The sequence below is a fragment of the Carassius gibelio genome, chromosome B12 (genome assembly GCF_023724105.1).
Source record: "Carassius gibelio isolate Cgi1373 ecotype wild population from Czech Republic chromosome B12, carGib1.2-hapl.c, whole genome shotgun sequence".
In the NCBI taxonomy this organism is placed as follows: Eukaryota; Metazoa; Chordata; class Actinopteri; order Cypriniformes; family Cyprinidae; genus Carassius; species Carassius gibelio.
Window position 1 is genome coordinate 2,021,990 of NC_068407.1, and position 113,886 is coordinate 2,135,875.

General features: G+C 34.4%; 2 protein-coding genes across 5 annotated transcripts; one reads left to right on the forward strand and one right to left on the reverse strand.

Moving 5' to 3' along the window:
* Nucleotides 1–17,905: 17,905 nt before the first annotated feature.
* Nucleotides 17,906–21,707, reverse strand: LOC127968745 (clarin-3). Its single transcript, XM_052570081.1, has 3 exons — nt 21,302–21,707; nt 20,107–20,292; nt 17,906–18,943 (listed from the first exon to the last, which is right to left on the reverse strand). The coding sequence occupies exons 1-3, from the start codon at nt 21,534–21,536 to the stop codon at nt 18,672–18,674; spliced, it is 693 nt and encodes a 230-aa protein (XP_052426041.1). The 5' UTR covers nt 21,537–21,707; the 3' UTR covers nt 17,906–18,671.
* A 1,823-nt stretch (nt 21,708–23,530) lies between these two features.
* Nucleotides 23,531–89,948, forward strand: LOC127969093 (receptor-type tyrosine-protein phosphatase epsilon). Of its 4 annotated transcripts, none has more exons than XM_052570768.1 (21): nt 23,531–23,733; nt 61,368–61,626; nt 70,980–71,060; nt 72,241–72,337; nt 72,687–72,760; nt 75,577–75,713; nt 77,467–77,557; nt 78,789–78,865; nt 79,059–79,095; nt 79,202–79,299; nt 81,493–81,612; nt 81,787–81,950; nt 84,120–84,255; nt 84,376–84,525; nt 84,607–84,700; nt 84,929–85,005; nt 85,972–86,106; nt 86,230–86,355; nt 86,487–86,638; nt 88,048–88,183; nt 89,006–89,948. In XM_052570768.1, the coding sequence occupies exons 3-21, from the start codon at nt 70,985–70,987 to the stop codon at nt 89,078–89,080; spliced, it is 2,052 nt and encodes a 683-aa protein (XP_052426728.1). In that variant the 5' UTR covers nt 23,531–23,733; nt 61,368–61,626; nt 70,980–70,984; the 3' UTR covers nt 89,081–89,948. The 4 variants fall into 4 exon arrangements, with proteins under 4 accessions (XP_052426728.1, XP_052426730.1, XP_052426729.1 ...); XM_052570769.1 differs by lacking the exon at nt 23,531–23,733 and adding an exon at nt 27,258–27,419; XM_052570770.1 differs by lacking the exon at nt 61,368–61,626.
* Nucleotides 89,949–113,886: the final 23,938 nt, after the last annotated feature.

The window sequence follows — 113,886 nt, forward strand, 5'->3', positions numbered from 1 at the left end:
GGTTCTAATTTATATTTTGGTAATTTTGTTATGTGATTTTCATTTTTATTACTTTAATATTTTTAGCTTTCATATTTATATTTTAGTTTTTAGTACTTATTTAAATTTTTGTCATTTAGTTATGTGCTTTTGTCCATTTATTACTTTATGTAGTTTAATAATTTTTTAGTACTGTAGTTTGTTTTGAACTTATTTATTGCCATGGCACAAATTATATTTCTATTATTTTTTTAAATATTATATTTAGATTTATTTTATTTCAATTAATGAAAATTATTTATAATAGTTTTAGTTTTAGATAACAATGCAGTCATAGATACAGGATGCAATATTATTATATTGTGTGTACATCACATATTAGGTAAAATAGCATTTTTAATGACATTTTATCTATATATTTTTGGAACTGAGTGAAACATTTCTCATGTGTACATTTTAGTGTTTCTCTTAGAAGGCAGCCAAATTATGTTCACTATGTTTTGGCCAAGGACACATTAAGAAGTCAGATGTCTCTGTACATGTGTGTGTGTGTTTGTGTGTGTGTGTGTTTGTGTCACTGAGGCCCAGCTGTGCTCTCGTTCCTTTGAGGCTGACATGGGAGAGATCTTTTAATGTCTTGTAGTTGTTTTAACCCCTGCTGCCTCTCAGCAGGTTAAGCCTTACCAAACATTCATCCTGCGGGTCAGCGACACCGTTGACAACGCACTTTAGTCTTTCACTCGGCTCATCCCCACTGTGAGCTACCTGACAGGAACGGCAACGGTCAGAAACCAGCTCACAGACTTCAGCCTCAGCCACAGACCAGTTACACTGCTACTCATTAAGACTGGTCAACAGGATATTTAATGACAGGTCTGTCCAAAGACAAGTCCAACAAAATGATAGATAGATAGATAGATAGATAGATAGATAGATAGATAGATAGATAGATAGATAGATAGATAGATAGATAGATAGATAGATAGATAGATAGATAGATAGATAGATAGATAGATCTCCTCACTTCTCATTTAAATCTGTATGATTTTTCAAATAATGTTTCACATTCTTTTCACATTCGGATATCGGCTGAATAATTAAATAAATTAAAAATAAAAAGAAAAGTAGAGTTATTGAAAGAATTATCCGTTTATTTAAGATAAAACGAATCCACGATAATTTTATTATTTATGCTTATTCATCAATGAATGCACAAGCAGAACGTTTTGTGAAAAGTTTTGTTGCATGCAAAAAAATTAAAATAAAAAATAATAGTTTTTGATTAATTAATAGTTAGTAGTTTTTTTTTTGTAGTTTTCCATTTTATTTAAAAAAATAATAATAACTTAAAGATGTAGTATTTTGTTGTGATGTTATCTTTTGTGTATTTTGTATTTCATTTTATTTTCAAGTAACAAAATGTTTTTTTTTTTTTTTTTTAGTTTTAGTTAACTATAATAACCCTTGATAGTAAGACGTTACAGCATAGTGTAAGGTCATAGGTTCAATTTCCAATAAAATATCTTCAGGATCTTCATATCTTCATCTGAATTGCTATATCTGCATTCATGTCTTGTAAAAATCAACCTGAACAGTAAAATATGGAATAATCAAACAGCATGTTTTAAACAGTAAAGACATTCTTTCACAGCCGATATGGGCTCTTCAGAATAGAATGTAAATTGATTAAAAGTTGCATGTTGACAGATCTAACAGCGCTGTATTCTTAAGCGGTGTCTCTGCCCCTCCTTCACTAAATGGAGTAATTATTAGCCATCATTACCCTGCCCTCTGCCCTGATGCAACTCAAAGAGAGGCGTCACTATCTGATCACTATGTAAATGTGGTTAGCTGCCTGCAGTAATGGATCAATGGAGCGCTGGACGGCCGTATGGGGGTGGCCAGAGACTGCCTGTCTGTCTGTTCCCAGCAGGTCCACTGTCCGCATGTCTCCACGGGCGGTGGGCCAGGGCATGTCTATCAGCTCGGAGACTCAGGAGGAAAACGCTGGAGGGGTTCAAGCCCGGGCTTGTTTGGAGGGCTTGGATTGCCGGGGCCTCTAGCCCTAGATTTGAATGTAAAATGTATGCAAATCTACGATGATTCAAGCAAATTCAGTGGAATCCACACTCTTTGATAAGAGGGTCTACAACCCATATGATTGCATTTCTTTAAAATGTGCTGCTTCTGTAACTAGTGGTTTAACTGAAGCTAAAAATCAATGTTTATGGCATATCAAGCAAAACTAAGCTGGAGATTGTCCATATAAAACAGAAACAGATTTGTATGAATAATAATAATAATAATAATAATAATAATAATAATAATAATAATAATAATAATAATAATAATAATAATAATATATATATATATATATATATATATATATATATATATATATATATATATATATATATATTTTTTTTTTTTTTTTTACTTTATTAAAGTTTTAAAATATAAAAAATGTAGGATCTTATTGTATATAATGTAATGTATAAATAAGATAAGATGACATTATGATCTATTTTAATAAAATATAGCAATATTTTTTTTTCATTAGCATATATTAAAACTTTAAAGATTACAATTAAAAAATAATGCCTATAATATTTACAAAGTCTAAGTTAAAATATTTTCCAAATAATATTTTCTATTTTTTAAGCCAAAACCCATGTTAATTAAAGTTGAAGTTTGTCCATATAGAAGAGGAATATATTTGTATGACTAATTTTGAATAATTTTGTGCATTTGGTGAAATGTATATGATTAGTGAGACTGTGCTGGATCCTAAATATATTTCTAAATATATTATATTAAAATGTATTTGTTATATTTTAATTATAATAATAAAAATAACATGTATTAATTTTAGTATATTAAATAATATACAATATTTTAATTATAACTTTTTATACAGTTAAATTATATAATTCTATAATAAAATAAAATAAAAACATCAGCTTCTTAAACAGATTTCCCATATTTCCTATATACTGTATTTTATTAATAATATAATGATTATATAATATTACTGTAACGCTAAGTTGGAGTTTGTCCATATACAACAGGAATAGATTTGCATGGATTTGACTCATTTTGGGACAGACTCTGCGTCTCTGGTGTTTGTGGGACAGTTGTGTTCATGTCAACAGCAGCAGAAGTGTGACTGTGATTAGCAAGCTCTTTCTGGAGTGTGCAATGCACTGTTGTTTAGCCACATTAGCTTTATCTAATGCCATCAAAAGGCACATTGTCTTCATGTTGTCATTGTAGCGGAGTGAAGTACATGTAGATCAGAAAGCTTCATTGACTGAAGTGGATCTGCTTCACTTACTCCAGCAAACCATGAAACGTTGGGTTGTTGGATTATGTCAATTTATAAGTTAACCTGGTGGGTTATTTTACATTACGATGCAAGTTTTAATGTTTTAATATACATGGAGAAACATGAAAGATACTAGTGTTATACATGAGAGCATCAGTCAGCTGCCGTTTCATTAGGTGTAATTGCTCAGCGATCGCTCTGTTTATTAAAGGTGACTGCCATTCGCCGCTGCAGTCAGCAATATGTGACGGAGATGATTGCTGTGTGTGTGTTCGGGAACATGCAGCCCTCCAGCGCAGGTCTAATAAAAGAGTTGAAGAGATTGAGCCATTACCATGTCAGGCCTCCTCCTATTACGACCCATTAAAAGAGCTCAACCCCTGATTCAGAGCCATTATATTTATTGAATTTAGAAGCTGACTGATGTTGCGTTGGCCGAAAAGCTTCATACCATGAACACTTGCCCTGGCTGTGTATAATATTATCCAGGGATTTCAGCTGTTAGACTTGTTTTAAATTCACACAGGCCTCAATCTCTCTGAATCTGTCGAAGCACAGCTTTCTCAACAGCGGGTATTCAATAAACAAAACGATATGTCACAATGTTACATAACTGCAAAGTTGTCAGAATTACAATAATGCAATTCTTCTCTGAGCTTTATGCATGCTTTGATAAAATAAAAAAAAATCTAGTAAAAAATAAATATGTGTGTGTGTGTGTGTGTGTGTGTGTGTGTGTGTGTGTTTCTACTGGAACCAGACACTTAAGATTTTTTTGACATTCAGTAAAAGTATAAAACATAGCTAAGTTCATTTTCAAAGAATGTAGTGAGAAATATTTGAGATCATAGTGAGATTTCTTGACCTTTTAGTGCAGTCTTTTGGAATTTTTAGAAAATCTGAGAAAATTTGAGACATCGTTGAAATTTGTGTGAGATTACTTCGATTCTTAAATCTCCATTTGCTCTTGATTTAATCTCAAGGAGATCTCATTTCAGATTTTTTTTTTTTCCTATTGGAACTTAAAAAAATTTGAACAAACAAATGAATGTGTGCTTTACTTTCAGCTCAGAAACAATCAATCATGCATAAAGACTGCGAAAGGTGTAGTGTTTATTTTTCTCAAAAGTAGGAGGGAACCCCTAAAATAAAGCGCTGATTGTGCTTAGGTTACATCTACTCATAGTGGGACTCTTCTTTGTTGTTTTCGGACACTTTGCCAGGTTTACGCCTGCCGTGGTGCACAGAGCTCGGTGAGAGGTAAGGTAACCTGCTCACAAGACAATTCTTCATTTACCCCGACGCCTTTGCACAGAGCAGATCAAATAACTAGAAATTTGAGGGACAAAGCCATCGATAAGCTGAACCAAAGCAGAAGGGCCATTTAGCTGCTTGAGCGAGAGATGCCAGAGAAACCTGAAGCTGAGGTGCAGGACGCGTGTGAATCCTGACTGACAGCACACTCATGTTTAGGATCGGGGAAGCTTCAGTCACTGCTGAAACAAAGCTGCTTTATCAGAGAAGAACAGACACTGAAGAACATCTCAGAATTAGGACCAATGGCAGTGTTTTCCTTGTTTCTCCTGTTCATTCAGTGGGGTCCAAACATCAGAGACGCATCTGGAGATGCCTCTGCTGACGTTGTTTTTGATGTAGTTTAATGTGGTCTTTAATTTGAAGTTATGTTAACAACATAAAAAGTTGAGTAAAAAGTCGGGTTAGGATTAGTAATTTTTTTCATTCAAATGTACTCAAATTTGCTTATTTACATTGTACAGGATCTTATATTTTTCTTATATATATATATATATATATATATATATATATATATATATATATATATATATATATATATATATATTTATTTATTTAAATGTAAATGTTTTTTATTATAATATACATAGAATAAATATTGATTTATTATTTATATTATAATAATTTATTAAATAAATGAGAGCTTTATTAATGTCCAGGTTTACATTTTTAATTATTTAATTATTTGGCATTTAATATTTATAATTATAAAGAGAGAGTTTAAGTGATAATAATATTTTAATAATATATAAGAAATATATGTATATATACTGTATTTTTTATTTATTTATTTTTTTTGCACCTGGGAATTAATAAAGTACAAAGTTCAGTTTTTACATCCCACTGAATTATTTATTATTTACATTATAACCTCAAATCCTCAAATTATTATATTCATAACTTTGTAATTGTAAAAAAATATATAATAAATTATTATTTTATATTTGTTTACATTTTGTAAAAATATTTTAGTGGTTTATAATATATATATTATAATTTTCAATTACACCTGGGAATTAATAATTTTCAGTTCAGTTTTTACACCTCACTGAATAATATATTTTTAGTTTTTTTTTTTTTTTTTTTTCAATGATTTGCCCGGGTTGATTCATTGAGATTTGATTATTCGTGAAGCTGATACAGTATATGTAAGAGAGACTGGTATTGTCTGCATACCTCAAGTTAATATGTAACCACTTTCGCAATACAAAAAGTGCCATATTTTTCATATTCATCCTCTTGAATTGATTTGGTAATGAAACATGTCTCTGTATGACTATGAGATTTGTGTTTGACAAATTTGTAATTTTCTAAATCCTCTAATGTGAAATCTAGGTCTCGAGTCTAAAATTTGTTTCAGTAGGCCATACTGACACCCTGTAGAATCTACGGGAGAAAGGAATCATTTCTAGAAAGCACGACTCCTGAAGCCGGGGTGAAAATATTTAGTTCTTCTGAGTTGGATGTGGCTTGACAGCTGGAGCTGGTTCCCCGCAGCCGAGGATCCTTCAGTCTAACAGGATTAACCATTACAAGAACTAATGTTTGGAGTCACCTACTGAACTCACTTCATCTCAGCACTGAGAGACTCTCATCAAGCACAACAAATAAACATGCACAAGTCATATCTCCTGTGCACTGACAATATTACTTATTGTTGCAGGCTGTAATCAAAATGTCCCATCCAAATATAAATAAGTGCTATAACAAGTATATATTAAATAATATAATAAATAAATATAAAACAGATATAATAGAAAAAGAATAGAGCAAGCTTGTGAATGAAAATGAAAAATGAAAAGAAAATTTAATACAAAAAGATTAGAAAGGTAGTTTGAATTTTTTTTTTTTTTTTTTTTTTTTTTTTATAAAGATGGAAGAGACGGGTTTTAAGCCGATTCTTGAAGATGGCTAAGGACTCATCTGCTCGGATTGAGTTGGGGAGGTCAACATTTAATATAAAAGTCTAATTTATTTGTTGATTTTTACAATTTCAGATCTGGCAGGTGGTACAAGATTAAAATCCAGTTGAAACGTTGCAAAGGAAAGGAAAGTTGGAGTTGTGTTCTGGTGTTCGTCTGTCGAGATAAATCACCTGTAGGCTGTGAGAGATGATCGTTCCCATAGCTCTCCAGTTTTACAGTGTTTTGATTTTTTGCAGCCCTATACTGTAACAGTCACGCTGCATCACACACGCTGTGACCTGGAGCTCAGCAGGGCCCTCTGCTGGCCTTTTACAGCACTGCTTCAACCAAAGCATGAGATGCAATGGTTCTTTAGTTCAGAGGTGCCTTATTATTATCATTTTAGATTTCTCTGCAGAAAGGAAAAACTATGCTTGCTTCGCATTATTATTATTTTTTTATTACAGTTGGTGTAAATGCTAAGCAATTGAAACTGAGAGGCTCACCATCTTCTCATGCCACAGCTGCCCGTCTCTCAGGAAAACATGAATGAACAGTGTTTACATCCTCAGGCATGACATTCTTATTTCTTACACTCCTTTTCACTATTTTCCTCTTTATTGTCTAGTCTTCTTATTTATAAGCATTCTTTTATTTATTTAAAAAAAAGAACAATATAGAGACAAAGCTATGCACTAGTAACTAAAATAATCAATAATTATAACTAAAAATCATCATAACATATGTTTCGTTGCATATGTTGTCATTTACTGATTAGGGGTTAAAAGGACTTTATAGGGTAAATTCTGGTAAATGGGGGCAGCATTTTGACAGTTATCTCATGTTAAGAAATGCCCAGTGAACCTTAATTCACCCTGTTCTGTTGTTAGATGCAAATTTTAAACAAAGATGAGGGAAGAATTTGCATCACTGTTTATCTTGAATTACCACTCAATCATCACATTTTCATATCATTTTTTTAAATAACTTTGTTGGTTTTGTAATTTTGCATATCCTTTGAATGACTGATTCCCATGCAGTTCAGAAATAATAAAATTAAATAAATAACGAAAATGATTCATTTAATAAATAAGGTATCACGTTAATTTCATAATGCACTCTTAAAGAAAGAATCTCTGTGGTTCCATTAAAAACTTTTGACATTAATGGAACTGCACTAAAAGTTCTTTAGTGGAAAAAACACTTTTTTCACTTTTTTTCACACTAATTAATAACGTCCTTTTAAGAACCAATGACCGAAAGGTTATTTGGAGAACCCAAAATGATACTTCTTCGTTTTAATAGTGTGTAGTTCAATATAATTTTTTAAAATTAGAATGAATGGGACAGAAAAAAATAAATAAATCTTTATATATAAATTTTTTTTAATGCAGTTGGTATCTCATGTGATTAATCTCAGTTGGAGTGACTGACATGTTTGCAGTGAGCACCAGTGGCCCCTATAGAGCTCCGAGGGCCCGTGAGAGGCAGGAATGTCTCTGTATCCCTCCGTCCCTGCTGCAGCTCAGGTTACAGCGTTCATAGATCACACTGACACGGCAGGATGGATCCGCTGTACGCCGGTCACAGTTTACACCCACATCTCTGTGACGGACACATGGTGAAGATGCAGCATCTGCCTGGGCTATCTAAACACACGCAGCGCATATCCATTCGTCCCAGCACCTGCCGTTTATTTGATGAGGAGCTTTCGGGTGTTTAATGTGAGATGAGCCCGTGTTCTCTTGAGAAACTTTTTCAGTTACATACAGCGGCTCTTGGTTTTATTTGATAAGAAGAATTTACTAGATCAGAGCAGTGACAATCCTCTTGCTCAGTGATCTTGGTTATGTATTTTGATTTCTCCATAAATATTTAAAGGAGTTCTTCAGATCAGCATCATAAATTCATTAGCAATTCATAAGCAAGCATTAATAATAATTTTAGAATTTCTATACATGCACATATTTTAATATGTAATATTATATAATAAAGCTATATAATTACATATGCATGCATGCATGCATGTGTGTGTGTGTGTATACATATATATATATATATATATATATATATAATTCTAATTACATGTACATAGAGAAAGAAAAGAGAGATCTTCAGACTCATCTAGCAACTCAAGAACCTATTTTAAAAAAAAAAGTGTAAGAGTAATTTTTAATCTAACAGAAAATGATCTTATTAAACCATTGACAGATCCTGAAGATGGATTGCTGTCCTTCCAGATGGGGGTCAGATCTGAAGAATTGGATCCTCAGGTGAGCTGTGGGTCCCTCTCCCCTCTCGCTGCTCCTCATGAGGGTCTTTTACCGGGCGCAGTCGAGTAGAGAGGAATGCTGAGGAAGTGAGTGTGCTCCAGGCGAATATCTGAGCATGAGCCTGAGAGACAGACAGATAGAAGGATAGAGGGATGACAAAAGACAAGAGCTGAGAGTGGCCCCGGGGCCGAGGCGACACGCCCACTTGTTGACTGCAGTCCTGTGTTAAGTGCACGGTGAATGGACGCTTACAATGGCCAGGGCAAGACGATCCGCTCTGTCTGTCTTTAGCAGCGCTCTCTGATCGCCTCTTCCTCTCGGTGTTGACACCGATCAGCAGGTGATAGATCGACACAAACCATGAGAAACTATCTGCTGCTCATTCTTACCATCTGCCTTAAATTCTTCCTCAAAACCTTCCAGCGGTGTTTTATCCTGGTGTATGTCCATGGATTTGTGCTCTTGGCGTTGTGCTGCTGAGGTCTTGAGGTTAACTGCTTCACGCTAAAACAAACTGTCCGATCATCAGTCATCAGACTTCTGACAGCCTGACATTTTAATCAAAGAAAATTCACCCAGGAGACCTAATAGACATCTCAGTTATGTTTTATTGGAGTATCAGAGAAATTGATTGAAAAAAAAAATGTACAAAAACTGTCACCGGGGTGGTACCCTTTCAAAACACTGTACCCGGTTTGTACTTTTAAGGTAGTAATATGTACCCTTTAGAGGTTAATAAGGTACAAAGGTGCATCTTTTGAAAAGGTACCGTTCCAGTGACAGTTTTTCTACCTTTTCCTCTGACAGGAAAAGTAGAAATTAAGCAAATATGGCCATTGTTGATTATAGACATTTAAAATTAATTTGAACTTTTATCTTTCAAAATTTTGATTAGAAATGATTCAATTCATATTAAGATCTCTGACTTTTAATTTCACACTTTAGTATATTAAGAAAATCAGAGGGCAGTAGTCGGTATATATAAATATATATGTATATGTAATTTAAAAAAGTGTTGAGCTGTAAGATTTCTGTTTCTTTTTGTAAGAAATTCATACTTTTATTCAGAAAAGATGCAAATATGTAACAGTAAATACATTTTTTATGATAATAAATAATTTCTCAAAGAACAAAATCTAACCTTTTTCGAAATTGATAATAATAATACATTTTACAGACACCAATCAGCATATAAGAATGATTTCTTAATGTGTACTTCTTTCAAAAACATTAAAAAATATATATTTAGTACAATATACAATGCAAATATATTTCAATGATATTAACATTTAAGAACAGAGCATAAAAAAGGATACAATATTTGAGCTCAAACTGATTGAATCAGTTTGATTGTGTAAACTGAATTTTGATTGCAGATTTCCTTATCAGAACACTATATATAATTATATAAAATATATTTGTATTTTCTCCAGTCTTTGAGCAGGAGACTGCAGAGTTACAGTATCACTCGTCGCATCATCTTTCCCAGGGTGCAATTTAGCCACAAAAGCCATTCAGAGCTTCCTCTGTTGACTAAGACACCTTTCTCAGCCACGGACATGATACAAACCTGCAATTATCCACAGACAACACGACAAATTACAGTGCCATCCAAAAACCACCTCACGAGGAACCTGATCCGGATTTCCTCAGAAACCTCTGAACCTCTGTGTCCTGAGACGTCAATGCGTGAGGTCTGGACAGATCAGCAGTGCTTTTTTATATGAAATCAAACTTTTTGTTTAACTATTTTTATAAAACATCTTGGAAGAAACCACCTGAAACATACTAGTAGCCAATGCAAAATTCAGAATCAATTCATATGAAATTTGAACTTCCAGGAAGGTTCAATAAGCTGCACTGAGATTAATGTTTACTGAATAGTAATTCCAGGAAGTTCAACAGTGGTATTTCATTCCGGAAAGCATCAGCACATTGCACAGATGCTTCAAATTTAACTATATTGATTGCATAAAATATAACTTGCATATGACTTTTAATATGGTATATTTCATGATCATTGAAAATTCCTTTGCAATTTTAAGAGGACACGTAAGAAAACTGTGCTTATATTTACATTTGTATAATGCATAATTGTTTTTTCATTCTGCATGGTCCCAAAAATGTATTAAATACAATTAATAATAAATGAACAAATAATAATACAAAATAAATAGTATATTAAATATACAGTACAAATATGTAAAATCTAAAATAAATATTCAATTACATTTTATTTGTGTAGCACTTTTTATGAAACAAATCATTGTTTCTATAATATTTAGTGGTAGCGTACCAGTATAAATATAATTTAACACATTAAATATGACATATAAAAATAAAGAAATTTAAAATAAATGAAATAAATCATCAATATAATGTCAATTTACGATATTGAATATAAGTAGTTTTATTCAGTTGTTTATAATTATAGATAGATAGATAGATGGATATATATATATATATATATATATATATAATATATATATATATATATATATATATATATACATATATATATATATATATATATATATATATATATATATATATATATATATATATATATATATATATATATATATGTATATATATATATATATATATATATATATATATATATATATATATATATATATATATATATACATATATATATATATATATATATATATATATATATATATATATATATACATATGTTATAAACATCTTAAAATGAATTGAATAATTTCTAATCAATTTTTTGTAAGATAAACGTTCAAATTAATTTTAAATGTCTATAATCAACAATGGCCATATTTGCTTTATTTTTACTGTTCCTGTCAGAAGAAAAGGTATATATATATATATAAATATGTGTGTGTGTGTGTGTTTACTTGTATCTAAAATCATTACTGAAGAGCTCTTTTGACCCAAGCTCTTTCAGGATGGAGAACACATCTTTTATCGATAATCCATCTGCTGCGAGTGAACCCTGAGAGCTGTCACAGTCCGTCAAGCCTGACATCACATTGAGATGTCAAACAGTGCTGATATGTTTTATGGATTTTATGGACCGGAGATGTAGCATGACGAACCGGAGCGTTCGGTGCACCAACAGTATTTCACCAACCTGACACCTGTGCTGAGTGTGAAGAGATGCCTGCTGCTGGAACTGTTGAAATGCATTTGAAATGGACCCCATGATATCGCTCTGATATTGTCGATGGGATCCACTCACCGTTTGAGATCTGGGAGAGAGAGAGCGAGAGTTCATGTGTGGAGGAGAGAAGAGAATCACCCTCTCAGTTTCTGTGATCTCTGAAAGAGCGTCTCGCTCCAGTGACGACCTCGGCTTTCATCTCAAACGCCAGACCATCACCTACGGCTTCGGTTACCTCTCAATGACAGCCACAAATGAGTGAAGATGTGCTGCTCCACATACAACGATGGGTTTTGAGTGGGAATTGAGGGTAGTTTTCACAGTAAGCTGGAGGATCAATGTCAGTTTAAGTGTGAACATAATGTCTGAAAACGCAGCAGTTTAACTGTTGAAACCACTGAAAACATTACATTCACACAAATAATTGGAATGCTAAAAAAAAACTTTAATTTTTAAAAGAATATGAACAATTGAGTTAGCTTTTTTACAAATTTTACTTGAATTTGAATCAAAATCAAATGTTATTATAAAGAAAATTCACTTACACAGACAGATAGATAGATAGAAGACAGATAGATTGATTTATTGATTTTAAACAGGCCAATTATATGTAATATATATGTATAAATATATATATGCACACACAAATATAATAATATCAGCTATACTTTGTTTACTTGTGTCTAAAAACACTGTCCTTGTGCCAGGTATATGAAAGGGCCCATTAATTGCAAGATTTAACATTAGAATTCTGCAACAAATATATATATATATATATTTTCTCTCACTTTTTCCCCTGCAATTGAGAGCTAACATCTACAATTCTGAGAATTTGAATTTCTGAGAATTCCGAATTGTGTGGAAACTTTTTTTCTATCATTCGATCAGAGAATTCTTAGAATTGTAACATGTAAACTCAGAATTCTGAGAAATAAATCTCATAATTCTAACTTTTTTCTCAGAATTCAGAATGTATATATAAACGCTCTCTCTCTCTCTCTCTCTCTCTCTCTCTCTATCTACTGGTTGCATTGTTATGTGGTTACTAAGATGTTACTAGTATATAAGGCATTTCTGTCTGAAGCACAAACATTGCAGCACATACTCCAAATTTTACGTTATGATAGGGACTGTCCTACAGTATGGGAAATATTAAGTCCATACATTATTTACCCAGCCATCATTTTTTTAATGAATGTGATTTTACAAAACTGGGTCTTGTGTAGAGAAACAGAAGTGAAGTCTTCTCACATAATTGCCTGTGCTTATCCTCTTGACAGTTTTATCACTGTCTTGTTAGTGTTCATTTGTAGACCCAGCCTCTCATTAGCTGTCCCTCAGGCTGTGTGCAAATACAATATAAAGCGTAAGAACTGCACCACTGGGTAGCAGTATAATATCCCCCGTCATGGAATTTTTTTGACTTGTGTAGTTAATATCCATCAAATGGTCAGTTAAGAGTTCAGCTCAGAGAAAGTGTCCTGGACTCTTCATCACTCACAGCAAGCATCAGTGTGGCCTGCCGAAGGGGACAACAGCTCTTAACTGGGACAGATTAACCTGTGATTGCACCAGTCAACCTGTGGCTCTGACATATTGTGCCTCGTGACGCTGATCTGGGGTCAGATGTGCACTTAATCATAGTGAATTGTAAGATAATCGCTGGGGAAGATAAGCTGAGATGTGCAGTGGAGATTGGTGAATAGGTGGAGTTTGACAGGTTAACTTCCAGCTCCTCAAGTCGTAAGCTCTTTTTCAGGACTTCAGTGTGAGAAAAGGGGTTTGTTTCAAATCATAGTGAGCTGCCTACCTAGGGAGCATTTAAAGGCATTTTAAGTGTATTCACAGTGTTGGTGCCATTTGTTGTTTCATATCTATTTTTCACTGAAAAGACAATGTCAGGATGAATTGCAAAAAGAACATTGTAAAAAAAAGAAAGGAAATGTCAATGAAATGTTGATTTATAATGGTAACGATATATACAAAATATACAAATTAACCAAAAAAGAAAGAAGAAGCTATATATATATATATATATATATATATATATATATATATATATATATATATATATATATATATATATATATTTACATTTAATTTTAAATAATTCATCAGTGCTTTAAGTAGACATTTGAAGCATATTTTGCCATTTGAAAGTTTTTCTTTTTTCCAGATTAAATATAGTAATAATAATAATAGTAATTGTATTATTATATTTAGTTTCCAAAATAATCATAATACTTGTTTTTATTATAAATATAAATATTATCATATATGTGTCATATATATATATATATATATATATATATATATATATATATATATATATATATATACACACAAAACAAGTATTATAAATTAAAAAGCATTGTGTCATTAGCTTAGGAACATGACAATTCTATTGAAATCAATTGTGATCTAGTCCCTGAAGTGCCATTTTAATTAGGATGTTGCCTCGGCAGACAGTTGCCTGTGTAGACAGTAGAGAGCTGAATAGGAACACAGCCACTCTCTCTGTTCAGGTGTGTGAGAGAGAAAGAGCAGGGTAAAGGGGAGAGATAGCTCGAGGTGTGATCTTATCTGATGTTAGCTGAAGAATGACACCATAATGGAACAGCAAGGGTGTAATTATTCTCTTCTCCTCTTCTCTCCTCGCTCCCTCCTTCTCTCCACCCCTTCATGCTCTGCCCTCTCTGACAATTGAAGATTAATGGCAGAGATAAGCGCTGGTTCCTGCCTGTCTCCACCGCATCCAGTCGCAGGCCCGCTTGGTGAATGGGAATCCCTGTTTCAGATCACTTCTCACTCTCATGGTGTAAATCTTGCTCAGGGTGTAAAGTTTGGTATGCTGGATTATGAATGTGTGTATGATGGCCAAAACATTCATATGTATTTGACATCAGCATGTTCTTGTCATCATATTTTATGTTCAGAGGAACAGAACCCCTTAGCTAAGGTTTGAGCATCATAAATATAAATTAAGCCTAACTATTGGGTATTTATTTATTTATTTGCATTTTAACTTTTTTATATACATTTTTTTTTTTTTTTTATTTATTATTATTTTTTATTTTTATTCTTTAATAAAATGACACATGCATACGTATGTTTGAACAGTGTTTTCACATGTTTCAGCTATTTTGCACATATATTTTACTGGTAAATAGTTACTAAGAAACAGAAGTCATAAAAAAATATAATTTTAAATTTATTTAAAAATAAAATAAGTAAATAAATAAAATAAAACATAAATTAAATAGTTGACATTATACATGAACATATTGCAAATAGTTAATAAAAATAAATAAATAAACATCTCTGCTAGGTGTACTGGTTTGACCTCAACACATTGCAAAAACTTCCTTGAAATATTTAAAAATGCTAAAATAATAAATCTGGTGTTTAAAATGAAGACCAAATTATTAGTACAATCATTGTGTCACTTAATGTTTGTGTAGCCTTATGTTAATGCAATTCTATACGCCTGTCACTCTGAGATGCATAGCCAAATTAAGGGACAAATGACTTTGCATCCACTAAAAATCACCAAAACACCATCCGATTAAATAACACAGAGCAAAAATTAAGTTGGTGCAGAGAAAAGGTCCTGCAGCGTTTGAGTGCACTTAAATTTGAACTTTTATATTTAATGCAATAATGTTTTGGCATTTTAAGCATTCAGCGAAGGGCCACGTTATGTGTGATTTTGTGGTGTTATATAGTTTAATATAGTTGGTTAAAGTATGTGTTTGTGTGTATATACCCTGCAGACACAGGTGTGTGTTTGTGTGTGTGTGTGTGTGTGTGTGTGTGTGTGTGTGTGTGTGCGTGTGTGTGTATCACCTCTGTGATACAGGTTTAGGGGGGAATTGTGTTTCAGCATTACAGAGGGTCTTTCCTTAATCCATTCACACCCTCCGAGTGACCCGAACTCAGGAGTCTGTCCACTGACCGAGACTCAGAGAGAGCCAGAGAAAGGCCTGGAATAAAGGAGAAGAGATTATCCTCCATTCCTGATGTAATTCACTCTGTGTTTCCATACCAAACGCCTGAGAGATTCCCACTGAAGTCCAGCATTTGAGAAACGTCACACGTGACCGTCCACATAATCCCCACAAAGAGGGTAAACTGACACCCATCATGATCCATATCATTTGAATACTATTTCGTTTGATTTACTTTGATATATTGAAAAGCTAAATATCAGACTAGAAAATTACTAGGTTTTTAATTTACTGATAGTGTAACATTTATTTATACATAGAATAATAGTCCTTTCAAAACCTACTGTATATTTTCCCTTCAGTTTTTTTTATATATATTTGTGGGAACACTGATGTTTATAAAATGATAAAATATCCAGTTAAATATCTTGTCATTATTATAACATAATTTAAACAGTAACCCACTAACTTTATTTTCAGCAAAAATTTTAAATTATTTGAACGTCAATTTGTAATATTCTAAGAATGTTCAATGTCATGTTTAGAATATTTAAAGTTTAAAATAAGTTTTTTTAGAATGTTAATCAAGATCAAAGACATTCAGAGAATGTTGATCTCAGTTTACTTCCAACGCTATGAGAAAGTATAGCAAATATGAATAAAGTTATCAGGACCTTCCATAAAAATCACATTTATATAACTTTTGAAAATGTTAAAGCTGATGAACATCCATCCCTGATGGACATCATTAAATCTGTAGCTCTTCGTTTACAGCACAAAATAGACATGTAAACATAAAAATAATTATAGTTTTACTACAAAACCTACAGATGGTAACATCTCAAGTCATAAATATTTAACATTACTAAATCAACCTAAATACTGTAATTCATACAAACAAATTTTATTTTTATGCTATAAATCAGGTAAAAAATCTCTTTATATAGGCAACAATTGCAGGTTACTTATTTTTAACAGAGCAGGAAAAGTACAGTGCATATCAATTTGTTGCATTCATCACAGTTTATATTTGAATATGTTATATTAGGATCAGTTATTACATGTTTTTGAGCCATTACTTCGGTCATGGAGTCTCTCAGAGGTTCAGGGTTAGGAATAGAGCTGGTGTTGATGGTGGTGACAGCCGATAGCTTCGTATTAAAAGCTTTGTTCGAGATCATTTATGTCAAACCTGGAGCAGGTGAGTGCTTGTTGAATCAGGTTGAGTTCAGAGTGAGGCGTCAGCTTAAATTTCTGTTGATTTGGAGGAGGAGCGTTTAGTCAGAATTTCCCTTCATATGAAATACACTTCATATCTGAGAATCAATAGCTGTACATGGGCGTATGATCATTTATGCATATTTAGTTTATGTTCATTCATTAGGCAGAGGTGATTAATTCAATTGAGAAAATTGAATTCAACTAGTGAAATTACATACATATTTTATTCTATTTGTTTAAGTTTCAGTTTTATTTACTTATAATAATCCTGCATTAAAAAGCAACCTTATACCTCACTGTGTCCATACGCTTAATGAATATGTGAATACTCTGAGTGAATATTGTGTCACACAGAGACTCCCTGAGTTTTCTGAAGTCATGAGTTTGCTCCTTCGAGGATGACAGTAGAGAGCAGGGTAAACACACTCCTGCTGCCCCCTGCTGGAGGAATCCCCGATCACACTCCTGCACATCTTATCAGTGAATAATAGCAATATTCACAAGGTCCGAGGGCCAAAGGTTCATCTAATGCAGTGATTCTGGAAAATGACGTCATACGGTGACTCACCATGACCTGACAGTTCTACAATAGGATATAATCTCTATAATATCATAATCTGTCAGTGTGATTCATAGTGAGCCATTCGAAAAAATATTGTTTTTCTTTTTCAGGAAAAAAATAAATAAAAATAAATATATATATATATATATATATATATATATATATATATATATATATATATATATATATATATATATATATATATATATATATATATATACTGAACACAAAACCATCACTCTAAAAAGATTTATTATTGTAGTAAATAATTGCATCATTATTTACATGGGCCTAATATTTGAGGAATGTATGTATTGACAGTTTATAATAAAAAAATAAAAAAACAGCTAATGAGATTTCACTGGTGGTGATTTTTTTTCCTCCTCATATATAACATTTGATGCATAAGCAGATAAATAGTATAAGAGCTAAATACTTCACATCTCTGCAATAAAATATGCAAGCAAAAAAAAAAAAAGTATTAAATTGGCTTAAAGTCTAGAGTAACTGAAAGAAGAAAATGTGAAGTTTATTTTTTAACCAATAACACGTCATCCACATGATTTTTAGGTTCTTAGGAGGAAAGCTAGAAAAAAATAAAAGACATTTATGAAATGTTTTTAAAAGCATTTTGATGTTGTTGTTCTTAAACATAAGTGCAATAAAATATTTTTAGTGGCCCATAAATATATTTGAACACTTGAAACATGCATTAGATAAAATATCAAAACAAATGGCATTCATTTTAAAGAAACAGCACAAGCAAAACATCTGAGACACTCTTATCTAATGCAATGACTTTTTAAAGATTAAAATACCCTTTAAGCCTTTGTATGAATAGCCTATGAGTACAATACAATTTTGCGGCAAACATAATTCAGCTAAGTTTAGTTTTGCAATGCACTTCATAGTTAATGTGGCAGTTTCTAACTAATGGACTCAGTTCAGCTCCAGTCTGAAAATCATCGCCTGTTAAACAGATTTTTTGCTGTGTTTTCTCTTTAGTACATCATGATCTCTTTGGGTGCATCCTCAGTTGGTTTCTCCTGCTCTTTGCGGCGAGTGTACGCAGCGTGGACGTACAGATAGACCACGAGGATGGCCAGCAAGTTGAGGCCGATGTACGGTATCAGGAGGAAGAACCCTGCCTTTAGCGTAATTTTTGGATTCTTCAACTCCACGTTGGCTTCAACTGCTTTCACCAGTGTCTGGAACATCTCGCCCAGGAAGATGTTCGACACGTACAGAATCAGTGCCAGGGTGGCCACACTTACTGGACAAGAGATAAGACACATTAGTAAACTTTCCCACGCACAGAGTCAACAGAGTAGATGTGTGATGGACTGAATTCAGGGGATCAACTTGAACATGAGCGAAATCTGAACGGGGAACGTTTTCACTCTCATGAGAAACTTACAATCATATTGAAGCCTGTTTCTGCCAGGAGATAAAAACCTCTTTATCCTACAATTATGACTTTTTTTTCTTGCAGTTTTGAGAAAAAATAAATATATATTTTCCTCAGAAATGTAAGATATTAATTCAGGATTGTTAGATATAAACTTGAAATTGAAAAGTCATCAGAATTCTGATCTTACAATTCTGAATTTATATCTCACCATCCTGACTTTTTTTTCTCGTAAATCTGAAGAATATATATATATATATATATATATATATATATATATACATACATACATATATATGCTGTCAGAATTGTAAGATATAAAGTTAGAATTACTAGATATATACTATAGAACACTAAAATATAAATTTGGAATTTTTATCTCACAATTCTGACTTTTCTCTTGACAATTCTCAGAATTGAAAGATACAGTATAAAGTCAATATTTTGAGATATAATCATGAGATAATAATAGACTTGTTTCTTTCAGTTATGAGAAAAAAAGTCAAAATGCTCAGAATTGTGATTAAGAATTTATAACGCGCACTTTGGATAAAGGTTAACTTGCAAAGTTTATATATCATAATTATGACTTATTTTTAGTATTGCACTTTATATAATTTTTAATTTTTAATTGCATAATTGTGGGTTTATGTATTGAAGTACATTAAAGAGTTCTATAGAAAAATATTCAGAGAAAAAAAAATACCTCACAGAATTGTGAGATATAGAAAGTAAATTTATATGGAGAAATTTGGAGTTACCCTTTTTTTGTTCTTTGTTTTTTTTTTTTCGTGGCAGCAACGGGATTCCATTTAATACTATTGGAATGGCTGGATTTTGAATGTGAAATTTAGCTGACTAACTGTGAATGTGACCAAAAATGTACTCAAATGACTTGGAATGTCTTTTAAAATCATTTAAAAAGTTCTAACCTTTAAAAAGAGTGAATAATTAAAATGAAGAGGTCAAACGCAAGCCAAATAGTGTTTGAGATTCAGATGTCTTGGTGTGAGGGAGTGTTTGCTCACCGCTGAGTCCACTGCATGTGTACAGTCCTATCGGTCCCATGTATGTCTGATATGGGTTACTGAAGCTGTTGTACAGTGTGACCAGAATACTGCCTGCAGACCCGAAAAGAGCCAGAGCCAACAGGATGACAACCAGAGCATGCAGGATGATCGGAGCACCTGCTACTTTCGCCAGACGGGTGAACACTGAGAGCCAGAGAGAAGGAGAAAATACAGTATATCATGAGTTTAATCTCGTGAAACAGTGAGGTTTGATATAAAATGACATAACCTTTGATGTATTCCAGATATAAAACAAGTCATGTGGTTTTTATGAAACGGCGGTTCAAATTCCTGCAGATTCCAAAGGTCATCTTAGTTCTAGCTTTTTATTTATTATTTATTGTGCTTCTTGTTATTAATATCACAAACAGTTGCTCAAAACTGTATTTGGACACATTTAAAATATAAGAATGTGTTTAGATAACAAAATATCGAAACAGATGGTATCTGCACTAAGATGCTGCTTTTTTTCATGATCGTTTTTGCTCAATGTCTGTTAATTCAGCTGGAGTTCTGGTCATTTTTTTGTGGATGCATTAAGTCAGTTCACACAGATGTAGAGATTCACTTTCACCTCACATTTCCCAACCACAATGTGGCACAATACTGTTTGTAGTCATTTTGAACACTCTCAGAAAAAAAGGTACAAAAGCTGTCACAGATGCAGTGCCCTTTCAAAAGGTACATTTTCAGTAATAGTACAGTACATATACATGTACTGTATGTACCTAAAAGATTAATTTTAGCACCTAAAGTATACATATTAGTAGCTTAATGTGACATATTTCTACTTTTGGAAGAGGCATCATCCCAGTGACAGCTTTTGTACCTTTTTTTTTTATCACGAGAGTGAACAGTATAGGATATAATTTGCTTTTTATAAGTTTTTGCATAATTTGATTAATTAAAATAAATGCTAATTGTTCGATATTTTGTATCTAATGTTAAGTTGTTCATACATTTTTGGGTCGACTAAATTTTTTTAGATAATTCAGCTTATTTATTTAATTAATTGTTATTTTATTTTATTTATTTAAATGATCCGATTTATTTTTAACATGTTTTAAAAGACAATAAAATACACAAACATATAATGAAAAAATTGCATGATCTAGCATGTAGAAAATGAGTTGAAGTCTTATTTGAAGCTCACCGATCACTTGTTTTCCAGGTGAGTCAATCCTGGGACATCTGATTTTGGTTTCTGTGCCATTGAAAAGGCCAGTTTCGAGACTGGAGGTTCCATTGAACTCTGTAGTTCCGGGCGGACCGCAGTCCAAGACGGCATCGGCCCAATCTGTCGACATCCCGAAAGCCAATAAAACCACTCCAGCTGCACATAAACCAGCACTTGACAAGAAATGCGCTAGTTTCTCCGAAGACGGCATGGTTTCAGTGTAACTTCAGTGTCTGAAGTTTATCAGTTTGTCAAGCAGACCTTTATTCCTGTTGCTTTGTGGCTGGAAAATGGGAGATCTTGAGAGGAGGTGAGGTGTTGGTGGCTGCTGGGGTCATAAATGATGTTGTATAGGTTGTACTTTGTCTCTGATCTAAAACCAGTACCTGCTGTTTCCCTGCAGTGGCAAAAGGTTTGGTCTTGGGTGAGGAAACAGATCTCAGATAAGCTCCTGATGAAACTCATCACCAGGAGGGCAATAAAGTCATAAAGTAATCGTCTGTACAGTCACGGAGAGCAGCTCGTGTTGTCATGGCATTTATATTGGAGCTCACAACATCATAAAGAGAGTGACGTGGGTTAGCTCAGAAAGAGAAGCTCAAGAAATCATCTTCTGAGGGGACAGAAGTCCTGCTTTACTGGTGAGGTGTAACCAGGGTTGGCGTTATAGGAGCCGTTTCCCAGATCCTTCTAATTTTATTACTGGGCACGTGAATGATGGCCTTGGGCACAACATTTATTATACTTACAGTAATAAATTATATGACAATGTCAGTAAAATTCATAAATCTAAGATATTCTTCATTGCTTTTAATAAATACACCTTTTACATTTATTTCAAAATGTATTTAAAGATGATTTAGTAAGCTGTTAGTTAGCAGTGATTAAAAGAAGTTTAAAAGAATGCAAAATAAAAGGAAAAATGCTGATTAAACAAAAATTTGTTGCATATTGCTCATTAGATAACTTTTAACATGTTAAAGAATGTTTATATTGGACATCAGAATCTCATCATAGGGCAGAAAGCATGTTTATATCACATAAATGTTGTGTATTTCCTGAATGCTATATTTATTTTTAGTGTGATGCTTTACAAGATCCAAAGTCCATTTACGGTGATACGGTATCACCGTGGTTATCACAACACACCCACGAATAAAAATGCTTACAAACGGAGATAATACGACCATAGAGTGGATTACAGATATATAGCCTGCCCTACCAGAACAATACAAAACTTTAAAGTAAAAATATTTTACAATTATTTAAAAAATATATATATTTTACCAGCAGATGGCGTCTCTTCTATTTCATTCAATCTGAGAGAACAGCATTGTGATGTTACTGTTGTATAATGATGTGTGGACTAAAAATGAATCAGAGATTAGATTAGTCATTAAACTCATTTGTATCTTTAATCATTTTATTCTTTTTACTTAACTATTTCTACTTGGTCTACAATTGTACCTAAATATTTTTCAGAATTTTCAGTTTATAAAGATGATTTAATTGCGTTTAATACATTTTCAGGAAGTTATTTTTTATTTATTTATTTATTTTTATTAACTGCTGTGCTGAACAGTTGCTGTAAAACTAATACAGACTGAAAATGTGAAGGGTTGAAGACACAGTTGAAGACACGCAGTCACGTGGTATGTGGTATTTGTCTTTGCGCTGACCAGGATGCACCAATCACAGGCGTTTGTGATGACTGGCTATTTTCACTTTATTATCAAATCCCTCAAAGCAATAGAAACAAAACAGCGACAGAACTAGACACAAACTAGCATAAATTCGTATTAAAATTAGAAGCTAGATGCAGAGCTAAAACGGGAATCCGACAGAATTAATACTGTAGCTAAAAACAGGGGATTCAGCAGACCCTGAGACACAATGCAGAACTTGAACTAAAGTCAACAAAGTTAGAGGGAGAACTAAAAGAAAATCAGGGGTAAACGCTGAACTAAAAATATATATATATATTTTTTTGCATTCTAACCAAATGTTGGAGACAGTAGCCTAGCTATTACTATTATATATATATATATATATATATAATGGATTTCAAGGAAGTAATCCAGCATTTTGGGCCACTGCGCGCCCCCTGGAGGACGAACATAAGAAACATCATAAGGTTAAGCCGTACTTTGGACACAAAGTAGTTCGTATAATTTCAGAAATGGTCGCCAGGCGGCTCTGAGCTCACGGAAAACGCCGGAGAAGCGGGCGAGCCCCTGACAGAGGAGTAAATCTGCAGATCAACACCAATCCTCCCGTTTCCTTCTCCTCCTCCAGCAGCAGCAGCAGTGGTCAGCTTTCAGCAGCCGCCCGGCGCGCTCTGCGCTCCCGACCTCCGGATCATAACCACCCGTGCGCTTCAAAAATCTGCGTTCGTGTTGGAGTTTACGGTAAGAGAATGATGTGGCTGTTTAATCTGAATCCAAACTGCAGTATTCAATGTGGCACATGTGTAAGAATGTTGTGTTTTTCAGTGCGCCGAGCGCGTAACGGAGCTGTGCGCTCCGGTGCGTTTGATACACCCATATACTCGCATGCAACCAACACTTGAGACTGGTTTATTTTCCCTGACGTGTTCTGATCCGCTTTATAGAAGCGTTTGCATGTAACGTTAACAAACCTTGGATATCAGGTTTTGATGGAGCGCGTTGGCTGTGTTGGTATCTGTAGGTAAAGTGGGTTAGTGGAACGAACTGTAGCCATGGAAGGAGACGGGAGTTTGGGGAAAGGCTCATTGGGACTCGCTGTTCACTCTCATCCCTACAGATATGCAAAGGGAACACGCGGAGTAGAGGAATGTCAGGAGCGTAGGTGTCTTTCACAGAAGAGACAGAATAAGAACCCGAGCTAGAACCAAGGTTAGACAGTAGCAGAACCCAGAACCCGTGGATCTCTGCAGCAGTGCGACTACGTCTGTTTTACAACTCTCTCGTTGTTGACGTTGAGATATGCACGGAGTTCATGTTTTCAATAAGTTGAAGGATTCACTGAGTCATTGAAAAACATACTGTCTGCTCTTTTAATGAATCACTTTAATTCATAATCAGTCTGTTAACTGCAACCATGTTAGTCATAAATGTGTGCATGCTTTCAATCAGGTTTTACATGAAGTTGTGTACTTGTGCATATAACACAGCAAAATATGCTGATTTGCCAAAAATATTACCTGATTTGAAGATGCTGAGTTTAAAAATAGCAATATAAAACTTTATAACAAGAACAAGATTTGTTTTTCTTTTTCTGATTATATGTCAGTTTTAATGTACTTCTCAAAATAACGAAAACAGTCAAGTGTTAGAAAGGAAATAATTTATTTAGTATCATGCATGTGAAAACCGGCTGAGAATTAATCAACTAGTAGTAATCTGGCTCAGAGCATGCTACAAAGTGCATCATGTTTTATGAAAAAGTGGGATGTGCACTATTTTTGGATTCAGCATCTCGGAATTAGTAGGAAACATGTATTGGATTTTATTCAGCAAATATAATGCAATAGAAAACTGAATGTCAATCCTATTGGCATGAGTAAAATAGTTCTCATTAAATTTTAGAATATTTCCTTCATGAAAGCAATCATCTGATGATAAACGCATTTATTTACATTTAAGGATATGCATTTATAGATGCTTTTAAAGAGCAACGTATAACAGAGCCAACATTTGTTTGAAGTAAACATGTATTGTAAACAACTCCACTGCTATGTAGAGTATTTTAAGGCAGCTTTTCTCTTTGAGAATTTGAAAGTACAACAGAGGTTTATGTGAAAGCATTTTTCAGAATCATTTTATTTATTTATTTATTAATTTTCAGGGGAAGTGTGTGTTTGATTTAATAATGCTGGTGCATTGCCTGCTGTGTTGTGTGTTCTCTCCGGTGTTATTGCGTTTTACATTCTCTTTGAAGCAGCTGTAGTTTTTTGCTTGTGGGTAACAGTGGGAGCTAATTGGTCCATAGCCGTTGCAGTTTAGAGGGTGAAGCTGATTATTTATGTGGTGCTTGTTAGATCTGTCAGGGTCAGAAGAAAGGCCTGGTGCTTTGTGGAAAGTGTGCCAAGCAAAACGATCAGGAAGCCGAGAAAAAAGGCTCATTAGCAGGATTGAAGTTTGTTTGCCTCTGTAATCAAGTGAATTAAGCTGTCTAAATGAAGTAAACGGGAATCACGTTCTCCAGCAGGAGTTATGGCAGCTGTGTTTATGAAATACAGTGGGTATGTTCACTTTTCTTTGAAATTCAAGTGTAAAAGCGTGCCATTTCTTAAAGCATATGAGCAGCTATCTGAAATGCGTCCTGTGTCCTGACGCTCAGGAGAGAGCAGATGGAAGATCCAGGACGTTGTTTGGGCATGCATTCATTTACTGGAACTCTCGGCTATTCTCAAACGCAGGAAAGTAAAGACAGACAGACTTCCTGTGAGGAAAACCAGAATCTCTCCAATACTCTCTCTTTCCTCCCCTCTCTCTCTCTCTCTCTCTCTCTCTCTCTCTCATATGATCCCATCGTTTGGCTTAATTTATGTAAAATGATGCAAATTTCTGTTTCTGCCGCAGCAGTTCCTTGCAGAGCTGTAAAGTATTGACAGGATTTACAAGCATTTTCAACAACATTTTACTTTAGTTTAAGGTTTTAAGCCATTAAACTAAAGCATTTTCTCTTTACAACCAAGTAAGTTATTGGGTTGCCACAATAGGTGAATAGATTACCCACAAGCCTCTGCTCTTGAGAAATTAGTTCTGTTAAAAGATTAATCCCGCATTCAATCGCATCCAAAGTAAAAGTTTTTGTTTACATAATATATTTATTATGTATACACACACACATGCATGTATATATTTCAGAAAAAATATGTTAAATATATTTATTTATAATATACATTTGATATTATATACATGTAAATATGTGTAAAATATATAGGTACTCTATATGTGTGCATTTATATACAAAAATAAATCTAAACTGTACACTCATGTAAACAAAAACTTTTTTTTGGATGCGATGAATTGTTTGACAGCACTAATTTATATATGTTTGAGCCAAGCATGGGGAATTTTTTTTAAAATTAATTGATGTTTTGGTTTTGATTATATATATAGGCTATTAGTATCACATACTTACAATGATAAACTGAAACTTATATACCTAACGTATGATATGATTATATAATAATAATAATAATAATAATAATAATAATAATAATCATCATCATCATCATTAATAATAATAATAATAATAATAATAATAATAATAATCATAATAATAATCATAATAATAATGTGGATATCATAAATCCAATATTTATTTTTCACTGTGTGATTATATTTTGTTTTATTTAAAATATTTACATGATTATTATAAATGATTTATTTATAGTAAATATTTGTACATAAATGATTTGAGTAAATTCAAGATTTATGAATTACTATTCATACCAATTTGCAAGTTTACAATGGTGTTATTTTAGTATTTTTTATATATGTATATATACATGTGTGTGTGTATATATATATATATATATATATATATATATATATATATATATATATATATATATATATATATTAGTATTTATTGCTTTTTTAAATTAACTTTTATTTTTATAATTTTAATTGTAGTTTTAATTCAGGTTTTAGTGATTTTGTCATGTGGTGTTTTCATCACCATCATTATTTTTTATTATTTAACCTGAACCACAAACAATAGTAATATGACAACTAGTAACTGTGAAATGACAGTGGAGGATGAAGCACAAGAACAGTGATGCACACATCTGTGATGCACACATCTGGTGGCTGTGTGGAAGAGCTTGAGGAAGTGGTTAGAGTTGTAATGGCTTGATGGAGGAGGGTGAGGACTGTGTGTTTGACAGGGTGTGGCAGCATCTCGGCCACATTTAACACGTGCTCGTCTCTGAAATACCTCTTACTCAGCTGTGCAGACACCACCTCACACATCTACCTGCTGCTCGCTTGTGTTTCTCCACGCGTCCCTCACACTGAGGCCTGCCGCGACACGCATGCTTCCCTGATGAACCTGAGGACACACACAGATTCTTGGAATATTTGAGTTGAATCATCGAGAGGTTAGTGGGTGACTATGTAAACTATGTAAATCTGTGTGCGGTTGTTTGTCTTTTGTACTGTTATGATGGGACGCTGCAACCTGAAGTCTGTCTGAAGTCTTTAATAATAACAGGAGCTTGGCTGTGAACGCATGTGGGATGTTTATCAGAGGCTAGGTTTATTGCCCAGAGGTTGCTTTTTTCATTGCTTTCTCTGTTGAATATAATACATACTAAATAACCATGAAGTATTGATTCATCTCAGTTGATTATTATCTGATTTTGCATGGAATTTGATGAATGAGAAACCTAAAGATTCAATATAATGTTCAAAATGTTTGAATAACTATTATAATATTTAATCAAAATTCTATGCAAATAAGACCATTTTCGAAATATATTTGGCATACAAGTTTAGATATATAAAATTAAAGTTTAGATCATTTCATTGTAAAAAAAAAAAGAAAAAAAAAAAGTCTGTGATCTTTGACTTGCACATTGATATTTTGCCATTGTTTTCTGAGACAGATGTTTGAGACGTTTCTGATCTCTTATTATCCTGTCTGGGAAATGCATGAGATTATAGTTGTCTTTTTCTTGATTTGCTATCCTTCATTATGAAGTCTCTCTTATGGCTGTGAAGACCAGCATTGTTTCCGAGTTGGACAGGAAGAGACGTGAGCGATTCTCTTGGGTTGTGTCTGATCATGATGGAATGGACAGGAAGGAGATCTGGATTGAATTTGAGCTGTCAGGGAAAGAGCCAATGATGTCATATCATTACCAGCTGCCCAGAAATATGAGGGGCAATAAGCATTTCCCAGCACATATCTTCACCCATTTACTGTTTTGTACTCCATTACCTTGTGCACCCCCCAGCTAAAAAAGCTTGAGTTAATTCACGGCTTTAACAGTTGAGCACAAACTAAAAATGTTTACAAATCACAAATCTTACAGCATGAAATTATTCATTTTAAGGTAGGTCTGCACAATTAATAGAATTTCTAATCGCAATAACAGTTACAGTTATGCCACAATTACATAATCGTTCAAAGCGGCAATTAATCATTCAAAGTCCACTTATGTTTTTCTGTTATTCCGATTAAGTTGAGTTTTTTTCTTTCTGCATGTTTACTTAAATGGGGTTTTCCATTATTTTAATTTTGGTATAACATTTAGTATAACGTGTTTTTAGCTCGTTTTATTATTATATAAAAATAGGGCATGCGGTTGCATCAAACAATGGTATAAACATCATTCAATGTAAATTGCAATAATTGCATAATTAATAATCGTAAACAGAATTTCAAGGGAATAATGGACAAGTATGATTTTTGTCATGATCGTGCAGCCCTATTTTAAAGAGTAATTTAAATAAATTATTTGTATTACAATTTTTTTTGTTAAGTTATTGAATTAAGTAATTATTCTCAATGATGAAAATAGTTATCCTGCTTATTATTTTTGGGGAAACAGAATGATATGTGATATTCCAATAAATGCAAAGTTCAAAAGAACAGCATTGATTTGAAATAGAAATCTTCTGTAACATTATAAATATATTCACTGTCACTTTTTACTGTTTTATTGCATCCTTGATTTAAAAAAAATAAAAATAAAACACACACATTTTGACTTTCCTTACAAATATGTCCTTGGTTTGCCCCAAACATTTGTTTAAATTCTATGGCAAGATTTGCTCCACGTTTGTACCATTGCATGGCATGCAACATCACCAATATCTTGATGAATCCAAGCATTATCTCAGGCCTGGGACATGTAACGTGTGTTTGTGAGTAGACAGAGTCTTAATGTTAAAATTAAGCCATGATGAAATCTCTCTCTGAAGCCAAAGACAGAGACAGAGCTGCAGGCTAGTTCACCTTTGAAATGTGATCACAGGATGATCTCACAGCTTTGAAGAAGCTTCTGCTTCATTCGTTTGTGTCTGGCTCTACATATTTGCCCCAGTTCCTCTGTGAGAAGTATTTGGACGAAGAACCATGTGTGTGTGTGTGTGTGTGTGTGTGTGTGTGTGTGTGCTTGTTCAGGGCGGAGTGCACTATGACATCTTCTCTCTGGTTATGTTTTTACATCCTGAGAACTGAAAGCCAATGTCACACACCCCTCCTAGTGAGAGTGTTGGCGCCCACCACAGTTCACACCAGCTCGTATGCACACACACACAGACAGACCATCAAGCTTCAAGTCTGTGTGAATATCCATGAGATTCCAGAGCAATAACACAATCTGGAGATGTTTAAACAGATTTTAAAGGAATGGTTTTGCTGCGAGTGAAAATTTGCATCATTTACTCGCCTACATATCATTCCTAAGCCATGTTGCTTTTTTTGTTTTTCAGTGGAACGCAAATGGATCTGTTTTGAAGAATGTCCAAATTCTTTTCCACATAGCAGACACAGGCCAGGGACCGTTGAACTCTTAAAAAAGCACCATAAGATTATAATTAAAGTAGTCTGCATGACTTACATAATAGCTTTGTTTGCAAAACAGATACAAATGTGTGTTTTGTTCACTGGAAGTTATGATGCCCACCACAGCGCTTCAATCTTCTGCGTGTTCAGATTTAGTGCTCCAGGCATGACACATTTTAACATTTTTCTTTGAGAACTGCATCAGTTATACAGATTTGGAATGAGATGAGGGTGTGCAAGTTGAATAAATGAATAGTTGGTTTTATAATCTGAATAAATGAGCCACACATGAAGCTTATGTAAAATTTGCTACTCAAGAAACATTTCTAATTATAATGTGTTGAGAGGAAGTTCAAAAGAACATAATAAACGTCTTAGCGCTCACTTTCCAAGTTGAAATCATCCTTGCTGAATAATAAGAAAAAGAAAATACTCACCCCAAAGCCTAAAACCTATTAACTGACATAAATATGAGTTTATGAGCATTTACCATAATAATTATTCTGGCACGAAGAGTCTTTAAAAATATATCTTCACTTTTACATTTACATCTCTTTTAAATCCACTAGAAAAGCTTTCTTTGAAGGTGATCCGTTTCGAGGCAGTGCTTTTGATTTGCTGCTGTCAGTAAATTCTGGATTAATCCGCTCGTGCTGATATTGTAAGAGAAATCACCCGCCCCCTGTGCCTCCAAGACATAAAGAGACAGTTCAGTTCTGCTAAACATAAAGATTTGATGTCTTATTATAAATCATTCACATGTGGAATATTTCTGTGCCATACTTTGATGCGATTTCATTGCACTTTAACATCTAGCCTCGTGCACTAATGCAGCATGTGCTGCTTAAATTAGAGCATTCTTTGTCTTTTTGCAGATTAGTCATGTACGTCAAGGTGGAGAGCCACAGACAACGAGATGTTCAAAGTAAAGGCAGCTCTCCTGAGCGGTTTAATCCCAGCCTTCTGGGACTGAAATGATGGATCAAGCTTTTCTGCCCTCAGAGGCAGCAGGTTAGATGCACCGCTGCGGCTCTATGTGTTATCGCATGAGCGCTGAGCTTCTAAAGCACTGTAGTTTTCAGAGCAATACAAAGTGGTTTTGTTCTAGAGCATTGAGGGATGCACTCAACAAGGTCTTCACAGAGACTCCCGTTTTTGCATCTGACTGCATGTTCTGAGTGTGTTCATTCAGATGTAGAAGGAGGGAGATCGAGAGCCGTGCATCCTAAATACTTGCAGATCAGCGCTGTTGCCCTGAGGCGCTTTTAATCTGATGCATTACACTGACTGTGTTCATATCTACTCTAATAACTCCTAGTTCAAAGAACAACTCTTCCAGTGTTTTGGCCTGTCAAAACCACTAAGAGTCAAAGGCCTCCTTACTGACCTCAAGGCGAGTAAAAGCGTCTCACTTTTAACTCCTTTTTGAAGTCAACATATATCAGAATCGACCATGTTGTTTTCTTTTCTAAATAAGTGTTTCTGGTCTGTTTGAGCATGGTTTTGTCCATGCATGTTTTCTCTAAAAAAGTAGTTTGACAAGTAATCCACACCACTCCAGTCCATCGATTAACATCTCGGGAAGACAAACGCGGTATCTTTGTAACTTCCAACAACTTGAGTCCTGTATCTATAAATCGTCTAATCTGAATCAGGAGAGAAATATGCACAGATCAAGCACCACTGCAAGCCAAAAGAGTCTGAAATGTTCTAAACAAAATATGTGGGTGGATTTTGATGTGAGAGACAACAGGGGACTGACTTTTGTTGTTGTTGTTGTTGTTGTTTTTTTTTTGCTGGAGTATAAAGTTAAACTGCTTTGATGAATTTCTTTCTTACAAACATGCAAGCTTTTCACTTTACAAGATGTTAACTGATGGACTGGAGTGGTGTGGATCACTTGTGGATTATTGTGATGTTTTTATCAGCTGTTTGGATTCTCATTCTGACGGCACCCATTCACTGCAGAGGATCATTTGGTGAGTAAGTGATTATAATGCTACATTTCTCCAAACAAACTCCTCTACAGTTCGGATGTCATGAGGGTGCATACACTTTCAACAGATTTCCATTTTTTTGTGATAACTAATGACAGAAAGAGAAACATTGTCAACACACGCTCATGGCATTTCTTAACTATTTTTTACATTTTGAAAACTTGGTTGCTAATTCATATGAATTCGTGCAATCCATTTGCACGTTTTTTGTGTAATATGCTTACGCCCCACTGACATAATGTTAAGGGGTGGATCTTCATGCAAAATACTTTTTCTAAAAATGATACATTTCCATATAGTTATGTTTTCTCATGAGCTCAGGTTGGATGTAACCCCCACTTTCAGTGGATAACTTGGCGATCTAATGGATAAATCTAGTCCTTCTCTTCATTTTGTTCTTGTTATATTCAGTTTTAAGTGGAAAATAATTGTTATGAAAGTGAAATGGGTTGTGCATGCAATTTTTCATGTTTACTTCATGCACTTATATTCAGTAATACTATACAGTATTATATATTACCACATTACTATATTCTCAATAGAATGTCTTGGTGTTCACAAATATAGACACACCTACAAGACCAATGTTCTAAGACATAATGGATTGGCACTGACCTGAACAGCTTGCTTTCTCTGTCTGTCTGTGAAGTCAAGCTGTGTGTGCAGTCTGGCTTGCAATTTCAGCCTTTAAATGCTCACTCATTTACATAGTTGTATGATATTAACTACTCTGTGTGTCTGTGTCCTCCCTGAAGTGCTGTTTGTCTTCTCTATTGTGCTACGTATTATCATAATGGTTTCAGGCTTAGAAAAACAACTTGTAAAACAGCAATTTGTTGAATTGGGCCGTTAAATTGTGATCAGAGCATTATGTTAATCAGTTTAGGTTGCGCAGAATAGTTTTGTAATTATTTTGGATGTAGTTATTGGCTTGTGTGTTTCTAGGTTCATGATACTGACATGATAACTGATTGTGCAGAGTGTATTCATGCCAATATGTTTGCCTGACAGGTGAAAAAATGGATGAAATATTTTTTCTAGACATATTTATAGTGATATCTAGTGACACACAGCATCTTAGAAATGGCCTTGAATCCACAAGACCTGCTTAGCTTTCTAACCATTTCCAAAACTCAGATGATTTACAGTGCCTTGAATAGCAGAAATCACCAGTGCACTTACATTTGGGTACTGATAAATAGCTTTTGTTTGCATTTATACCCTTAGAGATCAGGCTTCCTAAGAAGAGCCTCAAAAGAGGTCAAAATTTGTTGTGTATGTGTAAAATATATAGCATGATAACCAAAGACAATGAATGGTGCAATAAAGCACAAATCCCAAAGGCCCCAGGCTCAGTTCTTCTGATTATCTTAACACTTTTTATGCATGATGTTAGTCTCAGATAAGCGAATTGCTAAAACAAGCCCATCCTTCAGCTCCCCGTCCTGCAGGAGCCTCAGTGTGCCATGGGGAAATATAAGCATAATACTGATAATGTATTCAGTCTGTCTGTAGGCTGGGAGACGAGGTCCAGTCATCTGAAAGAATGCTTTTCAGTCTAAATGAACTAGCATTTGTTCTAGACGTCTTCACTAAGGCCCCTGTACACAAGCATAAATGGAAACACTACCATTTAGAAGTTTGGGCTGGGTAAGAGTTTTAGTGTTTTATAAAGAAGTCTCTTATGTGCACTAAGAATCAATTGTTTGAACAAATTCGTCCAAAGGAAAAGTCAGTCTTAAGTGTCACATGATCCTACAGAAATCATTCTAAAATGTTTTTTTTTTTTTTTTTTTCATTCTGGATTCTTTGATGAATAAAACATTCTTTATTTGAAATAAAAACCTTTTGTTCTGAATAAAAGTATTAATTTATTTTAAAACCTTACTGACCCCAATATGTAAATTTGCTTCCATATTTACATCTATGACTAACATAAAAAATTGACAGCAGTTACTGAAACTGTCGCTAGTAAGTTTCTGAGCGTTGGTAGCCAGCCGTATCCTTCTGTTGCTCTGCTGATATCTTTGCACATCTAACTTTAAACATTTGTACAGTAAACATGAGTAAACTGTAAATTTATGAGTTGAGGAATCTATGCGCTGAAGCATTTCTGATGGAAAGTTTGGATGATTAATAATCTATCACTAGTGATGATCTTCAGTAGCTGGATTTACATCGCCATATTCTTAAGCAACTTTTAGGGTATTACATTAAAAATGAATGGATGCAGAATACTTTTCTAAAATACACATTATTGCACCAGTTTCCCTTGAAGCGACGACTTTGTGTTCTCTAACACAGAAATGTTTATTTTTTTTTCTTCTAATTGCTACCACAATGCGTTCTAAGCCACTTTTTTCCCACTTCATGCATTCCTTGGGAATTGAACCCATGATGTCGGTGCTGCTAACACCACACTTTACTACTACATTTATTTATTTATTGCATTTGGCATACACTTTTATCCAAAACTTCTTACATTGTATTAAAGGTATGTATTTTATTAGTTCAGGCATTCCCTGGGAATTGAACCCATGACCTTGTCATCCTTATCAACATGCTATAGCTGTTTGAGCTGCATTTTTCAGATATTCTCATACCTGGTAAATGCAGTGAAATCAGCTTTATTAAACTAATTCCAGACTATCTGAAAGAGTTCAGTCGTTCCTGGAGAGAATCTGACTCAAGCGTGTTAAACATGATCCTGTTGAAGTTGAGTCTAGATTCAGTGTGGGTCTAGACACAAAACTGAGCTAGTCAGCAGTTTCATGTACCACCGCTGTCTGCCCCGACCACAGCTCTCAGGAGGGAGTGCAAGCTTTTAGGTCCATGAAACCACCACATTGTACAGATGTGGCTTAGCAGGGGGTCTTAGTCACATAGTCTTATGGGAAGAAGTTTATTATTGTCCTATTCCTGCTGTTTTCCTTGAGTCATTGTGTGGTTGTTCTGCTATCAATACAGGGGCTTTTCTGTTGTTTTTGGCAGGATCTGTTGTTAAACTTGACCCATGCCTGTCATATCCTGAAGCAAACTTCCTGGGAAAACTGTAGGGTGTGTTTCCTTGGGCCCACCGTTACTTTTAAAACGGCATGGTGCGTAATTCTCAGCTCACAATTAGCCAAACTAAATGAGCCCACACAAGCAGAGCTCTTGCTTGTTGTTCCTCGACTCAAGTGTTGAACTGGTTAAAGTGTTCATTTCAGCACAATCTTGTTCCCCAGCGATCCTCTGCGAGATGAAACGCCGGGACCCAGGGGTGCGGCTGGCAGATATTATTCCCATAGGATGAAGAGGAATTTTTAGACTGACTTTCATTTGCATGGGCGCAATACATCATTGTGTGTTGAAGACTCAGCCTAGGGTTTCAAGGTATAGGCCGACTAAGACACAAGTATAAACTTATTTCTGTCATTCTTATGGTCTTGGCTGCCATGGAAAGATGTGTTTTGAGTTTTTCACTGAGTTATCTAAGCTGAATTGAATTGAAACCTCATATCTGACAGAATAATTTAAATACCATCTGAATGAAGAGTAGGAATTAGTGCATAAATAAATAAAATGCAATTATAAAGACATTTCCCTGCTCCAAAAATTCAGGTTTTAATGGAACTTTTTTGAAATGTTGTAGACTTATGTATTAATTTCATAACATGTGAGTGTCACTTCTGTTTAGTTTGATGTATTGCACTTTTATAAAGGCTTTGTGCGGCTAAAACCAAAGTTGAATAAGTGACCAAACAACTAAAAACGGGCTGTTTTAATAACTAAAAAATGACTTTTTGCTTTCATGTTCTCACAAGACAAGACACGGTTGCTTGCTTTTGTTCAAACTTTGGTGATTCTGCTCCATTGTTGTTTTATCCGCAGCCATGCAGACAAGTTTGGTCAAGAAGTGGTTTATGAAGCAGGTATCATTCTGTTTTTTAAGCCCTTTTTGCGATCTTTCCTCTGTGCACCAGTGAGCCATACAAGTGTAAGATCAGCGATCCATTTAACTTTGCTCAGCCCCCTACATTATCACAAGTCAAAATTTTGTGCAGGAAGTTTCTAAAGTGTAATCGCTTTAGCAAGTTTCACAGAATCAGACAACGGCCTCTATAGATTTTTATCATGCCACACATCTTTTTGCGCTAAAAAGTGAGAAGAATCGTGACATTGAAGACTGGGGAAATGGCAGACGAAAATTCAGCTTTGCATCACAGGAATAAATTATATTTTAGAGTATATTAAAACAGAAGTCCATTATTTTAAATTGCTATAATATTTCACAATATTGCTGTTTTTTTTTTTTTTGCAAGTGTTTTATTAAATAAAGACAGCTTTGATGTGCATAAGAAGCTTCTTTAAAAACACATTAAGAATCCTTATCCCAAAGTTTTGAATAGTGTTTTTTTCATACAGTGTAGTGTATTATATAATAATAATAATAGTGTATATCTGACTGCGGTCCATTGCTATCACTTCCAAGTGTCCAACCTTATAATAAACGCATATAAAACATACCAAATGATCAGAGAGTATGTTGATTTGATGACTCCATGCGAAGCTTTTGGTCTGAATAATTGATCTGTCATTAGAAGGTGATGAACTGTACTTGAGTGGGCCTTTTAACACCTCAGCGAAAGCATTGACCTAATGATGCATTTCATCACCTTGTCTTTCCGTCTCCTGCACTGTGAAATCAAATTAGGTTTGAAGGTGACTTTTGACCTTGATTTGCATTATTTTTCATTACGTTTCCAATATTTCTGATCCAGGTTGTGATGGATTCTGCTTTTAAAATGTTAATTTAATGATGATGTGGGAATTTTTTTTTAATGTTAAATAAGTTTTCCTATCTTAACCCTCTGGAGTCGATTTACGCGTATATGCGGTAATTTCACTTGTTTATCTGAAAGTTCTGACTTTTTTTCACATTTCTTTGTTTATATTTTAAAATTCAGATTATTCAATTATTATTATTATTATTATTATTATTATTATTATTATTATTACAGCATGAAAAAAGTCAGAATTTTTAAATGAAAATTATATAAACCTCCCAGAGGCAAAAAGCTGGATTTGCGAGATGTAAATTCAGAATTTCTGAAATATATATACTCAGAATTTTATGTTCTTCCTCACAATTCTGTGACAAACTCAGAATTGTAAGAAAATGTATATATATATATATATATATATATATATATATATATATATATATATATATATATATATATATATATACTGTGTGTAATCTGATATCCCACATGCATATATATATATATATATATATATATATATATATATATATATATATATATATATAGTAAATTCAAAATGATTTGGAAAAAAATCGTAATAATTGCAAATTCAGAATTGCAAGATGTACAGGGAGTTGAGATTAATTATACTGTACATACAGTTTCTAAAGGAAAAAAATAATAATTGTGAAATGTAATCTCACAAATATATATATAAACTGCAATTCTGAGGGGAAGAAAATCAGAATCGCAAGAGACAAGCTCAGAACTATGAGATTTAAATATACAATTATGTATAGTTTGTAATAGGGCTGCACGATATTGGGAAAAAATGACATTGCGATATTTTATTTTCTGCGATATAGATCGCTCGTGTTGTTTGAAGACTATCTCTCTCTCTCTCTCTCCCTCTGTCTCTCTCACGTGCACGCTCTCTCTCGCGCGCTCTCTCTCTATCTCGCTCTCGCGCTCTCTCTCTCTCTCTTTCTGCCCTGTCAAAACTTTCACTCTATGATATTCAAGCTGTGCAATTAATCCGTGAATCACATTTGTCAAGGGCCGGGGAGCAGCTGGCCCGTACAGTTAATGAATAACAGAACAACTACGACAACCTACATCGCACATCCTGCGATGTGACTATCGTGGATTCGTACATCGCGATATCGATGCTTAAACGACACATCGTGCAGCCCTAGTTTGCAATGCAGAACAATTATTGGTAAGGGAAAAATCACAATTAACTTTTTTTTTCTTTTTTTTTATTCCATGACAGCAACAATAGCTTTCATAAAAAGTGCATACATCACTTTTTTAAAAAAATGTTATGTGTCCTTTTATATTTTATTTATAGTGTAATCAATATTCAAGAAATCCGAACAAACCATTTCCCAATCAATGCTGTATCAGCGAACGGCTGTGAAACTATATGTGGCTGGATGATTATCAACATTTATCGACTCAGAAGTTGATCCTTCGGCAGCGGAAGTGATATAGTATCTGTGTTTTATTCCATTGACCCTGTAGATCTGAAATCTATCACACACTCTAGATAGAGAGACGATTTTCCTGCTTCTCCTCTGTGAAGAATTCAGTTACAGCAACATTCAACTTCTGACCTTTTGAAGCTTGATGGTTTGAAATGATTTTGTGTCATCTTGGCACAGGCCGCTAGATCAGTCGGCCCTGGGGAGCCATGAAGGGCCCCGTCTTAAACATATACACACACATAATAACAGCTCTGCAGTGTGTGTCACTATTTGTTTACATCCGGACTATGAAGCAGAAAAAGAGTGCGGTCCAAAAAGGGTGTATCCATGCTTACTATCACATTACATCAGAGTCTGTTTCTCATAATGAACGGCCTAAAGGGCAAGAACTCCGATAAGAGCGCCATCCGCCTCCTGCCTGGGTCACTGGAAGATAACTGCTCTCAAACGTGATTGCTTGCTGTGTTATTTTGTGCAACATGTCTGTATTTCATACTGCAGGAGTCCCATCAAGCCCCTTCCTTGGTTAATGACTTACAGATATTACAGTTAACTTGACTGTTGTGTGCTAAATGGATTGACTTTAACAGATCTTACATTTTATTTTTAAGACTCTGATGTAAAACCACTTGAACTTCGTTTATAAATTAATCATGACATGACTTTACTTGAATGGCGAAACAATTAAATGTTTGTAGGGTACAGTGGCATCGATTGCAAAAAGATTTGGTGGATGACTATAAAAATGTGTTTTCTCTGTTGCGAACTTATAGCTTACATAAGGAGCTGAAGATTTTCCTGCAAGAATTCATGAGCAGCAACATTCAACTTGTGACCTTTTAAAGCGCGATGGATTTGAAATTATTTACTTTTCTGTCATCATTTTCTGACACAATGCTGTAAAGACACATTTGGACACATTTTTGTAGATTCAATGCCGTAATTATTTAAAAATATGATTTTAAAAAATCGATTTATTTAAATAAAGTGATGGATTGACGGACGGATGGATGCTTTTGGAGTTATTGTGTTTGTCTTCAGGTCAGTGTAGTAAGAGGCAAATTGCTTCACTTCCTTTGTTGACATTTCTAGTTTTACAAAACAAGGAGAAACAGATTAAAGCAAGGTTTGGATTGAGAAAAGACTCATAGTAGTAAGTAGTTAGTCCTAGTAGTTAATTGCATCTTGTGTTTCAGGGTGTAAGAACAAAAAGGCGGTGTGTCCTATATAACGATCTGTTTCCCGCTCTGAGATTAATGCTGGGAGGAGAAAATGCAATTAAAATTCCCTACTAATGAAACCTGTTCTTGCAGCATTCAACGGATCTTAATTGGCTGTGCTCATGCAGTGCTGATAAGAAAGGTAGATTTTTCTCTCTCAAAATTAGCTTGAAATGAAGGCTGCACATGTTCAGGTTGTTAGATGATTCAGTGGATGGACAAGCAGAGAGACAGAATGATAAACAGGAATATACAGGAATATAGCAATAGGAAAAAAGTCAAAGTGCTCACATTAAAATAACATTTGTTTTGTTTCTGATTGGTATATTGCTTGTATTTACATTATTCTGTCTCAGAGGAATATTTCTGATGATGCAACACATACTGTAATGGTTTAGTCAGCCGTAATAAGACTGAAGCTGTGGTTTGTAAGGAAGAGAAATAGCATTAGACTGACTTTACCTGCTCCAAGCCCAGACGATGTGAGGTGTGTCACTGATTTACAGTTATGCAGTTAGGATTTATTGCTATATAATTTTCCTTTTAAACATTGTATTCATTTCTAGCTCTGAACCAGACATTATTGTTCTCTTTATTCTAGCTAAGCTATTACTTTACAGAAGAAACCCTTACAATTTCTTAATTAATTTTATTTAATTTAATTTTGTTTTGTTTTGTTTATTTTGTTTTGAGAGGCTTATTAAAAATGTGTACACTTTGTTTGTAAAACTATGCTTGTGAAATAATCAGCATTAATTCAGTTTATTATTGTTTTATTATATATCTTATCTAAATGAGAATTTATTTGTTCACTCTGTAGCATAAGGAGACTATTTTATTTTATGTCAGTAATATTTGTTAAAAAAATAATAATAATAATAATAAAAAGAAAAGTAATGTGTGTATAAAGACCATTGGAATATAAATTCAAATTGCTACACTTCCTTTGTTAACATTTTCAGCCAACAGAGCAGCTCCTGATTGGCTAATTGCTGATGTCATAATTTGCAGAACTGCATGTGATTTGCTGTGATTGGATGGATAAATGAGGTCTCTGTTTTGCGTCCGCGTCGCCTCTAATCTCTGTTGACCCTGTCAGGAATGAGAGCTCTATTGTTTCTGTCTGCTCCAGTCAGTACAAAGCAACAAAAATCATCATTGTTTTTGCCACTTTCCCGTAGCTGTTGTCAGAGCCGGCTCAGGATTTCCATAATCCCACTGCTGAATTAATGAATGCCTAATCCACTTCTGACCCTCACAGAAGAGCAAAGCAGACCACTGCATTTTTCTTATCATGCTTGATGTAGGAGAGCCGACAGTTCATTGGGAGTCAGTGACTGGGAATATAATGTGGTCTGACTTCTTCCATCAGGATTCAGGCTTGCAGTCTTTCTTTTCAGTTTCTGTGATGTTTATCCGTAAGTTCCACATGTATCAGAAACGTCTCTGTTTGCAGTTAGAGCACAGCTGTTGTCTGGGGCAACAAGGGTGAGACTGAAGTGTAGGGGTGTTGCACATTTTCATAGAATGATAAACCCTGATCTCTCTCGCTCTCTCACCCAAACACACACCCAAACACACACACACACACAGAGAGATAAAGATGCACAGTGGCATGTAGGCCTGCTTTTTATGTACCAGCACTAAATGTACAGTATATGGCCTACATTATATTTTCATGTTGTTTGTCATAGCTGTTTAATATGCATATGATAAGGTGGATTTATAAAATAAAATAAACCCTCAGACTCGCTTGAGAACCTGCTCAAGAAATCACAATTAAATCAGCCGAATATGTTGAGCATATAACAAACATGCAGACGAGCTGGTGAAGAATGCAATCACCTCATGTTTCGATTCACTGCGTGCATTTGCATTGCAGTGACTGCTTCACTGCACACAGGCCAGATCTCACACCGCTGAAGCGTTTCTGCAGAGGAGCTGAATGGTGCTTTATCAACAACATCAGATAAAGTTCTTGGAAGGAAGTGTATTTCCAGGATGAAGGAAATATGAGCAAAACAAAAACAATCTAGTCAACTGAAGAAAAACATTCACCCACTTTAAGGAATAGTTCACCAAAAAGTTTATCATTTATTCTCCCTCAGGCCAACCGAGATGGAAATGAGTTTGTTTAATCATCAGAACACATTTGAAGAAATGTAGCTTTTTGTCACTTGCTCACCAACGAATACTCTGCAGTGAATGGGTGCCGTCAGAATGAGAGTCCAAACAGCTAATAAAAACATCATAATAATCCACAACACTCCAGTCCATCAATTAACATTTTGTAAAGAAAAAATGTTTGTATATAAAAAAAAATAATAATAATAATAATTAAAGTGTTAACATTAAACTGTTGCTTCCAGCTAAATATCAATATGTCCTGTTCGTAATATTGCTTTCTCCAGTGAAGAAGTCATCTTATCTGAATCAGGAGAGAAATATGCACAGATCAAGCACTGTTTACAAGTCAAAACAGCTCTAAACAAATATATGGGTGGATTTTGATGTGAGGACAACAGAGGATCTACTTTTTCACCGGAGGGGAAGCAATATTATGGATTATGGATTTATATTTTGGCCAGAAGGGATGGTTTAATGTAAAAACACCTGGATTATGTTTAAAATAAAGCATCAAACACACAGTTTTTCACTTTAGAAGATGTTACTTGATGCACTGGAGTGGATTACTTGATGATTATTGTGAAGGCTATTATTATTATTATTTTTTTATCAGCTGTTTGGACACATTCTGACGGCACCCATTCACTCCAGAGAATATTTCAAGTAATGAAATGCTACATTTCTCCAAATGTTGAGAAGAATGATAAAACAAGCAAAAAAATAAATAAATAAAACCCCTTAGACTTGCTTCAAGCACTGACATTGTTATAAATAAGATATTAGAGGGCAGTAATTTTGCAGCATTGCGGGATGACTTTGTGTTGCTGTGCTGCGAGTGACCGCGACTGGGTCTGGACCCGTGTCAGGAAGAGCACACAGGTCTGTTCCCAGACCTGCCAACCAGCTGACCACGAGATTACCTCTGAATAATCATAGACCCCAGAACAGACGAGGTGATAAAGAATATGTGGGTAAATCATTAGCTAAACCCGGGAGGTTGTTGATCTCAATGTGAGCACTTGTCATATTAATATTTGTATTTGTAAGTTGGAATTTACACTCACAGCTCGATGTGAAAAGCTGAATCTTTCAATTTGCACACACAGACAATAATCAAAACACCTTTGTTTTGAATTGGAAGTTGCACATTAATTGCTAAAAATGTGTACAATTACATTCACACAAAGAAAATGACAGACACAAATGTTTACAATATATTTACTTTTGCACAATGTCAAGTTGGCACTGGATCTGGCAGTACAAGTGCAAATCCTAGCACTCTAACATTTGCTCCTGTTGCAAACTATTTTCGCTGAATATCCTTAGCTTTGAAAGGATTTTAAAAAATTCGGTATTATATGGTAGACAAATAATGCAATGTCTTTCATGTTTATATCCCACTGCATATCACTGTACCAGAGTTGTACCAGAGATGTTTTGAAAAATAATTTTAAATTCTTTATTGGGTTAAATTCCTAATTTGCTTGTCAGTAATGAACCTTTTTAAATGCAACATAAAAAAAAAAATCTAACTTATAAAAATCGAGTGTTTGATAATGTCTAAATGTACATTTAAAAGCAAAACCTAAAAAATAAGCAGTTATGACTAGCAACTAGTTTTGAGCAACTAGAGCTAAATACATGTATTTATTAAACATGCATAAGGTTATCTAGTGGTTAAACAATGGCATTACAAATGAATATTATCTTTCTGGCCACCAAATGCCTCTAATTTGCCTCTTTGCACTGGAATTAAATTTTTTTTTCGCTATTTTAACCCTAAATACTACACTAATTGTAATATAAATAATAAACATATTAGAAATTTATATTTTTTAAATTGTCATTCTTGGATCATAATTATTGCACTTATTGCGCATATTATTTAGTACCATAATCTCTTCAAATGAGAACATATTAATGCCGTTTCATTTCCCAGAATAAAATGCTACTGAAAAGCAGCATAGTTATCCATGCACAATCCATGCTAATACTTATTAAAAGTAGTTTGCAGTGTTTTACAAATAACTGATACATATGCATAAAATACAAATTTCTTTCGTGGCAAGTCGCAATGGCTGCCGCTGTTCGTTGGTCAGCCATCGACCAATAAAATGACTTAATACGCACTACAGCTCCTCCCCCGGCTGTGTGCTCTCAAATCTGCATATACAAGTGCACAAGTGAGTTTTCCAACAGGAATACCGCAAAAGGAGTATGAAAAGTTGCTAGGATTTGAACTTGAACTGCCAGATCTGAGAGGTTGCAAGTGTCAATTTGACAATGTGCAAAAGTAAATATGTCATAAACGTCTGTTTTTGTCATTTTCTTTATGTGAATGCCATTCTACATATTTGTAACTATTAATCTGCAAGTGTGCAAATTGAAAGATTCAGCTTTTTAATCTGCAACTTAGCATTGTCAGTGTGTGCAAATTGAAAGATTCAGCTTTTCACATCAGAGCTGTGAGTAAAAGTTGCAACTTACAAATACGAATGTTAATATGAAAAGTTCTCACATTCAGATCAACAAGCTCTCAAGTTACTGCTACTGCTACTGTTTTACTGTGCTACTGTTTTACATTCATATAGAGAGGTGTGACCGTGCAGAGAGACAGAGAAGTGAAAAGATGCTACCGCGCACAGAGAGCTTGTGTGAATGGTTGTGACGGGGCGTGTTTGTAGAGGCATGTGTGCACAAGCATGTTTTGCGTCCTAACGTACACCCCTGAGGGACACCTTTTTAAGAACAAATGCCAAAGGAAAATTTGGGAACTCCTACAATTAAAGCAACAGCTCATCGACAAAATTCCTGATCCTCATTTTTTTATGAATCATTTTCTTTATTTTTCTGTTAATATAGTATTTATTAATTCCCTTAAATATATATATATATATATATACTTTTGCCATTGTTTTATTAATTAAAATGATTAAAATATTTGTATTTTTAAATATATTTTATCTTGATTCTATATATATATATATATATATATATATATATATATATATATATATATATATATATATATATATATATATATATATATATATATATATATTATCACTTATAATATATTTATATTTAATATATTTAACTTATTTATAGCAGTTAGTTGCCAGGGCAGCTTTTAGTTTAAAAAGTTTACATTTAAAGTTAATTTTTTAAAGTTTTTAACAGGTTTATATTTAATACATATGTAATGGTATTATTTATTAATATTACTTATTTACTAATTATTTAATGCTATCTTATATAGCTTTGTAATAAAAAAAAAAAAAATTACATTTTTATCATCTAATATTTCAATTTAACAAATTTCAATTTAACTTTTTCCTTTTTTTGTTTGAGACCTGCACAGAAAAAGCTTTTTAGTAATTAACAAGCAATAATAAAGATGAGAGCAAGTAAATTGTTTATTTTTCATTATTTGCGCAGAATTATCATTTTGTGAACTATAGCTGAAGTAGAAACTGCTCTCAGTTCTGGTAGCTGATCTTTGTGCTTTTGTTGAGCTTCAAGGCTGCATTGTGTCTTGTTTTGGCAGGTCCGATTCACTCCAGCTGCACCGGCAAAGACTGTTTTTAGCAGTTTTAGCAGAAATAAAATGCAGTTTATCTCAGCATCTTCACACGTACAGTATCACACTACTGGTGTGACGGTGTTGTGTATAAATAGTGGAAATATATGCAAAAATATATGTAAAAAACTGATCTTGTTCATCTTCTTGTATTTTTTCATGTACTGTATGTGAACCCCAACGAAACTAAAAACTACTAAAATAATAAACATGAGCATTAAATGTAACTATTCACCCAACTCCCGATTCAATTCAGTTCTATTCAGTATTTTTTTGCGCTTAAAGCGTTTCCTTGGTTTCTGCTGTAAACAAAGCAGCGCGACACTTATGAACTTATGAAATATGCATTATACAGAAGCCAGATTAAAATAAAAGATACCATCTTAACTTTTCAAAAGACAGTAAGTTCCCCTCAGACATACTTTCATTTAAACTCCATAACTGAATCGCGATTTGTTTGGCATCTCAACCGATTTGAATCATCACATATTTGAACCGATTTTCAACCGGCCCACGGTTAATCGTTACATCCCTAATGAAATGTAATGCTGCAGTAAAGGCAATGCATGCAATGCAATTACTTCAGACTGTATATAGATTTTTTACATTTTTTTTGCATGCTTTACCTTTACTGTAACATTACATTTGATGTTCTTCTGTTTTACAATCCAACATAATGTACTTACTACTTTTGCCAAACTTTTTTTGGTTGAACTATTGAGCAAAACACTATGCATTTACAGTTTGTTCACTCGTTGTAGCTGTGGGTGTTTACACTCTTTGTGTAATAAACATGCCTTGCAGTAAATCATCACAGGGGCCAGTGTCTTTGACTTGTGATTATGTGTAACACACGGCTGCTGGAGATGACTCACTCTCATTCAAGGGAGCAGATATTTGGAGCAGGACACAGACCCAAGTTTAAAATCTAATCCACTTTTCTTCGGGTTTTGCTGTTTGAATGTTTAATGTCTTGATCATCAGAGAAGCATTTTTCCACTGCAACTCAGTTTATATTCTCTACCGTTTGACCACAAATTCTCACTTGCTCACAGGAAGTGATGTCACAAGTCTTGTTTCCTTCTGTTTTCGAGCTCGGTGCATTCTGAGTCAGCTTTAAACAATGACTCGGTGTGAAAGACTGGGAACGAGAGGAAGTTCCTCCGACCCGCTGATCTGAGGAAAGGCTTTCGCTCTCTCCTGTAATGATCACAGATGAAGGTTGTAGTGATAGAACTGTTCTCTAGTCAGTGTGTGTTGGCTGTTTTTTGACAGACGTTCTGGGCCTGTCTCATTGTCTACATAGACAGCCGCTTCGTAAGGGAGCAGTCATGGAACCACAAGTGACTGATTTGAAACGCTCTACAAGAAGTTAAGACATTAAGACAAAAACACTCAAAGTGGTTGACATTAGCACATGTTGCTAAGCTGTTGTGATACTATGTCATTGTTTTTAATTTTTAGTATTTTTTTTTTTTGAGTGAGGGTCATTTAGAGTCCTATTAAACTCTAGATGGGGAGTTTGCAAAGGTTAAAAATGTTTAAATTATTAATATTATATAAATATGAATATTAAATATGAATTGTTTATTTTATGTGAAAATGAATAAATTAATAACATTCATTTATTTTATGTAAATAAATGTATTTAATACTGTATATAATTAGTATATATATTACAGTTATTTTATTAATAATGTCATGCATACATAATGAACATTGATATGGTACGACAATACTCATTTATGTATTTGTTGTATGTATTTATCAATATGCAATTTATTTACTTTTATTTTTAACTCATTAATTCTGAAAACTTTATAACATTTTTATTTAATCATTTATGCATTTGTTTTACGTTAATTATATTTTTATCTGCACATTTATTTTTATTTATTAAATTACATATTTGATTTATGTATTTAATGAAGCTATTTATTTATTAATTATACGCATTTTGGTTTATGTATTTGTATTAACTCATTTGTAAACCAGTTTAAACATTAATTTATTGTATTTTTGTTTTATTTTAAATTATATATACATATTATTATTCATATTTCTTTCAGTCATTTTCATTCATCCTTTTCCTTTATGGTAATATCACACATGCAATGATTCTCTATTTTAGCCTAATGTACTTCCTCCTCTTCACACCACACTTCGAAGTGCAAGTGTGCATCTTAAACCTTAACATGCTGTTTAAGTATAGCTCACTAGATTTTAACCTCTGGTGTAAAAACAGCCAACGTTTCTGATGAGGTTTCTGAAAGGCAGCTGTGGGTTCCTGTTTTTATCAAGCGTTGTGTCTTGTTGGACCGATTTTTAGAGCACGTTCCTGTCTACAAACAGTTATTCGTTATCAATATGCTATCTGCAGCTTCTGCCATTTATTTATTTCCCTGCACGCTTACTTAAAACAATAGCATAAATGCATAAAATGTATAAATGCATAAAATCAGCGGTGGTTTTTAACACTTCTGCAAAACATGCAAAGTTTATTTCTAAATGAAGCATACAGTATGACCCAACATTTGTCAGAGGGACGCTGACTTTGCAGTGTGTGTTTGTAATAAAACAGTCCCGCATGGGAACAGGCTGCACATTAAAGATCAGGCCTTTGAAAGTGTGTCGCGTTTGAGGTGCCTTTGTGTCTCAGCCACCTGTACTCCCTGCTTTCTTTTCAGTCCATCTCTCAGTTTTTTTCCTTTCAGAGACTGACTTAGTTTCCTTGATGCTGTTCTTTCTATTCATCATTGTTTTCATGGCTGTCAAAACAAGATCAGATCATCAGACTGTGTGACTCTGACTCTTGAAGAAATGCAGGGATGAGAGAAATAAATGCATATCCTGCTTATGATGGCCATATGCCAGTAATAGTAAGTGGTTTTTGTGAGAGAACAGAAAGTGAAAGATTTATAGATAGACAGAGAGAGAGAGAGAGAGACTGTATGTCACAGTCTCTGTTATAATGAGGCGTATTATTGTGCTTCACAAAAATCTACTAAAGCCAACTAGTCAGTCAGCAATCACATTATTCATTCATTTTCTTTGTTTTTATTTATGTATTATTTTTATGTATTGCATATGTTATGCTATTTTAAGTTTAATTCTATTTGTTAAATTTTTCACATGATCCCATTTAATAGCTTTTTCTGTTCTTGTAATCATGGAAAACCTTGGCATGTCATAAAGTTAATATACATGAATACTTTTTATAATTAATTTTAGTAATTTAAAACAACATAGAGTGAAAATACATTTTTCTATGTATTCTCTAAATTTAATTAAAGATAATTTAATTTATGTTTTAATAACGGTTTGATTTAATTATTATTTTACTTTTCTTATGATAATGTAAAATGTAAAAACTTGATATATCAGGAAATTATACAGTTTTGCACATCAATACATTTAATAATTAATTAAATATTTGTTCATTTTGTATGCTATTTAAATTATTTTATTTTATTTTATTTTTGGAAGGAATATTCAGACGGAAATATATATTCATTATTGTCTGAGCTCATTTAAAGCTATTTTATTTTATTTTATTTTATTTTATTTTATTTTATTTTATTTTATTTTATTTTATTTTATTTTATTTTATTTTATTTTATTTTATTTTATTTTATTTTATTTTATTTTATTTTATTTTATTTTATTTTATTTTATTTTATTTTATTTTATTATCACCTGTGCTGTCCTCCATCAGACAGACTGTTTCTGTTTTTGCTCAGCCTGGTTTCCACTTCTCTAAAATCATCCCGCCGAGGTTTAGTTTCCCAGTAATAATCATTATTCAAAATAAAACCTCTCACACTTTTTTTTTTCTCACATCCACCTCCCTTTTTTTTTATCTGTTTGCACTTCTATCATGTAGCAAGGTGAAAACAATCCCCTTAAATGTTTTTTTAGCTTCTGCTAACCACATTAAAGTTCGGTGTAGTTAGTCGTAACACAAGGATATCAGATATTTTACTAATACTGTAAACTTGTGTCACATTTGTCATTACAAACTAATGAAAAAAATGAATTGCTGTGTTGTAAAAGCTCAGAGAATATGTCACGAAGCGCAGTTTGTTACTGTAAAGGCTTGTTACTTGCAATGAGCATTGAAGTATATATTTTGTGTAATTTCATAGAGTAAGCTTATGTTTCTGACCTGAGTGTTAAATGTATGCAGTGCTTGTGCAAGGACTGTGCCAGCATCATTTGCATGGAGAAGAACCATGTGTTTTTGTTTTGTTTTGCAACTGTAAGATATATTTAAGTAATATCACAAAACCAACCAGTGTCTGCCGTTTTCCTGGATATTAGTGCATGAGCGCAATCACAAATCTGATATACGGCAGTTCAAAAAACATGACGGTAATATCGAGTGAGACACTGTAGATGCAATATTGTCTTTTTTTGTTGTTGTTGTTGTTGTTTTGCCAACTAAAATAGTTCCAAACAAAACAGAGTAGTCCATTTGTGTGTTTCAAAGCAACAGTGTTTTGTTCTTGAATGAATCTGTTTTGGAATGAATCATTTGAGTCAATGATTCAATTATCCATTCATTAAGTCTTTTCTAAATGAATCAGTCATTTCAAATGAATCGTTTGAATGAATGATTCAATGAATCACTCTTTAAGACAGGGACTTGCTGCCATATATTGGTGGTTTTAGTGTCATATTTATTTATCAATGACACCAGCCAAGCTACCAGCATAAAAAAAAAAAAAAAAAAAAAAAAAAAAAAAAAACATACTAAGCAAAATATTGTTAAACACTCTGAGGGGGTTTTGGGTCATTATCAAAAAAATTATAAAAATATCGAGCTGATAATATCATCTCTTCTTCACTTGATAATGGTAGATGCCAGTGAAACCAGCTAGCAAGTGTGTTTGTGTGTGTGTGTCTGTTTGTGTGTCTGTGTGTGTGTGTGTGTGTGTGTGTGTGTGTGTGTGGCTGCTGATAAAAGCCTTCAGCCAGAGCATGTTTGACACGACTGCGCAAGGTTGACTGATAAAGAACGGAGAGGAGAGGAGGATATAGTGTGAGGAAAACCAGAGCTTTCTGTTCTCAGGTGGTTTTGTGTGTTTTCCTGTTCTGTGGTTTATGACATGCACACCAATGCTGCGCAGCTTCATTTCGGCGACCGTATTAACAGGCTACAGTGTTCACCCGTGTGAGCAGAGCAGAAACAGCTTTCACTAATGGACTGAACTGAAAGTGGACTGAAAATACTGTCTGGTGAGTGAATGTGTGACGCTGTGCAGTTGATTTAAGCTTCAGTGTGGGCTGACGTAAAGTTCATTGTAATTCCTAACTGTTATTAAAGGATTTGCTCAGTGTAGTAATCCAGATATAACTTGATACACACACACACACACACATATTAGTACTTTAATATACTACTGTAACTGTTGTATTTATTAATTTTTTAAATGAACTTTTTTGGATTTATATATTTATAGGCTATTTATACTAATATTTTCATTTGAAGTTTTAGTAATTTTATGTTTTTTTTGTACACACACACACACACACAAACACACACACATATATATATATATATATATATATATATATATATATATATTAGGGCTGTCAAATGATTAAAAATTTTAATCAAATTAATCAGAATTTTCAGTGGATTAATCATGATTAATCACTATTTGAAATTACACCTGAATCCTAACCATTTTTTTTTTTTCTGAAATGCGTACCAAAAGATAAATAACAGGACACAGATACATTATATTCATGTATTGATTCATCAATATGTGGTTCTTTTTTTCTGAATTTCAAAAGTTTTAACATTTACTTAATCAAATTAACCTGAGCACTATATCAAACCATGCCATTTAACTACAGATAGTTTAAGAGTTTTAGGTGAACCAGTGGTTAAATATAGCCACATATCTATGAAATGATGCATAGAGAAACTCGAAAGAATGAACTCAGAAACACAAACATGCTCCCTCTGCCCTCTGGGCACACTTTTGGGAGGTGTTCATTTGCTCTGCCACAATACTTTATGATCGATATTTTCACGTTCTGAAGGCTTCAGGTGCCAGTAAAACCAAGTAAAAATGCATATGCTTTTCCAAACAGCTGTATTTTTCGCTACATTGCATGTATGCGTTCTGCGCATGCGCAGTGTGAAACACAGGACGCTATAACAGGAAGAAGCTCCAGCGTATCAACTACCAAAGTCGTCTGTTTATCGAGCTTGGCATGAATGTATTTGAGAGTAACTGGGGTAAAACCTTAAGCTTCTTCTGTGTTTTCGTCACAGCGCTCGCCGCTGTTTTTTACTATCTTGAGAATTCAGAGATCGACGAGACTTTCCTGACCTGAATAATTTGTCACACTGCACATGCGTGAAATGCGTTAAAAAATTTGACGTAATTAACGACAAGCAACTAATTAACGTCGTTAACACGCTATTTTTGACAGCCCTAATATATATATATATATATATATATATATATATATATATATATATATATATATATATATATATATATATATATATATATATATATATATGTGTGTGTGTGTGTGTGTGTGTGTGTGTGTGTGTGTGTGTGTGTGTGTGTGTGACATTTTGGATTTAGTTTTCTGTTTTCATTTTATTTCAGGTTTTAGTAATTTTGTTGTGCATTTTTGTCATTAGTCATTATTAGTTTTTAATATCTAAATTATATCTCAGTTTCAGTTACAGTTATACATGAAGATAGACTAAATGAAAATGTGAAATGTTTGGCTGTTAACTGAAAATAATTTTCAGTTTTTAATATTTTATTTATTTATTCATTTACATTTATTTTATTTGAACTAACAATTTGTTTTGTGGTTTTAATTTGAGTTGACTAATAACCTTGTTTGTGTCTAAATTTCATTTGTCTAGTTTCTCTGTCTAATATGTTTTTATTTTGTTTTATTTCAGTAAACAAAGCTATTTGTAATCTTTTTGTTTTATTTCATAATAGCACTAATATGTTTATATCTTGTTAGTTTATGTATCAGTAATATCATCAGCCGGCTCTGAGCTTGTTTTTTGTTGTTGTTGTTGTTGATCTGTTGATTTTTCTCACATTGCTGAAGTTGGAGGAAGAAAATAAAAACGGCCAGGGTCAGACTGTTGTTCTTATATTGCGATTTAAACCATGTGTTATTTTCTAATCGTAAAAAAAAGGTTCTGGCCAGCTGCTTTCATTTACTCACCAAAGCCAATTTTTATTTACATTTGCTGTTTGGCGAAGGTCCATTTTTGCCTTGTATGTTAATGAGAAGCTGTGTGTGTGTTTGTTTGTGTTCATACCTTCGTAAATGAATCACAGGTGACAGGTGTGTTTGTGTGTGTGTGTGTGTGTTAAGGATATCTATTATTAGCGTCACCTAAAATACGAACCTGTGCTCGGCAGAAGGGAAGGCAGGCAGCAGAGCGCAGGTGATTAATGAGAGCCTGTGGTTTTACCTCTCTCACCTCGGTTACACTCTCACACTGCAGCACAGCTACAAGAAATCTTACACACACTTCTCTCCGTTAAAGGGACAGCTCACTCAAAAACGAGAATGGTCATCATTTATTCACCCTCATGTTGTTACGTGTATGACTTTCTTTCAGCCTGATTTGACTTGAGTGAAAGGCAGACCAAGAAATGGTCAGACTAATGTGAATATATTATGCCTGAGGTTCTTTACTATCTTGTAGTGTCTCACTGTTTTTTTATTTATTTATTTTTTATTTAATTTTTAATTTTATTTTACATTTTATTTGAATGGAATGCAGACCAAGAAATGCTCATGACTAATGTTATTCATTATTATATATTCATTTTGCCTAAAGGTTGTTCATTATCTCCTAGTGTCTTACTGTTTATTTTATTTTCATTTAGTTTTATTATTTTATTTTATTTGAGTGGAATGCAGACCAAGAAATTCTAATATTATTATGTTTTCACTTTGCTTTTAAAAGTTAATTTAAAAGTTAGTTTTTTACTAACTCATAGTATCTCACTTTATTTTATTTTATTGTATTTTATGCTCATATTAGATTAAACGAAATAAAATAAAATAAGTGTTAATTAATCAATAAAATAAAATAAAAATATATATATATATATATGATATGAAATTAAATATATACACATGAAATAATATAAAATAGATATTAGATTAATATAATAGTTCATAAATAATTGTAAATTGTGAACATCTCAATTGGTTTAGGCACACCGAGTGTTTTCTACAGAGGGAATAAAGTCATACAGGTTTGGAATGACATGAAACTGAGTAAATGATAACTGAACATATTTTTTGGCTAAGCCATTCCTCTAATCAGAAAACATCCTGGCATTCAGCACAGATGTGGGATGCTCTCTCAAAGAGAACTGGCTCTGACTCAGAGATTGAGTCCAGAACCCGACTCGGGCCACACCAGTCCAGGTGCAGTGTCACAATGCAGGCCTTTCTTCCACTGGAGCTGTTTATGTGCAGCACGAGCAGCCAGCATCTGAGAGGAAGAGCGCAGAGGAAGAGACGGATCGCTGCTAAATCAGGGACAGGAAGTGTTCAGGGACTCTGGAGTCCACTGCAGTATTGACCAGCTATAGATGTGTGTCTGAAGAGTTTAGTTCATCAGTGGTTTACTAACACAGAGACTCGTCTTTGACTGCAGCCAAGTGAGGGCACACCTGCCCATGCATGGGTGAAGTCAGACTATTTACCAGATATTGTACTGTATTTAGATTTATAAAAAAAAATAATAATAATAAAAAAAAAAATCTTAAAGGATAAATATATTAAGAAATATTTTAATGTTAAATAATATTTGTATAAAATTATATTTAGATATTTATTAGTATTGCATACATATTTTATTTTTCATAATATAACTTAATTTATTAAATATACAAATATAATACTTTTAAGTCATGCATAAATATATTTTTTAGATATTACTGAATTCTGCATTATAGATTATCATAGATACAATTGCATTAATATATTTGTTTTCTTTAACATGATTTATGAATAGTTGATATTGATAAACTACTAATATTTATATGAATTCATATAGTACTTAAATATGTATGTATATATATATATATATATATATATATATATATATATATATATATATATATATATATATATATATATATATATATATACATTTTTTTTCTAGGCTTCAGTTTTATGAAGATATTATTTTATTTTGCATTATTTAAATATTTATTATTATTATTAATATCTATATAATAAATACTCAATCTTTAAAAAAAATATTTTATGTATGTTTTTCAGTCGTACTTTCATTAAGATATTTTACTGTATTTTGTACTGCATTAAATTAATATAATATAACAATTAATTTATCTATATTACAGTATGATAGATCAATAGATATTTTTTATATTTAAATTATATGTATATTTATGTGCTATTAGATGTACTTCATATATAATGTAATATATACGTATTCCATAAATGACACACATTTAAACACATTTCATATACATTTCTTCAGTCTTTAATAATGATTGCAGTTATTTCTTGATTGTTTATTTGAGGTTTGAAGGCTCATCTCACATCAGATCCCTGTCTTTTTCCCAGCCGTCCTGATTCTGTGTTGCCAAAAATCGTTTCGCTGTCACATAATATTCACTAATACCCGCATCTGCCTTCCAACGACAGACGCTGAATCCCGGCTTTGTGTGTCCTGCTGTCGTCCATCTATGATGCATGATCACAACACACACACTGCCGTCCAGAGATATGCTTTCATAACCTGATATTCACTGACAGGAAACAGATGCCACTAGTGAAAGAAAATACGGTCAAATGGAAAGAAAACAATGAATGGCGGTGCACAGAGATGGAGAAGATAACTCTATTATTTGTGTGTGTGTGTGTGTGTGTGTGAGAGAGAGAGAGCTTGTTCATTCTGCTTGCTTTGTGTTGATTTGGTAAGCAGATACGAATGTTATTCAAAGTTGAGGCTGTTAGTATGAATGACTGAAGTTTTGCCCTGGTTTATGACAGTTGAAATCAGGGCGCTGAATCCAGGTCATCTTTAGTTTCTTTGGGCCTGGAAATGACACACGATTAAAAGCGATATTTCGAGTCTCCCAACAGGGATCTGATACGCCTCGTGTTGGCAGCTTCCTGTCTGCTGCTTTGAATCGCCACATTTCCCTTCAGTGAAGCTGTTTCATGTGCTGTCCACTACTACTGACAATCAATCTGACTCAACGCTCAGTATTTTTAGGTTTTACAGTAATGCACTGACCAAAGTCTATGGAGGCAAGTACTCGGGAGGCCTTAGAAGCAGAAACACACTTCAGATCTGTTTGAATTGAATTGAATTTAATTGAATTGAATTGAATTTAATTTAATTTAATTTAATTTAATTTAATTTAATTTAATTTAATTTAATTTAATTTAATTTAATTTTAATTTAATTTAATTTAATTTAATTTAATTTAATTTAATTTAATTTAATTTAATACTTTTTAATAATAATAATAATAATTATTATGTTTAATAATATTTCATATAATTTATATTTTCTTAATACATTTTATCTTATTTTGTCTTTTAGTTACCGTATTGTTACCGTATTGTTTTTTGTTGTCTTTTTTAATATTGTAATATTTTCAGTTTATTTTTATTGCTTATATTTTTTTTATTTTTTTTATTGTTCATAAAAACACTTAATTTTTTTTAAAGCTTGTCAGCTGTATGCCTTCGTTTTAAAGAGAACAGCATCTAAAATAATATCTCTTTGAAATTGAATGCAGAAATTCAGTGCACTTACATATAATTCGTTCATTTTGAGCTGTAAATTCATCCTTTTAATGAGTTTCTACCTTCTGGTCATGCATTTTAACAATGTAATTGCTGTAGGATATGCCTGGATTTTTTCCGCATTTATCTGTAATGCAAAGTGCAAGTTCAATTAACATTATTATTATGCATTATATTAACCATATACATTGTGAAATGTGTATTTTCATGAAGTAATTGGCTATACTTAGGCCTTTGTTGTTTTTGTTAGTTACATTTACATTTATTCATTTAGCAGACGCTTTTATCCAAAGCGACTTACAAATGAGAACAGTGGAAGCAATCAAAAACAGCAAAGAGAGCTGTTAGTTTGTGAGTGAAAACAAGTGAACTTTATTTGTTGGCATAGAGCAAAAGCTAAATTATGTGGTAAATTGTTGCATTTATCATCCATTTAGTTGATTCAATAATTCTAATAATCAAGTTAATTATTAAAGGAACCGTATGAGTGGGAATAGCCAACCAGTAGATCTTCTGCAGTGAATGGGTGCCGTCAGAATGAGAGTCCAAACAGATGATAAAACCATCATAGTCATCCACACCACTCCAGTCCATCAATTATAAAACATCTTGTGAAGTGAAAAGCTGGATCATTAATACATTTTATACTTCAAACCTTTGCTTCTGAAAAAAAAGAGAAAAAAAAGAGTATATAATCCATAATAACGCTTCATACAGTGAAGAATTTGTCTCATCTAAATCAGGAGAGAAATATGCACAGATCAAGCACCGTTTATAAGCCAAAACAGTTCAATAATAGATTACTTGTGGATTATTTTGATGTTTTTATCAGCTGTTGGACTATATCATTCTGACGGCACCCATTCACTGCAGAGGATCCATTGATGAGCAAGTGATGGAATACATTTCTCCAAATCTGATGAAGAAACAAAACCTAATTTACTGTACATCTTGGATGGCCCGAGAGTGAGTAAATTGTCATCTTATTTTATTTTTTGGGTGAACTATTGCTTTTAAGAAAGAAAGAAAAATAGTTGCATTTCTGCAATACTTGAGTTGATATTGTATATAGGTTTTTCTTGGATATAGTTTTGCACAGGCAAGTTTAGAGTGATTTTATCCTTCCAGTCTTAACATGCAAGGCCTATTTCAAGGGAGAAGAACCTTGAATGGTTTAATTCAAAACCATTATAAAGAGTTTTTAGCTCATGTGAGTCTCATAAGGAGCGGCTATTGATAAATCCATCGTGAATCACCGTGTCAAACACAAATGTGCGCATTACACGACTCTACTTTCACTCAAAGAGGCTTTGTAGAGTATTTACAGGACCGTTGCTGTAATCCTGGTCAATTCGAACTGTTTTTGGCTCATATATTGCGTGCTAATGGAGGTTTTAAATATAAACCCTGATCTAGTGCTATGTCTACTGGCAGAACAAACGCTCCTAATTAGTGAGATCTGCTCAAGGACACACACACACATCCAGATACTGAGCTGGTTCGTGTTTTTACCTGCTCTTTCTGAAAAACAGCAGTTGTTGGTCTTTGATTCAGGGATGTTTAGCGTCTCAGGAGAGGTTGAAGGTGATTGGATGAGATAGGACACGTAGAGCACTGTGGGTCTCGGTAGTATTATGCATTCATGAAGTAGCAATGGAAATGGCCTTTGCACATTTAATAGCACTGTTCAAATCTTCCTGACTGTATAATTTATTAGTAGTGCCTGCTGAGGAAGGAATCACTAGTATTATTGCTCATACTTTGGATTGGGGATTTAAAGAGCCCCTGACCCATAAACTCGGTGCTGCACACATAAATGATTCTTTATATCATGTGTTTTGTAAAGTTGTGACATGCTGTTGATGTTCAAAGCTACCAAATTGTATTTTCTAAAAATAATAATAATAATAATCATAAAAGTGCACAGACTTAAAGGTGGGCTCTATTCACTTTTATTATTCTTATTATTTTCTTATTTCACTTTTTTATTTAATAGTTCTTTTTTTAATTAAATAAATTCTTTTTTTATTTATTATTTGATTTTTATATTACATTTTATTTAAACTTTTTTATATGTTATAATAAAAAAATGTTTGTTTTTTTAGTTTGTATACATTTATTTCTGAGGAATATAAACATTTATTTAAATACTTTTTCTTATTTGAAAAAAAAACACTTGTCACTTGGCTTTTTTTTTTTTTTTTTTGTAATTATAAAATTTACTGGCAATTTCTGAAAATAGTTTTTTACCAGTTCTCTCTGTGTATTTACTTTATTTGTAAAATGAATGTATTTTTTATGAACGCTGACTATATTCCAATAAATGGACGCGAATGAAGCTGACAACTTGCATCTGCTTCTATACTTAAAAAAAAAAATGGTATAGAAACAGTTTTCACTGAGAAATTGTTAGTAAATTTCACAAATAATGATAAAGTACTCTTCAGTTTTATTTACAGCTTGGAAAAATAATACATTTTTATAATTTGTATTAATTTGTATAATTTATTCAGCTCTGTTCATTCAGGATGCTTCTGTGCTGCGCTCAGTTTATTAGATCTATTTTGCTGCCATATCAGAGAACGAAAGGCTTTTATCATGCGATCGAAGCTGAAAACATTTGCGCAGATGCTCAGCGTGAGAGACTCTGACTGTGGAGCATGAGTGGAGATCAGGGATTATTCAATCCTCATCAAGAGCCACATCCAGAGTTCACGGGGAGGGCATAATCCGTCCGAGATCTGCTGCTTTCATCTGCTCTCTAAAGGTTACACAGAAATCTTCCTGCTCACCCGAGATGACACAAACACACAGAGAGGCTCAGAGACCAGCGTTTATTGATGTTAGGCCTCGTACATTTCCATGGAGAATTGTTGTTAGCATTATATTAGTATTGCCTTTGTTCAATCATGATATGAAAGATGTATTTATTTTTGTTTAGTGGAAGGATAAACTTGTATGTTACCAAAGCCGGACATTGAGAGAGCTGCTTTGATTAAGTTAAAATATTAATATTATTTATTTTATTCTGTATAGGTCTGATATCTTTTTTTTTAAATGACAGTTAGTCAAAAAACAAATGTTTTCTTTTGTTGCTATATATATAAAAAATCTGGATTATTCCACCAAATGTATATTTCTTAAAATTTAAAACATTGATATCGTGTTGGAAAATGGAATATAAAAATATGCATCTTTTTTGTTATTTTAACCATCTGTCATTTAATCCAAAAAATTAAAATAAAATAAATAAAAAACCTTTTTAAATGGCAACATTTAAATTTAATATTTGTAGTACAGAATAAAACATTTTAAAGTTGGACAATCATTTGTAATATACAACTCCCCCTCCCCCAAAAAACAAAACAAAAGAAATGGTCAAATTTACAGACATTGTAATGAGGTGTGGCCACTTTACCCTCTTTCCTAAAAGCATGGTAACCCGCATGTTAACCCCACTCAGTTTGGGTGCTAGACTTTGGATGCCCACCATAGCACCAGCTTGAAATGCACAAGCGTGTAGATTCTGTACCCTTGCAGCTTTTCCCAGGTAGATAAATTTTACTGTCACCTCCGTCTGTCCCCCTCCTCCTCGTGTCTATCAAGTGTGTTTTCTTTTCTCAGTCTTTATCCAAATCCTCCTCCCACTTCGTTCCATCTCTGGGACTCATCTAAATTCATGCACGGCGTCCCCTGGAGGAGCTGCTGGGATTATAACACACACAGAAGGCATCTCTGCCATGTGTGGCCATGCCGAGAGCTCTTTAAATTTTAAAACGGCTTCTGAATCTGATGGATGGACGGATGGAGATTGTGAAGCGAATGCTGGATGGTGGCTGTTAAATATATTCAGTCTCATTACAAAACGGCAACAGTGAGCTCAATAGAAATGAGGCATGACGTCGATTTCCTGTGTGATTTGTTTGTTTGAAGCGGTTGTGTTTAACAGGACTTGTTCTGAGAGAGCCATTAAGAGGGAATGTCATTTGTTAATTGAACAAACCTGTAACCCTGTGTACTTCAGCACGTGACTGTCCTGCATTGTTTGTGTTATGGACGATTTATACCTCGAATCTTGCTTGATTTTGACCTGTCAGACAATAAAATGGACAAAATGTAGACTACAAATGAATAGAAACTTGCTGTTGGATCTTTCTAAATTGGTTTGTACTTCAAAGTTAATGGGATATAATAACAAAATCTGGCGTTTTAGAAAAATATACAGCATGACTGCAATCAGATTAGTAAATGACAAAAGTTGTATGTGTTAATAACCGGCCCGCTGAATTTTGTATATATTGTAATTTTCTGATTGATTTATTTGGGAGACCAAGATAGAGCACATTGTAGTAATCAAGCATCGATGTAATAAAGGCATTTATAAGCCTTTCTGCATCTGACAACGATAGAAATGGTCGCAGTCTAGCGACATTTCTAAGATGGAAAAATGCAATCTTTGATACCTTTTGTATATGTGCATCAAACATAAATTCAGAGTCGTACATAACGCCAAGATTACGCACTTAAAGGGACGGAGTAACCAAGGGTTTGACAGTTGTAAACTCTGAAATATTAAGTTTGAGTAAAGATGTTGATGTACCGACAAAAAGAAGTTCTGTTTTTTCTTGGTTAAGCTTAAGAAAAGGATCATGCATCCAGGCTTTTAACGCATCGAAGCAGGTGCTAAGGGTGCCAAGAATTGGGATCAGGATGCATGCTGATACAGATCTGCAATGCACAATGAAATTATTATTTTTTTTGTAATTAATTTATTTATTTTTAAATAAATCCTTCATATTGATGCCATAGCTTGTTCAGTAAACTGACACATTAATATGAAGCATTTATTCACAGAGGAATGAATGAATGAATGAATGAATGAATCAATGAATGAATCAATCAATCAATCAATGAGTGAAATGTAATTAAGTTTATCATTGAACACTATATATTCACGTGCAGTTCTGTGTTTTTTCCCACTTGCATGTGAGTGGAAATCTGTAAAATTGGATTGGATCTTAAGACTCCGTTCATTGTCCTCATTCTCGTTGTTTGAAGATCATTATTGCATTGCTCTCTGGAATGCTTGATTCTGATTGGTCAGTTGTGCCATTCTGCAGTCAAATATTTGTATATAATAACGCTAAACTATGTAATTGACCATTGTCCCTAGTAACCAATTTCCTTTCTAACTGTGCTAGTTTAATGCTTGTTCTTAACTCACTTTGTAGTCTCTTTCTTAACGCAAATGTATTTGTTATTGATTGATTGATAGTGCATTTATTTATCTGTGCATTTAGTTATGCATTTATTAATTTAGGCATTTAATTATGTATTTATGCATTCATTTATTTGTGCATGTAATTATGCATTTATGTATGCATTTAATTATTCTTTTAATTGTGCATTTATTTACTCATGTATTTTATTATGTAGTCATTTAATTAAAGCTTCATATTGGGGCCTGATCGCCCTGTCATGGTTTTTATTTTGTGAGAATGGCTGGCTTAAATAATTACCTTAATAAACATCTAACCTATAGCTCTCTGTCTGTGTTGTTCCTCTCCAGATCTCATTGTGCTGCTGCATTGAGCTCCTGGATTTCTTCTGCACCTCTTCATTCTGTGGATCAGATAGATAGATAGATAGATAGATAGATAGATAGATAGATAGATAGATAGATAGATAGATAGATAGATAGATAGATAGAGCAGGAGAGTGTGAGACAGAAGGTTTTTAGGCTGAAGGAGTGATGTGATGGTTGGATTCCTCCTACATTTCACTGGCTACAATGGACCAAATCATACACTGAAACATCACTGCTCAAGGTATGATCAACATTTCCTCAGTCAATGTAGCTGAAAAAAGTTTTTGATTTTTTTTTTTTTGTAATATAGTTTAAATTAAAAAAAAAAATCCGACCTCTCCCTCAAAAAAGTCAGAAAGGGACAACCAGTGGTTTTTGCTACTGTACCTTTAAGACTTCATCTGTAAATGAGCTTTGTTATGATTGCCTACATTTTGTGTAGTTGGTGAATAGAGTAGATGTTGATACATAAATGTGATCGATCATATGTTTGATGATTTCTGAGCAAGCTGTTTCTGACAGTTTCTGAATGGAGGGATTTTTGAGTATGTTAAAAGTTCGTCAAACTCTTTAGTTCAAAAGAACAAGGAAAATGCTGTTATGTCCTGCATGGATATAAAAAGTATAATCACCCTCAGGCGATCCAATATGTAGATTAATTTGGATAAATGTAACATTGCATCATTTGCTCACCAATTGATCTTCTGCAGTGAATGGGTGCCGTCAGAATGAGAGTCCAAACAGCTGATAAAAACATCCTGATAATTCACAAGTAATCCACTTCACTCCAGTCCATCAGTTAACATCTTGTGAAGTAAAAAGCTGTATTTATTTGAAACAAATGCATCATTAAGGCCTTTTAACTTTTAAACGGATGCTTTTAGCCAAAATCCATAATCCATAATAACGCTTCCTCCAGTGATAAAATCCATCTCCTGTCGCCTCTCACATCAAAATCCACCCACATATTTGTTTAGAACTGTTTTTGAATGTTTTCACTTGTAAACAGTGCTTGATCTGTGCAGATTTCTCTGTTGATTCAGGCGAGATGACTTTTTCACTGGAGAAAGCAATATTTAGAAACGGGATTAATATTTTATCAAGAAGCAATGGTTTGACATTAACATTTCTTACAAACATGCAGCTTTTCAATTCACAAGATGTTTACTGATGGACTGGAGTGATGTGTGGATTATTATGATGTTTTTATCAGCTGTTTGTACTCTCAATCTGACGGCACCCATTCACTGCAGAGGATTTGTTGGTGATCAAGTGATGTGATGCTACATTTCTCCAAATCTGATGAAGAAACAAACTCTTCTACATCTTGGATGACCTGAGGATGAGGACATCATCAGCAAATTTCCATTTTTGGATGAACTATTGCCTTAATAATAATAATATACTTGCCCCTGAAATGTAAAATGATACACAGACAGACAAATGGTCTAATTTATGTTTTAAGAGCCAATTTCATTCAAACTATCCAGATATCACATTAATTTCACATGTTTCTTTATTGTTCATCATACTGCGTGTGGTTATAAAAGCTGTGTGTTCAGCACAGTCACACTCTCTGATGCTCGCAGCATCTGCAGGAATATTCAAAGGATTTTTCTGGTTCATTTTGTTTTCTCATTGTTCCTCTTTTTTCTGCTTCGCTGGCACAGCGTCTCATATCATTAGCGAATGCTCCACAGAGGCCTGAAAGCATGGAGATATTCCAGCGGGTTTCATGCATAAATGTCTGTTGATAGACAGTGTGTGTGTGTGTGTGACATCCAGCACCTTTTTAAGCATTGTGTGTGGGTGTATGTATCTTATCCAAAGGTTAAGAAGTGTGTTTTAAACTCAAGCAGGAAACCTGGCTGCACAGGAAAGGAAATAACTTATCAGCCGGCAGATGGGGGACAGCATGTGCTGACACTGCGCGCGCACACACACACACACACACACACACTCACACACACACACTGTCTCTCGTCCACTCTAGGCATGGGTGATGTTTTTTGGCCTTTACTTATAGACCAGTTCATCTCTAACTATAAGCTCCATTTACCCCAGACTGATTGGTTTAGAAGAATGTCAGTCTCCATTCAGGACTGTGTGCAGGACAGGACAGTCACAGAGCCGTGACATTGACACTCACTGTTAGATCAGATGCCCATTGTGAGAGAAAGAGTGTGGTGTGTGTGTGCTGACATTTTATTAATGAGACATGAAATCCATGCAGGAAACCAGGGGAGGCAATCCTAGCTTTGATTGGTCCTGAACTGAGACACCGCAGGAAATGAAAAGACTGAAATGATCGCAGAGACATTGAGGGGAGTGAGAGGGAGACGTCTTGTGTGTTTTACCATCATTAAAGATGCTGAAACACCGTCTGCCTGTAACCAACAGCTTAATAGAAAAGTTCAGTCATGTTCCAAACCCATATTACATGCTTCCTTTTGTGGGTTGTTTCATTCAGATACATGTCAGATTTTAGAAGTAAAATGGGTTGCAGCTTTAACTTGGATTTAATTTGAGTTAGTTTAGATGATTTACATTTGAAACTTTCAAGTAATAGTTACATTTTAGTTTATTTCAACTTTATTTAATTAGTCAGCATTAGCATTAGTCAGGTTGTTATAGCTGTGTGCAGGTGACGGGTGCACCGGAATGTTTACCTCCTGCTTATGCTCCCTGATTGGTCAGCTTGCAGACTGTGGCCACACCCCTCTGTATGATGCCACCCCTCATGTGACCCTGGAAAAGAGACACACACTCAGCCTGAAGGGCTCAGATCAGTGGCCTCTTGTTGTGAGAGCGGGGTTTGTTTATGTGTTTGTGTGTGTGAACAGGACAATAGTGCACAGTGTAAATCCAGTGAGGCCCAGATTTTTATAGTTCTTTCTCAAACCAATCCGAGCGAGAAACAGCCTTATGCAACCTTAATCAACAACATGGCACTGGCAATCTGCTCTCACACGGCACGGCAGGCTGCTAGACTGTCAGGTTGAGAGCTGGGCATCTGGAAAGCATCTCTGAGGAATTCTGCTCACATGCTGTGATGTTGCAGGGTGAAAATGATCTGATTCATCCTGCTGTGTGATGTCAAAATAAAAGCTTTAGCGTGCTCGGAAAAGTAGTTAGGGATTATTCACAGAATAAACGGTTCAGAATAAGAATTATATCAAATATTGAAGGTCAAAAAGCATTTAAAAAGAACATAGCAGAAAGTTGTTGAGAAGTCTTTTCAAGCAATGCAAAGGGTTTGTGGGTGGGTTTTTAAACCTGGTTCATAATTATTAATTAGCTTGCACTGTTGTTGTTCTGTATTCTATGACATTGCCTAATTAATATTCATGAGGGAAACATACATCTTGGTGCTATTTGCAAATTGATTGTCTGTGTAAATATGCATTGTACATGGTTTAAAGTACCGGTTTCATGACAGTTTTTATTTTTGTTGTAGTGTCTAGCGTCTAGCAAACCACTAGCTTGCTTCAAGCAGTTCCTTATTTACTTCTTCTTGCACGTTTTATGGTGTATTGTGTTACTTATTTATGGAACATAATTACCGTTTACCGTCTGCCGCTGGTTCTGTCGACAAGGACCGCTCCCGTAAATGTAAGTGTACGGGCCAACCAAATGAACCAAGGAGAGTTTGGGACAAAAGGAGAGAAGGGGCGATTAATATCCTCGCTTTGATTGCATTTTCTAGTTTGAGAGAGCTTCGTGGCAAACTTCAGCTAGAAAGAGATGCAGATCTTGCTTGTGTTCGACAGGTGAGTTGTTTTGATTAATGTCTTTACAGAAAACGTATGCTATTATATCGATCAGCAAGATTAGTATTATGGGGCATACACGCCAAATGCAGGGCATCGCGTCTCTAGACCTGCGCGAGGACGCGTCTTTGCATTGACTTTGTATGTAATCTACTCGCGCAAATCATAAATGATACAAATAAATGATTTATCTTTCTGTTTGATTGATGGCCGTCAGCAGTTGGGTAGAAGACAACAAATCCCATAATTCCATGCTCCTTCTTAGCGTCATCAAACCACACGTTTGTTATTGTTGTGGTAGTGCGCCCTCTCGTGGCAGGTCCTACAACCTGTACCTTTAAGTTAACGTTTACAGCATTGGTACATGTAATTTAAGCTTATTTACATTAGTTGTCAAGGCAAGTTGTCAACATTTAAAACAAAACAAAGCAGCAATACAATTTTTATTGATTTATTATTATTTATTTTTTTAATTAATGAAACAACATTGGTTTGTATAATGTATAATGATTAATGGAGATTTTGTAAGAAATTGAATAAATAGTAATAAAGTTTAGAAAGTTTATAAATTGTTTAATTGATCTTTTTTAGACTGCTGTGCTTAAAGAGTCTTTCCCAAATGTTTTAATTTTTTATATTGATATATAATTTTTAAGATATAGAAAAACAACAACAACAATAATAATAATAATAATAATAATAATCTATATAATAATAATAGACCGTAAATTGTTCATGTTCTGGAACAAGGTGACACTTTTGTCCGACCCACAAAACCAATTTGGCTTCAGCAGTACTTAGATAAAACCAGATTGATTTATTTAGTCAAGATCTGGCAGCCAAACTTATTAGTTGTGTGAGATGTGTCTATGACAGATGCAATATACTTGTTTAAAGCCATAACCCACATTAGCTTATCATTCAATCTGCAGAAGGCTGGAGCAGAATTGATTTGTGTGTCAGTCTCTGCTTCTCCAGGAAAGATTTCAGCAAGCTCCAGACTGAAATGGCCAATTTCTGAACTAAAAATACCCTTTGTAAATGAATTTTGAGGTCAATAATGTTCGACTGGGTGATAAAATATAGCTCCAAAACAGTTTTGCTTGCAAAAAAGAGATTAGGTATTTCCTCATTTGTAGAGGTCTAGTGTATTTTTTTCTGATTGCATGTATGTGTGCGGATAGGTCACGCAGAGCCCAAGCCCGCAATCTTAGTTTATCAAACCACACTGGTTGTCATGTTTCCATGGCAACCCTCAGGAAGATGATGAGACGGCTGTCTGGCATCATTCTGGCCGCTGCGTCTCTGATGTGACCTCTGGGTCATGGCCTGCATTAATGCAAGGATGCATTATGCCGAAGGCAGACATGGCGTTATTGGAAGTCTGTTGGACGGTTAGCTTGCCGGTCGAGACTCTTTGAGCGGTTAATGCACTGCTGTTGTTGTTTGGTGGTCGCTGTGGGCTTGTGAAAATGTGATCGGGTGAGTCAACGAGGTCTCTTTCTCTTAAATGGGTCACTATATTAAACCACATGGTAGATGGATCAGAGAGCATAAAGAACGGCCGAGTAATGAAACGGAAGGATGAGGCGAGATATTAATGAAAACCCAGAGAAGGAACAAGCAACTTAAATGTAATCTAGAAGAATCAAATGAAAAGGCTCTTGTTCTCTGTTGGTTTAACTCCGGGGGCCGTTTTAATGCGTCCTCCAGGGTTGACTTTACTTGAGATTTGTCTGAATTAGACGATCAGCTCCCGCCAGGACAAATATCCCTCTTAGCTTAGTTTTCTAGAGACCCGTTGGTCTGATTCACAGAGACAGCGGTATTGTAGAAAGTCCACTGAAGTTCCCACTCAGTTTAGTAGATGATTTGGCTGATATGTCTGAGTCATATTTAATATAGATAACAAAAGAAATGAGAAAGAAATAATATTTTGGCTGAAGAAACTGAAGTCTGTTTAACTTTACAGTAAGGTTAGTTTTCCTTAATATCTTAATTTTTTACATTTGTAAGATCAGAAATTTGTAAAAGTTGTATGTTAACGTTAGTTATTGCACTGTGAACTAACATAAACATGAAGAATTAACTAAAGTTCTTGTTAATTAGCATTTTTCAATTTTACTGTTTCACCAAAATATTCCTAGAAATTTAATTTCCATTTCTACTCCAAAATTTACTTTATGTGAGAAAATGAAATGAGTTCATTTTAAAATTAACATTATGAGGAATTTCAGACTTCAGCTTTAAATGTGTTTTTTAGCTCTAGTGTGTGTGTTTATCTGATTTGGTGCACACATGTGCTGTCATGTTGAGGTGCACTGTATGTGGGCATTTTGTGTTTAAATCCAGACGTTTCGCAATCCTTCCCCCGCAATCATTTGTGTCGTATCTCTACTGTAAACAGAAACAGCTAACTGTTATTAAGCTGACATGCCGTTCAGGAGTGTTTTTCAGCTAGCTGAAGACAGACACGCGTCACCTGATGGTAAGTGTGATTGAGTGTGTCATGGGATGGTAATAGTGTTTATTCTGTAGCAAGCAGCTCCTGGAAACTGTGAAATCACTGTGTAGTCAGCAGTCTGCATGGAGAGAGAGAGAGAGAGAGAGAGAGAGAGAGAGGGAGAGAGAGAGAATGCTATATTTTAAAACATCATTTAAGATTTGTACTGTGAAATTATTTTTATTTATTATATATTTTTATTTATTATTAATTTTTGCTTTATTGTGTTTAAACATTGCTGAAGTAAAAAAAGCATAAGTTAATAAGAATAAAATACACAGCTATTGGGTAAAAAATATATATACATACATATATATATATATATATATATATACACACACACACACACACACACACACACACACACATAGGGTCAAATTACGCATATTAAGTAAAAAAAAAAATATATATATATATATATATATATATAAAATGCTGAACAAATAACAACAAAACAATTTATTATTAGTATTATTATTATTATTTTAAATATAATATTTAATATGATTTTGTGAATAATGTATAATTATAACATCCACACATACATATTTTTTAATAATGTTTAATAATTATTTAATAGCATTTTTTTTTTTACTTAGTATGCACTGTTACACCCAGTTTATTTGTGTGTTTTTATTTAAATGCTTATCATCATAATGTTTTGTATTTTTGCTAAATTCAGTTGGAATCGAGTTGTCTCCTGTAAGTTTTCCATTCATTTCCATTTCGGTTTTTAAAGGTTTTGGAGCAGAGAAATACTGAATGTATAATAGATTTAGGTGTGCTGAGAATTTAGTCTGATGCAATCAACTCACACAAGAACATATTTGCACACTTCATAAACCAAAATACATATACTTCTGTTCTTGCTTTCTCTGATTGCATAAGGAAATGATGAGGAGCGTTCCTCATTTAAAGAGCGAGCGGTCGCTGGGAGTTTTCGTGTGGGCTGAAAAACCTCACAGCAGAGTGTCATTAATTCATGGTTAGCTGCTTACACTAACACACACACAAACACACACACACACACACACACACAGATAATCTCACTTACCATTAAATACAGCAAGTGCAAGTGTGTTTCCGGCATCGGCCTCACCCAAGGCTGTCTGCAAATGTCCTGTCTGCTAGCTTTACCTCATGACCTGTTTACAATAATGAGTCTCAGAAGTGCCCGGTCCACTGGGGTCAGAGACAGCAGGCCAGTCCTGAGCACAGCCAGAACAAAAACATTACATGCTCGCTGACGGAGAGATGTGTGGGATGCGGATGAAGGATGGAGACTGTAATTCTAAAGTGTGGCTACAAGGTTTATGCGTTTTACTGATTTGCCCCACTTAATTTAACAGTTCCCCACTGTGTCCCAGCAAAAACATGCCAATGTACAGGTGCATCTGACCCCAGGAGTCTCCACAGGCATTCAGAAAACCCTTTGGACAGAAAGCACATGATAAATTGCAAGATAGTGTTCATTTATTTGCATGCACTCGGATGCAATCGATGCACGTGTTAAATATATTCCTGCTCACCTGTGCACTTGTTTTCTCAGGCTCTGCCGTCGGCCTCAAACCACGTGATACAGGGAGGGTCATTTCTTCTCATTAAAATCCTGCCATGAGTCTTTGTGCTGCTGCAGGCAGCTCCCAAGTCTTTATTAATTGCTGGGGGATACTGTATCGACTCAAATTCTCTGCCGCTGTCCAGACTCCAGCGTGCTCTGGGATACTATCGACAGAATGCGGCATTTGATCATGCTTTATCTCAGCAGCTAATGCAGAAAGCACTTTATTCACACCCTGCCTGATGAATGATGCAGCCTGAGAGGTTACCAGGGAGACACACTCATAATGCAACGAACGTAGTTGTTTTTTTAGCATCACGGATTTGGGTTAAAATGTATATATATGCATAAAGGAGAGTGTATTTTGGGTGCTGTTGTTCTTAAATTTATAAGAAGCTTTTAGCTTTTTTGCAGTTGTATGATGAATTGTTTTTTGTGCTTAGTTTTATGGTCTTTTTATATATATATATATACTGTATATTCAAGTAGAGTTATTTTAAATAAAAAATAATTCACAATATTACCATTTCTATTGTATTTTTGTCAAATGCAGCTTTGAGAGACTGTTTTAAAAAAATCTTACAGACCTCAAATGATTGTATATTCTTGGAATAACCTGCACTAACAAATTATGCATATTGTTTCACTTTAAAATATGTTAAACTATAGAAATAAAAATGTTTATGGCTGTAGTTTCTTGATGACTTCTTATTGAGAACCTACGTAAATAGGTTAAGTTGTGATTTCATGCTGCAGACACTATATGCAGTTCACATTCAGCTCAAATTTAAAATTGTATGCATACTAATGCAGAAGACCCTGAAATAGTTTTAGATTAAACTTCATTTGACCTACCATATTTATTCCTGATATTTGGGCATGTGTTGGTGTTTGAACACCTACAGGATTCTCTCTAGCGTGGAGTGGTGTGTGCGTTGCAGAAAGTGTGGTCTGTTATTTATGTGTTGCATTGCTTTAGTGAATATGCAGCAGCTCCCACTTGATTTTCTCAATGAAGAGCATCAGCGGCTGTGTGTGGGTGTTTTGTGGAGTATCTTATCTCACTGAAGCAGCGCTGAGACTGAACAAATCCTCGTGGCTTTTCCTGTCCAGTAGCCCACGACATCTGCCCTCCAGATAGAGAAGATACGCTTAGAAGCTTCCTCTGAATATCTGATGGTTTACTATCAAGAATCACTTTCAGTATTAGTTTGGGTTGAAAGCATGATGCAGAATGTTTTTAGGTAATAAAAAGCATGAGATATTGTCTTGTCCTCTGCTAAATGTATCAGTCACATAATAAATAATCAGCTTTTCCCAAAAAATACCCATTCAGGTTTAATCATGCACGTTATATGTTTGAACACAGATTAATTCAGATGTGAGGATGTTTTATCTCAGTTTAACCCACTTGATACTTTGTGTAACACTTAAAATCCCCAAACTATATAAGATTAAAGTATACAATCATGTCTAATCTGTGTGAAAGTGAGGTTTATGAGATCTCACTGTTTTCAATATCAGAACAGAGATGCTCTCCGCTTTCAAGCGTTTGGACTGGAACTGTATTTGAAAGGTTTTGGTGACATCTATTGGAGGAGTAATGCAACATTTTTGCATGTTGTAATATTTAAATCGATCCTGATCTGTTGTTTTTTTAGTAGAGTGACATGTAGAGTGACATTTAATTAAATAAATTATATTAAATGATGTAAATATGTTTAAATGACATGCTTCTATGTTCTCTTCTTCTCTTGCAGACACAATGGTCCTTGTTTTTTTTCTGACAGTAACAACTCTACAACCAAACACATCAATTTCAGCAGACGGAAAAAGCAATGGTAAGTGCTCATTATTCATAATAATAGTGTTAATAATATGATGAGCATTGTTGTTTTCTTTTTTAAATCCTTTGTTAAAAACAGAGTGACAAATCTGTCATATACGAGAAATAGTTTATTTAGCAATTTAAGAATACTTGATTCTGATTGGTCAGTCATGTCATTTTGCAGTCAAATAGTGCTAAATTGTGTTTAAAGTAATTCCAGTTAATTTTTTGATTCATTAATTGATCCATTCATTCATTCATTTCCTCCCTTCCTTTAATTTAATTAATGAATCAGTTAATTAGGGGTTAAATCTCCTACTTGACTATAATCTTTTTTTTGCTACTGCCAGTTTCCCATTAATTTTGATATTTTGATATAACTTCGCTTGTTTGAAAACCAGCATATGTGAAAAAACAGGTGGTGCCAGATTTCATACTTAAAAAACATTTTAAATATATATTTACATTTATGTTACTATTATAACATATATTATTTCTTTTGGCTACAGATCGATATAAAATTTGTTACTTTGACATCAGAAATTTGGTATGATGACTATTTATTTGACTATTATTTATTAATTTACTTGTCATTTTTCAGACCTTTTGTTTTCAGAAATAGTCATTTCAAATATATATATATATATATAGAGAGAGAGAGAGAGAGAGAGAGAGACATTTGCCATTTTTTCATTTTATTTTTGTCATTTTATTTTAAGCGACCTCAAAAAAATGTATTTCACAATGTAGGCATTACTCACAAAACGACTGAAATAGTCATGGAAACTCAGTGGCCAAAACCAACTTTTTGTAGTTGTGTAACTTTTCTCAGCTCAGAGATGATTTTTGCTCATGTCTAGCGTTTCTGCAACACGTAAGCATCAGTGTGAGCGTGTGGATTTGTGTTAAATCTGCCGTGGATCACGCAGGCTGTGATTTTGGGCTCCAGTAAAGTGCTGATCTCAGGGTTAAGCGGGTGATTCGTGTCAAACCTGTTGTTAAATGTATGAGCTCAGTCCAAACAGCACTGAGCTCTCTATTAAATCACTAATAATGGCTTGGCATAACTCACTGAGACGCTCAGCGCCGGAGCAGCTAAGTGTGGCCATTCCGGCTCCAGCGGCTCTGTTCGCTGGCCAGTTTCCTGTTCTTTTGTTCACTGTGGGTTTAACTGCCTCTCCTTCTTCCTTTAGACGGCCTGGTGGAGCCCAACGCACTCATCCTGCCCATACTGCTGAGTCTGTCCGTCCTGGTGCTTTTTCTGGGGTTGCTGACCTGGTATTTCCTCAGGTATGACACATACACACACACACACACACTGTAAAAAAACAAAAAAACAAAAAAAACTGTCTGTCATGCTTACAAGCTCCGCCTCTTTCTGATTAAGGGTGGGTCCAGGAACTGCTGTCACACACAGACACACACACACACACACATATTTATTCATACACGGTGTCACCGAGGTAAACCCTCATATTTTTATATGGTAGAGAGCGTGTCATATATCGTGCGTTTGTGGAGAAACAGCACCTCTGATGAAAAAGAGCTCGAGTTTTCGTTGGTGAGACTGATGTGACGTTAGGATATTGTCTCACATGTTGTCCTCACGTTCAAACCTTATGTTCTTCGTTTCTTTAAGGTTGAAAAACCAGAGGAAAGCTGTCATCACAGCTGTCGACAAGAAAATACCAAATGGCATTCTGGAAGAGCAAGGTAATAAGTCGCTTTATCTGCTTTCGAACCAGTTTAGTTCTTTAAGATATGACAAAAGCAACTTGTGGTTTTGAGAGCTCTGTTGTAAGTAAGAGGTCTTGGCAAGTTTCACTTTATCAAATGCGCTATATTCGGTTTCCTGTCGCCTCAAGATGTTTTGAGAGCAGGACGTGAGCTTTTTATGTGAACTACATGTGCTATTCTGTATCAAATGACTCTATAAGTACACCAAAAATTCACTTTGGCTGAAGCTTATGGGTCATATTATGGTTTTTATGCTGATTTTATGGTGATGATTATACTCATCTGCATTCCCAGTGTTTGAATGAATGACCAAACCTTTTTTTTTTTTTAAATGGATGGTTGTGTTTGATTTGCAGATGACAGTTTTTATGGTATAATATTTATTTAACCCTTAATCAACCATAAATTACAGTAAATTCAGGTGCAGGCACTTTCTGCCATTGAGATGACTGAGTAAAAATGGCCCACTTACCAAAGAAAAAAAAAAAAAAGACTAACAATAAGGTTTTGTTTGTTAGCGTAGTTAACTGCATTAATTAACACGAATTACTGCAACAATTATTATTTTCTTTTTTTGTATTTGCTAATGTTACCTATTAGACTTAAGCTAACAATGAACAGTTTTATTTTTATTAACTAGCATCAACAAAGATGAAGAAATACTGCAACAAATGTGTTAGTTAATGCATTTAACTAATGAGACCTTTTTCTAAAGTGTTCCCTTTAAACTCTTCCTTTAGACAAGGCCTTTCTAGTTTAATGATGGGAAGAAAACATCAGTATTACTAATAACTAAACTGATTCGTTTATTCCTTTGTTTCATAGATACAGCGGTGTAAAACATATTGTAATACTATTTGTGGTTTCATGATCAATATTTCCTCAAAAATATTTAAATCTGACTAAAACCATGTGAAAGAGGAAGAAGGTTCATTTTTAAACAGTTGTTCCTGATTGCTTTTATTAGAGTTTGCTTGCTTGACACAAAAACTGTGGATCATGGTTAGCCAGAAATCAGAGAAGAGCTGTGTTTAAAACTAGAATTAGGTTTGTTAGACCGCAGTGAGATTAAACGGAGAATCTCAGAGTGTTCTCCTGAGAGATGGACCCTCACAATGTCCTTCTAGATGCCCAGATCTCAAATGTTGCTCAGATTGTATGCTTATCTAGAGTCTGGTTGTCGCCGCAGATTGTGTGTCTTGTCGAAGGTCTAGCAGATTTATGTAATGGACTTCCTCTGCACTCTCTCTCCTACTATCCTGACGGAAATCTCTCTCAAGGAATATTTAGTGAGCCGAGATGAAAAACGACACACTCTTAACACGCAGGAAACGCTAGAGTTAAATGTTGAACGTCACACCTGTGTAAAGGAAGTGGTTTACCGACGTTCTCCAGCTTTCTGTGCCAACTTTTGTTTGGCTCTTGATTTACAGTTACATTCAAAAAATACAGTTATGTTGTGAAATATTATTTGTTTTCAATTTGGAATCAATTTTAAAATGTAGTTTATTCCCGAGATGCAAAGCTGAATTTTCAGCATCATTACAGTCATGATCCTCTAATGTTTATTATTATTAATGTTGAAAACGCCTCTTTGGATTTTTGTGGAAACAGGTTTATTTGATTGATTAAAAAACAGCATTTATTTGATATAGAGTATTCTTCTAGCATCATGAATGTATTTACTGTCACTTTTGATCAATAAAATGAATCCTTGTTCAATTAAAGTATTCTTTAATAAAGTTAAAGTCTGCAAACATTCTCTTTTTATGCAGGAGAACAAATGGTTTTATTTCTTTAAGTCTAAGCGCTGGTGTAACACTGTGTGTTTGTGTGTGCTGTATGTTGTGTAGAGGAATATATAGATGTGGATAAAGATGAGGATGAGGATGAGGATGAGGATGGTCTTGGCTGGCCGTCAGAAGGTCAGGTATATGTGGTTTCTCATGAACAGGCATGAAGTTTATCGTCTAAACTCTGTAATGTCTATCATCTCACCCGCTCTAACCTCTAACCTAATGGTTGTGGCTTTCTCTCGGTGCTATGAGGGTCACTGGTGGTTTTTGATTCATGCATATGCTGCATGAATTAAATATGCCTATAGTACTTTTACAAAGGCATGCAATTCTAAGATAAGATAAAAAAAGATGGTCTGCGCATGTTTGTGTGTTTACTTGTTTCCTGGGTGACAAAACCATGACTGTATATATATATATATATATATATATATATATATATATATATATATATATATATATATATATATATATATATATATATATATATATATATATATATATATATATGTATATACACAGTCTGCTGTTAGAAATGAGAACAATTTCTAAATTATGCAATTTAACATTCTGAATTTAATTCTAGAGTTTTTTATTTATCATATTGATTGATAAAAGGGATCAAATGTATGTACACACCTCACCTGTACGTGTATAACACACACACACACACACACACACACACACACACACACACACACACACACACACACACTATATGAAATAAGGACAGGGAATGCGGTGTTCTCAAATAATAATCAGAACATTTCTGCTTAAACAGTGGTTCTACAAATAAAAAGTCCGTGTCAGATGTAATGCAGTTAGATTTTATTTTTCACTACTTGTCAATCAAACTGGTAAAATGTGTGAGTGAGTGTGTGATTGTTTCTCAGCTCAGAGTTGTTAGTTACCGTAAAGTAAATATGTATTTCAACCATGCAATCTCCTGTAAATAAGTGTTTGTTTATAACACTGATGTACTGTATTCTTCCACAGAACAACAGACGGTGGTCTTACTGCCCAGATCCCCTTCCACATGCAAAACATACCTCCCCATTCCTGTAGACCACTTAGAAGAAGAGTATCGGATACGCTCGGCCGATGATGGGAAACTCTTCCGGCAAGAGTACAGTGTAAGTGTGTTTTGAAAGAATACTGATTATGGATAGACATATATATATAAAAAAAAACAAAAAAACAAACAGGAAACCAACTTAGAATCAAATATGAAATATGATGTATAGGTATATTAAAAACAGCTAATTTAACAGGGCTGCACCATCAAATCACTTTTAATATATTATTTATTAATAATGATTAATAGAGGAATTGAATTCCAAATGCTTTAAACATATTAGTTTTGCTGTGGTATTGAAAATGGTAGAAAATGAAAGGCAAAAATAACTGATTTTAATGCAACTTAACAGCATCAGATTAGATTTAATATTGAAATCATTGAAGGCTAAAAACCATAAATTAATTTTAAAAAATTAAAAACATTTTGGTTCACAAATGCATGCAGTTGAGACAAAAAGAGCACATTTGATTGATCTGAATCTCAACACAATAAATACAAATTAAATAGTTTAAATATGTTATTTAATACTGATGCACTGAAGACTTTGCTATTTTTTTTATAGTGAAATCACTGGAGTCTAAACGCCAATAATTTAATATTCTGCTTAATATATTTATCTATTATTTGCATGTGTGTAGCATTAGTTTTGCTGTGGTATAAAAATCGATGGTCACTTTATTTTGAGGTCCAGTTTTTACTATTAACTAACTATTAACTGTTACTATTGCCTCAATAAACTCTAAGTTTGTTGCTTATATATATATATATTTTTTTTTTTTGCATGGGGTTAAATTAATGCATATCTAAAGTCTGCTCATGCAGAATAAGTCATGATTACTAATAAACAGCCAGCATGCTGGTAATATGCATGCTTGATAATAGCGATAATAGCTCCTGAAAATAAAGTGTTACCAAATTGATATTAAGAGTAATGAAATTACGCAGCTATTAGCTATCAATTAATAGAGTTTTCAAGAAAACACCAATCACGATGATCATTATTGTAGTTTAGGCTGATTACATCACTCATGCTACTGAAAGTTCAGCACTTTGTCCGTGTTTTTGTGTGTTTTGTGAGAGACTGATATTTTGTTTGCGGCTCGTAAAGAAGCTGATGGTGCATTATGGTGCCATTATTAACTGGCAGAAGCATGCATTCATATGGATCAGCAGATATCCTTCCACATTTGCTGACAGCTCAACTGCTCTCATTTCCCACTTAGAATTACTGGAATTGAGATGTCGAGGAGTCATCAGGCATTGAGTCATTTGAGAAAGCCCCTCGCTCCTGCTTTTAGATGCATGATTCAAGATTCGCTCCTCTCACAGGCCTGTGATTCAGGAACACACTGAATGAACCATGTGAATTTTCTGTCCCATGGAAACCATGTTTATGCTCAACAATCTTAATGACCACTTAAACAATTTAAGTCAGAATTGAAGTGGATCTGCTGGTTAAACAATGGCCTGTACATACAGGAACAAAGCGCCAGTAAGATCATCCATTTAGGCTATGATAAAATGACAGGTTTGGTGGGAATTTGAAATAGCATGATCAGGTTTGCTAAAAAACACAGTTCTGTAAGAATTAATGTGCAATAAAATTATGTGAAATCAAATAATGCTCAGTTTGCAATGAGTTTCAGTTGAATTAAATGGATGAAATGCTTTTTTTTTTTTTTTTGTAAAGCAGAAAGTGTACAGCATCTGTTATTCCCTGACAGTCTCAAATGTTTGACTTGGCATATAAGATTATAGAGGTATGGCATTGGATTAGTGTTAACATGTGTATTCTGTATTGTTGACAGTCATTACCAGGGGGTTCGACACAAGGAACATGTGAACAGGCCAATAAAGAAGAAAACAAGGAGAAGAACAGATATCCCAACATCTTACCTTGTAAGAATCTCTGAGACCATCTCTCTGTCTCTCTTTCATATACTGTGTGTGTATATATTTATATATATATATATATTCATTAAGATTCATTAACATTACAGAAAATTGTGGATTAAAAAAGGGTAGTGTAATTAAAATTATAATTTTTCTCTTTGTCTTGGATTGTAGACATAATTATTTTTAACTTTTGTGAGATGTTCAAGGTATTTCGGGACACCAAATGATTTTTGCTTAAAAAAAATACCCTTCACCTAAATGGCATTACTGTTCTCACATGTGCTATATCAACTCACAAACATGAGAATGAGTCACACCTAGGATGTCCGGGGTCCTTGATAGGAAATAAATGGGTGGGGAAGGTTTATTTCTTTATTTTTTGTCAAATAAAACCACAAAATCACCCACAATGCACAGAAATTAAGTTGCAATAAAAGAATCACACAGACCCCAAATAGAGGCAAATAAATGTGTAAAAAAAAAAAAAAAAAAAAAACCTGTACACCTGTAGAGTAAATAAAAATACATTACGTAAAAAATTAAAAAAAAAAAAAAAACCTCAAACCAACAAATTACAGGATTTTTGTACAAAATCTGATTCAGAAAGCGCTTCACTGTCATGAGTTTTTACACACACCAGGAATTCGTCTCGAGTGTCAGGAGCTTCCAGTACAGAAAATACACACGTAGTGCAGACATACATATTATTTAAGGTAATAAAACACTAATAATAAAGAGAATAGACAATAAATAATAATTAAAAGAAAATATGGTGAAAAAGAAAATATCAACAGACAGATGTAGTATTTACAGATGAAAAGGTTTTCAAAGTAACATTTTACTGTCTGGCAGACCCCAAACAGCCTCAGTGTACACCCTTAGGTTCACCCTTGTATATACATACAGTATATGATCCGAATGTTTTTGTGATGTGAATGATGCTCTGCTGCTGTGCTGTTGTTGCCCACATGTTGATTTGGGTGACATCAGACTGAGTGCTGCCGCCCTCGCTCATCTCACACAACTTCTCCAAATAAAACATTCATCACTTTCAGTTCCTTAAGCCCACATCCATGGCATTTACATTTTTCCCTTTTATTTTTCATTTTCAAAAGCTTTTGTCATTTAAAACTTTTTCCATGAGGGGCCTGAGAAGGAGCAAAAAAAAAAAAAGAAAAAAAAAAATGATTATGTGTAGAAATAAACATGATTTTTGGTCTTTCCTGTTATCCAGATGACCATTCCAGAGTGATTTTAACACAGATGGATGGAGTCCCGTGTTCAGATTATATCAATGCATCATATATCGATGTAAGTGATTTGTAAAACTGTAGAAATGCATCAGTGCACTGTAAAGATTCAATGCATTCATACTGTGTGTACTTGAGCATGTGAATGTAAAACCTTTTTTGTTGTAATGCATTGCATCATTTAGTGAAACAAAATATATGCACCTGTTTGCATTTAAATATAAATTGCATAATCTAGTTCTTCTTGTTCCCAGGGTTATACAGATAAGAATAAGTTCATTGCAGCACAAGGTGAGTGCATTTAAATGTAAAAATAAGATTTTGGTGAGCATTAACATGACGGACAAGAGTTTCAGTAGCTATAATAAGACTCGATATGATGACCTCGGTGTTTCAGGTCCGAAACAAGACACGACGGCAGACTTCTGGAGAATGATATGGGAACAGAAATCAGCTACTATTGTAATGCTAACTAATCTGAAAGAGAGAAAAGAGGTAAGGGTAATTTTTGGGGGGTTTCTGGTCCGTTTCCTTTTGCCATGACTACTTGAAGTGACTGTCTGCACACTGAGTTTCAATTAACTACGAGTAGAAATAGTATCTTTCATTATCTGTACCTTGTGTGTTTGGTAGTATAGAATTTATTGCTGTTTGTACTTCTCCCTCTTTATGACTGGTTCTCAAACGATTCAAGGGTAAAATAGGTTTCTCACATTTCTTTTTCAGTGCTAAAACAGTCTAATAATGGAAATTCAGATACAGCAACCAAAAACACCCCTTAGATAAAGAAACAGTAGTGACTCTTCTAAGATTCTTAGTTCATTTTAGTATTCCATATGTTAGTGTTTGACAACTTTCAGTAAATATGTTATTTATTTAATTATTTTACTTGACTCTAGTGTTTTTAAAAGTGTAAATTTTTTCGGCAACCAATGGAAACCAATGGGAGTCAATAAAACAGAAAAATCTGTACAACTTTTCATAAAGCCTTTCCAAAACACATCCACGTGTGGAAACTTTGCACGCACATTCATGGCCCAAAATGAGAAATATTCACCAAATTTCAAGAAGAAATACACTGGACCAGTTTGAAAGTTTTATTGACCCAAAACACAACAGGAGGATTAAATAAATCAGATTTCTAAATCTGCATCAAAAAAAAAAAAAAAAAAAAAAAAAAATATATATATATATATATATATATATATGTTAATATTAAATATATATTTATATATATGTTAATATAAAATATATATTTATATATGTCGTTTTTTCTTTCTTTTTGTAATGAAAAAATTATAATTTTTATTTAAATGATCATTTTAAAATATTACATTTATGCACAGCATTCATACTTATTCCATATAGTTAAAAAAAAGCATCAGTATGCAAACACAATGACTACAGAGCCAGTAAATTATATTTGATTTCACTTTCTATAAAGCCGATTTGTTGATCATCTTCAGTAATAAGTCACAAGTGTCTCTGTTTGGATGGTGTCTGATGTTCATATGTCACAGGACTCGTCTTTCTCTCTTCTCCATCACAGCCGCGAGCATCTCTAGAAAGACGAATCAATGAGACGGAGAGGAGATTAAAATAAGCTTTGGGTCGGGCTTGGAATCGATGATTTTAATAATGGCTGATGAAGCTCTCTCTGGCTTTAACCTAATTAGTCGGCAAACTCTCATTAAGAGAGATTTATCCTGCGCTCTCGGGCTGGATAATGCTGATTGACAGACAGACTGTTTTAAGAGCTCAGATTAGCATCGTGGTGTCTTAGAAGTCACCTTTACTCCTCTAATGCACTCACAGCTGTTCAGTGCCAGTGTTGGACTGATTTTCTCGACAGGATTGATATGTAATGCGCTTATGTTTATCTACAGAGTGAAATGTTTTGACCTTGTGTCATGTTCTCTGTTTTATGATGATTAGCAGATGATGTTCATGTCACTGTTTTCTTGTCTTTTGTTTGCATTTTGGGTGACACTATATGACTTTTATTAACAGCATTAACAGATATTACTATATAGTACACTCGATAGTTTATTATTTATTGTCTTTTCAGATATTTTCATGTTTGAATGCTAACTGTTATATAATTTGTTATATTTTACTCATTAATAAAATTACAAAAGAACTAAAGAAAGAAACTAATATACTGGTAATTATACTAGCAGCTATAGTTTTGCTACTAAAGCAATGCAGGTTGGCTGGATTTTTATTAGCTTAATTTTATGTATTTATTTGTTTATGAAAACTAAAACAAGAATTTTTTTTATATTTAAAAAATCTATAATTATTAATAATTCATTATTTAGAATTACATGTATTCGATACATGTAAAACAAATATTTATTTTAATATTAATACAATTAAAAAATAAAGTAAGAAATATATATATATATATATATATATATATATATATTTTTTTTTTTAAGACAATTATTTTACAAATATACAGAATAATATGTAAAAAAAAAAACTAAACTAAATATGTAGGAAAAAAGTCTAACAGTTGATAAATATAAGATTTCAGGACTAGGAAAAAAAAATTGCCCTTTTTAACCCTTCGGGTCATTTTTGACCCATGAAAGACACTTTTGTTATAGGTTCAGGAGGGACAGATGAGGTTAAAAAAACCTAGTGTTAATTAGTGGTATAAATGTGCTGTGCTTTTCTCTGTAGGATAAGTGTTATCAGTATTGGCCTGATCAGGGATGCTGGACGTACGGTAACGTCCGTGTTGCTGTGGAAGACATTACAGTACTGGTGGACTACACCATACGCAAGTTCTGTGTGCAATATGTAAGTCTGAACATGAGCTAGAGATATAAAGTCTGCTGCTGTTATATGTGCATGATTCTGTAGGGGATTTTCTCTGTTAATTCTGTGTTTGTGGCTTATCATAAGTGTGTGTATATGTGTGTTGTTTCCTGTGTCACCATGCACACTTCTCACCCGTCTCTGTGTCCACCGCAGCAGGCCAGCGATGGCACCAAAACACCCCGTCTGGTCACGCAGCTCCACTTCACCAGCTGGCCTGACTTCGGCGTTCCCTTCTCGCCCATCGGCATGCTGAAGTTCCTGAAGAAGGTGAAGCAGGTGAACCCGGTGTTGGTCGGGCCCATCGTGGTGCACTGCAGGTGGGTAGTGCTTCGTGTGACCGCTGTACAGATATACAAGACTGTGACCAGAACATCAGGCGAGAACTGGAGCTGTGGAGAGCGACACGTCTGGTGTGAAGTTTGATCTTTTAAATGTGAAGTGTGACATGTTTTGGTCTGTGAGAGCTTCATGCGAGGATGCACGTAATGCGTCTTGTGCTCGGTTAGTCTTGTGCTCTAGATGAACTCAAAACTGTAGTTCAAAACTCAAAAGTGGTTCATCTACACACACATATACACATATATATATGTGCATGTTTTTGTGACATATCAGGACACAACTGTGTATAATGACATGGGTATGACACAGGTATTACAAGGAGAGGGTGACTTATGAGGACATAACCATGTCCCCATTTTTCAAAATGCTTTTTTTGAGAAAGTAAAAATGCACAAAGTTTCCTGTGAGGGTTAGGGTTAATTGAATTAAATGTTAACATAATTAAGAAGCAATATTATTGTAATGTATTTATACTATATTTAAGCAATTAGCTGCAGAAATTGATTTGAAATTGAGAAATTTCTATTATTATTATTTAATATTTAAAACAAAACCATCACAATAATTATTAATGTAAGTGCATAACTGGACACAGATTTTTGTCAGTATCTCCAAAGCTTAAAAAAAAAAAAAAAAAAAATTCTTAAGATTTGGCATTGAAGCTTTATCGAGGGCCCAAACGTCCAGATCAAACGTCTTACTTTCAAAAAGTAACAGTAACTTGCAGAATGTTTGAATTTAAACTTCAGTAAAAAGGACAAATTTTACATAACTTCCATCCACAGTAATTATTTTTGAGACCTCGAAGACCCTTTTGCGTCAGTCAGTCATGCACGCATCATTTATTTGATCAGACAATGATATACATTATTCAGAACGATTAGCATGTGATTTGAATTAGGTGAATGAAGGTCTTTTCTCGCTGCTGATTGTTCACATATAGAAAGTGAACTGTTGTAGGTCAGTGGCTGTGTTGGTGACACAATGGCCGGTCTGTCCTCTGTCATCAGTGTCTGTGTCCTGAACAACCAAACACAGCGTCAGCAGCAATACCACACACTTCACTTCCTCTCAAAGGCCCTATTGAGGGGTTATTCATTCACACAGTTGATCACTCCTGCCCTCTAGTGGTCAAAGGGAAGATGTTTGCGAGTGTTTGTTATTGTTTGTCTGCAGATATATTTTTTATATTCCTCATTTGCAATTATTGTGAATTTATTTGAAGTAAAAACATTGTTTTAGTTTTTTTGTCATACTGTGTTAATGTAACAAAAAAGGACAACTTACAAAAAAGGTGTCTAAATTTGTGTCTTGCAGGATTTCAACAAAAAATTTGAGTTTCAGTTGTTACAGTGACAGAGACAGTTAAAGATTAATTTTAGCTTGAATTCAGTTATAACACATAAGTTATTTGTGCATGTTTAATAATTTAATTAGTGGAGCAAAAATGGCTATAATAATTTTCAACATAAAATGCTAAATAAATACATGCTCTACATATAGAATAATAGTTTTATTTTTATGTATAATATAAAACCAAAGTAGAAAAAAAAAACAATTATATTAGAGAAATTATTGATTTTTATCCATCAATATAATTTATTTATATTGTGAAACATGGTATATAATATAATATAATATAATATAATATAATATAATATAATATAAAATATCAAATATAAATAAATCAAAATATTCTACTAGATTTTTTTTTTCTTATCAATTAAGGTCATTGATTTATATTGTGAAAAGGTGGTAAATAAATACATTTTTTTTACATTAATATTAATTTTAATTTATTTTATTATTTTAATGTGAAATTTTATTATAGTTTTACAGTGAGCAAGAAAGAAAGAAAGATGGTTGTCTTAATAAAATATAAAATGTATTTTTTTAATAATATAAAATAAAGATTATACTAGAAAAAATGTATGCACTTTTATGATTTTTATAAATCAAGATCATTGACTTATTTTGTGAAAGAGTGGTTTCTGTATGATAATTGTTTCCAAAAGAAGGGTTGAAAAAATAATATTTTTGAAAAAAAAAAAAATAATAAATTGCATTGACGAATCATTCACGGCAAGTAAATATAATCATGTTGACGTATTGTTCATGTTGTGAGTAATTCTGTCTGTGTGTGTCAGTGCCGGCGTGGGCAGGACAGGAACGTTCATCGTCATCGATGCCATGATTGACATGATGTACGCAGAAAAGAAGGTGGACGTCTTCGGCTTCGTGTCAAGAATACGTGAGCAGAGATCGCAGCTCATTCAGACGGATGTGAGTAGAGCATCTCATTGGCTTTTGCATGATGTCATTATAAAATGAACAAGTGACAGAAGTCGTTCCTAGAAGTAACGCATGTTTAACGCTGAACTGAACATCTGATTTGTGTTGTAGTTGCAGTACTCCTTCGTCTATCAGGCTCTGCTGGAGTACTTCCTGTACGGAGACACGGAGCTGGACGTTTCTTCTCTGGAGGGTCACCTGGATAAACTTCACAACACCAGCGCGCCGATGGACCGTGTGGGCCTGGAGGAAGAGTTTAAGGTGAGGAAATTAGAGGGGTGTAATTGTTTACTGATCTGGTTTTGACAGATTATTAAAGCATTTTTAACTTTGGCTTTGCAGAAACTGACAAACATGCGTATAATGAAGGAAAACATGAGGATAGGCAACCTGCCTGCCAACATGAAGAAGAACAGAGTCCTTCAGATCATTCCATGTGAGTTTAAGATCATCTGTGCTTGTGAAGATCTACGAGCAAACCTAAAAGAGGCTGTAAAACATATTTAATCTCTTCCTGTCATCTGAAATGCTGCTGGGTTTGTTTACGAGGAAGTTGCTCAGAAATCTCTTTTCCCTTTCCTGTTCTGCTTGTGACAGGCAGGTCAAAGCACCAGAGCTTTTACTAGAGGTCAATTTTTGTCTTTTCTCATTCATTCAAATTCAGATGATTTTAACCGAGTCATCCTTTCGATGAAGAGAGGACAGGAGTTCACCGATTATATCAACGCTTCTTTCATTGATGTGAGTTTTTCATTACTCTTTTCAAGTTACAGGCGCGGGTTGTAATAGAAATGTTATGCACATTGTTTTTTTTGTTTTGTTTTAAAAAAGACCAGGGATGTTTTAAGTTAATGTTTGTTTTGTTTTATCATTTAAAAAATATGAACGTTTTTTGAGTGTGGTTGGGTTAGTCCATGACTGGGTCCGAAATTAACTTTTTGCCAGTTTTCACCAACCATAAATATCTCTTACAAACCATGAACCTGTATTTACATAATTTTATAATTTAAAAATGTATTATTTGTGTCCTTATGACAGATGGAATTATTTAGCAATTTTTCCATGCATAATAGTGACAATCTGTTATATAAAAAAATAGAATAATAAAATTAAAAGATAAATAAATAAATAAAAAGGGCCCTGTCAATTTTTCATTTCCATTGATGTATGGTTTATTAGAATCGAACAAAAATGTTTGGCGGAGTTACAACTATTTGAAAATCTGGAATCTGAATGTGCAAAAAAAAACCTAAATATTGAAAAAAATCACCTTTAAAGTTGTCCAAATAAATTCTTAGCAATGAATATTACGAATTAAGAAAATTACAAATTATGATCTTTATAAAAAGCCAATTTTCTCTGTCTATATATTTTACAATCTTATTTATTCCTGTTATCAAAGCTGAATTCATCATTCTAATTTGCTAATTAGCTGCTCAAGATCTAATTATTATGATACAAATATTTATGCGGCCGAACATTTTAGTGGAAACTAAAATACATTTCAGGATTCTTTGAAGTATAGAAAGCTCAAAAGAACAGCATTTATCTTTTGTAATATTATAAATGTGTTTACCATCACTTTTGATCAATCTGTTATGTTGCAGTTCCTGATAAACTGGCACTTTAATGTTTTATTTGTACTCTGAAGCCAGTTTGTGTTGGTCTGCAGTGCTCTTATTATCGTCGTGTGCTCGTGTTTTGCAGGGGTACCGGCAGAAGGACTATTTCATCGCCACACAGGGTCCTCTAGCGCACACGGTGGATGATTTCTGGAGGATGGTTTGGGAATGGAAGTGTCACTCGATCGTGATGCTGACAGAACTGCAGGAGCGAGATCAGGTACACACACACACACACACACACACACACACACACGCACTTTACAAGTCCACTCTCACACGACTTCCCAAAGCAAATCCTGTCAGCTTTGTCATTTGAAATGTGTGTGTGTGTGTGTTGCAGGACAAGTGTTTTCAGTACTGGCCTACTGAGAATTCGGTCACTTATGGAGACTTCACAGTGGAGATGAAGGGAGACACGCTGTGTGACACGTTCAGTCTCCGAGATCTGCTGCTCACATTCGGCCCGGTGAGTGCGCATTATGAGCTGATTTGCATTGCCATTTTTTTTTTAATGTTTGCATTCTGCATCCAAACTCCATTTTTGAAGTTAATGGCTGAATTGTAATGCATGCATGTGTGTGTGTGTGTTCCTGACAGGAGAAGCAGACACGTTTGGTTCGGCACTTTCATTTCCACGGCTGGCCAGAGATCGGGATCCCAGCCGAGGGTAAAGGGATGATCGACATCATCGCAGCGGTGCAGAAACAGCAGCAGCAGTCGGGTAACCACCCCATCGTCGTGCACTGCAGGTAACACACTTAACTAGCTGTCTGAATCAAGTCCCACTATAGACCTCAGATTCCCAAAACATTTAGCAGCTGAAACTCTTTGACCTTGAGATTTTAAATTCTGAATATTTTTAACAACACGTTTGCATGTTCTTGGTTCTTTGGTCAGGATTAATTTTTTTTTATTTTTTTATTTGTATTTGCTTTTATATTAAAATAATTAGTTGCATTATGTTTACTGTTCAAATTACTGTTCAAATTTCTTGAACCATGCTTTTTTTTCTTCGGACTTTAAGTCGCACCTGAGTATAAGTCGCATCAGTCCAAAAATACGTCATGATGAGGAAAAAAACATATATAAGTCGCATTTATTTAGAACCAGGAGAAAACATTACCGTCTACAGCCACAAGAGGGCGCTCTATGCTGCTCAGTGTAGACTACAGGAGAACTGAGCATCATAGAGTGCCCTCTCGTGGCTGGACACGGTAATGTTTTATCTTGGTTAATTTCTCTCGGTTCATGTCAAATTAATTTTGATAAATAAGTTGCACCTGACTATAATTGCAGAATCAGCCAAACTATGAAAAAAAGTGCGATTTATAGTCCGGAAAATACGGTAAGTAGAACTGTACTGATTATAATTAATAAAGATGAATCGAAACCTAAAAAAAAAAAAAAAAAAAAAAAAAAAAAAACTTTTTCAGAATGAAATGTACTTTAATAATCACTTTTAGCAATTAAGAAATCAATGCCAAAAACTTTTTCCCTTTTTACCCCCAAGAGTATTTTAAATAAGTGTATTTTAGTGTCAATATAGTTTTACTGTCATCGTTTTTAGTAATATTTTGATGACTTGTTTTTCAGTATATTCCATTTTCGTTGTAATTTTAAATTTGAGAATTGTTTTTTTATCTGTCGTGTATTTGCAATCTTTAGTACATTAGTATTAGTGCTGCAAAAAGATTAATCACCATTATTCACATCCAAAAATAAAGTTTTTGTTTACATTATGTATGTATGTGTGCTGTCTATATTTATTATGTATATATGCATGCATGTTTATATTTATAGAAACAAATGATGTTTTTATATTAAATATTTATTTACAATATAAATTGTATGCATTCAAATATAGACATGTATTATATAATATAATATCAGTAAATATTTTCAAAATATGTACTGTATGTGTGTGTATTTATATATACATAAATAAACACAGCACCCACAAATATATTATGCAAACGAAAACTTTTATTTTGGATGCGAATGATCCCGATTAATTGTTTGACAGCACACATTTTTATATACGTTTTTATTTTAGTTTTTTTTTTTTCTTTTTTTTTCATTCGCATTTAATTGGAAACCTTCGTGAAGCTGATGTTCTTGTGTTGTGTCTCTGTGGGATGTGTGTGTGTGTGCTCTGCAGCGCCGGAGCGGGTCGGACCGGTACGTTTATCGCTCTCAGTAATATTCTGGAGCGAGTGAAAGCCGAGGGTTTGCTGGATGTGTTTCAGACTGTGAAGAGTTTACGAATGCAGCGGCCACACATGGTGCAGACAGTGGTCAGTGCAAACCTTCATACACTCCATATCCATTACACACATCGAAAATCAATCACGCTAATCAGTAGTTTCTGCTGGAATACGGCAATAAAACTGTTATACTGACCTCTTTCATCACAAGGGTTTTGAAAGCAACTTAGTCTTAATAGGCATCTTAATTTATTGATTCATTATTAACAAATCAATTTATCATGTAGGTAACTTAAGTAGTATCAAGTATAATAGACATTCTTTAAATAACAATAATCTAAATGATTAGTACAAATTCATTCATAAATTCAATTATTTAATTGGATTATTTTATTCCTATTGTAAAACTAGTAATATTAATTAAATAATAATATAAATGATTGGTATAAATTAATTAGTAACACATTAAATTAATATGATTATTATTATAACCCTTTTTAATGTCAGTTTCATAAATAATTAAATTTGAATTAAGTTTAATATGATTTAATACAGGTAATATAAAATTATTTAAATAGTAATAATAATACACATTATTTGTATACATTGATTTTTAATATTGTTTTATATTATTAATATATCAACAATGATTAAAATACAAATTTTTATGTAAATTGTAACTTTTTTTTTTACACTTTATTGTGAACTAATTATGAACCAAGCGATATAAATTGAATAACAATATAAGTTACTAATTGATAATATTATGCATATTAAAAGACTGAAAAAGATTTAAATATACAACAATAATCATAAATTTAATATAAAGTGGTAATAAATCATTCTAAATATTTCAGAGGAACTTCTTCTAAAGTGGTTTGTATTAATATTGTTCTTTCTCTCCGTCTGCAGGAACAGTATGATTTCTGCTACAGAGTGGTACAGGACTTTGTCGACATTTTCTCAGACTATGCCAATTTCAAATGATCTAATCTGCCTTAAATGTTTGAGTTTGATGCTTTTTTTACACGTCAGTCGGTCAGGATTTTGCACCGCGACTGGAAGATAATTGCGCTCTATTTTGCTATGCACTTCTCCTCGATGTTACTAAAAGACCACATCTGTCTGTAATATACTAAGGCTTCTAAAGTTTTCAAAGTTTCAATTGTTTGACTCCTTTATAACATATTTAAATGGGTTATTTTATTTTGGTCTTTCTCACATCGGATCATGTTGTTATTGTAAAATAGCGTTTTGTCTGTTTATTTGGTCAACTAAGTATTTTTATTTTTTATTAAGCGACGCGTGTAGAATTTGTAAAGCTGTAGGTGGTTTGTATTTATGCACAGACAGGACGTCCTGCCAGATAATACATGTATGTGAATGTTCCATGCCATTTTATTTATTCAGAGTAATTGTCTTACAATTTATGAAAGATATCATTGTGTCAAAAAGTTGTTTTGTTCCTGTCTTTAACATTGTGCAAATCAGCCATTGCAAAGTGAACATTTTTGACTTTTTTTTTTTTTATTCAAAGCAGCAAATATACATAAAGCGAGTGAGATTATTTAGGTTTGACAGGATACGGCTAAAGTATTGTTCGTAAGAAAGGCATAAACAAACACATTCACATGCTGTAACATCAGCAAGAATTTCAATTAGAAGTGATCTTGCACAGAAACAGCAACTGTATGAGACTCGTGACCTTTGACCTTAAACGACCTGCATCTGTTTCCCTGAGAATGATGCTGAGGAAAACTGCACAAGTTTTTAAAGCACACACACACACCACTGATTGTTGCCTTGCAGATGACCAAGGATTTACAAATAAATGAACAAATGCATTATGAAATTACATCGTTGTCTTGTTAGTTATTTTTAGTCTGATTTATTGGATACATAAAGGTTTAATCAGGTTTACAAAAGGCTCATAAATGTGGATAATGTTTAATAATAAAGTAAAATGCATGCAAATGAAGTAAAAAGGGAAAATATGCTTTTTACCGCCTATTTATCACAATATGAAAATGAAATGGGTTTATTAAAAACTATTGTTTTTATTAAAATAAAAAATAAAATGTATATTTTAAATGTATATTATACATATATATTTAAAATATTTGAAAAATGGCTAAATCAACTGTATTTAAAATAAATAAAATATTGAAAATACACTTGTAATGTCAATGGCTAAATAAAGGTTTAATTAGGTTTTTAAAAACGCTAATAATAAAAAAGTTAAGCTATAAAATGTTCAAACGCATATGAATAAATAAAAAAAAAATGATTGAATAAAGGTTATGAGTCAGTAAGCCAATAATATTTTCAAATAAGTGTATAATTAAAATGACAATGAAGTTATGCTTTTAACTATGCTTTTACATAGTAATAATAATATAAGTAAAATATTTTATAATGACAAACAATAATATATTAAATCAAAAATAAAGTTATTTAAAATATAAAAATTTATTTATATTTTATATTAATATTTGTCATCAATAAAAATTTGAAAACACCCTTTTAATGCTCAATAAAGGCAGTTTTTTATGATTATATATATATATATATATATATATATATATATATATATAAATAAATTACAAACTTTTCATCAATAAAACAACAGCTGCAGCCATGGACATATTTGATAGTTTTTTGACATGAAAACAGGGTCTACTGAAGCCTATGCGAGTTGTGCATATCTTGCTTCTTTATTGTTAATCTTATAAATATAGATATATTTTTATTTTTCTATTCATTTTAATTATTTATCCTAATTATAACTTAAATATAAATTAAAAATACCTTATATGTACAGCCCTTTAATTAATTTAATTAATTAAAAAAAGAAATGATATGGACTCTGTACTAAGACTCTGCATTTCTGTACTTCAGTCAGTAGATGTCACTGTTGTGTTTACTAATATGCTCGAAATGGTTTCTCTCAATGTTAAACTGGAATAGTTTATCAGAGTTTTATTGTATAGAAATCTTGTACAGCAACTTCACATGCAACATAATGACACGAAGCTGCCATCTTCAGGCATTTCTGGTGAGTTCAAGTCACGCTTTATGTTTGTTTTGAGGATGTTGGGTAAAAGTGTAGGCCTATAGGTCAATTTAGTTTATTCTCCTGCTGTTTTCTGTCCACTGCTTGTGCAAGGGATCGTCATAACCATAGAGTTTAGAGATTGTTATGCAGTGAAAACCTCAAAGTGGCTGTTAAAAGTAAGACTGTAGCGAATCAGAATCACTCCTAAGCGCTTGGGTCCCTCCAGGGCCGTGTGCTCTTCACTTCCAGTCCGGCTAAAGTTACACCAACTTTGGCTCTTTACTTTTCTCAGCATGCCTTTGTCCAAAGTGCTTTAATGCATTTTAATTTCATACAAAAGAATAAGAAACTACAGGAGGTTAGAATGAAAACGTGGATTCGTTTCCACCAAAAGCCCAGCAGAGAGCCTGTGCCCTAATAGAGCTGGGCATTAGGGGCCGATCTCTGCCAGCACGCCTCACGTATGGGACCGTGCTTCACACTCACTGTGTTCAAATGCAGTTAAAAACAAATGAAGCCGTCTCTTAAGATGAGAGCCGATTTAATTTGCTTACAGAGCCAGGTAGTCGGAGTTTACGCCTGGAATGAACAAAATGAATTCTCGGGAAGGATTCATTGTTCATGTGTGTGTGATTTTGCATATATATTGTGTCTAAGTGCATGCAGTGATGGTTTTCTGACAAGCTTGTTATAATTTGTACTCTCAAAAATGTTAGGATATTGAACTAGTTGGCTCATGCAAAACCCTTTATTCCCATTTGAGGCAAAACAATCAACAAACACAACTTTAAATCAATACAATGCATGCAATTTGTGTTTTAGACTGCTCTGCATGACTTTGTTGTAAGAAAGGAAAAGTGAACAAATGTAATCATTCTGTTTTTATTCATACAATGCAAATTACAGATGCATGTAAAAACCTAGGGTTATTATTATAGTTAATTGAAATCATAAAAACAATAAATGTTAACCAAAATAAAACCGTTAGTTATCCAAGTCAACATTTCTCGTTTTCATTTAATTGAATTTGATGTACTAAAACAACTAATACATAAATAAAAAAATACACTCATGATAAATAAAAAATATAAAAACACAAAACAAAAATTACTAAAATTAATTAAAATTAAAATGGAAAAAACACATATAAAAATGAATGCTTCCTGCAATACTCTGTTTGTCATATGACTAATCAATTTCAATATGACTTTAAGACCACACTGCGCAGACCAAAATTAATTTCTGCCACCATTTTTTATGTTGTTCCAAACCCTTTTATTTTCTTGAAAACATTTTATTGAGCACATAAGGAGTTACTTTGCTATTATTTTCCAAATGTGAAAGAGAAGTAGGGCCGTTGAGCTCCAAAAACGGACAAACAGAACCATAAAATATAGTTAATATGATTTGTGTGCTACATTCTTCATCCTCTCTGAAGCCTGGCTTCTGAGGACTTTTGAGGGCAAAAGCAAGAACTGAACAAATGTGTACCTAATGCAGTGGATAAAAGCATTTGGCAAATGACCAAGGGTTTTCATTTTAGATCAAACTTTTAAGTTTGAAGGGCCAAAAATCTAACTCGATTGAGAGCTGTGATTCACAAGCATTATGTTGGGCCAAATCGGTCATCAAGGGCGGACTGTGGACCACGGGAATCTCTGTTTTAGAGAAGTAACTTGTATAAGTTTGGTAACTGGACAGTGTTTTGCTTCAGCATGTAACTTATTGTTAGATTGTGTGCTATTATTGAAATACAAATCGCACACTTTGTGTTTACGTGCATGATCGGTGTCAGGTACAATGCCCTAAACGTGCATAATTATACAGGTAACTAGTCATTCAGTTGGTTTTTAACATCTGCAGATCCTAGCATCCATGCATGCGTGCATTTGCGTCTTTTCCTCATCTCTGTGTGAAGTTCTGGCTCTAATGTGCTCCTCAGAAGTGTGTGACTGGTTGTAGGTCGTCTGAAGTCTGAACGGCTCCCTCGACGCCAGACCTTGCTTCATTAAACCGCTTCTATAATTGCTCAACTCCAACACAAAACGCCTTGTATCTGTACATTTGCAAATTTCATTTAACCTTAGCCTCTCCTTCCGTACCCCCGGTGGATAATCACTTTGTTTACCACAAATTAAACTCGGCCTGATTGTTTACCAGCCGCAAAGTCCCACCACATTTCTAGAAGCCTCGTTTATTTATTTCAACAATCGCAGAGCAGGGAGTCATGTGTATATGCCACACTCATCTACATGAAAATTGTACAATTAACTTTTCATTAACCAGCTTGTTGGTTTTTTTCCCGCGCTTTCTCCCCGCGCTCTGCCGTGTAATGGCTAGTCTGAATTTTAATAAACGCCTTTAAATTGGGAGCGGCCTTTCCTTTGAGTCGCTTGAATGCGAGCGAGCGTTGAATAAACGCTGGCTAGAACAATGGCAGGCTGCCAGTTTGTGGTGTCATCTTTAAGTATGCAAGGATGAAAGCCTCGCGATTTGTCCATCAAAATAAATAAGAAAAGAAGCCGCTAATTCAGATGGCAGGAAGTCAAGTGCTTTTGAGTGGCCGCGCCACGCGCTCCCCATGCACGCGCACATCGCTAATGACTGCGCCACCGAGGGAGGTGGGGGTCCTCACTGAAATTCTCCGTCACGTAGTGTAGTTATCTCAAGTCTTGAGAACAATTAGGGCGGACAATAACTATAGAATGACTTTTTGTTGTGCGCCGGCTGCCTGTAGCAGCAGCGGAGCGCGATAACGCCGTCAGGAGACGCCGGAGAGTCTCTCCAGACTGCGACCGGGGCTGCAGACCCTCGATTTCGCTCTCCGCGGCCTCCGGTGCAGCGCGCGCAGAAAGGTTGCACTTTTATCCTGCTGAATGAACGGCATCTTGACACGTTTCTTCTGGGAAGCCGTGAAATCCCTTTGAGGAGATGCACAATAGCAGTTGATTTGAAATACTTTTGTAAACAGGGTGGTAAACAGCTGATGCAAAATCGCGTTTTCTTTATCAGGCTTTTAAAGAAAATCTAAAGGTCACAGATTACAAATGCTATACAGTAAACAGTTGCGCCAATGCCGTTTATCTACTTAATGAACTTTTGGGTTTCATTGTCTTGTTGCGAATGTCAACAGTAATTCTGATGAATCGCTTTTATTTGCATTTTTAATCATTTAAAATGTTACAATTACCAGCACATTGCATTGTAGGATACAGTAATTAATTTAGCGTGCACTCTGATGAAAATCTCGTGTCAGCGGGGTATTACCTGTATGTGCATACTGCATACTGTATACTGCACAATGGTAGTATGCTATTCCTGATTTGGCCAGTGTTTCCTAGTGCAATACTACCAAACTGTGCATATTGTGCAGTATTCAATACCTAAGCTATATTACATTTTAAAGATTATTTTAAAACAATAATATTGCAATGAAACAGTTTTTATGTGCATTCCAAACAGTAGTAGGCCTACACTATTGGTCTCCCATGATAATGGCATTTATATTGAATATTTAATAACCATCATTTACTACATTCAAAATTTCAACTGTTCACTGGAATTTTTCATCAAGGTTGATGTTACTTTTGGTTTATTCATCTTGTTGGAAATGGAAGGTCAGGATGAATGCATTGCATTGTGAGATCCATTGTTCGCTGCAGTATGTTTTGTAAAGCCTAAGCGTTGCATGTTTTGTCAATTTTTGAAAGTTTTCTGGATATTCTAGTATGCATCAGAACATTTGCATATGACCTATACTTAGATCAAAATTACAGTAGTATACATATTAACAAAACATTTTAGGCCAGTTGATCAAATGTTTTTTTTTGTTTTTTTCGATGGCAAGTGCATGTGCTTAAATGCCTTGCAAACTGGATTTTGTACATATATTGTTGATATGTTGCTGATTTAAATTTGTCATCAAGATCTGTCTGGATAATGGAGATTTATGAAATGACTTGATTGTATTGGTTGCATCAGTTGAAATGTGTTGAAAATATAAACAAAACATTATGTGCCACACAGTATGTATCGATAGAAATAGATGTTTTTCTAACACGTGTAAAATATGGTGCTAAAAACAATTATTTATGATGATTGTAGCACGATCTGTGAAAAATGTTTTGCAGACAATTAACAACCCAACAGTAAAAACCCAACAGAACTGAAAAAAGTTATTTTTTAACCCCTGATGGCATGCGATCATTGCATGTTTTGGTGTTTTTGTACGAAAGTCATGTCATGTTGCTTGCTTGCAGCATACGTTAAATAAAGAGTCTGAATATATTAGTTTAAACAGTCACTATTCAGATTCTTTATTTCACATACACCACAATCGAGCGATGTGACACAATGCAACACTATGTAGACAGTTTTGCTTGACTATAATGGGAGCGATGTGATTCCGGCGTGTCGGTCGCTTTCAGTGTAGTCTTTGTGTGTCTCCAACATAGCTGCTTTTGTACAGCTTCATGCAGTGTTTTCATTCGAGAGGAAAAGAAGGCAAAAAAAACCCTCAATAAAAACGAGAAGAACTGCGAGTTCTTAAGACATCGGCCTCGCTCCGTTGGGGAAAAGCACAGAAAGAGAGCAAGTGGCGGAGAGAGGAAAACAGAGCTGTGAAAGGCAGCCGAGGCGAGATAAAACGAGCTTTGTGTCTTTTTTTTTTTTTTTACTTACTGATGGCTGGCAACAAGGCCGGAGTGCCTGCAGAAGCAGGAATATCTGATAGGTTGTGTGTTGTATAATGAAAGAAGCCGAGACAGGGGACATGTTAGAAAGCAAGGTGATTCGTGTCCTCCCGGGATGATATTTCAGGATCACGACAGAATCTATAGAGGATCCACCGAGACGTTTAGGGTTGATCTATAGTTTATAAACTGACCAAAATAATTAGCATTCAAATGAGATTTGAGGAGCTCTTCTGACAGAGGAGGTGACGGCGCCGAATTCCCCCGACTGTCCCTCTGCATCACAGACGCCACTCTCATGCCCCGTTTGTCATCTCTTACCTCTCTTTTACAACTCAGAAAGAGAGAAAAAAGCACTCGGCTGACAACAGAGAGCCACAGTTGGGCGCAGCAGAGTTGAAGAGGTGCAAGTTTTTAGTCGCATGAATAATTCGATATCTGAGCTGGTTGTTGCGCTATTGGATGTATTTTTCAGAAATCTTAACAGCGCACCAGCTCTCTGTGTTTTAGAGACTCCGTCTCACTCTCTTTTGCAGCTCTGCGTCTTGTGTTCTCGACCCACTTTGTTCTATCAAAATACACATTCAAGACGCAAATTAGGGGCCCACCAAGAAGTGGCGCACACACGCTGTCACAAAGGGAAAAAGAATCCGAGAAAGAGACAGTCGGGCATCAGTCCAAGGCCTGCTAAGAGGCCATTGTTGGAACACAAGAGCCGCGGGCCTGGGAGGGAGATATGGGGGATTTAGCAACATGACTTGAAGCAGGGCCGCGGGAACGAGAGGATTGGGGGATGACCAGATTAACGTGTCGGCCTGGAAGCCTCGCGTCAACTTTATCTCCTTCCGCATGGCAGTGGCAACAAAGAGAACAACCTCAGTGCTTAAGGCCATGAAGCAAAACCTGTAGAGTCCTCAGCCTGAAGCAGCCACTTCTCTCTCTTTAGCGCACACGCGCGCGCCCTGTCGCATGTAAGGCATAGCGGCTGTCAGCGCAGACAGCTCCGCTGGCATCCGGCAGGGCAGGGATGCCGGGGTAGAGAGGAACTTTGATGTAAGCTTGTAATCGTGGCGCTACAGACTCAAATGCAGAGTCGACAAACAGCAAACAAAGCTTGTCAGTCAGAGCGCCAAACAAACAAATAAAAACGTCTGCGGGGCGACTTCAAAAAGAATGCTGGAAAAGTTGAGGCCGGCTCTACAAGAACAAAATAATTGTCTCTTTGTTCCGTGCTTTTGGAGGAGAATTCAAACAAAGGGAAATTTAGTCGCTGGGATGCATTTGAATAAGTGGAACATGAGAGCGCAGAGACGGCGCTGTGGTTATATAAGAGTCTTTGAGACATGGAAGACGGAATGAATGTGAAGGTTCGGGTTCCCCAAAAAAGGACTGACACTTAAGTCAGATGGCATCTCAATGGCATTGTATTAGATATTGATCCAATATATTTTACCATTCAAAAAATTGGGGACATGTAAGATATTTAAGAATGCATTAAACTGATCAAAAGTGATGGGAAAGGCTTTTATAATCTTACAAATAAATGCTGTTCTTTCATCAGAGAATCCTGAAAAAACATGATTTCAATAAAAATTATTACGTTAAGTTACATAAGAAGCACAGCTGTTTTTAACATTGGTAATAATGTTTCTTGAGCAGCAAATCAACATATTAGGATGATTTCTGAAGACTGGAGTAATGATGCTGAAAATACAGCTCTGCATCACAGAGATGAATTACTTTTTTAAATCTATTCAAGTAGTTCTTTTCAATTTAAATGATATTACTGTTCCTTGGTGAGCATTAGATAAAGCAATCTTTTGAACTGTAATGTGTATAGACACAAGTTAACATTATTTTTATCAAATGTTTTGCTTGCACTTGGTATTTACTCCAGAGTTTATGTGAAATGTATCGCATTGTGAAAAGTTTCTGTATATGACAAGTTGAAATAAGATGCTTGGCAATGTCCCTGAGAAAGCCATTTGTTTCAGAGATGCAGTAGGTTATTTTATTTTTAATGAAAGATCACAAAACACAAAAAAGCGTTATTTTAAAATGTTGTGAACTGAATAATTCACAATTAACCCTGGAACATGTTTTTAGAAAGTAAAGGGCCAGTTATGAGTTCATGTTCACTTAAAAGCGTCTGATTTGTGTGCCAACCGTAGTGATATTGTGTTATCTCTAGTGGAATGGCATTTAGACATTTTATGTGTTCTTTACAGTAGATGTCTGAAAGATGGTGAAAAAATAAAATAAAATACTGCAGACATATTAATATTAGGTTATTTGGAGAATATCCCAGATTTTTAACCCAACTTCTATCATTTTAATAATATTGTCTCCTTTTATGTCCTCCGAGCATCCCAAATACATCCCACTGAAATTAATGATTCCACCACTTCTTGATTTATTTAAAAAGTAGATGAATGAAGTCTCAATCTGAAACTTCTGACCGTTTGTTTGCAAAGAGAGGTGAGATAAACAGCTCCTGAAGTGGAAACCGTTCCAATAAAAGAAGCGAGATTTTATCTGAACTCTCTGGTGGGTTTTGTTCAAATCGCTTTTGAAATCTAATTCAGAAACTCGAATAAACTGACCAGTCAATCTGAATGAGATGTTTGCGGTCTCTCAATAAATCTGGCAGAGTTTTTCTCTCTCTGTGTGAGAGTTCAGCTCTTTACTTGAGTTGTGAGGCCATGGCTGTGTTTGACCCCCGTGAGACTGAAGTCCACCTGCTTGAACTGACGAAACTGCTTCAGTCTGTTGAACTCGCTTGCTCTGAATCATTTCGACAGTCTTCAGAAGCGGCTCAGGTGGGCTTCAGTTATCCGAGGTGAGGCCGGTGTCTGTCAAACGGAGCTGAACATTTCTTCTCCTCGTTTCATCTTTAATTAGAGTCAGAATGTGAAATGGCCCCGTCGCTCTGAAGTCCAGACTGATATGTGATTATTCTCAGAGCTGACAGTCATCGGGTCCCAGACACCGCTTCAGCCCTATGAATTAAAAATGAATGTGTAATGATTCATTATTGGCATGAAATAACTTTTAGTTAACTAATTGTCCAATAAAGCGTGAAAGCAGTCATGTAGAAGTTTAAATTAATTTTGTCCAAACAAATTCTGGAGGAGAAATAAGTCTGTATGAAACACGAAAGTCAACTGTGGAATATTGAACGAAATAATTATGGAGTAACTTGATTTTTGATTGGATTGGATTTATAAAAAGTTTTGATTAGCAGAGTCGTCTGATGAGAATTCACTTCAATGATGAGAAATCACAAAACTTTTTTCTTTTAAAGGCTGTGAACTGATGCATCATTCAAAATCAATGTGAAAAAAAATAGTGTTAATTTTGACTTCGTTGAATAAAAAAAAAATTCTCTTGAATTTTTCTTTCTTTTTCTTTTTTTTTTTTTTGTGGTACTACGCTGTAAAAATATGAATTTTTGAAGTTGTACACTGAGTGATTAGTTAACTAAAACTAAAACCATAAAACATTTTTTTAACTTTAAATAAAATAGTTTTGCTTCAGCTATTTGCCAAGGAAATGTTTTTCATTTCTTGAGGCAAAATAATAATAATAATAATAATAATAATAATAATAATAATAATAATAATAATAAAAATACAAAATAATAAAAACAGACAACAAAATTCCTAGAACTTTAACAAATTAAAATGAAAACAAAATATAAAGATACAAAACTATTCAAAACACTAATAAATACTATAATAGTATCTTAATGATACTAAAATAATAAAGACATATTAAATTAAACATATTATTGAAGTGCGTACTATATACTATTTCCATCTTTTACATTTAATTGCTTTTTATTTTCCCAATTATTTGTGAAATTTATTAGCGATATCTGAGTGAAAGTGTTTTTTTTTTTTTTTTTTTTTTTTAAGAAATTGTTCTCAGTGCAGTTTGTCCAAACAGAATTGCAAAAATAGTGACTGAAACAATCTTGAGATCACAGCTCATGTCCGTCCAGGTCTTTACAATCTCCTCTCAACCTTTTGTTCACCAATCAATAGACTTCCACTGCCTTGACGAGATCTGCGCTAAACGAAGACGCTGCGAGAGAGACAGTAGTGTGTGTGTGTGTGTGTGTGTGTGTGTGTGTGGGTATGTGTGTGTGTGTGTGTGTGTGTCCATCTAGGGATGGAGGACACTCGGAGCGAGAGAACGCAGGTGATGAAGATATATTTCTATTTCTATCTGTCCCTGTGTCATTTGCATCAGGCATTAGCCTAAATGTATCAGAGGCGCAGAACATCGGTGAGGAATTGCATTACCTCGGTATGAGTGATGGTAAAGCAGCATGCTAGCTGGGTCCATGTCAAGCCCTTAAATGGCTCGCTGTTTCGACCTTCTTAAGTAGCCAAATCTTTATTGAGTGTTGGACCGCTGGGACATTTTAGCCTTTGAGAAGGTTGTTCTTGTTACTATTGCTTTAGTGGATAAAACCCACAAGGACGTTCTTTTAACTTGTTTGGACTCCAACTGTTGTGTTTTATTTGATTTGAGGCCACGAGGGGGAAAGGCTAATTTAAACAGGTCGGCTGTTGCTTTCATTTTGGACTTTTTAACTTGAGAAAGGCAGGCAGGTGATCTTTAGGTGCGGCGTGTTTCGTTCAGACACTTTAGATTTGACCCAAACAAGCTTTTGCTCAAGCCAGCGTGTGACTTCAGACACTGGGCTTCTCAAACCGGTCGTCCCGAGGGCCGCGGCGAGGAGAAAAACACTGAACCAATCTGGAGAGAAAACTAAAAATGTGCTGCAGTGCACATATAAACTTAAAACAAAAGCACATATAAATAAAATCAGTTCAGTAATAAAAAAAAAAAAAAAAAAAAAAAAATATATATATATAATAAGAATATCATCTAGTATTTATTATTAGCTATCAGTGCATGTCTCACTTATTATCCTGTTTCCATGTATTATTGTTATTATTAGTTCTAAACAAACTCTTTAGACTCTTTATAAAATGTATTATTATGAATAATTCAGTTCCTTTTTTTTGATATGCCATATAATAATTTCTGTAGTGCAGAGTAGTATTAGTACTACTAATAATAATAATAACAATAATAATAATAATAATAATAATAATAATAATAATAATAATAATAATAATAATAATGCATCAGTTGACAAACTAGACAGAAAAATTTGAAGTTTATGAAAATTTATAATTTCCTTGTTTATAGTTATAAAATACTTAAAATCCTTTACTTGATATACCATCATAATTGATATAGTTAATAATAATAATAATAATGATACCATCAAAAAATACTATAATAATATAACCTTGATAATAACTACATTTAACAAGAATAAACACATCATTATTAAACTTTTTCCTTTTTCCTTTTCCATTTTTTTAAAGGAACAATTAAACAATTTTCAGCTTCTGAATATTGTTTTGCAGACAGGCTAATGGCTGATGAAACTCTGATAACACTCAGTCCATGTGCTAATCGTTCATAATTTTAAGTGTTCATTTAGGGAGGATTGATAAGCAGAAACAATATAAACAAAGAAAAAGAATAAAAATGCATCTGATTCTTTTAAAACAAACAGAGGATGTCAGTATCGCCGTCCACAGGGTGGCACTCTCAAGCTGTGAATCTCTCTCTCTCTCTCTCTCTCTCTCTCTCTCTCTCATTTCTCTCTCTCTCTCTCTCTCTCTCTCTCTCTCTCATTTCAGAAAGCCAACACACAGGATTTGTTGAACAGCTTCACAATGATTATTGCCCTGGAAGTGGCCAAGAATAAATCTGGCACGTGTTAATACATAAATGCCATATGTTTATATGAATTCCTGATAATGCTTTGACAGTGTGACAGAGTGACAGGACGGGTGTAGGGCGATCTCTCATCCACCTTTCCGCTCTCATTAAGATCTGAAGCTCAGAAAAACCAACTTTGAAACCTGCAAGTGTTTCTCCCGCTGAAATGTGAGAAAGCGGCTGGATTTGCTCTGGGAGGAGCAGCAAAAGATGCCGACCTTAAACTAAACCTGATCTAAAGTATTGGAAGAGGCACTAACGGGGTAAAAGCAGGTCTCGGGGTGTCGAGTGCTGCTGGATGGGGAAAATGGGAGTCAATAACATGTAGCAGATCTTCCAAACAGACAGAAGGTCAAGTACACTCACTTAAACACTGACAAAAACCATAAACTTCTCTTTCTCTTGTTACTTTCCTCTATTCTCCTTTTGGTTGAATCACATGGGTTTTGTCAGTATATCTTTATGTCATGCTTGCATCCTGTCACTTCTGTGTTTTTAGATATATAACAGCTTATGTTACTTATAATAAGACAATTTAGCAATCTTGGCACATACAAGTTAAAGTTTGCATTTATGCATATGGACACTATATTTTGTCATGTTTTGCTTTCTGTTGTTAGTTCAGGACTACATGCACACTGTCATTACAAGTTTACAAACAATTCCCATAATTAGTTTTACAGTACATGATATATTCTGCATATTTTATGTAATCTTTATGGAGTACATTTAAAAAAAATATTCAAATAGAAAACAGCTCTTTTAAATTGTAATCATTTTTCACAATATTTCTATTTTAACAGCAATTTTATAACTAATATATAAGCATAAAAGAAGACCATAAATTATTGTGATGGTGTTCTAGTCCTACATAACCTTGAAACCTTATAACACAAGGTTGTGTGTGAGATGGACGTGCAGTTTAATCAAGACAAGACTTTAATTTTGAGGTTGGATTTTTTTCTCCGAGCGCACCTTAAACTGCTCGCATGGATATGATGACTTTTGTCTTTAGTGATCAAAGGGTTGTGCAAAAGTACTTGAAAGTACAAGTGAACGTGAAATATGGATGAGGCCGGCCGGTTTGATGATGGCTGTGCTAAGTGTGTGAGTCCGAGGTGTTTTAGCAGAAAAGAAATGTGATTTGTTGAGGCTCTCGTTGGTTAGCTGACTCTGCCCTCGTATTGTTTCTGCTGGGGAGGTTTTGCATATCTACATTGTTGTATGTTATATAACCATGTTTGAGGAGCAATTATATAACCTCATATTTAGAAATGGGGTTTACGGAGGGTGAAAAGTAGCGCAGAGGTCTCGGACGAATTGTCTTTACTCGGAAAAGGAGGACGAATTGTGAAAACCAGGCCAGCGATCAGAACACAACAAGACTGCTGTAAAGCTGCTGAAACGCTAAAAGAGCCCAAATTGTGCGTCTCTCAGGTGGTGGGCCGCAGGACTCTGGGGGGTCAGGTCTGATCTGCAGCGGGGCGTCTGGGGCCGCTCTGATCGCCCCGACCGGGTGGCTTAGGAACCCGATTAAACGCATTACAGCTGCTGAGGGGACCACAAAGGCCATGTACCTGGAGCCCGAGCGGCGTCCCTGGATCACGGTGGTCTCGGAGGAGTCGTCGCCCTGGATCATCCTCCTCATCCTCCCACTGTGGCCTCACCTACAGCTGCAGTCCATCTCGACTCGCTCTCAAATACTGGACAACTTACTGTAAAGTCTGTCGAACGTTGTGCATTTGGATTATTCTGTTTAAGTACAACATTGGAATCACTCTCTACTACTTTAAGAGCTTTTAGTTAAAACTTGATGGTTTCTGTTTAATACATTTTTGTCCTGATTACTTTTTTTTGTGTGTGTGTGTGTGTACAATGTGTCAGTGTGGCCTATATTCCTACTTCTAAATGTTTAAATGCTTGTTATTCACTAAACTGCACTTTCAAAATGTTTAATTTTCCAAATTACCTATGCCACAATTTTGCCTATTTTTAGATCTTTTTTCATGTGAATATGATTTATATATATATGTGTGTGTATGTATGTATGTATGAATATAAGTGTCTGCAAAATTCTAAAATCAAATGAAATCACGTATAATAAAAGTTTATGTATTTTTAATAATTTTTCAAATGTAACAAATATTTAGCAAAACTAGTACTTCCTTTAAACTTTTCATCTCTTGTGTTTCATAGACATTCTTCATAAATATAGACTATCATTGAAATGTGAAAGAAGTCTCTCCTGCTCACTAGTCCTGCAATTATTGCAAAATATTAATAGAATTATTTTTTTATAACTTTATTTATATTTTTTCGAATGCAATGCATTCCTGTGATGCAAAGCTGAATTTACAGCAGCTATTATTACAGTAATTCGTTTTTTTTTTTCAGATTCTTTGATCAAGAAAAATAACATTTGTGATTCATTCAATTATTTTTTTCCAGTCACTTTTGATCCATTCAATTCATCCTTAATGAAAGTATTAATTTTTTTTCAAAAGAACAAACTTTTGAACAATAATGTATTGCTGTAAGTTTTCAATGTGTTTTTATGATTTTAAGATTTTTTTCTCATGTAATTTCCAGCATGCTGTCCATAAAATGAAAATTTAGTCATCATTTAAGTATAGTATTCTGCTTAATGAAGAATGCAAGTCACACCAGTTTGCAACATAATGACAGAACTTCCAGTTTTGTGTGAACTGTCCCTAAGTTTTCATGACCTCACTTCCTGTCGTAACTCTCGTCACATGTCGGCTCACTGTCCTCTGTGAGTTTGTTCCCTCCTCTCTCATCAGTGTAATCACATTGCTGCTTGTTATTCAGGCCTCTCTCAGCAGGGCCGTCTCGTTCTTTGATGAAGGCTGCGGATATGGAGCTGGAGCCCGTGGTTTCGGTCACCCCTACCGACAGCCCTGACTGCGACCATCAGAGACCGACCGCGGTCAGGAACCATGGGGCGTCAGCGCTCTCCCGCCCGGCCTGTTATCCCCCGCGCCTGCCCCCTCCCGGGCATGTCTCTGCCCTCGCCAAACACCCTCTCGCCCGCTTTTGATCAGCCCCGACTCCGGCTGCTCCTGCGAAGCGGCCTGGGTAATGTGTTGCTGTGGAGGGGGTGGCATGGACTACATTTGGTCATTTGGACTTCAAGGCTGGACGTACCACTGATTCTACGCTTTAATTGAAGGCTGGAATAATAATTGTTTGCTCAAGACTGTAAAAGAGCCTGTTGAGAGGTGGGCCAGAGCTGGCTGTGTGCGTCCTGCTTAAAATGCCTTGTGTATAGAGCTGGTAGCGGTCAGGGAGGTCTCTAACTGCTTTATGTTTATTCAAATACAGAATGATCTAAGCGATAAGAGATAATGTACAGTCAGATGGTCATTATTGCGAAATAAACCCCGCCAGGGTGATCAGGATCCAAACCTAAAGGAGATTTTGCCATAATGACTAACTGGTGGATTGTACATTTTCTGGATTATTATGATACTGTTTAGCAACAAAATAATAATTGGACATGAAATATTGATTTCAGTTGAAATTCTTTTGTTATGTGAGAAGAGAGAAAGGTTTCTCAAACACTCTCCTATTGTTTATTAGAAAAATCACATACTGTACTTGTGTGCATGTGATTTCCTCTTTAAACTTTTTTTTCTTATTCAGTAAGAATTTGTATTGCTTTGTCACAACAAGAAGAGCATGATATAGAACCAACATCGTATTTGTGTCTCTCACTCCGTCTCTCTTGACCCTGGAGCAAGTGTTGGATGGTTCAGAGGAGGTCAGGCTAATATCTGTGCGGTATAATGAAATATTGATAATCAATGATGTGGCTGACAAATGGAAGGTCACTGGGACGACCGTGCGATGACACCAGCCCCTTGGTCTGGTGAAGACGAGCTTGGTTTAATCTGGATACAGCCAATGAAAATGGTGTGAAATGCTCTTAAAGGTGGCCCCCTTAATGTGGGATTATCCCATCACAGAAGTGACAGAGATTAGAATTAATTCCATTACAGACATAATCCTAACAGCTCTGCTTTCCGAGAGAGAGAAAGAGAGGGAGTGCGCGCGAGAGAGAGGGAACCGGATAGGCACATGTATTTATACAGATCTGGAATAGGTCAAGGATCGTAACTCACCAGAAGCCCAGACACGGGCCGCTTGACCCTGCATTGAAAGCGCAGAGATGACCCGGGCCTCATGAAACACGGGAGCGGAGTGGAGAGGAGCGCAGGCGCTGCTCGAGCCGCTGAAGGTGATTGAAGATGAGTGTGACACAGATAAGGAGTTAAACGCTCGGTGTGTGTGAGTGTGTCCTCAGTAATAGTCCTGATAAGTGGATGTGTACTGTGTCGGGTCTCCAGGGAGTAAACTCACTCAGATATACATCCATTAAAGAAACCACAGCGAGAGGAGGCCGAGGCTATTCCTGCAAACTGAAGATCCATAAACAACCTAACGTGTCTTAACACTGCTAATGGGATTTACAGCTTTATCTACCTATCTATGCTATTATCGATGATGATCACCATCTACTAAATAAATTGCCCCCCTTCTTTCTCAATTTGACATACAATAATATTTCATCTATTTTTCACAGAAGTTGACACTATGTTACATTCAGACTAATCCTTTTTTTTTTTTTGATTCAAGATTTTTACTTTTTTTTTTACATTTACCATATAAGTCGCATCAGTCCAAAAATATGTCATGACAAGGAAAAAAACATTTAAGTCGCACTGGACTATAAGCCGCATTTATTTAGAAGCAAGGGAAAACATTACCGTCTACAGCCACGAGAGGGCACTCTGTGTATTCAGTGTAGACTACAGGAGAACTGAGCAGCATAGAGCGCCCTCTCCTGGCTCTAGACGGTAATGTTTTCTCGGTTCATTTCTCTTGGTTAATTTCTCTTGGTTCATGCAGGCGGCAAGGAAGCCTACCAGAAGTTGAGGTCGGCCGGGTGCTGCCATCTTGTAGCAGAACTTCACTTGCGTTAGCATTCCCATTGACTCCCATTCTGTTTGGCGTCACTTTGACAGCAAATAACTATACATCTGAAGCAGTTAAAGACTCCGTTTGTCCATTATTTCTTTCTAAAGATACACGACAATGTATAAAGGGCTCCATTACCTTCTATGTTACATTATGGCCCTGTGGAAACAGTTTTTGTAAAAATAGGCTAACGATTGCATCATAACCACCCGACTCTCTGTCGCATTACCGTACAGACAGGAGGAGAAGCTCGCAGGCAATTAACTTAATATGGCGTACTGGAGTTACATTTTAAAATACTATACAAAATAATTAATCAGAATACTTACTCCTGCTCACTCACGACAAAGAACTCCCCGCTCAAGCTCGCCGTCTCTGCAAGATTAACGATGGCAGTTTGCACACACAGCTACTAGAAGATTTACATCTGCCAGACAGGTTGCTGACGTCGTCAAGCTTCGTTTAAGTCTGCGCGTCAGAAACGGAAGTGCTAAAAAACGCTAAAAATGGGCTTCACTGTCTCAATTCTGGGCTTCAAGAGTTCCAATGGGGTCGCTGTGTCCATTTATTTTACTGTCTATGGGTTCATGTCAAATTAATTTTGATAAATAAGTCACACCTGACTATAAGTCGCAGGACCAGCCAAACTATGAAAAAAAGTGCGACTTATAGTCAGGAAAATGCGGTAAGTGAAAACTACAACAAATATGATTGTTATTCATTTGTCATAGATTCATCTAGAATTGAATACATACTTTTCTGAGATTAAGGAGGTATCTAAACTTAATACCGTTAAAAGTTCCCCATTACCAAGCATTTTTTCTCCTTTGTTGAGGCGTCTTTAAAGTTCTGCCTCCAGTATCTGACTGATAAAGCTCTGCTGCGTTTATTCTTAATGGAGACCAATTCCCTAAAGTTAGACCATGAAACTCATGTCAGATCCACAGTAGGCCTTCTAATCTGCGGCTATCACAATAAACAGTTTGCTTTCCTCATGTTCGACTCCTCCCAAAACATCTCATCAAATAGATTTATTCCACACATATATAAAAGTATTTCCTCAGAAGTGCCAGACTTAAAGATTGAAGTAAAAAAGTGGATTTATTGGGCATTTTGAAGTTCCTCTTAACAAGTTTCACACGCTGTTCTCTCCCGAGGACCATCTTCCATGTCTGTAACCCTGCAAAATACCCCAATTTGATGCCGTTAAGCACTATTTCCTCCATGTATCAGAACTTTTAAATACGAGATGTTGCTTTTTTTTTTTCTATGTGAAAGTGTATCTGGTCAGTAAAGTGCTAAATGCTGTTTCCGAGTCTCCTGACGTTCCCAGGGCTCCTGTGCCGATGGGACGTCTTTCCCGTGTCCCGGCCCCCTCCTGTTCTGATGCGACGAGGCGAACTTGACTACTTTTAAGAGTTGTTTCAGAGGGGCTTGAGCAAGGCTGTTAGCCTTCTGAATATATACACGTCTGGAAAAGTGAGAGCAAATTTCTCTGCTCTTTCTCCTGGAGAACAGGAATGTCCGATATTTGATCAAGAGGCCGTCCCACTCAAACGCTAAACGTTGTCAAATGAGACTGAGCGGAAAATCTGCATCCCAGAGGTCCTCCCTGCTCGATGTTACATCTCAGAGCAAACCAAATCAGAGTCCAGTAATGCTGAACATACCTACATTTAAGTGATGTATTGCAGCGTTTTGCCATTTTGAGGGCTTTACTGGTAATCACCAGGAGAATACTCACTTTTCTTTTCTCCTGACTGCTTTTTGCCCTCATCACCTCTTTTCTCTTTTTGCACAAATGCAGGAGTTTAGCAGCCATTATAATGAGACAATGGAAACTTCAGTTAATGCAGAACTATGTTTTTTCATTCAAGTTGCTAATTTTATCCCTTTAAACTAATCTTTGATCATCTGAATTTTATTTTTAACCTTTTTGAATATCCTCAGCTCAGACTTCTTGCTTCACTCAGGAGAAAAGCTCAACTATGGTGAATATGCACATGGTTTATTTGTCTTTAAAAAGTTATTTCTTCTGAAATGTATAAAAAATTTAAGACTATAAAGTTTGCCATATTTACTGTTTAAAGAAAAATTGTAAGCGACATTTAATGTTTTATGGATTAAGCGCAAATTTACATTAAGAAGTGTATTTCATAAATGATATGTTGTGCACAAATGCAAAACACCATCATGCTAACACATGACACCAAAATTATACAAAAAACAAGATGGATGTTTCGTGCTGCAGATTAAAAATAAATAAATAAAATGGGTAGTTATGACAATTAATCTCACATTTTTCTCGCAATGCAGAGGAAAAAAAGTTACAATTGTGATGTTAACATGTTTAAATGGAAAAAAAAAGTCAGTTTGTGTTGTTCCTTATAGGAAATGGTTAAAAAATTAACACAGAATTCAGGTAATATCAATTTCAGTACTTTTTTGCTCCCAAAATTTCACTTGACTGTTGAATTACATGAAATATCCAACGCTATCTCATGACCAATTTGTACGTATTTTACGAGGTGTCTTATTCGTACAAATTTGTACGACCTCACTCGTACGATTTTATACGATTTGTCTAAACCCCAGTGACGGTTAGGTTTAGGGGCGGGGTTAGGTGTAGGTCATTCGTACAAATTGATACGAATTGTGCAACTCGTAAAATACGTACGAGTGTGGTTGTACGAATTCGTACGAATAAGCCACCCTGTGAAAAATGTACGAATTGCTGTGAGATCGGGTTGGAAATATCCCATTTAATTTATTACAGTTTTTCACTGTACATAGTAAAGGAGTTAACAAATTAACAGGTTTTACAGTAGTACTTTTTTTTTTTTTACTAGCTTTTTACAATCCAAATTAAGTATTTTTAAATTTTTGTGGTTGTTAATTTTATATAAACTTCTAAATGTTGAGTTTGCAACAACACCAATGACTTGTGCTTCATCAGTATTGCTGCGCTTCATTGCAGTTCTGTGTTCTGACAAAACGACTGTCTTCTAACACACTTTTGTCATGTTTCTGTAGACTGATTTGATTTTAGAAATTGCAGTTCTCCTGATGCTCAATTGTCTCAGTGTCTGTGACAGTATGTACCTTGTTTCTAGCGCGGCGCTAATCTTACCAGCTGTAATCTGGTTTCCAGTGTGAAGATTTGTGTTCACTTTGATGTGCTCAGTCCTCTTTGCTATTGCCTTCAGCATTCACACACACTTCTCTGTGTGGTCTATGAGTCTTTGAACTCAATATTTCATTAAAAAAGATCTCCTGAGACGGGAAACCACTGTGCTTAGAAATCTATAGATCTAAATAAAACAATTAAAGTCTGAATGAGGCCCACGTGGCTCGTGTTTGATTTCTGTGAATTTCACGGAGTCTTTCATCAAGTGCCAGTCAACCAGAAGCATTCATTCGATCTTTAAGTGGGTTTCAGCTATGAAGTCACGACCCTGTGAACCTGTGGAGATAACCTTCACAAGGATGTTTATGAGTGTACTTTGGCTTTGCTGAATGCTGATTTTTTTAATTTTACTAAACTTTCTGTGCCACTCTTCAGAAATGGGGACAAAATAGAGCCAGAAACCTTTTTTTTTTTTTTTTTTCAGCAAATGCTCAATGTAGGGAGGTCCTTAACCCTCAGAAAAATGTTGATTGTCAATTTCTGGAGGTCAAACTAACCATAAAATGAGATATGTTATATTGCATGCATTTATCATGAGGTTTGTTATAAGGATATAGGATATTTTAAAATATATTCTGTGGAGAATATGAAATTGTTAGTAAATTTCACTAATAATTATGAAGAAATGGCAAATGAAAAAAAAAAAAAAAAACTATGAAACTATTACCTAGAAAGACTGAAATATTATTTTATTTTAAAACGTACTCCAGCAATCTTTATTTACAACACTGACAAATCTTTTTTATAGTGTAGTTTTTATGATTCTGCCATCGAAACATGAAAATTAAATAAAATGTTACATTTTTTTATAATGGTATATATACAAATGTGTGCGTAACATATTTTGTACAGTGTTGTTAGAATGATTTTATTTTTATTTTTTTGTTAATAAAACATCAAAATGATATAAAATGTTTATAAGTTCTAACTTATAAATGTTTGTTAAAATAACATTTTTAATTGTTTAGTGTGTGTTTGTTGAACATTTGTATTTTGTTTTATTTTATGTGTGTGTGTACATATCTGCTTCAATGTTTTAATGTTATTTAATCTAATTATTTTTAATGACACACATGGTGTGTCTTCATAAATATGTGTATTATTAGAAATGTATATTTTATGTATATATTTATATATATTTTTTTTTTTCACATGCACAGAGATTAAAATACATGCACAAATGAAACAAATATGTAGATATACAGTTCTTTGTACAAAAAAAGTAACCAACAGGACACCAAACTGTTACCTCTTGACCCTTGTGAGGACAAAAGCAATGAGACACACAAACTTTGTGAGTTATAGCTATTCGTGCACTGTGAAACGGAAGTTTTCACCCCAGTAATTCCCGAATGGAGGGGGAAAAGGAAAAAGTGTAAGTGTAATTTTTCTTCTTTATGAGTTACAAAGTCATACCCACATGCATCAAATGAAATAGCTTTTCACTGGCACTCAATAATGGACACAAAATCCTTCTTGCAGCTGCTGTGGGATTGATGTTAAACTCGCACTGGGACGGATGTCTTTGTCTGGCTTTGGGTGAATATATCTATTGTTTGCCATGCTGTCACATTTCTGCTTTTCCCGCTTTCAATTCCCTCTCTCTCTCTCTTTTTTTTTTTCTTTTTGGTAAGTGTTTACTTATGTTTTGAAGCTGTTTTGATTTAATTTTTCCTCAGTCTCTGGGTGCTTTCTGATTGGTTTGGGACTTAGAGTCGGTTCCACCTAATCTGTGTTTCTGCTCAAACCCGAACGCTTGATTAGTGCCGTTCAGCTCTGCGTGGCCCTGTGGTGTTCGCCTAATTTATGGAAAGTCGAATCCTGCACTCAAATCCACCATTTCAAACATTGTATTGCGAATCGGCATGGCTGATAGTACGCTTTTAGCCGGCCACGGGATGAGTGTTTGATTAAATGAGGGTAACTAGGAAGGTCACTTACAGATGCATGGCTCTTATGTGTGTTTGTAGGGAAAGTGAATGTGTTGCAGCTGCTTTGTACCTGACACTAATTATCACTTCAGAGCAGGTGTTTGACTGTTATTGAAATATTTAAAGGGACAGTATGTCTTGTAAATTGAGTGTGACTGGTGCAACACACACCCCAATGCTGTTTTAATGGCATCTTGAGACGTATACTGCAAAAAAAAAAAAAAAAAAAAAAAAAAAAAAAAAAAAAAAAATATATATATATATATATATATATATATATATATATATATATATATATATATATATATATATATATATATATATATATATATAAATAATGGATGCATGTCTGAACATATTGAGAATACAGGGCTTTTTGAGTCTGAGATAGGAAGCATTGTGAATTTCATTGAATCTTTTAAACAACATTTGGGGTAATATTATTGATCTAACTTACTAGAATGATTTTATTGAACAAAATTGATAACTTGCTAAGGGGTTTAGAGTTCCCAGCATGCATTGCAATATATACAACTTATTCTTTAAATTTGTGTTGACTTTATTTTTGTCATCTTTAGTTAGTCATCATTTAAATGCACATTTTACTTTGTTTGTTGATTGTAGCTGTCATTGAGGTTTGTTTTAAATACTGAGGTTCACATTAATGTTATTAAAACTGTTCATTTACAGTATGGTCTCACTTTTAGAAGTGACTAGAAGTTCACTTAATATACATTGTTTAAAAGGTTGGTGTTGCTGAGATTGTTTATTTTTTTTTTTAAGAAGTCTCATATGTTCACTAAGACTGTAATTATATCTATATCTATATATATATATCTATATATATATATATATATATATATATCTATATATATATATATATATATATATATATCTATATATATATATATATATATATATATATATATATATACAGTAATATTTTACAATATTTTATATAACATTATAATACAATTTAAAATAACTATTATACCTTTTATTTTAATATAATATAAAATAATACTTATTTCTGTAATGGTAAAGCAGAATTTTCAGATTCAGTTTTTCAGAATGATCCTTCAAAAATCATTGTAATATGCTGATTTGCTGCTCAAGAATCATTTCTTCATATTATTATTATTATTATTATTATTATTAATAATAATGTTGAAAAATGTTGCTTAATATATTTTTTTCAAACCAAGATTTTTTTTTTTTTTTTTTTCAGGGATCTTTTCTTTCTATAGAAAGTTCAAAAGAAATGCATTTTTTTTCTTTTGTCACATTATAAATGTATTTAATGTCACTCTTGATCAATTTAATGTGAGCTTGTTGAATAAAATTGAATTTCTTTAAAAAAAAATACATCTGATTGACCTCGCAATTAGTAAATTAGTATTTTTTTTTTTTAATGTATTCACAAATATATTGTCTTTTTCAGCATTTAGTGATTGAATGAAGACAATTAATAAAGACAATTGTGACAACTCAAAAATGTTACTGCATCAGTTCCCACCCTCCCACATTTTTATCAGTTTCTTCATTACAGTGAAGATGACAACATAACCCATGATGCCATATATTTTTAATTGTACAATTAACAGCAAGTCTTTCATGCCAAACCTCACTTTAGGTAGCAAAGCATGTTTAAGGACTGTTCCAGTCCAGCTTAAGCTGTGAAACATGGAAATTCCCCCTTCCTCTCACATGATAATGCTCCCTCTTCCCTGAAACAAAAAGGCGGTAGAATGAGAAAAAAAGCAGGGTTGTAGCATACATTATATGAGCTATATCATTTTTTACCCACCAACCACCCCTTCTGCAAGCCCCTCTTTTCACATTGCATTCCTGAAACATAACTTGCAGAAACTTTCTGCTTGCGTGGTGGATTTTCATTTTAGATGTTGCCAACTCAAGGGCATTTGGACCAATCGATATCTGTCTGTCTTCTGGCACACACAAAGTTGGCCATTAGAAGTGAGCTTCTTATAGCAGGCTCAGCCAATACCATTAGCCCTAGCCTCAGGGCAGTTCTATCCAAGAGACAGGCAAGGCACCTGCCCCCCCTCCCCTCCCCCACCATTAAGCGTCTCCCATGGGACGTCATTTGGACATATCGG

Coding starts and splice junctions, on each gene's coding strand:
- LOC127968745 (XM_052570081.1), bottom strand. CDS start 21,536: ATGCCGTCTTCGGAGAAACTAGCGCATTTCTTGTCAAGTGCTGGTTTA. Junction 20,293..21,301: donor ACCTGGAAAACAAGTGATCG/GTGAGCTTCAAA, acceptor TCTGGCTCTCAG/TGTTCACCCGTCTGGCGAAA. Junction 18,944..20,106: donor CACATGCAGTGGACTCAGCG/GTGAGCAAACAC, acceptor TCTCTTGTCCAG/TAAGTGTGGCCACCCTGGCA.
- LOC127969093 (XM_052570768.1), top strand. CDS start 70,985: ATGGTCCTTGTTTTTTTTCTGACAGTAACAACTCTACAACCAAACACA. Junction 79,096..79,201: donor TAAGTTCATTGCAGCACAAG/GTGAGTGCATTT, acceptor TCGGTGTTTCAG/GTCCGAAACAAGACACGACG. Junction 88,184..89,005: donor CACACATGGTGCAGACAGTG/GTCAGTGCAAAC, acceptor CTCCGTCTGCAG/GAACAGTATGATTTCTGCTA.